Source organism: Megalobrama amblycephala, linkage group LG15 (genome assembly GCF_018812025.1).
Source record: "Megalobrama amblycephala isolate DHTTF-2021 linkage group LG15, ASM1881202v1, whole genome shotgun sequence".
Lineage (NCBI taxonomy): Eukaryota > Metazoa > Chordata > Actinopteri > Cypriniformes > Xenocyprididae > Megalobrama > Megalobrama amblycephala.
The window spans coordinates 28,234,582-28,378,760 of record NC_063058.1 but is presented as its reverse complement, the minus strand read 5'-3'; the positions used below and the strand labels follow the sequence as shown (position 1 = coordinate 28,378,760).

At 38.3% G+C, this 144,179-nt stretch overlaps 4 protein-coding genes, 2 long non-coding RNA genes and 1 pseudogene across 7 annotated transcripts in view; 4 read left to right on the top strand and 3 right to left on the bottom strand.

Moving 5' to 3' along the window:
• The first annotated feature begins 23,412 nt into the window (after positions 1-23,412).
• On the top strand, positions 23,413-26,192 carry LOC125247976. The gene is made up of 5 exons (XR_007180209.1): positions 23,413-23,490; positions 23,614-23,699; positions 23,789-23,901; positions 25,886-25,960; positions 26,052-26,192. It is a non-coding gene; the product is annotated as an uncharacterized LOC125247976 (long non-coding RNA).
• Positions 26,193-46,053: 19,861 nt separating this feature from the next.
• LOC125247977 lies at positions 46,054-48,652 on the bottom strand. The gene is made up of 3 exons (XR_007180210.1): positions 47,156-48,652; positions 46,646-47,035; positions 46,054-46,555 (listed from the first exon to the last, which is right to left on the bottom strand). It is a non-coding gene; the product is annotated as an uncharacterized LOC125247977 (long non-coding RNA).
• A 10,868-nt stretch (positions 48,653-59,520) lies between these two features.
• Positions 59,521-112,816, top strand: LOC125247963 (NACHT, LRR and PYD domains-containing protein 3-like). 2 transcript variants are annotated; one of them, XM_048159520.1, is made up of 12 exons: positions 59,521-59,851; positions 64,420-64,609; positions 65,709-65,856; positions 67,995-68,267; positions 68,527-68,589; positions 71,591-73,388; positions 74,575-74,745; positions 75,219-75,392; positions 78,130-78,176; positions 111,849-111,997; positions 112,089-112,219; positions 112,307-112,816. In XM_048159520.1, exons 4-10 carry the CDS (start codon positions 68,015-68,017, stop codon positions 111,923-111,925), a joined length of 2,583 nt encoding a protein of 860 aa, XP_048015477.1. In that variant the 5' UTR covers positions 59,521-59,851; positions 64,420-64,609; positions 65,709-65,856; positions 67,995-68,014; the 3' UTR covers positions 111,926-111,997; positions 112,089-112,219; positions 112,307-112,816. The 2 variants fall into 2 exon arrangements, with proteins under 2 accessions (XP_048015477.1, XP_048015474.1); XM_048159517.1 differs by lacking the exons at positions 111,849-111,997; positions 112,089-112,219; positions 112,307-112,816 and having other exon boundaries at positions 59,522-59,851; positions 78,130-82,906.
• Positions 112,817-113,674: 858 nt separating this feature from the next.
• LOC125247968 (G2/M phase-specific E3 ubiquitin-protein ligase-like) lies at positions 113,675-115,865 on the top strand. The gene is made up of 4 exons (XM_048159525.1): positions 113,675-114,143; positions 114,216-114,397; positions 115,018-115,190; positions 115,658-115,865. Exons 1-4 carry the CDS (start codon positions 113,792-113,794, stop codon positions 115,830-115,832), a joined length of 882 nt encoding a protein of 293 aa, XP_048015482.1. The 5' UTR covers positions 113,675-113,791; the 3' UTR covers positions 115,833-115,865.
• Positions 115,866-116,347: 482 nt separating this feature from the next.
• LOC125247965 lies at positions 116,348-121,266 on the bottom strand. Its single transcript, XM_048159522.1, has 4 exons — positions 119,475-121,266; positions 117,896-118,640; positions 117,325-117,543; positions 116,348-116,835 (listed from the first exon to the last, which is right to left on the bottom strand). The coding sequence occupies exons 1-4, from the start codon at positions 119,575-119,577 to the stop codon at positions 116,625-116,627; spliced, it is 1,278 nt and encodes a 425-aa protein (XP_048015479.1). The 5' UTR covers positions 119,578-121,266; the 3' UTR covers positions 116,348-116,624.
• A 13,452-nt stretch (positions 121,267-134,718) lies between these two features.
• Positions 134,719-140,350, bottom strand: LOC125247966 (annotated as a pseudogene).
• Positions 140,351-142,950: 2,600 nt separating this feature from the next.
• The window catches only part of LOC125247039 (NACHT, LRR and PYD domains-containing protein 3-like), a 93,853-nt gene continuing 92,624 nt past the window's right edge, over positions 142,951-144,179 (top strand). The window contains exon 1 of the mRNA XM_048158202.1: positions 142,951-143,481. The gene's annotated coding sequence lies outside the window, so the exon portion shown is untranslated. The remainder of the gene's footprint in view (positions 143,482-144,179) is intronic.

Sequence of the window (144,179 nt, the reverse complement as noted above, 5' to 3'; positions counted from 1 at the left end):
AGTTTCCTGTGATGGTTAGGTTTAGGGGTAGAGGTAGTGTAGTGTAGTGTAAAAACCATTACACCAATGGAATGTCCCCACAATTCACAAAAACAAACATGTGTATCTGTGCTTTTCTCACCCTCTACTTGTGCTGATGGAAATGAATTTTTATTGTAGCATCACATCAATCTCTATTATTACTGTCAAAATTATCTTTCAGTTGAAAAGTGCCTTTCATCAAGGAACATGTCATTGTCATAATTAATGTGATTTTTCTCTATTATAATAATAAAACACAATGATGAATGTGTGAAATGTCTGAATGCTGTATGAATCATCAGCTGCATGTGAAATATGATCCATTCCTTCAGGAGAGTTTCTGACGTTTAATAACAATACCTTAATTACAAAAAATACATTTTAGTGATTATCAGAGTTATGTTTTGTTATTCACAGACTTTAAGTATGTTTTCATGAGTTTCCTTCTTCCTGTGTTCGGTTTTCCTGCTTCTCATTAGTTTTCATTATAGTTTCAGCTGTGATTAATTAGTCTCGTTTGTGTTCATACATAGGCTAATGCTGGGTACACACTAAAAGATTTTTGAAAACTTCAAAGTGTGAGAGACCACAAACATGAGGACAAAAAATCCTAGATTTAAAGGTGCAGTATGTTTTTTTCGCCGATAGGGGTCACTAAACTCTTCAAAACAATAACAAAGGCGTAGATTGATGACGCAGTGAATGAGTGTGGAATCATGGAACTTGTCGACATTCCAATGGATCTAATTGTTTATGGTGAAATAATGTTTATGGATTCGTGTTTTTAGCATGACTGTGGTATAAAGCAGGGAGTGGCCGAGAATCGTGGGCGCGATTGCTAATGAGAGACAGATATCAGTGTCACACGCGAGTCCCGGGCGATATGAGGACATTTCATTCTACCAAACTACTTGCAAAGCTGAAATACTACTAATACAGTTCAGTTTATTTGGCAAATTAAAATTGTGAGGTAACGCAGCACTGTTTCACTTGGTCTCACCTTACACTATCATACTAAACTGCATTTGAGTGTGTTGAAAGTTGTAATGTTATTCTATGTATTTTTTGGCTGTATGTTTTCACACCTATCATAGTCAAAGTCATAGTTAAAGCATTTATTATTTAAAGAGCCGGCTCTTTTCAGTGAGCTGAGTCAAACGAGCCGTCTCACAAAAAAGAGCCGGAATGCCCATCACTAACGTTTACGGGAGCTGTCCTTGTTGACAGAACCAGCGGCAGACGGTAAACAGTAATTATGTTCCATAAATAAGTAACACGATCCACCATAAAACGTGCAAGAAGTAAATAAGGAACTGCTTGAAGCAAGCTAGTGGTTTGCTGGACGCTACACACTACTTCCGCATTTGTCCGCGACACTGTTGTCATGTGGTTTCTACGTCAGTAAAGGCGGTAACAAAGGGTAACTGACGTCATTGACAGGCGACTGCACTGCCCCGTGTCACTGTTTAGAATGGGAATTTTCTCATGATTTACAAGTAGTTGAAAACATTAGAGATATTGTTAGTAATCAGCTGGACAAAATATATAACACTAGCCTAGTGGTTTTCAGATATTTTTACTGTGAATATATTACAAATTGTACCTTTAACCATTTTGCTCCTATAGTGTGTGGTGTGCCATAATGTGACAAACACAGCACACCACACACAACCAGATTTTCAGACCCGACTGTGAATGCAGGAAATATCGCAAAATCTCTCGAGACATCAGAATAAACATGACGGACAATAGGCAGGAAGAAATTGCATTGACAGTTTTTGCAATGATTTTGGTATGTTTTACAAGACACGATTTATAAATACTTGTGCTGTTGCCACAATCTACAAGCTGATCCTCCATCTCTGCTGTCCAAATCCATTTAACTTTGTTGTATGTTTCTGTCTTCTGTCAGCTCGCTTTCTGATTGGATATTGTTTTGTTTCACGTCATAATCTCCAGAGCGTGCGCACGTCTCAAATAGAATAGGCTTGTTTGAGATGAGCAAATTCTGCGCAGAAACGATCACTGGTGATCACCGCAAGATGCATGCCGGTTAGAAATGTGTCCGAGGGTGGGCCGCCTTGCTCTGATGTCATGCTGACGTGTGTCAGATCGGATTCTGCAGTCGAGCGCAGTTGCTCTCCACCGACTGCGCTGACCAAAAGCACGATGGGAAACGACTTGCTGACGACACAGCTTAAAGCTTATTGGTTTAAACCATCGTGATGTATTGATCTATTTTAAAATGTTTGATTTTAAAACTCTAATACCATGTTTTTATGTGTAAAAATAATGTGTGAATATTCCAGAACTCTCTGACATTGTGATCTCTCTATGGGTTATGTGATTGTTGTCATTTATAAAAAAAATATATATAAAAACGTGTCTATAATTAAAGTAAAAATGATTGATACACACATCTTACACACACAGCGCATGAGTGTGAATCCCACGATATCCGCCTTTGTTCTCATAGTGGATCAGACATCTACGAGGTCAAAGAACTGTCCGTCTTGCCTGTACTTTTTTCACTCCTCCCCTCACTGCAGCCACCTACTCTCAGCTGAACTTCAGGCGAGGCTAGGCACATCTCAAACAAGCCTATTCTGTCTGCGGACTGCAAGAGGGGTGTAACAGGAAGTTGTCAAAAATCACACAAAACCACATGAGACGTCAAAAGATTAGTCGATTTGTCGGTCGGACAAATCGTCACCATATGAGGGGGTATGACTGACTGACAACTCTTGAGCATACTACTAATAATTGTTTATCTTACATTATTTGTCTTACCGTGGTCAGTACCACCATATGTCGGCGTGACGTATTGCGATCTTCAAGCAGGAGATGGATGAAATATTCTGAATTGTGATGCCGCCTGTTTTCTCCATAATTTACACTGAATTGACTTAACGGTGCCATCGAATGGAAAATTGAATTTACCTCGGCATAGTTAAATAACAAGAGTTCAGTACATGGAAATGACATACAGTGAGTCTCAAACTCCATTGTTTCCTCCTTCTTATATAAATCTCATTTGTTTAAAAGACCTCTGAAGAACAGGCGAATCTCAACATAACACAGACTGTTACATAACAGTCAGGATCATTAATATGTATGACCCCAATATTTGCATATGCCACCCCATGTTCAAGCATTAGACAGGGGCAGCCAGTATTAACATCTGGATCTGTGCACAGCTGAATCATCAGACTAGGTAAGCAAGCAAGGACAATAGCGAAAAATGGCAGATGGAGCAATAATAACTGACATGATCCATGATATCATGATATTTTTAGTGATATTTGTAAATTGTCTGTCTAAATGTTTCATGTTGCTAATGTACTGTTAAATGTGGTTAAAGTTACCATCATTTCTTACTGTATTCACGGAGACAAGAGCCTGTCGTTATTTTCATTTTTAAACACTTGCAGTCTGTATAATGCATAAACACAACTTCATTCTTTATAAATCTCCCCAACAGTGTGTAATGTTAGCTTTAGCCCCGTTAGCCACAGCATACTATCAAACTCATTCAGAATCAAATGTAAACATCCAAATAAATACTATACTCACATCACGATTAGCATGCATGGAGCATGCATGACGGAAATCTTGTAAAGATCCATTTGAGGGTTATATTAGCTGTGTGAACTTTGTTTATGCACTGTATATTAGGCAGTCGCGAGCTCGGTGGGCAGGGCAGCACAAGAATTGTAAAGGGGCCAGCAGCCCCTGAATCGGTGCATAGTTAATGATGCCCCAAAATAGGACAGTTAAAAAAATGAATTAAAAAAAATCGATGGGGTATTTTGAGCTGAAACTTCACAGACACATTCAGGGGACAACTTAGACTTATATTACATCTTGTGAAAGAACGTTCTACGGCACCTTTAAGTAAAGGTAAATGTCAAGTGTTGTACATTAAAGTAGGTTTGCAAGGTCGTTTTTGTTTAAGGAGAAACACAAAATTTGTTCTTTAGCAGTTTTCAATAAATGTGTATGCGAAAAGGTACATGCAGGCTAAATTTTGTTATTATGTGCACTCTTTAGTTGTACATTGAGTGTTTGTAGTATGTAGTCCATAAGGACTCAAAAGAGTTTCATAGTCTTATGATAGGGTTGTGCTTGTCCACTTCGCATGAACATATTTACAACACTAGTGAACATATGTCAGCTTGGTGTGGGTGAAGAACTACTGTTTAACAGGCTTTCTGTGGACCCTTAAATTCAATAATGATAAAATAAGTGCTTAATTACCATTAAGAAGCCTTTAAAAACACAGCAGAAATGAAAATGTAAATTTTATCACTTGTTATCACAATGATTGTTCTTCTGTTTACTATGCAGTGTGAAATGGGCAGAACTATAAAAGTGTGCTTGTTTGGAATGGAAAAATTGGTCTGAGCAAATAGAAATAATGTATAATGATAAACAATATGGCAAGCAAGGTATTTACTAAAAGTCACAATTAATTAATTGATAAATTAAGCCTTTTTGTTGGGATTTTCCACTGTATGTGTTCTTTATGTTATCTTATTGTACTGTACTGTTGAGTGTTTGAAGAACAGTAAGTCACTTAACTTTTTAATTATAAGAAATGATCCTTCATTTTTTCTAAGTTCTCATTAGGGATCTCCCACACAAAATGTATAGGAAAAAGAACCACAAAGTCAACCAGGGGTGTGTTTCCCAAAGCCAACTATGGTCGCAAGTTCCGTCGCTACCAATAGAGTTCAATGGGATTTGCGACCATAGTTGGCTAGCGATGCTTTTGGGAAACACACCCGAGGTTGGTCAACAGAAAGGTAAATTGTGAATGGTATTACGGAATTCATCTTACTGACATGGAGAGTATATATATAAATACATTAAAACAAAACTAAGGATATTTAAAATGCATATTGCAGGTTAAATTTTTTTTTTTCCAAAAATTAAACATTTCAGAATTTATAACCTTGTATGAAAATACCATATGAAAAGTTAATGCAGGATTGAAAAATGTGTTACAAGACATGAAGGCACAATTTTACTAGAAAAACGAGCTTTACGAATCGAATCAGCGACTCGGAACGCCAAAGTCACGTGATTTCAGCAGTTTAGCCGTTTGATAGGAGATCCGAGTCACTAATTCGATCCATAAAGCTCAGAAGCAGTTCCCTTTCATGGGAACATCGACGCTGCGTACCGCATTGGGATGATATGTGCGTTGCTTGTCTGGGAGTGGAGCATGCACAGGCAGCTCTCGAGGGAGCTGTCTGTGTGCATTGTGAGAAGTTAACGCTCCGTGTACTCCGATCATGCCGCGCGTTCTTTGATAAAAAGGAGGACGCCGCGGCGAGTGTTCCCCAGGGCGCGGGTCCCGCTGCTGCCGAGGCACAGCGAAGACTCCGTTCCTGGGGTTCACAAATGGATCTGGTGGAGGGGTTAGAGACGGGTCCTGCCCTATCTCGACCCTCACCTGCCAGATCTGCTGCCTCTTCTCTGGCTGCGGAAGCACGCGTAGCGGTTTCTTCTCCCAGAGTGGAGGCACCGGAGCTTCGCTTATCTGTCTCCGAGAAGATGGATGTAGCGAGCGCCGGGGCTGGAGATGAGGACCCGCCATCCGCATCTCCAGCATATGAGGAGCTTTTAGAGGTGTTGACTCAGGCGGTGGCTAAATTAAAAATCGAATGGCCAGAAGAAAGACCTGAAGCGCGAGTTGAAAGTAAATTAGATGAGCGCTTTCTCCCTGCCCGAGCACAACCTCAGCCCCGGGGATTGCCGTTCTTTCCAGATCTCCACACTGAGGTGTCGAGATTGTGGCAGAAACCTGCACATTTCCGTGTTCATAACCCAGCAACATCTCTGTGTAGTAACGTCATGGGAGGGAAAGAACACGGTTATGCGGCGATGCCTCAGGTCGAAGAGACGCTCGCGAGCTATCTCTCGCCTGAGTCAGCATCGTCGCTAAAATCCCCGACTTTGCCCACCAGACCCCTGCGTACAACATCAGCGTTGGTGGGCAGGGCTTATACCTCAGCGGGTCAGGCGGTGGCATGTCTCCATACTATGTCGATCCTCCAGGCATATCAAGCCGACCTGCTGGGGGAAATAGATCAGAGTGGTGAGGTGACTTTTGAATGTATACAAGAATTAAGGAAGGCAACTGACTTAGCTCTCCGAGCCACCAAGGAGACGGCAAAAACAATCAGCCGTTCTATGGCAGCCCTGGTGGCCACGGAGAGGCATTTATGGCTGAATTTATCAGATATAAAAGAACGCGATAAAGCAGTCCTTCTTGACGTGCCAGTTTCTGCTCAGGGCCTCTTCGGCGACTCCGTAACATCGGTCGTCGAGAGGTTCCAGGAGGCAAAACGTCAGTCTGCGGCCTTTGAAAAGTTTTTCCCTCGCCGCTCTGCTGAGGCTGCTGAGTGGGAGCAGCCTCAGGCATCTACGAGCTCCTCATCTGTGCATAGAGCGCAGCAAAAACAAAGTGTTGCCACCCGTGCTCCCCCGAAAGGATCTTGGGGACCGGGTAGGGCAGCACAAGTGAAGCCTTCCCGGGGTAAAACAGATCTGCGGATTGTTATTATTGCCATGAAGGCTTCGAAAAAGTCCTGACACGAGGGGTCCAGGACTTCCGAGGGCAGCCCCCTCCGGAGAGGGTCCAGAAAAATTAAAATCTATAAAGTTGACCCATCTTCGGTGCCCTCAGGGGGCCGTTCTGTCAACCCCGCCACCTCGTGTGTCTTGGGGCACAGCAGTCCCCGCTGATCCTCTGAGGAGGGTCGGTCAGCGCTTGATTCGACTGCTCCCTGCCGGTGCGCCGCTTCAGGGCGTCGAGCCAAGTGCTCAAAAAACACCAGAGACCAGTCTCGAGAGACTGGTTCCCTTAGTAGAATATTTAGAAGAATGGAAAAGTCTTCCCAATATTTCTCAATGGGTGCTGCAAATGATAAAAAAGGGTTACAAAATACAATTCGGGTTTCGCCCGCCCCAGTTCAACGGGGTCCTCACTACAGCAGTGGACCCCCAGCAGTCTCTGGTCATGGAACAAGAAGTGATGACACTTTTGCAAAAGGGAGCTATAGAGAGGGTTCCTCCCACCAGCATACAGTCAGGGTTTTACAGCCGATACTTCATAGTTCCGAAGAAGGATGGAGGGTTGCGCCCTATTCTAGATTTACGCATGTTAAATCGTTCAGTGCAAAGGCTCAAGTTCAAGATGCTAACACTCAAACAGATCACTACACAGATCAGGTCCGAGGACTGGTTTGTGACAATAGATCTGAAAGACGCGTACTTCCATGTATCAATCCATCCTTCACATTGGAAGTTCCTCAGGTTTGCTTTCAGGGGCGAAGCTTACCAATACAAGGTTCTTCCGTTTGGCCTATCCCTTTCACCCCGCACCTTCACAAAGTGCGTGGATGCAGCGGACTCCAGGGCATCCGCGTGCTGAATTATATCGACGATTGGTTGATTCTAGCTCAATCAGAGCAACAGGCAGTTCGACATCGAGATGTAGTTCTGTCCCATATGAAGAGGTTAGGGTTGAGACTCAATGCCAAGAAAAGTGTGGTTTTACCGGCTCAGACTACCAATTACCTATGGGTAGTTTGGGATTCCACTTCGATGCAGGCACATTTGTCCCCTGCTCGGGTGAATTCCATTCTCTCAACCGTGAAAGGGGTGAAATTAGGTCAGTCACTCACTGTGAAACAGTTTCAGAGAATGTTGGGTCTGATGGCAGCTGCGTCCAACGTGATACCTTTTGGCCTGATGCACATGAGTCCCTTACAGTGGTGGCTCAGTACCAGGGGGTTTTCTCAGAGGGGAAATCCTTTTCGCACAATCAAGGTCACGCGGCAATGCCTTCGTGCTTTGGCGGTGTGGAAGAAGCCCTGGTTTCTGTCCCAAGGTCTTGTGCTGGGAGCTCCTTGTCGTCGCAAAATGCTAACGACGGATGCTTCTCTCACAGGGTGGGGAGCGATCATGAGTGGTCGCTCAGCTCAAGGTCTTTGGGAGGACCATCATCGATCTCGGCATATAAATCAGCTGGAGATGATGGCGGTATTTCGAGCACTCAAATACTTCCTCCCAGACCTGAGGGGCCATCACGTGTTAGTTCAGTCAGACAACATGTCGGTGGTCTCTTATATCAACCATCAGGGGGGTCTGAGGTCTCGCCAATTGTGCAAGCTAGCTCATCAGATCCTCCTGTGGTCCCAGGGCAAGCTTCTCTCTCTGAGAGCAGCTTATATCCCGGGACATCAAAACGTGGGAGCAGACATCCTGTCGAGGCAGGGGCCGAGGCCCGGGGAATGGAGGCTCCATCCCGAAGTGGTGGAGCTGATATGGAAAAATTTTGGTCATGCAAAAGTCGACCTATTTGCCTCGAAAGAGACGTCTCACTGCCCGTTGTGGTTTTCTCTGACCCATCCAGCCCCTCTGGGGTTGGATGCTATGGTACAGACGTGGCCGAGGCTGCATCTGTACGCATTTCCCCCGATTGCTCTGCTCCCCGGAGTTCTGGAGAGGGTTCGCCGGGACGGGGTCCGTCTAATATTGGTAGCCCCGTTCTGGCCGACCCGAGTATGGTTCACGGATCTAGTGTCCCTCTTAGAAGATTCCCCCATGGAGATTCCTATCAGACAAGACCTCCTGTCTCAGTTGGGTGGTGCAATAGTTCACCCGCGCCCAGAAATATGGAAACTGTGGGCTTGGCCCCTGAGGGGCCCAAGCTCGTAGAATCTGGTCTCTCAACTGAGGTTGTAGAGACCATTCTCCACTCTAGAGCTCCAACCACGAGAAAACTGTATGCGTATAAGTGGAAACTGTTTGCTATTTGGTGTAGCCACTCTCAGGTGGATCCGTTCCACTCTTCTATCAGTCAAGTACTGCAATTTCTCCAAGAGAAGTTCTCGGATGGTTTAACTCCTTCTACATTGAAGGTTTATATTGCTGCTATTTCCGCTTATCACGCAAAAATAGAAGGTCTTTCTGTTGGTAGAAACCCTTTAGTTGTACGTTTTCTCCGTGGTACTCAGAGGCTGAGGCCTGTTGTACGCACAAAAATGCCTTCCTGGGACTTAGCCATTGTGTTGGAAGGGTTAGCTGCGGCTCCCTTTGAACCTCTAGAGGAAGTATCTGAGAAGATCCTTACTCTCAAAAACTTATTTCTTCTGGCCATAACATCCCTCAAAAGAATTGGGGACTTACAAGCACTATCGGTTGCTCTTTCATGTTTGGACTTTGCACCTGGAATGGTCAAAGCCTTTTTACATCCTAGACCTGGATATGTTCCTAAGGTCCCTACAAACGTCCCAGGGCCTATTGTGCTGCAGGCCTTCTGTCCTCCACCTTTTACGAATCCGGATCAGGAAAAACTAAATCTGCTCTGCCCGGTGAGGGCTCTAGACGCGTATGTCCACAGAGCTGCCCTGTGGCGAAAGACTGAACAACTGTTTGTGTGTTACGGTTCTCCTAATAAGGGAGGTCCTGCGTCTAAGCAGAGAATGAGTAAGTGGGTGGTCGAGGCCATCTCTCTTGCTTGCAAATCGGCCGGACAGCCCCCTCCTTTAGCTGTCCGGGCACATTCTACCAGGGGTATGGCTGCCTCAAAGGCTTTGATGTCGGGGGTTCCCCTCCAAGATATATGTGATGCTGCTGGGTGGTCTTCTCAGCTTACTTTTGTTAGGTTTTATAACCTTGATTTGGGCTCCACTCCAGGGTCCTCAGTCCTGTCATCCTGAAATAATAACATAACAGGCATTTGGTCTTATGGCCTAGTTGGGATAGCGTTCCCAATGCGGTACGCAGCGTCGATGTTCCCATGAAAGGGAACGTCTCGGGTTACGTCTGTAACCCTGGTTCCCTGAATAAGGGAACGAGACGCTGCGTAGCTTAGCCATACTCCCTGCACGCCTGCGAGCATTTGGTTCATCCAGTTCAGAAGCTGGCGTTCTTTGTTCTCAGGAGTGCTTTTATAGTCACCCGCTCTGACGTCCCGCTACACTATTGGTTTGATTTCACGAGTGCTTCAAGACGTAATCACGCAGAGGCGTTCCCAATGCGGTACGCAGCGTCTCGTTCCCTTATTCAGGGAACCAGGGTTACAGACGTAACCCGAAACGTTTTTTGAATTCGCCCATCACTATATTGTTGAAAAGTCGTTATTTAGTTTTTTGGCACACAAAAATATTCTCGTCGCTTTATAATGTTAACCTAAAACCACTGTATTCACATGAACTGATTTAAATTAATGGATCTTGAGAGAGGAAATATCATTGCTGTGAATGCAGGCCTCACTGAGCCATCGGATTTCAACAAAATTATCTTAATTTGTGTTCCAAAGATGAATGAAGGTCTTATGGGAGTAGAACGACATGAGGGTGAGTAATAAATGACATTATTTTCATTTTTGGGTGAACTAACCCTTAAACAGCCAGTTTCAAGAAACCTACAATGACAAAATATATGACTGGAAAATATAATCACAAATGCAAAACAATGTAGATGCATTTTCAAATGATTTAACTAGGGCTGTCAGTAACGATTATTTTGTTAATCATATTTAGAATATATTGATGCATTCTCCTGTGTTGTTGACGTATGTTTTTTAAATTGTTACAAATCAGTTCAACAGCAAGTTGTGAGTTGATTTGATTGTATTGTTATTTTCAAAGCAATAGCCTACTCTCAGATTTGTTGAAATCACCGCCTGTAAATAAAATATTACAAAATTTAAAATAAATAAATAAAAAAATTACAAAAATAAGGATGAATGAATGAATGATTCACAGGTAAGTTAACACATCTCATCACAGCCACCTTAACAGCGAGTAACGACAGTCATTCAAAATGCAGAAATTATGTAAATAAAATATTATAAACATTCAATATTATTTGATATTTAAAAAATATCCTTGGATATTTCACCCACAGTCTGCTCTAGCCTTATTACCGATCAGGGGTCTGTCTTTCGTACATCGTTAACTCTGTTAGCTGGATTTGATTCTACACCCTTGTGGTGTAGTATTGTAAGATAATTTTATGGTATCATGACAATCCTACACACAATGTCTAAGAGTAAATATCAGTCACATGAAATAAAGTAGAAGCAGAATGTTTGTGAGAATCGCGTGTTGTCCTGTTCAACGCATGTTTTGGAATTGTGAAAGAAAGTCTTATCCTACTGGCATCACTGTCCTATTGTGTGGTGGCAGATTTGCGTATGAAACACAATGCTTGGAATGTCCTGACCCAAGGGAGACAAAACAGTGATATTTTTTATTTTAGTTTGTGTTGCTCAAAGGTCAAATCTGTTTTCAAATGCATTTCAGATAAAACATAAAAAAAAAAAACTTTAAGAGAGGTAGTTTGCAAGAGTGTCACCTTGCAGTCTTAATTCATACCATAATCAATCTCCCCTGACCCCAGTTACTGTACTGTATATTATTTTTATTATTATTATAATTATTTAACTTGGGTTTCTGGATTGAATTTAATGGAAAATGTAAATATGAATCATTCAGAAGGAAATGACTGTAACATAGAGCAATGAACTTCTCAAGGTTTACGAGCACACACAATTAGGGTTGCACCGGTATACTACGGTAGTATCGCAATACTAAAGCTTCAAAATACTGGCGATGCCATTGTATTTTTTAAATGGTAGTATGTCAGTATGGTACTATTGTAAGGAATGTTGAATGTGAAGCAGGCACACTATTCAAAATGTTCATTTGAACACGCAGGCCTGCAAAAAAAACATTACAAGAGAGTTTTTGAGTGTTGGGGTTGAGTATGTCATTTCTGGGGACCCAAGAGCTCTCCTCGGGGCCCTAGCCTTCCCAGTCCACAAGATATTCCAGACGACCACCACGGCTCCGGGAGTCCAATATCTCGTGAACCTCGTAAGCTGTGCTGTCGTTCAGGATGAGTGGAAGGGGGGGTTCGGCAGCTGCAACGCCAGGCCCTGTGGAGAGAGGAACAGATGGGTGGTGAGGTTTGAGAAGGGAGACATGGAAAGTGGGGTGAATTCGGTATTGTGGAGGTAGTTGGAGCTGATACGTGACAGGGTTGATTTGCTTGGTGATGGTAAATGGGGCCAATGAATCTGGGACTCAGCTTTCTGCAGGGTAGACGCAGTCTGATGTCCCGAGTTGGCTGTCATCCTGCGTCTGCGCAGGGCCCACTCGCTCTCTCGGAACCAGTAGTCAACAGATGGGACTCCGATGGTTCCCTGGTCCAGGGGAACAGTTGGGGTTGGTAGCCGAGTATGCACTGGAAAGGGGTGAGTCCAGTAGATGGCTGACGCAGGGAATTCTGTTGCGTAGTTAACTGACAAGCCACGCAATATCGCGTTCATATCGCAGATGAATCGCCTTCGATAATGAACGGGATATTGCGTGGCTTGTCAGTGAACTACGGCTCTGTCTATTAAATGCCGCTCCATTTGAAAGCAGGTGATGGCGATTTCGCGGTAATCAGGGAACCGGCTTTACTGACAGAATGCGCGTGACAATCGCATGCGATATATTGCCCAGCCCTAGTGGCTTCATCTTATTTATGGAGGGAATGATGGCACTCACCATGGGACGAGGGGGACGAATTGGGCATGCGGAGATTACATGACCAGGAGAACCACAGTAGAGACATAGATTCAGGGTCAGCCACCTTTGTCGCTCAGTAGAAGTGAGTCTTGAATTCTCTAGCTGCATAGGTTCATTGGCTGGTTCTGGAGGGCTGACGGATTCTGACCGACGGAGGAGAGTGTTAAACAGTGGCTGGCCCTGGTGTTCTTCGAGACACGACTGCATACGAGTGGCAAAGTGGATGGAAAGCTGGATGAAGCGCTCTAGGCTGAAGGAGTCCTCGTATGCAATGAGATGCAACCGCACTCAAGGGTCCAATCCTTGACGGTAGGTGGTGATAAGGGCTTGTTCGTTCCAACCACTTGAAGCAGCCAGTGTTCTGAATTGCAAAGCATATTCGTTGACAGACATTGAGCCTTGTTTAAGATTGTATTGCTTCTCACTGATAGACGAGTCTGAAGCCGGCTTGGCAAAGACTTCCCGGAAGTGGGTGACGAAGCTGGAGTATGACTGAGTGACGGGACGTGCTTTGCCTTGCAACTGAGAGATTATGAACGCTACCTTGGATCTCTCGGTGGGGTATAATTGCGGTTGTATCTCCAGGACCAGCGGACATTGCAGGAGGAAACCGCTGTAGTCCTCCGCCGAGCCAGAGTAGGGCGCTGGTTTGGCCATGGGACTGGCGTGAATATGAGGTGAAGGAGTGCTGACGGTGTTTACGGAGGTGATCGCTGGAGGTGGTGAAAATGGACTGATGGTGAGAGCTCGGCGCGGGGCGTCAACGAGCTCTTGGAAGGGATTCGGGTGACTCATGCTGGTATTTTGCTGTTATGGTCCGGTCTTCTGTTTCAGCACAGAAGGGTCGGAGACAGGAGATCACAGACAAGGATGTTTATTGATAACCAGCAGAGTCAAACAGTGGTGCAGGTGAGTATGAGATAACTGAGAAGTGCAGACTGAAGTGAAGATGAGTGATACTGTCCTTTTGTGATTGTAGAAGTGAAGATCTTGAATGACGTTGGAGAAGATGGATGTTGGAGAAGGTAGACACTCACACACAGACTGGAATCACACGAGGAGAACAGGAGACGCTGGAGACAGGTAAGTAGATCGCTTGGAGTCCTTGAGGTAAGCAGGTAAGTCTAGATGCAAACGAGACCGGACAGTGACTGAGTGAGTGTGAGTGTCTTAAATACTGGTGTAGATGAGGTGATGATGAGGTGCAGGTGCCGGTGATCAGAACTCAGGTGATGGAGTGCGCTGTGATTGGTGGACGGTGGAGCCTGGCGTGTCTGTGAAAATAATATCTTTATAAGAATCTATTCTCACAGTTTTTCCATTGCTTATTTGACCACTTCTGGAACAGATGCAATAGTTTATTTCCCAAGGGTTTTTTTCTCCATTTTGTCCCAAGGTTTTTTCTACATTTTGTCACCCATTGGAGTTTGGGTTCCTTGCCGCTGTCGCCTTTGGCTTGCTTAGTTGGGGACTCTTGATATTCAACAGTGTTTTGATCTGCCTGCATTGGCACCATTGTATGTGAACTGAACTGAGCTGGCGATGACATCACTGTTTTCTCCAGAGCTGATATATTGATAAATTATCTAAATTAATAACTATTGATTTTTAAAATGGAATGAATCAATACTAAATTTGCTAAAGCTGGACAATGACACCATTTTCTTCTAGAGCTGCTGTGCAGCCAAAATTATTTGCCAGTTATCACTGTAAAGCTGCTTTGACTCAATCTGCATTGTAAAAAGCGCTATATAAATAAAGATGATTTGACTTCTTGAAACATCTTTGCGAAGGCGATTCAGATGAATGCAATTCCATTCATCAACATAGTGGATTTCCACTCGGTTCTTATTAAATCAATCACTATAATGTGACTTCAATATCATAAATGCATTATATTATTTTAATATACTTACCGCTTTCCAGTCAGGGCTGGATATTTCAAGAAATGCGGGCAAAAATGCTCCTGATAGTTCGAAAATGTGACATGAAATCCCTGTTTTTGAACAAATCGTCTGAATCGCTGATACACTAAGCCATTCATAAAAACAATTTTCTTTGTTCCTCAATGAATCAGCCATTTTGAACAAATCGTTTGAAGGATTCAGTGACTCAATAATTAACACTTGCTGCCACCTATTGGCGGCTTTAGTTTCCCATCTAAAAGGCCTATTATTTTTTCACCAACATTTCATATTTCTATATTCAGAGTTTTATATTTAAAACATTAATCTTACAAGATTATTCATGCAATTGTAATTGCAGTGCAAGTGCATAAATAACACATCTGAATGTCACTTCATGCAGCTTCTGTGCTACTGTGCAGTGCCAAGATGAATTTTATTTACACTGATTTCATTTGATTGGTAACAATAGCCAGTTATTCATTCTAATTAATGAAGTATTCAGAGGAAAATCTGGTCTGTTTTCACTTACATCTATGTATTTATGAAAGTTTGGTTCATTTTTTACATTTGAATTATAAATTAATACAATACTGCATGGTATCGTGAAACTACTGTACTCAGTATCATGGTATTTCAGCTGGTGTAGTATTGTAAGATAATTTTATGGTATCGTGACAATCCTACACACAATGTCTAAGAGTAAATATCAGTCACATGAAATAAAGTAGAAGCAGAATGTTTGTGGGAATCATGTGTTGTCCTGTTTGAATTGTGAAAGAAAGTCTTATCCTACTGGCATCACTGTCCTATTGTGTGGTGTCAGATTTGCGTATGAAACAAACATTACTTGGAATGTCCCGACCCAAGGGAGACAAAACAGTGATATTTATCATTTCAGTTTTTGTTGCTCAAAGGTCAAATCTGTTTTCAAATGCATTTCAGATAAAACATAAAAAAAACTTTAAGGGAGGTAGTTTGCAAGAGTGTCACCTTGCAGTCTTAATTCATACCATAATCAGTCTCTCCTGACCCCAGTTACTGTACTGTATATTATTTTTATTATTATTATAATTATTCAACTTGGGTTTCTGGATTGAATTTAATGGAAAATGTAAATATGAATCATTCAGAAGGAAATGACAGTAAAATAAAGCAATAAACTTCTCAAGGTTTACGAGCACACACAATTAGGGTTGCACCAGTATCACAATACTAAAGCTTCAAAATACTGCCGATGCCATTGTATTTTTTTTAAATGGTAATATGTTAGTATGGTACGGTGGTGCATTGCTGCCACATACACACTATTTTTTCCACTCAATTATGTCATTAAAACGACATCTTTTCTCGTTAAATCTACATCTTTTCTCCTTCAAACGACATATTATGTCGTACAAACGACATATGTTGTTCAAACGACATCTTTTCTCGTAAAAACAACATATTTATGTCGTTAAAACAACATCTTTTGTCGTTAAAACAACATATCTCATTAAAACCACATATTTTGTATATGACGTGTATGAAAAATACCTTTATCTTATCTATAATAGAGCTCCTAGCCTAGATCAGTTTATCAGTTCAATTCACATTTATTTGTATAGCTCTTTTCACTACATAGGCCTATAGTTTTAAAGCAGCTTTATAGGAAATGCATGTCAACATTACAATTTGGAGTAATCTGTTATCAAAGGTGACTGTACAAGTTATGTAATTTCAGAAATGTAGCCTATAGATACATAGGCTATATGTAGTTAACTAACATATTAATTTAAACAATGTATTAAGGTAGAAACAATGAGCGATGTCCACAAAAATGTAGCCTATATTAAACGCTGTACTAATAAAGCATACACAGAAAAATTTGTTCGTGCAGAATTTGATCTTTTAATAGCCTATCACTTAATAGGCTACATTGAGCGATGTTAAGCTTTTTCTTTATAACGGTTTTCTTTAAGAGAAAAAACACTTAACTAAACTAAATAAATTAAACTATTTTGGTAAATGGTTTAAATAATTAGTAGTTTATTGAATGGTTTATTATTTTGATGTTTACTGAGCTTGGTCTTTTACATTACACAACCATTAAGCTATAAACATGTAGCCTGGCTATTTCCTAAACAAATTTATTTAAATCGAAACTTTTGGGCTCTCATTCGGCACAAATCCTATTGTTTCTATTAGCACTTGGACGTTAAAATATATTTACAACAATTATGTTGTTAAACAATGCTTTCATGTCCCAAAACAGCATCCTTCACATGCGCACAAACATGTTTGGAACAGTGTCGATTATTTCAATATAGGGGGGCTCAGCCCCAAATGAGGGATTTAAGAAATAGGCTAGGCTGATATAGGCCTATTTAATAAATGTTTGTGCATGAACAATACATAGGCCTATATCAAGTCAATCCCTATTGAATTAATTTCTAATCATTCTAAATAACCTGCTAATATTCATGAATATTCATTAAGAATATCGACAAACTTTAGGCTATTTTAGACTGTATTTGTCTAGATTGGCAATATGTGGCTAACATTTACTTTTTAATATTTTTTCCAATAGGCTACATGTAATCTTTTAAACACTATTATTTTTTAACTCTGCATTTGTTCAGTAAAATTAACTTGAATGAATATTATAACAAAATGAAGCAATTTTAGGCTGTTGTTGGTTCACTTAAAATATAGGTTAGCCAATGAATGTCAATATAATTTATGTTTATTTTATAATTATATTTTGAATAGAACAGTTTGAAGGATTTTTTGTGGAAATATCCTAAAATACATGTTTAGCATATTTTTTGTAAAAAATGTCATTTTTACCGGCAGGTCCATTGCCAGAGCCTGGTTGGACAACATTCGGTTCCTCTCGGCAACAACATGTTGTGGCAAGTCATGTGTTAATCCTGGAAAACTCCTGTAAAGAGGTCGTAATGTCCCTTCAGTCAGGCATCTTGCCTCCTCGGTCCAGTGGGCGAACCTTTTCCCATGCCTTTTAAAAAAGAAAAAATCTACTTTGTTGGCCCCCAATAGGACATCTCTTGCAGTGTGCAGTTCAACTCTTTTTACTTAGAGCCTTAGAGATTTGCATACATACATACAGTACATGCCTATGTGTATTTTGTGTGTTCACATCATAGACTGTCAAAAAAAAAAATCACACATTTGTGATTGTCCACTCTAATGTTGCTCCAGAAACCATGTGGAGTATGTTTAAATGCAAGGAGTAAACAGGGTCTTACCAGAAGAAGCCATGTCACGCAAGCTAAAGACAGACAACAAGATAAAAATAAAAATGTAATTAATTTTAAAAGTGAGTGAGACAGAGCGGGTAAAGAGAAGACTAGGGGCAGCTTAACCTACACGTGGTTAGCTAAGTATGATTCAGACAGACTCTGACTCAATCAAGTACTTTTGCCTCTCGAAATAAATTACTGACCCATCTTTTGAATTGATATCGCATCAGTCGTTTATAAATAATAAATGTTGCATAATTACAATACAATCAACAACAATAACTTTAGCAGATTATTTAACATACCTCAATTCGTATCGCTTCAAGAAGGTCTGCTTCTATCATACATATAGATATGGTCTGCTGTTCTGATGTATGACTAGGCTCATATACTAATATACAGCCTCCCCCTACTGGACGCATGAGGAACAACAGGGGCGTAAAACTGCCAGGGGCATAAAACTGCTTGGGGCGTATATCTACAGGCTCCAGGTCTGCAGCCTCCCCCTACACTTATGTTTGTGTAAAAGGTGTACTGGCCCTTTAAGCCTGCTGTTTCTAGGGCTGCGTTCCACTCCAGTTTTAGACACGCACTCGCAAACTTCCCTAAGCACTTCCTCTCAGGGGAATTCCTGCCACCATTTTGAAGTGCGTTCCACTTCGTGAAGTGGACGAGGGAAGTTTATATGGACAGACCCTCGCTCCCTCAGTTTTGACAGAGGGAGTGAGTCTACTTCATATGTACACTTCAGGCAGCTCCATAACCCACAATGCAACACGATCATGAATTTACCCACCACAAACAACTCTATGATATATTAATTAATTTTTTAAATATTTAAAACACACATATATACATATAGAATACTGCATTAAACAATTTTGTAAGGGGAAAAATAAATAATAAATACGCTCCATTGCGGATTCCAAGTGATCAAGGGTTTAGGACATTCCAGTTCAGCCCATAGGCCAATTTCACACTTCCGGGTTTTTGGCTTCCGGAACGATCCACGCTGTGTAAAAGTTTTTCCGGTTACAGTGATAGATAGCCTCGATCAGAACCAGCTCGGAAATCAAAGTCGTTTTACGAATTAAATGTCATGAAAATGTTTGAACGTTCTTGGTGATTTATTGGTGAGACTACAGCGCTAAATTTAATAAATAATTCGAAGTGATGGTGGTTAAACTGGTTATATTCTTCGTGCCTGTTTGGCACGGCTGTGCATTATTGCGCTTCATGTGCTGTAAAGACAGTGTCTGCGTCTCAAAGTGCATACTATCCATCCTAAATAGTAGTCTATGTGTAATATTCAGTGCTATTGAGGGTGGATAGCATGCACATTGGGATGTATAGAGTGCTTTTAGTGACGTGCTGGGGAAATGATCAGCTGGAAGCTCCCTTATCACGCAAATCCTCTGATTCATGTAACAGGACCGCTCGCACCCTGATATTTCTGGTTATAAACACTTCAGTCTCTCACTCATTTTCCTGTCGTCATCATCTTAAAGTGTGTATTATGCGCAGTATTATTGTGCTGTTGCAACATTAATGCAAAGACTGATAGTTGTACAGTGTGGTGTTGGAAATTAATTATGTCTTAGTTTAATCATTTTAATCGATCAGGATTAGTTATGTGCTTGAATGTGGGATATGATGACATGCTATATCCCAGCAAACACAGTACGTTGTGACGACGTCGTCAGTTAGTCGTCATTTGGTCAGCGTGACATTACTTTATGACAACGTTGTGAGGACGTCGTGGTAATGTTCCATTTTTTAGAATCTTGGCTAACGTTCCAGAAACGTCGCGGGCACGTCCTCAAAAGACGTCGCTGGTCAATCCCACGGAGAACGTTGTAGCAACGTGGTCCATTGGTCTCCTGATAACTTTCCAGATGTTGCATTAAGCCAACATTGTTTGTTAATATGGCATTTGGATATTATGAGTAAATTTAATTGATTCAAACTTTTTAAATGAATCGACGTAGTTTTATTTATATGTGAGATATACCTAATAGCCTACTACATATTCATAAAATATTTGCCAGCAAAATTACCTAACATTTTACTTAATAAATTGTGATTATTCATATATTTGTGAACAAAAGAGGTTTACTGAATGACAACGTTGTGAGGACGTCGTGGTAAAGTTCCATTTTTTTTTTTAAGAATCTTGGCTAACGTTCCAGAAACGTCGCGGGCACGTCCTCAAAAGACGTCGCTGGTTAATCCCACGGAGAACGTTGTAGCGACGTGGTCCATTGGTCTCCTGATAACTTTCCAGATATGTAACTTTTTGTGTTCAAAATTTACAAAAATTATACAATGGGAATGTACAACATGAATACATTTTCCAAACCGTGTTTTTGTCTTACCCTGAATTATTATGGTACACCTATAATAAGTGTTTATATTCGGACTATTTTAGACCAGTCTGGTAGGAACCGCTGCGGAGTAGCACAAATACCTGCGAGACTTGTCATAGACATAAACAGAGAGAAGTAGCTCCGGCTACAATGTTCTTCCGCAAGATGCATGCAGTTCTGTTTAACCGTTAGAGAGCAAAAAGTTACGGACTTGTTTATATATTATATGTTGTGGCACGCGCGAGACAAATTCGAAATTTTAAACAAGCGAGTCAAACGGACTTTCGGAGAATCTGAGTACTGCGCATGCGCATCATTTTTGCCTTGTTTCCACTGAGCGGTACGGTTCGGTACGGTTCGGAATGGTACACCTTGATCAGGCTTGCGTTTCCACCGCCAACAGTACCCTTACTTGATGGGCGTGGTGTAGCCGGAAAGTAGTGATTGACGTCATTCTCGCGCGAAGAAGAAAACGACATGGTAAACAACAATAGAGGACTGTAGCGTCTGGACCAATCAGGCACACAAAATTATTCAATATATTTAATGAATTACCTATGAACTCACTTTATCAAAGTTTTGTGAACCCATCCCCCTAAAACTGCAACCAGCACACAGGCCAACCTAGGTGTCCTGTTACAGATATATGATACTTTTATGATCTGGAAAAATGCTGTAGAGACTAGTGACTCATTCTTCCTGAGAAGGACAAATAAACTCTCTTAATCCTATGTGTTCTCTATATAACCACTTGGGAAATGTATAAACAAGCATCCAATTTTCCCATCTCATGACTTTCCTTTTATAGGCTTTATTCTATGTATTAATTCTCTCTTTTGAACTATTTTGGTATTAATGTTCCATAGTTGCAAATGTATAGTTAACTGAGATCACATTGGCAGCATGTGTGGTATCTACGGACTCCAACTTTCATTTCCTATTTGGTAATTTATGTTACATGTTACTAACTCTGTGACATGTTAGTATTATAAGAATCTAGAAGGTTATTCTCTCATTCATCCAATCCAGTGTCTTATGCTAATATCTTGCTACAGAACAAAGACTCGTAAAACTTCCCTCTGAAAGGGAAACTCCTTATTGGCTCAGACACCTCAAGAGGGTGTGACATCTTCACCCCTTATATTGACTGATCACAAGATCAAACCCTCTTCGCCTTCTCTTCCTGCTCTTCCTCCTCTTCTTCTCTTCTACTGACAAATGCTGATGTCAAGATGACGCTGTAAGAAGCTAGAAGCTTCTAAGGAACCCCAAGCTTGTGCCAGGCCTCGGCCTAGACCTTCCATTCACCAAAGATCCTCTGAATCCAACTGGTTCTCTTTCATCAAGACAATATCAGCAAAGATTCAACGGAAGCCTCCACAGATTGCATCAGGACAGTTTTAATTCAACTTGGAGAGACATGCAAGTATCAAACTTAGTCTCATTATTTGATACACTGAGTATCCTTACCCCTTTTAAAGAAGGGCCTGTTAAAACTAAACTGATGGTTTGCTCAAGGCTGTTGATCTGCTGAATGTCCAACAATGCTGTAACTTCTTGCTTTACTGTACTCTGCTTTATCTCTCTCTCTCTTGGTAAAGTGTATGCATGTATGTGTGTGAATGTTAGAGTAGTTTAAGTGTTTAGTCTAGTTAATAAAGTCTTGTTCATGTCACACGTAAAGTTGTCCGTGTTTTACGCTCATATACTGGAGTCCCTATTCATGTCGGTCCTGACTACAGGCTTTTAGTAGATTAAGATTGTTATTTCCCCTAACCTGGAAATGAACATTTCTTAGAATTAATAAACGATTAACACTGTGTGTTCACTGGACAACAGGTTAATTGATTGTAATATTAATTTTATTACATTAAGTTAATTTTATTAACTGATTCAAATATTAATAATTAATTATAACTAGTTATGATTAATTATTCATATTTATTTTGAGCTAATTTGCTACAGGACATACAGCAGATCTTGTTCTTGCTTCTCGGGTTAAGGCTGTCTGTCACAAGAAGGCGGCGAGCTTTGCTTGCTGCACACCAACATTCGGCGTTTCACAATACCAAGTACGCAAAGTTCAGACATCCATGCAGCAGCACCTACCAGTAAGCGGAGAGCGGAGGAGAAAACCCGCGTAATTTAAAAACTATTTTATTGTGTCATGAAATGTAGTTTTAAAAGTTTTTCAGGCGAGAATGTAGTAGTTTAATCCTCAAATCTGTGGTTTATTTATAAAGATAGCGCCTATTTGAAAATTTGATCTGACGTTGTCGGAGTTGTGAGATCCAGGCGATCACCGGGCGCTCGGTGCTAATGTACCCAGCCGAGAGCAGCTGTATCTCGGCTAGTCCTTCTGACGTTCGCCGCTGGCTCAGATGTCTCTGTAGTGGTTAAAAACAATATATCATTCATCTTGTGTATAACGGGCAATCTTTGGTCTCATGAATTTATAATTTGTTCCCGGGCAAATCGTTTTTGCTAAGGGGAAAACGAAGTTTTATAACTTTATATATTTATTTAACTTTACCGTTGTAGCGCGCTGTACGTTTGACTGAATTGTTTGCTTTTATACTTTTATAATGGTTATTACTGATAATTAAAACTGACTTTTAACAAAAAGAGAAGGTTGTTTTGTCTTAATTCATTTTATTATAGGCTACATACAGTGAAGATACTCAGAGTACATATGCACATATTGCCTGAACCACATATTAATAGGTTTCATATTTTTTTAAAATAAAAACGAAAAGAGGCAGGGTTGTGTTTTATATTTTGTTTTGTTATATAGCCTACATGAAGTGAAGATAATTAATGCACGCGTTGTCTGAACCACATTTGTGTGTGGCGCCTCTTGTGCTGTCATTCCCCTTGTAGCACGCGCAAGTGACGATTCTCTGTCAACCAATCAACGTTCTGCAGAGTGTAGCTCCACCCTTTTGGTACGGTACTGTTGTGCTTGGTACCCCAACGAAAGGGTCTCAAAAAAGTGGTACGGTACGGTTCAGAATTAAGGTACCATTCACAACTTTTGACAATGGAAACGGCAAAAATTGTGTACCGTACCGTACCGAACCGTATTGAAAATTCAATAAAATCTGTAAATGGTTAATCAGATACGGTTAATTACTTCACGATTTGTTTACTTAAATTCTTTGTAATGACAATGAACCAGCCAAATCAATGATTTAGAGTTGTTTATAACAAAATATTTTCGTTTGCCGCCACTTACTGGTTTAACGTTAACGTCGTGTGAGTCTATTCATTCCTATAAATCTAACATACTTTTTTATTTTCAGCAGCTGGAGGAGAGACAGCCTGTGCAGCAACAACAAGACAACAATGATTATAAGCAGGGGTGGGTATTAAATTAGTTTCTGACTTATTCAGTACCAATAGGACTAATGGTGCTGCTATCGGTATGTATGTAACGTTCAGTCATTAATTAATTAGTCTTTATATACAACCACATATCATTCAGATAATCTCCAGGTGGACTGCACGGGTCCAGGATCAAGAGATCATTCATCATGCAGACCATGTTCCAGGAGAAGCAGTGTATCCTGGGTGAACAAATATGCCTCTTTTTATCCAATATCACTTAGGTAAGACTAAATGGATTTAAAGTGATTTCAATCATGGGTCATGTGTTTCAGGTCTGCTTGATCATGTTGTTGTCCTGGATGTGAGAACATGGTCAAAAGGTGTGTCAATCAGCATCCAGACATAAAAGCCGCCTTCTCGTTAAAAGGCTCAGGAGGACAAACAGGTAATTCACAGGGTTGAATTTCACAATTCAATTACTCACAGAGACAAAGAGATGTTAATAATTCTGAATTTGAGAGGTCAGCAATTTTACTATTTGATACATTAACACTTTTTATTTAATTCAGAATGAAATCATTGTGATTGATGAATCTGAATATAGTTGATGTGTACATTTATTTAGAAATCGGATTTGATATTTTAAAATGCACTGTCTGTGCAAAATTACAGACTTTCCCGCTGTTGGTGCATATTAAATCATCATCATGTCATTGCTTCTTTTCTGTTTCAAAAAGCAGACTTTATATTTATCATTCCAGGTCCTGATTAGGAGACGCAGAGAACATGAAGCTATGTGCCGTGCTGCTTATATTTATCAAGCAGTAAAAATGCTTAAAACTAAACAGAAGCATTTTGAAATTTTATGACAACAGTCATTTATTACACTGCATTCATTCAACAGTGGTTAGTTTTGTATGTCACTGCATCATTTCTACATCATTCCACATGCTTTACACTTTCAAATTTCAGTTTTTAATCTGATCAAGTGTTTACATATCCTATCGAACAGATTAGAAAAGGTTTAAACCACCCCTTACAATCAGAATGAAAATTTAAAATCTGATTTGGCAAATTTATTCTGAATGACATGGTTGTATGTGACTTAAAGGGATAGTTCACCCAAAAATGATCAAATACAATCCAAAATCTCCTTCCACTCATCATCTCATCCGCAAGCTTCTTGTTTTGGGCGTTGAAAGGGGGATTTTTACTGCTTGATAAATATAAACAGCATGGCACAAAGCTTAATGTGTCAGTTTAGTCCAAATTTTCTGAATAGACTTGTTCGCTAAATGCAATATACAGTTTGAGTTTAGACTTATTCACATATAAACATTAATTAGCGAACATAAATGAAAGCTCAACTGTACTTGTTTGTATATGCATTTGTGTATTACATTTGTTCATTATATAAAGTGATCAAGTTCATTCAGAAAATCTGGACTAAACCTCTCAATTCATTAGATTAGATTTACGATCTATATGAACATTTGTTTTAAACATCAAAGTGGCAATTGTGTAAACTGTCAATGGAGGGACAGAAAGCTCTCAGATTTCATTAAATTATCTTTATTTGTGTTTTGAAGATGAACGAAAGTCTTGACAGGTTTGGAACGACATGAATTCATGTCATGATAAAAACAAATAATCTTGTAACTTACAATATATACATGATATTTTAATAATTTCAAAATACTATCAAAAAAATATATATATATACTCAATAATCGCAATTCATTTAAGCTACATGAAATATGCCCTTACTGTATTTTTTCTTAAAATATTTTTTTTGTGTACAGAAAGATTTTTTTGAGGAGGCTGCAACAATGACTAAAGCCAGGGACACACTTAACAACTGTAAGGCTGATTATAAATGCAATTTGATACTTTCAACTGATCTTGCCCAAACACGTTGAGCCAGAGCCAGTTGCGTTCAGTCTGTTTATAATCTGTAAGTATTTAAATCCACTTAAGTCGATGGATGGGTGTGTCGATTTCAGTCTTAGAATGTTTCAGCTAGTCGTTCAGTGTGTCCCCAGCTCATAAGTGTGTCAGTGCCACTTGATCTTTGATCATTCTAATATGCTGAATTGATGCTCGGATATTTCTTTTAAAATGTGTTGCTTCATATTGTTGTGTTCTTGAGCATCAAATCATCATATTAGAATGATTTCTGAAGGATCATGTGACACTGAAGACTGGCGTAATGATGCTGAAAATTCAGCTTTGATCACAGGAATAACTTACTTTTAAAAATAGATTAAAGTAGAATACAGTTAATAGGAAAACTATTTTAGAATATTAAAGTAAATCTACTTCACAATATTATTATTTTACTTTATTTTTTCATCAAATGCAGCCTTGGTAGAAGAGACTGCTTTCAAAAGTAAAAATGCAACTTCTAACAATGTAATTCAACCTTTCAGCTGCCAGAGGAGGATGATGATGGCAGTGGTGACCGAGGTGACTGTGCAGCTCAGGATGAAGAAGAGGAGGAACATGTAAGTTAAACATGCTTTCCTCATACCTTTCTAACAAACAATAAACCTGACTACAATAACTACTACAATAAATATTTTTTTTATCTTCCAGTTTGCAAAAATCCAAAGTGAATATATAGAGACCATCCTCCTATCCTTGCCTCAGAAGAACCTGAGAAAGACCCTCTTCCTCTTCTCTCACAGCTCTCCATCATCTACCTCTATACAACACTGTTGGCAAGAGTGTTATACACAGCTGAGGACACGGTAATGAGAGATCTCAAATTCTTCCTGAGAAAGTCTGCATGCTCATTTTCTTGAACAAAAACTGTATATGTATTTTTAGGTGGGCCAAACTATTATTTGAAGAAATGCTAAAAAAAATCTTTATATTGTTCTTTATATATATCTTTTATTATTTTTGAATGTCATCTTCTGGATTTTTTTAGCTTTTGAGAAGCGCAAGGACTGTATATCTTTGGTAATTGTGATATTGTCTGGCAGAAAAGCAGTATTACAGCACATTACCTCACTTAAATGGATTTAAAGTGATTTCAATCATGGGTCATGTGTTTCAGGTCTGCTTGATCATGTTGTTGTCCTGGATGTGAGAACATGGTCAAAAGGTGTGTCAATCAGCATCCAGCCATAAAAGCAGCCTTCTCGTTAAAAGGCTCAGGAGGACAAACAGGTAATTCACAGGGTTGAATTTCACAATTCAATTACTCACAGAGACAAAGAGATGTTAATAATTCTGAATTCGAGAGGTCAGCAATTTTACTATTTGATACATTAACACTTTTTATTTAATTCAGAATGAAATCATTGTGATTGATGAATCTGAATATAGGTGATGTGTACATTTATTTAGAAATTGGATTTGATATTTTAAAATGCACTGTCTGTGCAAAATTACAGACTTTCCCGCTGTTGGTGCATATTAAATCATCATCCTGTCACATTACCTCAGTATATTTGTAGCAGCTGTCTCATATAGGACACTTAGGAAATGGTTTAAAATATATTTTTTTGCAACTAAAGTAATAAATATCTGCTGAATCTTTTTCATATCTTTGTCATTTTTGTGCCAAATTATGGATAGTAGTAATCATAAGAGTATCTATAAATATAATTGATAAAATCATTATTTAACTATACCCATCTAATGATAAAACACTGTCAATTAAAAGAATAAAACATATTAATCACTGGTTACATTTATTTATTGATTGTATTGTTTGATCTATGAATGTGTTCAATTTTCTGTACTCATAACTTGATAACACTTTACATGGTTAAAACATGGTTACATGGTAATGTTCAAATGTATTGGGTTAGTAATTGTACAAAGTAACAATGCTGATGATTTCATGGATGCAGTGTGTTTCTAGCCATTTTCTATCAGAATTTAATGAGGGTTTCTATTGGTTTCCACTACATTTTGATCTGCAAATGTAATAACCAAAGCAATACAATTCCCTATAACAATTAGAATTTATAAGGTTTTATAGCAGAAAATGAAGTGTTTATCAGTTCTGCATGGATTTCAAGGTCATGGACAGAGCACATCTCCATTCCCCGGAGTGAAGGTGACGCTACGTCGCTGGAACGTTATTCGGGACGTCGTTGCAACTAATATGAGCCGATCCAGTTACGTTTTTACAACGTGCCAGTTTGGTAGTTGAGACGTTACTGTCACGTTCCAGCGACGTACCGCTATAACGTCGCCACGACGAATATGGGAATCACAAAGTTACGTCCTTAGAACGTTATTTGGTACGTCGCTACAACGAATATGGTCCAGTCCAGTTACGTCGTCACAACGTAACTGTGTTAGCTGGGATATTTTTAAAACATTAAACTCACGACAATATTATGCATCTCGATTTTATATCCCCCATTAAAGTATATATTGGGAGTTTTTTTTTTTTAAAGAATAAATTATATAAATAATGTTCGTGGTACGTAATACGATCGGGGGAATTTATGAATGAGCTGCGTAGCCTTTACTGTATGACAGCTGGTAATATAATCCACCTGCCGGTAAATTCAAGCAACGGTCTGAGCGCCCGTACAAGCTACAAACCAGTAGAAAATAATTTCTTTGTAGATTATACAAAAGCAACTTGGAAAACAGAAAAGGTAAGAAGCGATATTTTTAAATATATTTCAAAATATACAAAAAATGGCTAAAAATATATATTCGCTATAAATATATTTTCACATATAAATATATTTTCTAAAAATATATTTTTTGGCCATTTTTTGTATATTTTTAAAAAATATATTTTCAAATATATTTATATAAATATATTTTTCTAAAATGTATTTTTTGGCAATTTTTTGTATATTTTAAAAAAATATATTTTCAAAATATATTTTACAAAAGCATTTAAAAATATATTTTGCCCTACATATATTTCAACCCAAGAAATACATTCACATGTCACATTTGAAAAACTTTTATTTGTTGTCTATAACACGTGAACATTTGAATAATAATCAGCAAGGTACATACTTTACAATGTTCAAAAAATTACAATATTCAAACAAATATAACTTTTGCTTTCAAGAAGTCTCAGTTTCCCCACGTCAAAGCCTCTTTGGACACATTTGGAAATCTCTTCTTGACTGTGAGACAAAAATCAGTTATTTTTTTTACTTAATGTTTCTAGTAAATTTTCCTTTCACTAAGTATTAACTTACCGTATATATGGCTGCCATGGTTTCCTCATCAAAGGCACTTCTTCTCTGTCTCTACCACTGTACTCATACAAAAGACAAAACACAATAACTGAACATCAGTACAGGTACAGAGGGCATGCACTTTGTCCTCTAACTAGTTTTGGATTTCCTGATATTTTTGTTTACACTGGAACTAAAACAATTACAGGTATACTGGATTTTAAAGATATTTAATGGGCATATTATTAGACAGTACAGTAAAGGCTGGAATACACTACACGATTTTTAAAATCTGAACAGATTTTTAAAACACTAGGCATCATACACTTGCCGACTTTGTAAATGGTTACAGAGAAAAGCTGGGCATCATACACTACCAGACTTTACAATCGTTCGGAACACAAACAGAAACATGCGCCTGGTTCCTAGGAGACGCATGACAGACAGGCGAAAAATGCAGGAGATGAGATGACCCTCAGTAGTAGAAGATGCGAGGCAAATGCGTTTGGAGATAGACGGGGTGGGTAGACACAGTCAGTATGGACAGATTACAACAGCAGTTAGAGGTAAATTGTGTAGTTTTATGATTATCCAAGTTGTTACCTTTAATATAATTAATTATTAGTCGCTGTGTACATTTAATGTAATATAATCAATAATTCGTAGCTTCTGACATTTTAATCCAGCTACATATCCAGGCGTAAATGTATAATGGATAGTGATGAATACATATTTAATAATGAATGAACCACAGAATGTGGTTTGCTAACTCTCTCAAGACAAAGCTAGTAGTACAGTACTTACGAAAGCAATTTTTTCTATCATGGTGGAGCTCCACTTATTCTTCAGTGATTTTTTTTTTTCTGTATTATGAGAAAGAATTTCCGTATTTTTCACCCTGGAGCGACATGAGCTGTATTGACCCGACTGTGTGACGAAACTGCCGCAAACAATTACTAAAACGGCAGATTCTGCATTTTCTCTTTTAATTCATGAATGTCATTTGCGATCTCGCGGGCGCGGCTCCATCTAGCGGCTGTAAGCGGTATATTTTAGGGTCTCAACATGATTACTCGTCAAGCGCCAAGATTGTGATTCGTGCGCTGAATGAGGTAAGTTTTTCCTTATTTTTCCTTTTACACTTATTACCTTATTTTGTACAGTAGTCTCATATTTTTTGTCTCGATCTTTGTGACTTTGCACCCTTGATTTGCATTGGGTAGCGTATGACTGTACCGTGCATAGGCGCCGATTTATGTTTCTGCCGGTGGGTGCCCAGTGCATTTTCGACCCAAAAGCACATTATTTTCACGAGTGTTGTCGAGAGTCGTGCTCTCGCTGATATCTGATGCAAGGAGAGTTTGAGCGCGCGCATGTATCTGATCCATGATATGATCGAGAACAGAGCCATTTATGCTCGCGCATTACTTGAATGCGCTCTCGACGTTTGCCATTAAAATGTCGCCATACAACAGCCTTAAATAAACTATAAAAAGGGTAAAGATTGTGTCTGAATGCTCCAATCGATTTTTATTGGTTAAATCAATGGAGAATATCTCGTATTTTTCCACGGGATCGGCGCCTATGGTACCATGTACTGTATTAGCAACAACACATATAGTACGTTACACTGATATGTGTTCTAAAATCGGCTCAAAATATCAAACATGTTTGATATCCTCCGACTGGATGGAATCAAAATCTGAAGCTAAAAAATCGGAGTCTATGACCATGATATACTACGCGATTTTCCATGGAATCTGTCGGCTCAAATCTGCAGACTGGCTCTAACTTTTGTCAACTAGAGTCAACTTGTTCAGACTGTAAATCGGGGGGAAAATTGGGGCAAAAATCGTGTAGTGTATTCCAGCCTTAAAGAAACTGATGATTGAGGAGAGGTCGAATTAGCCTTTCTTTACACTTCTGCATTGCATTTTCACTTTTACAAATGAAGGGATAGTGGAATATCACAAAGTCACTCAGTTAAGCTAACTTAACAAAGGGATACTTACCCTCATGCTGTTCCAGTTGATTATGACATTCGCTTTTTCTGTGGAATACAAACAGAGATATTTAGAAAAATAATCCATCTCTGTGTGTTCACGCAAGAAGGTCAAAAACCAAAGTGAACATGGCGGTAATCCACATGACCTCAGTTGATTAATCAACTTCTTCTGAAGTGAAACAATAGGTGTGTTTTTGGAAAATACTGTTATGTTAAATTTGTTACATTACAGATTTGCCAACTGTCAAATATGGGCTCAAAGTCAACATGTTGTAATTTGTGATGTGTTTTAAAGCTTGAGGAATCATTTGGATGTACAGACTTTAAAATATTAGTATTTTTCTAACACACACCTAGTGTTTCACTTCAACTAGGGTCATGTTGACTATTTCATGTTTATTACTGTGAAGCTGTTTTGTATAAAGTGCCACAGAAATGAAGATGACTTGACTATGAACATTATCCTGTACCTGTGACTTGTGGTTCTCCAGCACAATCGTTGGGCTGGTGGGGCGGACAGCAAGTGGACAAGCGTCTTGACAGATGGGTTTGGACCCGCACCTGTTCCAGACAGAAACAGATATTAACACAAGTGCAGAGAACATATCAATTCATAAATTACACAAATAAAATAATATAATTTGCTTAACAGTGCTTAATTTAAAAAAAAAATCTACTTCTTAAAGTGTCTCATCATTCTCACCTTGTTGCTGTTGCACAAACCGTCTCTGCTTCTGCTACTGAAAATAAAAAGTAGATTTTTTTACAGTAATGAATGACACATAACCTGTAAGTCGTGACAAATAAGCATCTTCTGTTACAAGCAACTTACTGAATCACTGGCTCAACTGGATAATCGAAAACAGCTTGTCATTCAGCAGAAAGTGAATAAAAATTATATTATAGTAAGGCTATATTAATAATGATAATAATAATAGTAGAAAAATTGAGCGTATGAAATGCCATTAATGCCAAACCAGCATATGCCTGAACTTTAATAACAAGCAAATAACGTGTAGTAAAACATTAAATTTAGCAAAAAAAAAAAAAAAAAAAACTTACGTTACAGGCTCCACTATCAGTGACAGGAGCATCATAGATCGACAACAGGGGCACGTTCAAGCTCACACCGGTGCACAACGTTTTGCTACGTTTTCCGGGTTGAACGACACGTTTCCTGGAAACGGTGTGCAACGGGTTTGAGATACGTTTTCTCTTGTTTGGTGGCCGTGTCAGAAATGTCAGCCCAATCAGCGGCAACCTGTATATAAACCACGCGGTATTAAAGAGACAGCTTGCACACTGGGTATTAATGTAACATAAAAATACTTTACTTATATATTTTGCTGTTGTATTGTGAAGTTACACTTTAATAAACTTTTCTATACTCCTCTGATTATATAATGATAAATATTACAATATCAAAGCACAACAACAGTGATCAGCGATAATGATAAGCCTATTAAACAATAAAATAATATAGATCATAACACAGTCTTGGAGGTAAGAAGTGGATTATCCTTCACCTGAAATGTTTGTCTTTTCATCCTGAAATGCGAGCCAAGTGTTGTATCAAAATAATTAGAAGATTCCACAAATCCCTTCACTCGATTGGGATGTTCTCTTTTATTCTGGACGGCAAGGGCAGTGGCTGTAACATCGAGGGAACTTTGCAGTATTACACATGTATTTATATCGACTTAATCAGGCTCCGAAAATTCTTCAAAAAAGAACACAAAGATTGGCCTTCTCAGGTGCCATAGTTGCAACGCTTGCGTCATCACAACAGGGTGTTCAACGCGCCACCGTTTCCGTTTAAAAAATGTTTTGCAATGTTTTGTCGGGGCTGAACGCAGCCCAGCAGGCAGCACGGTCTCCCAAACACTCTACAGCTGAAATGTAAAAAAAAATATTAAACATTTTTTGTGTAACGTTAGTTTTCACTAGTGTCCAAATTAAAAACAACTAACTTTAAAACGGAAATCTGAAAATATCAAATGCGTCTCATGTGAGCAAATAAACAAACGGGGCATTAAATTGACAAATAAAGTTAAAAAAAAAAACGTGACAATAAAACATTATACATTCAAAGTAGCAATGAACATTACATATGTGAAAAATGACGACTAAAAATAAAGTTATAACGTTAGCTCTTACCTTTTACTCCGAGAACTTCCGGTTGACTGACGACCGTTACAGTTCAAAATGACGCGCATGCGCAGTACTCCAAAAGTCCGAGAGCGCTGCTAATGGTTTCCCATTCAAATTACGTCACAGTTAACATCGTACATCTAGCGATTTTATTAATCTATTTATTTGTATTTGATGTAGATCTAAACGCTATATTACACTGACAATAAATTACAATTAAATTAAATTAATTAATAAGTAATAGACTAAAACACACATTTGTGAGGTGCCATGAGCACTATTACACAGATCTGTATTTTTTGGGAAGATATGTGAACAAAGTGTCAATGTGGAAAATATGTGGAAATTCATGTTTTTCTGTAAGTGTTTAAAATTCTTCAAACATAATGGATAGTTTTGTTCGCAAGACTTTCTTCCACGCACATTTGCGTTGTCAACTGTAAGATTGGAAATGTATTTTCTTGCGCCCTGAAATATATTTTTATATATAAATATATTTTCCCTGCCCCTGAAATACATGTTTAAATATATTTTAAGTATATGAAGGTTGAAACAAAATATATTTTCAGTTTCAAAAATATATTTCATTGAACTTCACTGTTTGTAACATATATTTACCATATATTTAAAATATATTTTGGCCAGATAAAATATATGTTTTTACCGTATGGGTAGCCGTAGACGCATAGCGGAACTAACTTTACCCCGCGTCACGTGATTTCCGATTCTTGTGAAAAAGGCCTATTGCATAGGTTCCGCCAGAAGTGGGCACTCGTCCAACGTAAGCAATGACGTACATCCGAGTCAACGAGACTGAGGGAAGTTAGCAAGGGAAGGGCATTTAAAAAACGAACTAGAACGCAGCCCTAGAACGTGCTCTCGAGAAGAGGGAGAACTGAATCCTCCATTTTGTGAACGGTGTCAGAGCAGAGCTGTCGCAGATTAATGTGCTTAAACATCGCACTTTGGGACCAGATATTTATAAAAGCATCATTTAATACGGATTTGGTGAGTATTTAATGTTTTTTTTGTATGCTTTTGGTCAAAGTTGAGACAAACGCTAATCTACGGAGCCCCGCACGTCACCTATAGGAGAAAAAAAACAATCCGTGCCGACGGTTTTACAATCCGTCCCCTCAGTTTATAAACTGTACCCACGAATTCTTAAACTGTTCCCTCGGTTTAACAAATCGTGCCCACGGATTAATAAACCGTACCCACGAATTTTCAATCCGTGCGAAACAAAAATCTTCTTCTTAAAAAATCTTCTTAAATCTTCAGGCCCACATACCGCATGGAATGACGGCGAAGACTCAACTGCCAGAAGTCAGCCACAACCGGACCAGATGTGGGCCACATCTCAAAAATGGAGAATTTTAGTTCACAATCCATCTCAGCACATTAGTGGATTATTCCATAAAGGTAATTATATTCTCAGCGTCGTGGCTGACTCATGGCTAAACTACAGTTGTTTCCTTCTAGGTAACAGTTTATAATGTTGTCATTAGTATGCATGATTTGTGCAGTCGTCTGTAACTCAATGACAGATACTTTGTGTAACAGCAGAGCAACCTTCAGCTGTCGTCTACAATGAGTTCAGCTCGTCGTGCTCTTCCTTTGTACCTTGAGATGTAACAGCTGACAGGCCTATATACATTTCTTTATAACTTTCATGCCTATTTGTTAAGCAACAAAAAACTGCTGGGAAAGATCAGCTCTACAGCAAAATATAGATGGGCAAACAAGGAGGATGAGGAAGAAAAACAGGATGAAGAGGAAAATGAGGATGAAGAAAACTAAAGATATAGATATTTTTCTGTTAGCTTTTTTTTAAGTTTGTGAGAGCTATTTTTGTTAAATTTGGATTGCTAATATAGCAGAGGTATTTTTTTAGTTATTTATTAGTTATTTATTTTTCTAATACAGAAGAGACATTATTTCTATCATTATTTCATTCGTTATTTTTTAAACTTGTCATAATAAAACATGTTGAGTAACCTCTGAGAAGCCTATCTGAATTTGTGTCTTTGGTTATAGATAGTATTTTGTAATATAACAATTTTCTATCCAGACAGAGAAGGCATCTTTGAGTAAACTTCGAGTATCATTTGAGTATCTCATTGCCGGGCTGAGTGTCCTGGTATTCGGTAATCAAAATATGGTCACCCTAAGATAAATATAAAACAAAGACAAAACTGATAAATACAGATTAATACTTGTATAAATATAAATAATTCAGATACATACAGAATGTCATTACACATTCAACTGTTCTCACAGAACTGAATACACCGTTGAACCTCTAACAGAGGATTCTTGAAGTGGAGAATTCAGATCAACAGTTTAAAGACAAGATCTTAATTTTTTTTTCTCTTGCTCGATGGCCTCCGTCCCTGTCTGTGGCAAGCTGCAGCCATCTTTAAACCCAATGTTCAGTTTCTTGGTCGGGTGCAGTAGCAGTTAAGCGGTTTCTTCTGACAGCAGCTTCAATGACAAACAGAAACCAACAGTAAGGTAACTATTATTTATTATAAATCTAACATTTATAGGGTAAAATTTTTAGCTGGCACCAAACAACATGAATAAATCAGTTATTTTCAGAAAACCTTGGCATTAATTACAGTTTTTAAAAGAGGTGTCTTTAAATGCAGCCTTGATTTAAAGCATTGCCATTGATTCTCCTCCAGTTAGTCTGACGGGTCAAGGTGTTTGAAAGAAGGAAGCTGAGAATCTGCCAAACAGTTTGTTTTGTTGTTGTGCCTCCCCTCAAGGCTAAGGTGTTAATCTGTAAAAATGAATTTATGCACAAATAAAGAAACAAGAGTCAAATCTCATCTTTGAGTATAACATAGAAAAACTGTGTGGGCTTTTTCCTGTCAAAATAATCAGAGGAACTAATTCTCAATCAGCAATCTCATTGGCTAGCGCTCACTATCACCATATCCACATTTTGATTCCAGCAAATCAGTTACTTTTCTGACCTTTGTTTCATTTACAGATCTTTTTATCTCATCACCTGCTTTTAATTAGTTATCAAATACACTGCTGAACAATAACCACTAATATCTATAATTTATTATATTTTATCTTATTTATCTATAATAATATTTATATATAACATTGACACAACATATGATCACAAAATGATCACAAAATAAGGCAGAAAATATACAGTACTTTTTAAAAAGTTTAGAAACACAGAAACATAATTTTAGAAAGAAGTCTCTTCTGCTTTATTTAACCCTCTGGGGTTCTTCATTTAGGAGTCACACTCAGGACCTTCACGGTCAAAAGTGACCGGACCCCTGAAATCAAATATTTTTTTCCCCCAGTAAAATCAATGTAATATATTTTTATTCAATAATATTTTTCTTTCGAATTTTGAGAGAATTTTATCGTAATAATGAATATTTATGCAATAATTATGATCTATTTTTCCACATTGAAAATAATAATAAAAAAAATGATACGTAATTTTCATTATTTTTCAGCTATTTTTCAATTCATGCTGTATTTCAGGTTAAAATAGAGACTAGGCTTTTAAAATAATTATTTTTTAAGTCAGATTGGTACCACCTGGTGAGAGTAGTGAGCAATAATTTCATGCAATACCATAGTTAACCACTAGATTGATGTACAGCTCTCTATAGAAAGGCTTGTGAATTCCCTAGTTGTTTTTGCACATATTTTCTCCTTTTTTTAGGTTGTTGATTTGAATATATATTTAGAGATTATCAAAGACTACTTTTGTCAAGTTTTTTGTTTGTTTGTTTGGTTTAAATGGTGATTTGAAGTGCCAGTTTTACTTTATAATACATGTGTATGCGTGTGTGCGCGCACGTGCCTGTGTGTTCAAGAGAGAAATAGTGTGAGACTTTTGCATTTTGGATCCAATGTCTCCCACTTTTTAATTTGTTTTATTTTATTATTTTATTTTATTCCACATATCTCAATTTTCCCTGTTACGGTCTCATGTTTCTCTCTCTGTGCGTGTGTGTGTGTGTGTGTGTGTGTGTGTGTGTGTGTGTAACCTACAGGTTTTCTTTTCTTACTGGCTAAATGTTTTGTGCCCAATATTAGATTGTTTTAAAATATATGAATACATTTCTCTCTGGTTTTGTTTGGCAGCTGTAGTACCTTTATGGTTATTAGAAGAGCAGAAATTATAATCACAAATTTAAAAATTAAAATAAATATGCACAGACTAAATTTTAATTGTAAGATGAATCTAAACTCAGTAATTGGCCCAAAGTATATTGAATTTACCCCATTACAATAGTCCATTAAAAATACACTTACTTGTAGGGTTAAAATTGTATATAAGGCACATTTAGAGTCCAACATCAAATATTTTAGCGAAATGTTTATTTTAGAATAATTGCGCTTCTATTGCATCCCGTCTGTTCAGCAGAGCTCGTTCACTGTGAAGTTTAGCAGAAAAATGTAAATATTTGCATGACTTTCTAACATTTACAGAACCGAGCGCGCTTGTGTGGCAGCGACCCGGGTTTGAATCCATGGTTGTACATATATCTGTTCCCAATGTCTCTCTGGTCTCTAGATAAGTGAGCTTTACTGGTATACTAGGGGGTGTCTGTAAAATACCAGTAAAAGGCAAAATCCTAAGCTGTGCCATTATTTTTAAAGATCACTTTATTGTATTAGAAGCACACAATAATGATGCCATTAACACACTTCAAGTTTACAATTAATACAACCTGAACTTCAGCACTGCTTTTGGACAACTAAAATTAGTTGATCCACTTGAACAGACTTTAAGTATAACAATTTACAGTGTGCCACAAATACATTTAGTTACACTAAATTACATTTGAATAAATGGTGCTTAAGTGTACTATTTTTTCATTAAGGAAGGAATGATTAAAGCCAGCTTCCAGGCAAGTACAAGGTTTGCCATGACGCTTGTCTGAAACATGGTGGTCTGGCCTGGAAGAACGGAGTCCAAATGTGAGCCTCCAGCACATCCTGTCAGGCTGCTAGGTGGGGCTCGCACAAGGCCGCTATCAGTGGGACGCGATAATGTTCTGAGTAGGTTGGAGGCACACAAACATTTCACAAGTAGAGGACAGCTGCCATCAGTGTCATCATGCAGGGGTGGAAGGGAGACGCTCCAGGGTTAAAGCTGTAAACCATCCCCGGGGTCCCAGTCTGATAACCCTTCAGCTGAGCTATAGGCCGTGGCCATAGGCTATAGCTGCCGAAGCAGGGGAACCTGGCCAATAATGAGAGCATGATATTAAGGTCAAGAGGAGGCAAGAAGGCCTGAATCTATCAAAAATCAAAAATCAAAATCAATCTATCAAAAATCTCTTTTCCATCTCTTTACACTCATCAAGGTTTGACACAAACAATTTTACTGTCACTCATGTCAGAGCTTTATATGTTTTTCAAGCAATGTCATTTCCATTTTGTACCTGTTGTTTGTCTCACCTTTGGACACACGTGGTCTTATCCACACCCCAAGGTTAAAGGAGTGAACCGTCCCCGGGGTCCCTGGCTGATCATGCAGAAGGGAGACGCCCCAAGGTTAAAGGAGTGAACCGTCACCGGCTGATGACCCATACAGCTGAACTATAGGCCCTGAGCTGCCAATGCAGGGGAACCTGGCAAATAATGAGAGCATGATATTAATTATGGTCAAGAGGTGCCAAGGTGGCCTTAATGTGTCAAAAAATGTTTAAAAAAATCTCTTTTTCTCATGCTTACTTTTCTTATTCTTTGGTTTTCTTTTAAACCAGTCATGAGCCAACATAGCCTGTAACGTCATCCGCGACTTTACATCATGAAGGTGCTCAAGAAGATCCAGGCATTCTGTAAACGTTTTTTAGAAGAGAACTGATTGGTCATGTTTGATTGAGACATGTAGTTCATGTAAGGTAATGTTACCATGAAACACACTGCATTTGTTACTATGACTTTCTCTGGATGCCCACTGATAATTTTACGGTCACTCATGTCAGGGCTTTATATGTTTTTCACACTAGTTATTGGTCTCACCTTTGGAGACGCGTGGTCTTATCCAAAAGCAACGAGTTATTGTCGGGACCAGCAGATCCAGCAGTATGCGTAAGTCATCAGTTGTTGCCCATTCACCGTAATTTCTGATTGCACTGATTAATACAGGTTCATCATCTCCTGTAAGAAATACATGCTCAGTGTTCAGTAAAACATCATCAGTGAACTGTAGTAAATAAGTCATCAGTGAACTGTGCTTAAAAAGCCGACTCACGTCTTTCTTCGACGAGCAGTGCGCCTCCAAAGTCCATCAGCTTTACATGCAGGGTTTTTGTGTGGACAAGGATGTTTTTCATATGTGTGCGATGATAAACACCACGACTCGTGCAGTGCTGACGAGCAACAATGAGCCCCCGAATGATGAGTTTCACCTCAGTTTCGGTCAGGTTACTTCTGTTTCGGTTGACATACTCAAACAGGCTGATGTAGGAACTTGGATACTCCATAATCAAGATGTCTTGATCTTCCATGACAAAGTGATCATATAATTGTACGAGATGCTCGCTAGTTGGAGGCTTTTGCACCATCAACGTTGCAGCTGCCTCTTGACTTAAAGGGTAGGAATACCCAGGCTAAAGAAAAGAGATTGACAAAAGCTTAGTTAACTCCTTACTGATCTCAAATCTCCTAAATAAAGGCCCGGTACACTTCATTTTCCACTCTAGGGCTGCCGAAGATGAAAGCAATGTACTTTACAATTTCAATGATATCTTATACTGTCTACATACAAACTTATCAATTACCAAATTAGAATTTAATAAAACATTTTATGAAGAATAAAGTCTTTTCAGCTTACCAATTCCACTAGTTTCTCAGGCTGGTTCTTCTTAATAAATTTGATCAATACCTGAAAAATGAAGAACATTTTTGTAAACTGATTTATTTTTGTTTGTGTACATCTAATCTAACAGTCTGTACCTTTCTGATCAAAACTGTAAACATTAATGCTTACATCAGGACTGAAAGAGTAAAGACAGAAATATACAGAATATATGAATATATATGTGTATACAGAAAGGGCAACATACTCGTTTGTCATCAGAGTTTCGAAATCCTACATGATAACTGACACCACCTCTCGACTTCAGTTTCAATCCCACATCATAAGGAGATTCAAAGGATCCTGAAAAATGCACAACAACATGTTAATATACAGCATGAGAATGAACTCAAAATACACCTGTGCAGATCAGGTGAGGAACCAGCAGAAGACGAGGAAAAATGAAAACTAAACCCAGAAGCATCAGGCTGACATAGACATGAATCAGAGTGGTAATATCTGGAGACTCACGGTCTGTTGGCTCAGACTCCCGCGGATCTGTGCCCGTCGGATCCACGCCGGATGAGTGTGGAAGCTCCTGCGATGGATCCTCAGGCACAAAAGCACACACTTGGGTTTCTTCCTGGGTTTGGATGGAATCTTTCTTAGACTTCCACGCTCTCCGGAGGCCAGCAAAGAGTTTCCACCATTGTGTGCGCTTTTCTGCAAACAATCAGAGTGAGAAAGAGCTTTATTGCCAGGTATGTTTACACATGAGAGACAGAATGACAGTGACAAGACACAGATAATAAAATAGAAGAAGTAAACAGGAAATAACAACATGCAAAAAATATATATATTTAAAAAAAATACACAATAGACAAAAATAGATAGTACATGTATGAATATTGATTAGAAACATCTGTTTTTATCAGCACAGATTACAGCTGAATGATTCACTAGTAAAACTGTCCTAATGTAGAGCTGCTTTATGTTGTGAGTTCATGAGAGTTTCTGGGCCAATTTCCAACAACACTAGAAAAATGACAAACTCAGTGCTGATGCTGTTTCACATTGAAGTCACACCGTAATTATCCTAATTGTGCGTACCATAAAGGGCACTAACCTAATGCCAGTTTTTTCCCCAAATTGGTTATTAATCTGTGCACTCATGACATACTAAGAAAGCAAGAGGGAATGAGAATAAATAAAGGTGTGCGTTTGTGTGTTGTGAAGTCAAATGTGTTTGTGTGGTATGGGTGTGGGATTGGTAAAGAGAAATCTGATTGGCTAGTTTAGTTTTTAGTAATTGGCGCTTTTTCCACACACTAAAAAAATGACCTTACAGATCTTTTGGTGGTCTTTCAGGTGAGGAACCAGCAGAAGACGAGGAAAAATGAAAACTAAACCCAGAAGCATCAGGCTGACATAGACATGAATCAGAGTGGTAATATCTGGAGACTCACTGTCTGTTGGCTCAGACTCCCGCGGATCTGTGCCCGTCGGATCCACGCCGGATGAGTGTGGAAGCTCCTGCGATGGATCCTCAGGCACAAAAGCACACACTTGGGTTTCTTCCTGGGTTTGGAAGGATCCTTTTATCGACTTCCACGCTCTCCGGAGGCCAGCAAAGAGTTTCCTTCCTTGTGTGCGCTTTTCTGCAAACAATCAGAGTGAGAAAGAGCTTTATTGCCAGGTATGTTTACACATGAGAGACAGAATGACAGTGACAAGACACAGATAATAAAATAGAAGAAGTAAACAGGAAATAACAACATGCAAAAAATATATATTTTTAAAAAAATACACAATATAGAGTATATGAATGAATGTTGATTAGAAACATTGTTTTTATCAGCACAGATTACAGCTACATGATTCACGAGTAAAACTGTCCTAATGCAGCGAGTTCATGTGAATAATTATCAGCTTTTGCATTGTTTCTGTGCTCAGCAAATTTCCAAGAACACTTGAAAAGTTAAAAAACACAGTGCTGATGCCGTGTTACATAGAAGTCACAAAGTAATTGTCTCCTGCGGTTTGATTAATTAACGTTGTCAGTTACCTGTTGAATCGTCCTCCCAGGCGACTGTAGGGACAGCCGGTGGTCGAGGCGCCTCTGTCGGGAGCTGTTGGCAGCTGCTACTGCAGGGCTTTCTGTCAGCCGGCTTCACAGCGCCACTCAGTGGCTCAACCTGAGCGTCCTCGAATGAGTCCAAGCTGCTACAGCTTTCCAGATCCAGTGGAAAGATTCAAACATAGTGTCCAATGTAACAGTCATCAGATGCTCCATCTCAACGAGCTGCGTGAACACTGTATTTGCCTGTTGGTTCTAGCGGTAGACTTGTAACACTCAGTACTACAGATCGATCGCAAGAGACCAAAGAGCAGCTTTAAACTCCGACAAAGAGCTGAATTTCAACTGACTCGATTTATGAAGCGGCTGCGCGCACTGTGACGTCACAATAACGCGTTCCACGATTCACGATTCCAAGCGGTCTGGACGAAGGGGCGGGGCACAATTTCATTGGTTTATAATTCAGCAAATCTTATTGGCTTAGACGCTTCGAGCCTGAGCGTAAACATTCCTTTATGTACGATTTTGTGAATGATTTGGCCATATACAGAAATATTAAGTGCTAACTATGATTGTATCTTATTATCTGTTTAGCCAATAGATCCTAAGTAAAATACTAATGTTTCATCGTACTTAAGAGACAGAATAGATGAAGTTATTTACAAACAAACGCTTGGTACACCTCCGGGTACTTTAGGCTTAATATATCCATGTGTACTTAAATAGGCCTTAGTTAGCACTAAGTTTAAACTACATATCAAACATGTATGTAACAATATCTCATTTTTACATGAATGACTGCTACGTTAAATAAAGTTTATTAATAACGGTAGGCGAGTTATTTTACCTTTGAACACTGCTGATGAACGTGATCTTCCTCAGATGTTGATCTCCTCCTTATCAAGCGCCACAAGAGTTCTGAAAGTGAAGCCAAAGCGTCTCGATCGCCCCCAGGTGGCTGAGTGCAGTATAGGTCATAAACCCCGCCCTCTCCATATAACGTAATAAACATTATTTATTTATTTTATTCTTTAAATTAATGCAAACAAATATATACAAAGATTTGTACAAGCATATACAACTCACAACAAGTACAAAACAATTAAACATAAGAATATGTAAAGTGAAATAATTCATGTCAGGGGAAAAATTATAACAATTTAAAGTAACAAAAGGTTCATTTGTCTTTCTTGCTTTTTTGTTATTAATTTTGTCTGATGTAGTACCATATTGTTTAATCTCTTTTATAAAATGTTCAAAGTTTGGCTTAGAACATTTTTTCACATGAATGTGATATTTTCCAAGTAAAATAAAAAGTTGTATAAAGCACAAGGTGCTTTTGGAATAAAAACAAAAAAAACAACAAAAAAAAACCGACCACATCATACAGATCAATATGGAAGAGGATTAGGGCCAAGCAATAATAAAAAAATAAAACCATTTTGAGATTAAAGTTGTTAAATTTCGAGAAAAAAGTCGAGATAAAATGTTGAGAATAAAGTCATTAAATTACAAGAAAAAAGTTGTTGAAATACGAGAATAAACTCGTTAAATTATGAGAAAAATGTCATTTAAATTTCAAGAAAAAAGTTGAGATAAAATGTTGACAATAAACTCATAATTTCTTTTTTTATTTTTTTTTTATTAGTTTATTTTCATGTTGGTACTATGGTTACCCTTAACTTCTATTATAATAAATAAATTGAAAAACTGAAACAAATGCAAAATAAAAATTGTTTATTGCATATAGATCCACTTTATTACATACACTTGCATGCACTTAAAAAAAGCAATAGGCTTAATATCAATACACATTTAAAAAATAGTGTAATACATAAGCAACATGAATAACAAACCATTTATATACAATAGGCTATACAAGAATAGACATCAACAAAATGCATTGAAACACAAACGTTCCATGTAATAAATCAGTGTTTTAAAAATGTCATTAATTACATTCATTACCCTCATGTAATGAAGATATTTTTGATGAAATCTGAGTGATTTCTGTCCCTCCATAGACAGCTATGCAACAGCCAACTTGACGCTTCAAAAAGTTTATAAAGAGATTGTAAAACTAATCCATATGAATTGAGTGGTTTTGTCCAAATTTTCTGAATAAACTCGATCATTTTAAATGGTGAACAGATTTATTTTAGGCTTTTATTCAACAGTGATCGGCAAAAAAAAAAACTCAAGAAGCTCAACCGAACCAACTCATTGGTTCTTGCTGAAGCTCAAATGTGCTATGTAACACAAGAATGAACCTCGCTGGTTCTTGCATGGTAAACAAACATGTTTAAGCTTCCATTTACCACATTTACAGGCCTGTAAGACCTTCGTTCATCTTCGGAACACAAATTAAGATATTTTTGATAAAATCCGATGGCTCAGTGAAGACTCCATTGACAACAAGACAATTAACACTTTCAGATGCCCAGAAAGCTACTAAAGACATATTTAAAACAGTTCATGCGACTACAGTGGTTCAACCTTAATGTTATGAAGCGACGAGAATACCTTTTTTGTGCCAAAAATACTAAATACTAATTTATTCAACAATTTCTAGTGATGGGCGATTTCAAAACACTGCTTCATGAAGCTTCGAAGCTTTATGAATCTTTTGTTTCGAATCAGTGGTTAGTTAGCGCATAAAAAATTGCCAAAGTCACGTGATTTCAGTAAACGAGGCTTTGTTAGTGATAAGTGTTTCAAAATTTCAAGTGGTTCACTGCTGGGACTTTGATACACACTCCGAACCACTGATTCAAAACAAAAGATTCATAAAGCTTCAAAGCTTCATGAAGCAGTGTTTTGAAACCGTCCATCAGTAGATATTGTTGAATAAAGTCATTATTTTGGTTTTTTGGCACACAAAAAGTATTCTCGTCACTTTATAACATTAAGGTTGAACCACTGTAGTCACATGAACTGTTTTAAATATGTCTTTAGTAGCTTTCTGGGCATCTGAAGGTGTTAATTATCTTGCTGTCAATGGAGGCCTCACTGAGCCATCAGATTTTATCAAAAATATCTTAATTTTGTGTTCGGAAGAAGAACGAAGGTCTTAGGGGTGTGGAACGACATGAGGGTGTCAGACCTTAGACCCCTAAGACCTTCGTTCTTCTTGACAGAAATTACATTTTTGGGTGAACTAACCCTTTAAGGTGCAGTAAAATTTGCTGCTGTTTGGAGAATGAATTCCAGTAATTTCAATAGAAATCCACACAATCATTAAAGGGGTACTTCACCCCTGGAAAGATGAATGTGTATTTAAAATTGGTCATTTATGTAGTAGAAATGTGAAATTATTTTTGAATTTGGAGCTTTCTAGACTGAGAAAAGGCAGAAAATGTATTTTTGACTAATGTGGATGAAAGACAACAACTCCCAGAATGCACTTGTTTTGCTGCCCCTGCGAGGCCACGCCCAAACCACGCCTATCGGTTACAGGCGGAATTACCAGGAAAATTCAAACAACTAGGCTTGCTTTGTTACATATTAATTCTATAAATCGTGAGTTAGTTCATACATTTACAGCGAAATGGTGCTAAATTGCTTTGTACCTGGATGTACACCCAAGACCAGGAAAGGACAAGTACGTTTCCATCATTTTCCGATTAAGTTAAAGATTTGGAGCGATGTAAACAGTGGCTGCGGGCCATCAAACACCCGAAGTTTGGAGATGACACCGTTATAGAAAACCTAAAAAACCGCAGAATATGTAGTCTCCATTTCAAGCACGAGGACTACGAACCAAATATCCTTGCAATGAAGAGAACCATTCTGAAGGACACCGCGATCGATATTCACTTTCCCAGAGGACGAACAGCCTGGGCATCTGGTACTAAGCGTATTCGCCTAGAGGTAAGACTCGCTGATACTAGACTGATAATACAGTAGCCTATATGTAGTGTTGTAGGTAGCACATAGGTAGCAGTAAAACTGCAAACTTAGCAAAGTAACGTTAGATAGACAATTACATATAAGTTGCATATAAGTTGACTGTTATCAAAGTAAAGCCACTGTTCTGTAAAACTGAGTTAGTCTATTTATCTATTTATGCTAACGTTACCACAAAAGCCTGTTGCTGTATTGGTTGAGATGACTGCAGAGACCGATAAATTTGCGAGATGAACCACTGATGTAGTGCAGACTATAACAAAATATGTTAAGCTTAAAAATATAATTGACACCCACTTTTGATAAAATCTTTGATCTATGTCCGTGAGTAACCTCAAACGCGCATATGTATGGGCGTGGTGAAAAAATGCGGAACTACCTGCTATTACTGGCTGTAGTTTTATGCCTCTGGCCAAAAAAGCCTCCGATGACACAAAATGACGATTTTTGCGTCATCAGAGGCTTTTTTACAGAATAAAAATGCATAAATCTCTCATCTCGGGCTGATATGAAGGGGGAAAGCACGGTAATTCGAAAATACTAGTGGTATTCTACTAATACAAAGCTTAATGTTAAATCCTGAAGTAACCCTTTAATTTCATATGTGGTCAAAAATTTCACTAAGTATCCAAGTTGGTTACTGAAATTCGCCAGATTTGACCAACAGAAAGCTGATTAAAAGTGACTCCTATGTGAGCTGCGTCATATAATATGTCACTATATTGCTTATAATGATCAATGGACCTTTTTGCCTGAGTGATTTAACAGAAATGCCACAAATGTGACTGCACCTGTACTCACGGCAACATAAAATCCAATCAATAATAAAATCTTCACAAGATACATTTGAGGTAATTAATCAGAAAAGTAAAAAGTTACAGCAGCTTTGTTTTCTGCTAGGCTTCTTTTTTCTCTTTTCTGGTGGATGATCCAGGCACTTCAATGATTTTCAGGTCTACAGGAGGATTTTTGTTTCAGCAAACTAGGCCAAGATCCCTGCAAAGTACAAAATTTACTGTTAGTAACATTATTAAAGTGGTAGATGTAAAATTAAAATAATTTCCTCATCCTTGTAACATTCCAAACCTGTTTGAGTCTGTCTGTGGATCCCAAAAGCAGATCTCAGGCATAATGCAGTCACCGTTCAGTTTCATTGCATGAAACACAAACAGAAAAAAATTGTGTAAATCATTCATGTGTCACAGACACGCCAGGCTCCACCATCACCCAATCACAACGCTCACCTTCACCAGAATACTGATCACGCACACCTGCACCTCATCAGCCAATCATCACTCGCACTATAAAAGAGCACGCACACACACCACTCCACGTCCGGTCTCGTTTGTACATACCCCAAATGCTTACAGACTCTTGGACTCTCTACTTACCTGTCTCCAGTGTGATCCCTGCTCCTCTTGTTTCTGTGTGTGTGAGTGCTCACTTACCTCCAGCGATCTCTAAGGACTCTGATATCTGCAAAAGACAAAAGGACTGTAACTATTCATCTCATACTTCTTCATTGTTGCTCATTTCATCAGTCAATGCTCTGCTGTGTCTTAATCATTGTCACTGTTGTCAATAAACAACACTTACCTGTGATTCTCTGTGTCCGACCCGTCTGTATCATAACAATTACGTCATAGGCTGTCGCCGGCCAATAGGGATTGGAGTTGTTGGATAGTTGGTTTTCAGACACCTGGGTCACGTGACGTTCCCCATTGTGTATTCCAACGCAGAGTTGAGTTCCCTTTCGAAAGGGAACAAGTTATTTCCAGTTGTCCGCAGGCACTATGACTATAACTGAATAAATTAAATGTACAAATAAGTTGGGCAGAATAATCTTTAAAACACTGTTCCAATCAGCGGTGCAGAACCGCGACGTCCACAGCCAGTTGTATTAGTGAAATGGCAATATGGAGCTCAATCAATGAAACGCGTATATCAAAAAGGTGTAGAAGAGGTATATAAGAACAGGTATATCAAACAGGCGTATCAAACCGGCATCAAAGCTCTTAGGCCACACCTGAAAACAAAAAAAACAAATAGTAAAACCGTTTTTAAATGATTTCCCCTTTCCCAAAAAAAGAACCCACGAGAAAAATGTCTTAACTCCCAAGCGAAACTCAGACTACTATAACTTTATGCTACCTGCGCTCGATTGTCACTCCACGCACACACATCCCTGATAACACACACATTTTTAGACTATGATCTGCAACTATGAAAACGTGTCTGCGTGTCTCCTGAGTTGAGATACACCATTAAACAAATAAAGAAACTTAACCTGTCACATTCTACTCCCTGGTTTAAAATTCGTCGACCCGACGATATTAACTCCAAGGCCTAAAGAGAGTGGAAACATTGTTTGTTACAGTTATCTGAGAGTTCACAATACCCCCTCTATCCCCCATTGTCTCTGGCAAGTGATGGACATTGGAATGGTAGCCTGCAGTTGTTCGTGTAGTCTGACGTAAATGTGCTCTTACAGTAGGAACTATGCCCTCTGATGCCACTGAAGAGTCCATGATTCCTCGCCTAGTGACTAGAGTAGGCTCAAGATCAGGGACACTACTAGATGACATGGACATACCCTCGGGGCAAAGATGGAGCAGGAGTAGGAGGCGGCAAAGATGGACGAACACTTGGCACTATAAATGGAAGGGAAATTTCTTGCTCTGAAGACACCAGCAAACACATATCGTCATCCGATAGGTCCCCAGATTCCATCGATACTTGATCAGACTCTGAAACTGAGTTAGAAGGCTGTGCTCAATTCTGCCCAGATGGTTGAGCTGAACAGGGTATGATGCACATGTCTAACTTTTTCCAAATCATCAACAGGGGCAATGGTGTACGCAGACCCACCAGGTGTAGGGGCTCGCAGCAATTTGTAAACCACAGAACTCCAGCAATCTTGAATCTTTGCCCAGCCTCGCACACAAAGGTCCTGCAAATACACCAACTCACCTTGACATAGAGGTTCATCCTGTACTCTCCGGTCATCTCGCTCTTTTCTACAGTCTGCTGCAGCCTTCATGTGACTTCTAGCCCCATCAAAGGCCACTTGAAGTCTAGCCTGATGGTCATAAATCCAGTCATGAATCACTACCTTGAGTGGGAGCCTCAATCCTACCCAAGAGAACGTCAACAGGAAATTGTGGGTCTTGCACGAACATTAAGAAATATGGAGATTGGTATGTAGACTGGTGTGGGGTAGTATTATAGGAGAAAACCACTTGAGCCCAGTTCTTCTTACAAGAGGGTAGAGTGTGCAGTAAATTGTGCAGGGATGCGATTAAATTTCTCGCATTGACCATTTCCAGTAGGATGGGCTGGTGTGGTTCGGCTCCGTTCAATGCCATACAACTCACACAATTGACAAATAAGGATACTTTCGAAGTTCCTTCCCTGGTCTGAGTGGATGCGACTTGGAACGCCAATACTTGTAGAACCACTCATTAACCAACACCTTCGCCACTGTAAATGCTCTCTGGTCACGAGTTGGCACCGCCTGGGTGTATTTGGAAAACACATCAGTCAGGACAAGAACATTCTCCATTCTGTGATGGCTCAATCAATGTAAAATCAATAGCCAGAATTTGGTTAGGTCTTGAAGCTAACAAATTGCCCATATATGTCTGGACTTGAGGAAAGACATCCTTAGCAACAGTACAGCGTTCACATTGTTGGCACCATCGCTTAACATCATCAGACATACCTGGCCAAAAACATCTTTGTCGGACCAGCTCTGTTGTGCGTTCCACTCCCTGATGACCATGCTCATCATGAAGCTGCTGCATCACTACAGTCTTTAAAGATGCTGGGAGCAAAAGCTGAAGAAAGGCCTCACCACCCTGGGAATGATGGCACTAGCGATACAATACGCCATCTTTCATCTAGGGGTGTCGCAATATACCGGTATTGATAATAACCGTGATATTTAAAACATGAAAAATCGATATTGTGTTAATTATGTGTCTGACAATATATCGAGATAACCGTAATATTTAAAATGAATAATACACATGATAATTTAACACGTAAATAATCCAGTGCCAGTACCTGGTTGACATCCCAAAGTACAATAGGTGGCGGTATTTCACCTTAACGCTGCCATCTGACATAAAACAGAAGAAGATGAAGCATGCCGCAGCTGCTACTGCCGTGCAAAATCATGTCGTCTGATAAGACAGAGGATATTCTCTACACAGCGAGCATGTGAGTGAAAACGTTTTTAGTTTCATATTTATCTTTAAATATTATGTGTTTTTTTATTTAATCTATGTTGATTATGAAAGTGAACAGCATGAGTAAGGATAGCTACATCATAAGATGCGCAATATATCGTGAGAAATGGAGTGGGTCAGACTTGATTTTGACCACTTCATTAAGTTTTGTTTTGTAGAAAGCCATTTGTTAAAGTGATTTTCATTTTGTAAAAAATGTATCTTAATTTGAATCACTATTTCATCAACCAATTGCCTGGATATAATAAAGAAGAAGCAAATAAAGCAGACAATATAATTGAGCCACCGGCGCGATCACTTGCACGTGAACTGGAGCATGTCTCATAAATTAACCAAAACTCAGCGTATAGGCTGCTTGGCTCACAGACATTAGAAATATATCCATAGAAAGCTTGAAATGTCTACTTTTAAACGAAACAATTAAAAACAAAAAGAAATAGGCTACTATCTGACTAAGTAATCTGTATGAAATGTGCATTTAAAATGCAGATAGAGACGTTTTGAATGATTTAACATGAAGAGAATTAACACTATTTTGACAGTATATGGTTTGTCTGTGTTCAAGCTGTCTTGGTTATTTTCGTCAGGATAATGAATATTTATAATGCTATGCATAGCCTTTATCACTGTATAGAATACTATAACAAATATTATAATTTCTGCCTCTAAATAAAATCACACAGCATGGTCTTTAAAATGTGCATTTTCAGTTCTTCGGAAAACATTCAGGCAGTGTTTGTTACTCCATCTTGAAATCAGATAATCAGATATACTAAAGGCTTTTTCTAAAGACAGAGAATGCAAAAATTAAATAATTGTGCCTTGTGTTTATCAGTTGTTTGTTTATCAAGTGTTTATCAGTATCTGATTACCCTTAAATGTAGTTGTTGTATGCAATGGTGTGATTCATTGGCCTTTTAAAAAAAAGAATAAAAGAGACAAAATAAAGTAAAGATGAATTTGACTGATAACATTAGGTTTTTTTCAAGGTTTCTATAGATATCGCGAAACATCGATATTGTGAATTCTTTTGACCACGATAACCGTGGTGTGAAAAATCTGATATCGTGACAGCCCTAGCGCCAGCTAAATCGAACTGTCAAGAAGCTCAAGTTCAGAACGCTTACTCTAAAATCTTGTCATAAATCAGGTCTGAGGACTTTTGAATTGAAAGATTCAGTGGACTGTTAACATGAGATGTTATCTAATCCTATATGGTGTTTACATGTACCGGTGTTGTGCCGAATTTTTGCTGTAAAAACGCAATAATGCTGCGATTAAATGCTGCTAATGTGTGCATATTGTACATATTAACAATGAGACCAGGCTACAATAAAGCTGACTCTAATACATGACAGTAATCATTTGAAAAGTGGTAAGCAGCATGCCTGTTCTGGCAGTCTGACAAAACAAAGTCAATCATTATCTGAAGGTGTAGAAGAAAAATGTATTGTTTATCATTTATTCTCTAGATTTATAACATGATGTATTGATACTTGTTTCCTCTCTGTTCTTGTGTAAAACAGCCTGCACCAGTGGAAAATAACTGCATGTTCTTTTCTAAGAAGCACTTGTGAAATCAACATAACGGGAAGTGTGGCGAGGTGTGAGTATGTGTGTCAAGCACGTACATAAAGACAACTTGTTGCTCAAGAGAACATCTGTTAGAGCTTCTGCTTCAGCAAAAAAAAAATAAAAAAAAATCAATCGGTTCACTCTGAGCAGAATCAGTATTTTAATGTTTCTGTTCATGTGTTCCTTCTGTATTATTACCAATCCGAAACGGATTTGAATAGAAAAAAAATATTGGTTAATAAGTTTTTTTTTTTTTTTTTTTGTCTGTACTTTATTAATAATAAGTACAGCATTTTCTTTACACAAAAAAGCCTTTATTTATAATGCGTTATAAGGGTACTCTTAATGCATTACAGTACATGAATAATGCATTATAAACAACATTATAACATGTTTTATCAACTGATAAATAATCATAACAGTAGTTATAATATATTAAAATACTTAGCTATTTGTAGTTCTAACTTTTAAGAGTATGATGCATTATAGCACCAGATGAAGCCTGCATTCATAATGCATCATAAGGGTATTCTTATAATGCACACATAATGCCTTTACGTGGGATCCAAGTGCAGGCTTTATTAAGCAATGTTTGTGGTCAAACAGGCAAGGGTCAAACAGTGGCAAACAGGTACAGCAGGGACAAGGCAGAATCGTGGATGTGGAACAGGCAGTAGATCAGGGCAGGCAGATATCAATCACAAGTCCAAGACAGAGCAAATAACCCAAAGGGCAGGCAGCAGATAAGTGGGCAGAACACAGGCTGTGATTTGAGGTTTGACTTACTAGTCATATGGTGCATAGCATCTTGGAGATGTTCTCTGACAGGAAATAGGCTCATTTTCCAACTCCACTAGAGTTAAACAGTTGAGTTTTACCGTTTTCAAATCCATTCAGCCGATCTCTGGGTCTGGCGGTACCACTTTTAGCATAGCTTTGCATAGATCATTGAATCTGATTAGACTGTTAGCATCTCACTCAAAAATGACCATAGAGTTTTGATATTTTTGCTATTTCAAACTTGACTCTTCTGTAGTTACATTGTGTACTAAGACCGACGGAAAATGAAAAGTTCTGATTTTCTAGGTCGATATGGCTAGGAACTGTACTCTCATTTATGTTTCTGCCGGTGGGGGTGCTCAGTATGTTTGTGTGCATTTTGTTAGTGATTTCCCTGTAAAGAAGAGTCAAGCGATAGATTGCATGTCTGAAGACTATTACACGAGCCACAACGTTCCTCAGCGTGATTTCAAAAACACGTTTCAGCGCTAGTTCGTTTCTTATTTAACTCAAGTTAATGTCAACTGGATGTTTTATTTGCATTATATCCATGCAGCAAGGTGACAATTTTGACCCAAAAGCACATTCTTTTCATGAGTGTTGTTGCGAGTCATGCTCTCGCTGATATCTGATGCAAGGAGAGTTCGAGTTTCAGCACACGCATGTATCTGATCGAGAGAAGAGCCATTTGTGCTCGCGCATCACTTGGATGCGCTCTCGACGTTTGCCATTAAAATATCACCATAGAAACAGCCTTAAATAAACTATAAAAAAGGGTAAAGATCGTGTCTGAAAGCTCCAATCGATTTTTTATTGGTTAAAATCAATGGAGATTATCTCGTATTTTTCCATGGGTGCTCCAGCCCCCGAGCATGGGATCGGCGCCTATGATTAAGCCAACATCTGTGCCACACAATGCTGTCATTGCTTTGAGAGAGTTGCTCAGCACTGCAGACCAAACCACATTTTTAACTGCGTTACTGAAAACAAAAACACCGGTCTATGTAAAACAATACCCTCTCTCTCTTCAGAGAAAGAGAAGGGCATTGAACCTGTGATTGAAAATTTGTTGAAACAGGGTATTATTATTAACATATAACACACCTGTTAATCCTATTCTCAAAGCAGATGGACAAAGTTGGTGACTGACACAAGATTTGAGGAAGATCAATGATCTGATCATACCGCTTTCACCAGTGGTACCAGATGTGGTAACTATAATAATTCAATACCACCTACACATAAATTTTATATTCTTGATAATGCTCTATTTTTTCAGCATACCGATACTGACAGGTGCAGCCATTATTTTTGTTTACGTACAGACAACAACAATTTACATGGACACGTCTCTCAGGGCTACTTGACTCGCCTGCTGTGTTCTCTGCGATCGTGCACAAAAATCAGCAACTCAAGCTCCCACCGACTACATGTTTAATCAGTAGCAGATGAACTGTGAACAGGCCTCCATCATTGTCTGCAATCTGGCAGAGGCGGGGTTTAAAGCTTCAAGAAAGAAAGTGAGTGGGTGACACCACAAGTCTCTTATCTGGGCCATTATCTCAGAAGGACAAAAAAGGATCTCTCCGGAAAGAGTGGAGCTGGTAAAGAGATTTATTAAACCAGCCACCGTCAAACAAATGCAGAGTTTTCTGGGACTGACACATTGATGAGTACATCAGTGTTTCCCACAGGATTTTGTGAGACTGTGGTGGGTGGACATCGGTTCCTCTAGGGGGGTCCGGGGGCATGCCATTTTGTACATTTTAAATTTTAAATGCATAAATCTGGTGCATTCTGAGAGCAACATTAAGTGACTAGATCAATGAAGAAACTTGTTCTCTTGTAAACAATTTCTGCTCTAAAAGTAATTCATTTATTGGTGATGGTAGGGCACATTAGTCACGTACACAACATATAGTAGACTAAATGATAGTTCATAAGTGGTCAAACATGTAGAGTCCACATTTAAACCATTAAAAATATGTAGCAAAAGAGGTTACCTTTTTTTTTAAATTAATTTATTAATGGGGGCCTGTATCTATACATCTGTATTTGTGGAACTAATGGTCACTCTTTGATTTGTTAAATAATCCAGAATGCGCTAAACACCACTTCATTATAGAGAAATAACAAATTAATAAAAATATATAATCATAAGCTGACCAATAAATAAATAAGTAAACTAGGTGATTAGCCTATATAATTCAGCTGCAAAAAGTATGCTCGCCTAATTCTTTGAAAAAAAAAAATTGCACAGTAATTTTATAAATCCAAATGTTAATAAAGTTTAAAATTACTATTTGTTTTCTTATTAAATGAAAAAAATGAACGCTTATTTTAAATGTATTGTGCAGCTTTTTAATGGGGCAACAAGATATGATAGATACGACAGAACAATTAGGCTTAATAATCTTTTAATATTAATAATCTTTCAGTGTGCAAAACCATGATAATAAGAAACGCTTCAAAACAGCAGCAGAAAACCGCTAATGCACATCCCGGGTGCAGAATGATGTGCTTGAAGCAATATCGAAGCAGTGTCAGAGCGCGCAGTTCACGGTACAAAGAGAATCCCTGTGTATATCTGACTGCATCTAACAGTTTATTAATCATATGTTTCTTCTCACTTTTTTAAATTACAGTTATTGTGCATGTGACGCCAATTCATAGTCCTTGTGTTGTGCGATCTAACAGATCCTATAGCCAATATGATGAGATTGTTCAGAAACAGCAATAAACTATAGAAAGATAGTCATTTTATGCAAATCCACAGCCCTTTATCTACATATCAAGTATTATAATGGGAATATGTCATACTGGAGAGTTTTACCGTGCTGACTGTCGTTACCGAACGCGACGCGCTGTTTGAGCGCTGAATGATTGACAGCTGTAGCAGAGAGAAGACAGTTTCTGACCGTGAACTTATGGATGTACATATTCTTCTGTCCCTCACATGAAGCTATGGAATGGCTTCAGATGACTTTGAATATAGTGCACGAAAACTTAATTGGTGCTACTCTACTTATTCTGCTCTATGACTCCCACTTTTGCCATATAAAAGAACGCAATTATCAGACGGTTATTTAAATATCGCGCCAAGCATAATTTCCGTTTCATTTTGAGACTGTGGCGGGACAAATTAAAATGTGGCGGGCCACCACAGTCAGTCAATGATGGGAAACACTGGGTACATGATTGTTTGAAAACAACTGAAACTGGGACTGATCTGTTAGATACGGCCCTAGAAGAGGGGGATAGTCTATATGTTGACGGTTCATGTTCTAAACCATCAGATGGTGTATATTTATGTGGCTATGCAGTTGTTAGATTCCCTGACGAAGTGGTAGAAGCAGAAATCATTACTATATAAATCAGCACTAACGAGAGCTTGTGAGCTTTCAAAAGATAAAATTGTCACAATTTATACTGATTCTAAGTACACGTACAGTGCAATCCATGAATTTGCCAAAACACGGAAACAAAGATATTTTAAGACAGCGAATGGAAAAGTAGTAGCACATACTGATTTGATAGGAGATTTAAGAGATCAGTGGATAAACCACTTAGACTAGTCTTAAAAGTTAAGACATGCTTTTTTGGTGTAATTGGAATTGGAAAAATAACATTGATTACCCCTTTGGTTAACTGCAAGTTGGTCAAGCTAGTTCTTAAGACACAGTCTTAATATCGTGACTGAAGCCCCAGGTGTGGCGGCAGCCATCTTAGGACAGGAAACTGGACAAAAGCCGGTTTCAGTTTCTACTCAGGTAAGTTCAAGAGTAGTTTGAGTAATCTCTGGTTTTTCGGGCTCATGAAGGTGGATTGGTTTTTAGCGGGCTTCATTGCTATGGTAACTTACGCTACATGGCTACAGTTAGAGATCACAAACCCAAACTCGACCAATCAGCTGTGAGTAAAGTGACACGTATCTGATGAAATAAAGCCACTCCCCCTGTATCTGCTTGTCTTTTGCTGCTAATTATTAAATATATTTATATAAAATAAATTAAAACTATAAATAATTCATATGACAAATTAAAGGGTTAGTTCACCCAAAAATGAAAATTATGTCATTAATGACTCACCCTTCATGTCATTCCAAACCCGTAAGACCTCCTTTCATCTTCGGAACACAGTTTAAGATATTTTAGATTTAGTCAGAGAGCTTTCTGTCCCTCCATTGAAAATGTAAGCACCATACACTGTCCATGTCCAGAAAGGTAATAAAAACATCATCAAAGTAGTCCATGTGACATCAGTGGGTCAGTTAGAAGTTTTTGAAGCATCTAAAATACATTTTGGCCCAAAAATAACAAAAACTACTACTTTATTCAGCATTGTCTTCTCTTCCGGGTCTGTTGACTGTTCCGCAGTGATGATGCTTCTTCTTCTTTCCTGTTTTAAGGCGGTTGGCATCCAGCTTATTGGTGCATTACCGCCCCCTTCTGCTCTGGACAGTGACGCTGCTGACCAGAGGTTGCGTTGTAACTTTGTCCGTCATTTTGACGGACAGGGTCGCAAAAAATCCGTCATAATCTATTATTAGCCGTCATTTTAATTTTCATCTTTTAATTATAATAACACATTTAATTGCTTTTATTTTTGTTCACATTTGAATTGGTAATTCAAACGTGAAATTTCTCTGTACTGTACTATAGGCTACGTGTTGGTAGCCATTAAAGAAAACGTAGTTTCATATTTATGTTTAAATAGTCCTATGTTATGTTTTAAATTCATCCATCTATTTGATTATGAAAAGTGAAGAGCATGAGTAATAAGATGCATCATAAGATGCGCAGTATGTTGGGAGACATGGAGTGTGTCAGACATGATTTTGACCACTTCATGAAGTTTTATTTTGTAGAAAGCTTTTCTTTAAAGTGAATTTCGTTTTGTAAAAAATGTATCTTAATTTTAATCAATGTTTCATCAATTGCCTGAATGTAATAAATAAGAAGCAAATATAGTAGAAAATATAATCATGACATGGAGGCGCGGGCACGATCACTGGCGCGTGAACTGGAACACGTCTTACATGAATGAACCGAAACTCTGCTTCTGAGAAACTAGCTTCTGGGCACTTGCCTGTGCGGTATTAAACGCATAGCAAAAGATTCATGCCAGTTTCATTTTTGTTCTGGATCCAGTGCTCTGCTGCTACATTGGAGCGCACTCGCTACTACCTGAACAGGGGTGTGAATTACAGTTACAATTTATTACAATAGATCATCCTCAGTGTAATCTGTCAACGTGACAGACGGCCTTCAGATTTTTCCGTCAATGTTAAAAAAATTCCGTCAATGACGGATAATTTTCGGTTAACGCGACCTCTGCTGCTGACGTAAGACGCTGCTGATGGGGGTCATGCACACTTATGCACCATTTTAAAAAATATAGCAATACCAAAATACAAACAATGTAGAATAGCTTGAATACAGCGTGCGTCTCCCTCAGACTGTAAACGAAGCTCGGGCGCACCAGCTCACGTCAGCAGCATCACTGTCCAGAGCAGAAGGGGGCGGTAATGCACCAATAAGCTAGATGCCAACCACCATAAAACAGAAAGAAGAAGCATCATCATCACTGTGGAAGAGTCAACAGACCCGGAAGAGAAGACAATGCTGAATATAGTAGTAGTTTTTGTTATTTTTGGACCAAAATGTATTTTCGACTGGACATGGACAGTATACCTTACATTTTCAATGGAGGGACAGAAAGCTCTCGGACTAAATCTAAAATATCTTAAACTGTGTTCTGAAGATGAACGGAGGTCTTACGGGTTTGGAACGACTTTAACGAGTCATTAATGACATAATTTTCATTTTTGGGTGAACTAACCCTTTAATATAATTATGCCTATTATATTAATTGACAATATTAAACTTTGCTTTTAAATTAAAATAAATATAATACATGCATAATATATAAAGCTTTTAAACAGATTAAATTTACATGTATTCTTTTGAGCTCTTTGTGAAACTATATTAATTATTTGGTCTATTTGTTTGATTCACATGCATTGATATAGTCAGATATTTTCTCAATCTTTCACTGCATCAACGTGCTTTGTACATGCATTTAATTTAATTTTTTTCATAATCTCTTAATCTTCAGAAGAGACATGAATTGTACTGAGTTGTGCCCAATTCTGACCCCCTGCCAAATTATTACCCCCCTCGTTGAAGTTGCTTTCTGATTGCCTAATCCTAACCCCACCCCTAATCCTACCCCCTCCCCCACACCTAATCCTTAACCTACCAATACTAGGGGGGTAATAATTTGGCAGGGGTAGGAATTCGGCACAACAACGGCTCTCTCGTGAGAAGTGAATCAAACTGATGTACTCATTGTTCCGTGTGATTGGCTGTTTGCCGCATGTGTCACACTTTCAGGTGCACACGCTTTGCAAACTCTGGATTAAACCTGAGTTGACAGAGAAAGTTTATACCAAGCTTTGTGCAACAGTTGATCCTGATCTAAACCAAGTTGGATTTATCTGGATTTGTCAACTCCAAACCTACTATGAAAATCTGAGTGTGTTCAACTAGCTTCATGTTACAGGCCACCCGTCTTCATTTCTGACATGCTGTGTTTGAACATTTGTAAATTGAGATCAGAAAGATTTTTCACATTATCACAAACTCAAAAATCATATGTTTTGCGTCGTTTATGGTTGCTCAAATTGCTCAAACCGAGAAACCACAAGGAGGTTTCATAGTTAAAAGTTTTTTGTCCTTTAGTAGCGTTTAGCTTCTGCTGTAACATTAAAATGTTGTCTTAGTACATATTAATTATTATATTAATTATTAAACCAAACCAAAATACAAAACTTTCACAAACACTGTGATTATTTTATTGAGTGATAAGCAGTGGGTTCAATCAGTGACATTATTAGATTTTATATCTGGCGCCTTCCTGTCACCTCCTCAACCTGCTTCTCTTAGTGTTTTTACATGTAGAAAAGGTGAAAATTGTATCACACCGTCCAGTTTTTCTCTGAGCTCCTGTTGCAGTTCTCAATTCAGCGTAAATGTCCTACAATGGTGACATTTTTCGCAATCACGGCAGAAAATCAAAATACTGCCCTAACATCACTAGCAGATATACACAAACCCAGACTAGAACTGAACACGGCGTGACGCCAGCTTCACATTCTCTATATCTGCCTCCTCGATGGCAGTCAAGTCTTTCAATTCAGTGGAAAATCATTAATCTTCATAACACGAGGATCACGTCCAACATGTGTTGCACAGTACAGACTTTTCTCCATCTCTTCCATTCTAATTTTCACTGCTTGCCCTCCACCTGAATTTCACATGTCACCAGATCCACGTGACTGCAAACAGCCTATTGTGTGAAAACAACATGAATTGTGTTAATGGTATGATCACAACAGACGGATGAGGTGTGAATTGTGTTAAGTGTTTTGAAAATGTGACTTAAGATCGGACAATAGGATGTTAGCAACTGTAAAAAACTGAACAAATTTGAAACAAACTACTTCCAAACAGATTTCAGAATAAAAAACAGCTAAGAGTCAGTGTGTTTGCTGATGTCTGACTGTGACCGACACTTGAAAAGCAATTTAACTTCCTTTATTTCAGAGAAAGGAAGTGAAAGAAATTTCAGAGCTGCTGTTCAACACGACAGTTCAGAAGAGAAAAGTCTTCAAATATTGTTTGAGGTGAGTGTTTCATCTTTCTTTTGTTGTTCTCATCTAGTTTAAAAAAAAAAAAGAGTCCATAAATACATACAATATTTTCACTTTTAAATGCAGATCTGTGAAATGTGAGATGGGAAAAGTAGGGCTGAATAATAATGATTTATAATTAACTGACACATAATCTGTGCTTTCACACGTGTGCTGAAAACTACACCGCCCCGAACATGACATGCAGGAAAAAAATAGTAGGCTAAATCGTGCGCACGATTAATAAATCGAGGGAACAACTATGTAAAGCGTGCATCATGTGCGGGGCTCCATAGAAAACATCTGAAGCTTAGAGACGTTTATCTGAAGTAAACTAACCCTGAAACATCTCTGAGATACAAACCTGCTTTCTGGAAAGTGTAAGTGTAAGAGTGAGTGTGTGTGTGTGTGTGTGTGTGTGTGTGTGTTTAAAAACAGTGACAGGAAGAGCAGCACATTGACTCTATCTGGTTTGAGGCTGTGTAATATGGAGTGAATTTTGTCTCAAAAATAATTTACTTAAGTACCAAGATTCACACATGAAACCTAACTCACGTGCATAAAAAAAAATCATCTGTGCGAAAACAATTATATACATTCACAAAAAGCAATTCACATACACAAAATAAAGTTATATATTCATAAAATACATTTCACACACGCAAAACACAATTCATAGAACAGCTGTGCACAAAAGTTTTGAATGTTTGAAACTTATGAGTTTATCCTCACATTCGCGTGTGAATCATCTTGGATTTGTGTGTGTATTTCTGAGACAATCCTGGCACCAGACTCCTCCCACCGGGCCATTCATACTCTTTAGCCAATCAGATTGAAGCTTATCAATCGACCAATCATTATCACGTGAGGGCTTGCCTACTTGGGTGTTACATCATCAGCTATGGCCCAGTTTAAATCACTCAGAGAGGTACAGTTTGATCGCTTCATCTGTGTTTACTGAAGTAAGTGAAGTTAGAGATCAGTTGAAGCTATAGTTTATTAACTTGTTTACTCTGAGTGTGAACATAAACATTTATTTTAGGTACTGATGGATTGTTATGTTTACTTAATAAAGAATTATTCATGCGCATATCATACAACGTTAGGATTTTACATTAATAAACTCCATAGAACGCATAACAATGGTTTGACTTGATGAGAGATGTTGTATATAAATAGACGATTATGAAAATAATGTTTATTTATTTATTGAGGATAGGAAAGAGCAATCACAGCTCGAGGTGTGCGATAAATATCATCTGCTATAATATAGTAATTGTTGTTTTAATATGCGATCTGAATGAGTATATCCCTCACACACAGAGTTTTGAGCACGTATACACTGTGTGATGTAGTAGATGGGCTAGGATTTATAATGCACACTTTCGCTGCAAGATTTAGTCATATTTATATAATTTTAATATAGTTAATACGTAGGCCTATCGCACAAAGAGTGCAGTTTTTCTTTAGATATCAGCATGATAATAAATGTGACACTGATTTTATACAATTTTAATAAACAAGTTAATATTAAGTGAATTGTATTTTAGATACCATATTGCCTGTTTTTGCTCTTTCACCAACGAAAATAGTTCAAAACAAAACCACAGCGCAACACACAGCGGTTACTGCTTACTGAAGGAATCAAATTTTTTAATGAATCAGTTGAATCTATGATTCAGTGACTAAATAGATTATTATAGTCAAATGCTTCGTTGCTGAATGAATCAGCTGTTTGAATTTCAATGACTTGCTGCCACCTAGTGGCGACTTTGTATCTTTTCATGTTTAAATAATTTCAAATATCAGTATTTAACTTTTGTTTAAAATATCAAAAGATTGTTTATGCATTTGTAACTACAGGTTATTCATTTGTCACCTCAGAGCTGCATTAAAGGGATAGTTCACCCAAAAATGAAAATTTGATGTTTATCTGCTTACCCCCAGGGCATCCAAGATGTAGGAGACTTTGTTAGAACACAAATGATGATTTTTAACTGCAACCGTTGCCGTCTGTCAGTCGTATAATGCGTGTTGTAACGTCTGGATGGATCCGTTCTTGTCAATAAACTTTGGAATTTTCAGAACGCTTTTAACTTGGTGAACTGTGTTTTTAAATCACTAAATCGGCTCCGGCCAACTGCAACTTTTGGCATTTTTGTGGACCCGTGAGGTTAAACAGAAAACTCCAACTTCCTACCTCTGGAGACTTCAATAGGATCACTCCCCTTTTTTGGGCCCAGAGACTGACCAGCCAAATTCCACACACACAAATACACGTACATGCTTAGAAACTGTATGTACAGTTATTCTCAAAATATGACCCTGCCAAAATGTACCCGCCAGGTATGTCAAGTGCATGTATGATTTCCTAGTGTTTAGACTTAGTAAATGACTGTAGTGGTGCTAGTGTCATTTCTAATGATAAATTTGTCTGTAAACCATAACTTCTTATACAAGTTTAGACTCTATTTAAAACTCCTTGTAAGCCTCATTCAACAATGTATGTTACATAACTGGAAAATGCAATGTTCTATTTTTAATGGTACTGTGGAGAAAATACACTCCTATCTGATGTCTCCATAAATATTGCAAATCAACCCGCAAGACAAGACAAAGAAAGTTTGCCCGCCAAACTTTGCACACTGACCATTGGTTGTCCCAACCAAGGAGGTGTGTCGGCTTGTTTGTCCATAAAGACAGGCACAAACAGTTGCGCTTTCGGGACCACCATCTTCTTCAGCAAAAACTAACTTTCAAGTCCTCAGTTCAAACCTTTCCATGTAAACGGAAGAAACCAACGAGACTGCAGCCGTGCTGAACTGAAACTCGACACGCAGAACCGATGCAAGTAACCGCTTCTTATTTTAGATAATGAAACTGATTTCTGTGCTGGCTTTCAAGGACTTTCAGTGAGTTTTGCTACTTGTCTTCTCTCTTTTCCTGCCTTTACCTTCGCTCTTGTATATGTGTATATTCTCTGTATATATTTAGACGTATAACCTCTGTAGTAGTTTTCATATATTAAACACATTATATTCATTCTCGATTGTTCTTTTGCTCATTCAACAAAAACCAGGTCACTTTAACGTTTCAATCCGGTATCCTTGCTTTACGCATTGATGCTAGAATAGTAAGTCTTTCTCGTGGCCAGAGGAAAAAACCTTCCTTTTTATAATAGTCTATGAGGAGCTAACGGTTTGCTGGACAAACTCATAGTTTCTCTAAATAATTAGTAAACCAGAACTAATCATATATGTAATTGATTATAATTCATTGTAATTAATTCACAATATATGTATAATTCCCTCTTGGGTCGGTATATGTATTATAATTAATCATAAAGCTTTATGATTTATTATATTCATATATTTAGCCCATAAATTAATTAAACCTGTACTAAATCGTTACAGTGTCAATGGGAACTTCTTTTATAAGAGTAAATAAAACTTGCTTAGACAAATCCAAATTAAACCTTGCGGCTGGTGACGACACATTGATGTCCTAAGACACGAAACAATCGTTTGTGTGAGAAACTGAGCAGTATTTATATCATTTTTTACCTCTAAAACACGACTATGTCCAACTGCGTTCAGCATCCGGTTAGTGAGGTCAAAAAATGACGTTCTGATGACGGAAGTGATCTCTCACGCTTATACTTAAATGAGTGACCTCACTAAACGGATGCTCAAGGCAGTTGGATATATCGTTTCGTGTCTTAGGACATCAATGTGTCGTCATGAGCCACAGGGTTTAATTTGGATTTGTCTAAGCAAGTTTTATTTACTCTTATAGACGAAGTTCCCATTCACAAGCTTTTTTATACGACTGACAGACGGCAACGGTTGGAGTTAAAAATCATATAATTTGTGTTCTACTGAAGAAACAAAGTCACCTACATCTTGAATGCGCTGGGGTAAGCAGATAAACATCACATTTTCATTTTTGGGTGAACTATCCCTTTAAACTGTCTGTGTAAATGATCTAAATGCCACTTCAGATGCAGCTTCTGTTTGCTCTATTGCAAAGATGAATTTTGTTGAAACCTTTTTAATTTGATTGGCAACAGTCCTATTGTGTCTTATTATTTTAACTGAATTTGATTAAATTTATGATATTGACATAACAGATTTTGCATGTATAATTTGGTTTAAAAAATTGATTTATAAAGGAAAAATGCCCAGAAAAGGTACAAAAACAATTGAAATATATTGGGGGAAAAAATAATTTATGTTACTAACTGACCATCAAGCAGAATATGAAGAATATTAAAGCAGAACTAAGTAACTTTTTTTACCTTCATAAATAGTTTTCAAAGTCCTTACGATGGTTAATTGACTTGTAGTGGTGTGTTTGAGGCGTGCACTAACCCCCCTGGCATGTCTACGCCAGAAAACAGCACTTGCAAGTTGAGCTGCGCCGACCCGACACAATCTCGCCTCATGTTCACGTTCACGCGAGAGTGACAAAATTGCTTTACGGCAATTCAATATACACACAGCGACCTCACACAGTATGATCTCACTTCGATCATACCAAAACGACATTTATTTCATCATCAGTCATGGCGGAGCCACTAAAAAAACAGAGGAAACCATTGTCCGAAGATTCTAGGAAGAGAAAACGTGAACTAGACCGAGAGAGAGCTCATTCTCGAGTCAACCTTGGACCAGCTTTTATGGAATGGCGTCAACTGAAACAGAGCGAAGGACTTCAAACCGATTCCAACGTGGCTTTTATGTTGTTGAACTTGTAAGTAACCTTGCCAAACAACTTTATTTTCTTACTATTTCCATTAGATCTATTGTTATTTCATGTCCTTCGAGATATAGCTACTGTTATGTCATGTACTTAGCTTATCGGCTCGCAGAGATGCAAGCATGCTAATTCGCCCGCTATGTTACTATGTGGTGGGATTGATGAGTGTTTCTCTATTTGTCATGTACGGGCTTTATGTGAGACAACTGCAGTTCAACCGGCAGTTTCAATAGTATTGTAAATTCCCAGATTATTGTTTACATTGCGTCAGCGACTGGCTTCACTTTAGACCAATGCAAGATTTCAAAGATTATGCCAAGGCATGCGTTGCTCCTGACTGTTGTCCAAATTGAGTATTCATTTCCTTTGAAAGATTTACATATTATTGACAGTGTACTGCGCTGTTGAGGGTTGTAGTCCAGAGCTGCGATTGGAGCATTTATGACAGTGTGATTCACTAAAGGAACCTGTAGGGGGAGCTTCGCAAATCCTGCTTAGTTCTGCTTTAAAAACTCCTGAGTCAGCTGTCCACAACAGTCCCAAACCTGCCAAGGTACCAGCACAGTTACACGCTCAGAGTAACAAGGGAAAAGAAACAGTCAATGACTGTATAACATCAGACAGATCAGAGACGTGTCTGACGAAGAGAGACAGATGACATCAAATACAGCATTTTACATTACAGTATGCCATGTGATAATGTAAACAGATGGTAGAGACTGACACATTACTGTAACGCACTATGGTACAGTGAGATCATTTACTGTATTGGCAGCAAACTCTGTTCGAGCACAGACGGTGGCCATGGCCGTGTCATACTGATCGTTAAATTACTAAACTGAAAGATCATACTGTTGTGTTTCAGTGATTAAACCAAATGTTCTCATTACATATCACAATGATCTTGTGCTTGAAACAGCGATTATGTGGAATGAAAATATGTACAGCTAGAATGTGTTACATGTTTTGTGTGTCCTTGACCTAGTTTTCCCCAGTTTTACAGTCTGTTTAATTAGTTCATTTGATTCACCTGTCTAGTTAATAATCCCATCACTTCGTTAAGTTCCCTTTGTTTGTCACATGTATTTATTAGGAGCAGAGAGGAATGAGTGCTCGGAGATCAGCAATTTTGCAACAACTTCGAATCACTTCAAGAGGAATTCGGGATTCTTTTTCGGGATTCTGATTGGCTTACATGGGCTTGAGCTTCTCGTTACATTCTTGACGTCATATATACATGGGTACGTGTAAATGAACACTTTTCTGAAAACTGACATGTGTGCACGATGTTATTTTTGAAACCAGAGAGGTTGAAATGTCCGTTTATGAAAATAGCCGCCCATGTGTAAACGTATAGCCTAAACCCAGTGTTCTCCTTCACTCCTTGTCCGTTCTCGTTTACGCTAACATGTGTGTTATGCTGTCTATACCCTGTTGGAATCTCCTGTGTTTAATTAAAGTATTGCTCGTATCGTCATCTTCATCCTTGTCGTGCTTTTGATATACAGCAACTGAAACAGAATGAAAGCATGAGATCAGGTTTTATGTTACAAGATCAGTTTGGATTTTTGTGTTTTGAAAATGTACAGCAAATAAAAAACCTGACCTGACGCTTATTAACACTTGCCCCTTGGCCTCGTACTCATCGCCACACAGTAATTAGGAGTTTGAGGCAAAAGATATATTGGACCCTAATATAAAATCTCAAAATTATTTGTGCAGTTGTAATTGTGGTGAAAATGCTTTCATGCTACATCTGAGCTTCATTAAAAACACTGTAAATAATACATCTAAATGCACTTCAGATGCTGCTTCTGTTTCCTCCACAGTGCAAACATGGATTTTGTTGATACTAATTTAATTTGATTGATAACAAATCAATGTCTTGTTATTCTAATTGCATTTATTGAATACATGTAATAATTTACATGGACTCGGCTTCTCTCTGCTCAGGTTCTCTACATTAACATTTGCCAGCAACAACATCAGATCATTTGTCACTTTGAGAAGGCAGTTTCAGTGCTATACAGACCTAAATCCAGATTGAAATGAATCAGAAATGTTGTTTTCATTTAAAAATGTCAAAAGTGGATTAAGAACCACCATTATTTTAGCCAAAAATGGCAATTTTTAGATCAGTCTATAATTATTGAACACTGAAGAGTCCAGACTTGTTTATTTTTTAAGAGGCTAGACCAGGACGGGCTTAAAATAGGACGGGACCAAGTAAAGTTCAGGTACAGTTTTTATCGAGCCAGATCAGCCTCAAAAATAATACATTTACAAAATTCATAAATACACAAGTAAAAGCAAAAATATTTCTTCAAATGCTTACACAAATGCATGTTACCTAAATAAATTTAAAATGTTTACACAAATATGTATATATCAAGTTCTTGAATTAATTTCCATCACACATTTATGAATGATGTTATGCATTTATGGATCGTTGAATCTGCATTTGTGAATCGTCACATGTGTGTCGACTGCTTTGAATTTGTGTGTGGTATTTTTAAGACCTTCCTGGCACATTCAAATTCATAAATATCTTTTTTTGGAGGATGTTCTGTTTAGCCAATCGCGGCAAGCTTTTAATCCACCAATCAAAACACTCCTTACTGCACAGACTCAAGAAGATCAACGTTGCTCTTGTACTGTGCATTGTTCCATGATCGGGTCCTTTATATAAAGACATTTTAATGGGTACTCTTTTTTTTTTTTTTTTTTTTTTTTTAGCACCTGATTACAACTTCTACAAAATCACATTTTGATTTATATCATTCACACAAAATACAGATACACTGTCTTATACACCAAAGCTGCAATTCAGATCAATCTGTAATGTTACTAAACAAGTGTTAAAAGTCCAGATATTTCATTTAATAACAACAGTTATGTAATGTGTAATGTGCAGTAACTTTTGATCAGGCATTAAAAACAGCTACCTCCACCTAAGGGTATTTTTGTTTGTTTTTAAACACTAGACCAGGGCTGGCAATTCCACATTGAGTTCTTTTTGCACAACTTACTGTATAATACCATGATAAATTCCTTTTGAAGATCTTGTTATATTTACACACAGGCTTCATTGACATCTTCGTGTCTGACTTGATCTTCTCCACACTTTCTAATATCCCGCCTTTACTAACTGCAAGTTGACAATAATGAATTGTGATTGGATGGTATTTTGTTCTCCAAATATACTATGACGAGATTGGGTACCTTTGTTTAGGCTATTCTCGCGTGACAGAAGACTACTACTTGCTTTTATGATCATCTAGCAATAAAGACAATTTAGGAAAGATGAAATATGGGGCAAAACTTTTTTTCATAATAAGTTGAGACACTAAAAATAGATCTTTTTCTTTCTGTCCTGCAGCTGCGGATTGGTGAAGGACGATGGCATCTGTAAATTATCTGCTCAAGAACTCGCTGAAAGATCTGGGAGATGCTGAACTAAAGGAGTTTCAGTGGGAATTAAAGAATGAGTGTATATCAAAGTCTGAAATGGAGAATGCAGATAGGTTAGACACTGTGGATAAGATGGTTGCACATTTTGGACCAGAAGAAGCTGTACAAATCACAGTGAAGATCCTGAGGAAGATGAACCAGAATAATCTGGCTGAGCAGCTAGAGAACAAACACAAGCAAGGTAAAATTAAAATGAAGTTGTTAAATGTGCTGTTTAAAATATAAATAAAATGTGAAACTAATTAATAGATTTTTTATAAATACATTTAAAATAATAAAGTTGTACTATTTTCCTATAACTGATGTCTCTCAGAGTGAATATTTACAGAATAAGTGAATATCTGCTGGCTTTCAGCTCAGTCTTTCGTCTGTTTTGCTGATGTGTTTGTGTGGTTTAATGTCACAGTATTTTCATCCTGATCTCTTTCTCTCTCACACAGCTCAGGCTGAGGGCAGTATTGAGGATCCTGCACTTGTTGGACCCAGTTCAAAACCGCTGGAGGGTAAATAATGATCACTGTCTGTACAGAGAAACCCCTGTAGGCCATAATGTAGGCCAGATCAGATGCTCTTAACCACTGCATGTTGTAAATGATTAGTGTTGAATCAGTCTTTCAATGGGCCTAGGTTGGTTCCCAATCTTTTAGAGTGTCTCTAACACTCGGACTGCAGTCACACCTTTTCCATTATGGGACAATATTTGCCCCGTTAAATTGATTTACAGGTGCATTTTTACCTTCATAAAGTTTTCTAACCATATGTGTCATGTTTTATGTCATATTCTTAAAATTCCATTAATTATATTATTAATATATTAAATAAAGCAATAAATTGATTACTTATAGTACATTTGAACCCATAGTGTACTACAAGTGGTCTCTAAATACATTTTTTTAAATACAGAGATAGTATATTAAAAGCAAATTTTATTTCATATTTTATGGTGTCTCAAAATAGCACAGTTGAGTACACTTAGATGTTCTTAAGATTATCTTAAGAAGTGCTAAAGAAGAATTTTTTGTATATTAAGTACAAAATTAGTACGCGAAAATAGAGCACTTTAAGTACATTATAGAAATGTACTTTTTTTCACCTGGGTACATCGCAATGCTGATAAGCCATGTTCAGTAACAACTTTTGAATGTGAAATAAAAAGTAAATGTTGTGCTTGTGATATAGTACACTGTCACGGTTCATGGGTTCACTGACGCATTCTCGCTCTGTCTACGTGTGTGTGTGTTTGTGTTGTGATGCTGTCAGCGTCAGTAAGTCATTAGCGTTGCTAGGGTGACTAACGACGCTGATTAGTTCATAGGTGCATCTTGTTATCAGTCCTATATGTAGTCCTGCGTTTGCTGTGTTTCCTTGTCAGATTGTTTTGGTGTTCATCTTTGTGGTCTCGTGTCTCCAGCAGTTCTCCCTTTGTCCTGTGAGTAGTCTGTTCATGTATGGATTCTCAGCCAGCCGTGTTTCTCTGGGAACTGTCTGCAAGTGTGGATTATCATCCAGCCGGGTTTCTCTGGATTGCTATTTGCTGGGTTCCTGTAGCCACTCAAAGCCTGTTTCTGCAGTATTCTGACCATCCTGCCTTGTTCTTGTGGAATCAATAATTGATTAACTCTCGCTATTGGATCCGGTCTTTATTTCGTGACAGTACACAACCATGGATCAGTTGCGCACTGCAAACGCGGCATATGTGAACGCACAATAGCGCGTGCTGCTCCTGCATTGCATACACATGGTGCTTCTCCGCTCTACTCCCTGCATTGTCTTTTTTGGTCGATATTAACCAACGTTTCATTTCAACAAAAATAATACCCAAAGCTTAAAGCCTAAAGAATTACCTATGTGCACATGTCTGAATGTTTAACATGGTGCTGTAAATTGATCTACTGCAACTAATGCTGTTGCTAATATGTCGTTAATCTGTCATAATTACATAAAATTAAGGTACAATAGTTGCCCCCTTAAATTGATTTTCCAGTGTAATTTTTTTCTTTATAAATTAATTTTTAAATAAATGTTTTAAATATAAAAAAAGTTCAAAGGAGAAATTTGCAATAAGTAATACTTCAGTCTTATCTTACTATATTACTTACATAATAATAGTTTATTTATATATTTAGACTTTTTTTAAAAACAACAGTGGTGGACAGGGGTCAGCATGGCCATCCTAACTGGTCTGCAGCTATGCAGCTCCATACGCAACAAACTGTCATGGGGTCCGCCCATGACCCTGTCGCAGGTTCACCGCTGTTCCTTTATTGGACCACTTGCCAGTGCAGACCGGGATCATCCCACAGGAGCTGCAGTTTGGAGATGCTCTGACCCAGTCAACTAGCCATCATAATTTGCAGATTGTCATACTCACTCAAATCCTTACGCTTGCCCATTTTTCCTGCTTCTAACACATCAACTTTGAGGAAAAAACAGGTGCCGTGATGAAGAGATAATCAGTGTTATTCACTTCACCTGTCAGTAGTCATAATGTTATGCCTGATCGGAGTATATTGTTACCGTGAATTAAAAACACTCATATCATGATATGAGATGTAAGATTTTGATCTCCCACCCCTACAAGGTGTTTGCGAGTGAAGACATTTCCATGCAGTTAACTTAAGCTTACATCAGGAAAATGAGGCCCTTCCTAACAGAACATGCAACACAACTTCTGGTCCAGGCCCTGGTCATTTCTAGGCTTGATTACTGTAATGCTCTTCTGGCTGGACTGCCATCATGCACAATCAAGCCTCTACAAATGATTCAGAGCGCTGCAGCACGTCTCGTCTTTAACGAGCCCAAAAGAGCCCACGCCACGCCTCTCTTCATCTCTCTGCACTGGCTACCAGTTGCTGCTCGCATCAAATTCAAGGCGTTGACGCTTGCTTACAGATCTACCACAGGCACAGCACCCTCCTACTTCCACTCACTCTTACGAGTCTACACTCCTACCAGAAGCCTACACTCATTAAAGGAGCGAAGGCTTGTGGTACCGTCACAGAGAGGCACAAAATCACTCTCCAGAACATTCTCGTTCACTGTTCTTTGCTGGTGGAACGATCTTCCTGCCTTCATCCGGAATGCAGAATCCCTGGCAATATTCAAAAGACAGCTGAAAACTCATCTTTTTCGTGAGCACTTAACCTCATCCTAAAAAAATAAAATAAAATAAAAAACCTTTTTATTCCTTTCCTTTCACTTCCTCTAATCCCTCTTTTTTGTAGTTTATGATACTCTGAGCACTGCCTAAAAGAAGTGTGAACACTTCTTGTGTCTATTTGCCTCGTCGTGACGACTCGCTTGTTGTATTCCTCACTTGTAAGTTGCTTTGGATAAAAGCGTCTGCCAAATGAATAAATGTAAATGTAAGTGTGATTAATTTGAATAGTAGAAGCAAGTTTTCAAGTTACCACACATGTGCCATTGTTATTTTTGTAATAGGAATCTCAGATTTTATTATTTTTTTTATAAACTTTTTGCTGATATTTTCCCTCTTTCTCAAAGGCTCAGCTGCAGAGGACAGTAAAGCTGCTCTTCATGAGACCAGCCTCAGACTGAAGAACAAATTAAAACAGGAGTGTGAGAGAATATTGGTTGGTAATTCTCAGAGGGGTCGTCAGAAATACCTGAACGATATTTACACTGATCTATATGTGGTGGAGAATGAGACTGGAGGAATACTGAGTGAACATGAGGTGAGACAGATCGAACTCAAACTATTTGATGCCAAGGACACACCAATCCAGTGCAATAACATTTTTAAAGTCCATAATGGTCGACAAAACAAAAAAGTGTTGACGATGGGCATCGCAGGGGTAGGAAAAACAGTCTCTGTCAATAAATTCATCCTTGACTGGGCTGAAGGAAAAGACAATCAGGATATTGCCTTAATTTTCCCTCTTCCATTCCGTAGCCTGAATTTGATTAAAGAAGAGTACAGTCTCATAGGACTTCTTAACAAATACTTCTTTATTGATCCTAAAGATCTGCCCTCTCTTCCTGATGGTGACGGTAAGGTCATGTTCATCTTTGATGGGCTGGATGAATGTTGCTTACCTTTGAACTTTAAAAAGAATGACGGATTTACAGATGTTCACAAAGAGACAACAGTGAGTAAGATAGTTACAAGCCTGATCAAGAGACAACTGGTTCCCTCTGCTCTCGTCTGGATCACATCCAGACCAGCAGCAGCCGGTCTGATACCCCGAAACTACATTGATCAGGTGACAGAGGTGCGAGGATTCAATGATGAGCAGAAAGAGCAATACTTCAACAAAAACAGCAGTCCTGAGGTTGCTGGAAACATCATCCATCATATCAGGAAATCCAGGAGCCTGTACATCATGTGCCACATCCCTGTCTTCTGCTGGATATCTCTCACTGTTCTTCAGCCTCTACTGGCTCGAAAGAGCAATGAAAAAACACCCACAACTCTCACAGGGATGTACACAAGCTTCTTACTTACTCAGCAGCAACAGATGACAGAAAAATACTGTGATGATCCTGAATCTGAAGCCAACCCCAGGTCTTTTGATGAGATTATTCTAAAGCTTGGGAAACTGGCCTTTCAACAGCTGGAGAAAGGAAATCTGATTTTCTACAAAGAAGATCTTGAGGAATGTGGACTAGATGTCAGTGAAGGGTCGGTGTTCTCTGGGTTATGCACTCAGATCTTTCAGGAGGAAAAAGCTGTTTCAGCAAGAAACATTTACAGCTTCGTACATCTCAGCATCCAGGAATTCCTTGCTGCTCTCTATGTGTTTTTGATTAGTAAAGATGAGAAAGCAAAGCTAATTTTTCAATCCCAGAGAGAAAAACTGACATGGACACTGTCCAGAAAGACACAGTTTCAGCTTCATAAGGCTGTGATCAACAAGGCTTTACAAATCGAGAACGGACACCTGGACCTTTTCCTCCGGTTCCTCCTGGGTCTCTCTCTGGAGTCCAATCAGAGTGATCTGAAGGAATTAGTGCCAGTACTGAAACTCAGAACAGAGAACATGAAAAGCACTGTTGCCTATATCAAAAAGAAAATAGAGAAGGAGAAATCTGTGGAGAGGACCATCAATCTCTTTTACTGTCTGAGTGAACTGAAAGATGACTTTCTGGAGGAAATCCAGAAAAACCTGAGCTCAGGAAATCTTTCAGCACAGAATCTCTCCTCTGCTCAGTGGTCTGGTCTGGTGTTTGTGCTCCTGATGTCAGAAGAGACTCAAGAGAAGTTTGAACTGCAGAAATACAGAAGATCTGATGAAGCAGTGATAAGACTGCTGCCAGTGATCAAAAACACAAGAAAGGCACTGTAAGAGTCTTCTTTACATTCATTTATATGCACTGTTGGTCTTTAGTAATTGCGAATTCTTTTTACATGGATGCTTGTTTACATTTACATTTATTCATTTGGCAGACGCTTTTATCCAAAGTGACTTACAAGTGAGGAATACAACAAGCGAGTTGTCATGATGAGGCAAATAGACACAAGAAGTGCTCACAATACAAGTTTTAGGCAGTGCTCAGAGTATGGAAGTGAAAGGATAGGAATAAGAATTTTTTTTTTTTAGGATGAGGTTAAGTGCTCACGAAAGGGATGAGTTTTCAGCTGTCTTTTGAATATTGCCAGGGATTCTGCATTCCGGATGAAGGCAGGTAGATCGTTCCACCAGCAAGGAACAGTGAATGAGAATGTCCTGGAGAGTGATTTTGTGCCTTGAATTTGATGCAAGCAGCAAGTGGTAGCCAGTGCAGAGAGATGAAGAGAGGCGTGACGTGGGCTCTTTTGGGCTTTTTAAAGACAAGACATACTGCAGCGTTTTTGCAATGTGGTCTTTGAAGGTCAGTTGGTCATCAAGGATTACTCCAAGATTTCTGGCCGAATTTGATGAGGTAACTGAGGATGCACCTAGCTGGATGCTGAAATCATGATTTAGAGTCGTATTGGCAGGGAAGACGAGGAATTCAGTTTTAGCCAGGTTGAGCTGTAGATGATGATCTTTCATCCATGCCGAGATGTCCACCAGACAGCTTGGGATTCGTGCAGCTACTGTGGGATCATCTGGTTGGAATGAAAGGAAGAGTTGTGTGTCATCAGCATAGCAATGGTAGGAGAAACCATGTGCCTAAATGATGGGACCAAGTGGTGTAGTGTAAATGGAGAAGAGGAGAGGTCCAAGAACTGAACCCTGAGGAACCCCTTGTTGGCCTAGACAGTTCAGAAAAAAATGAATAAATGTAAATGTAAATCAATGTGCGTGGTAATATTAAATGCCAAATTGTCTCCACCATCAGACAAGTTGAACCTGAGTTTTACCCTTTTTATTATTCTTGATTGTATCATAAATTAAAAAAATACAGGTTTGATATTTTATGAAAATTGTTTTAACTTTGCTTACATCGCTACAGTCAAAGGTTTTTCCAAGTTATCTATGCTCTACATTATAAACACTACATAATAAGCATTGATATCACTGATTGTTGTGTTCGCTACACAGGCTACAATGTTGTAATCTCACTGCTCAGTGTTGTGAGAGTTTGTCATCATTTCTACAATCCTCAAACTTCCTGAGAGAGCTGGACCTGAGTAACAATGATCTACAGGATTCAGGAGTGAAGCTTCTTTCTGATGGACTGAAGAGTGCAAACTGTCACCTGGAGATACTGAGGTAAATGGTTTTAAAAATAATTAACAAAATGCTATCACAATAAATGATTATAACTGAATGTGACATTTGTTCTCGATGTAATGGAAATAGTCAATGGAAATTGATCAGGCCTGATACCAAGCTCATGTACTTGTACTCATACAAATATGAATGTGCTTGAATCTTTCGTTAAATCATTCTTCAGATTCTTGACTTGTCACCATCTGAACAAGCCCAACACAGTTGATTGATCATCACAGAAAATCAATGGTTCAGTGGATGGAATCAAAAGTTCCATTCGTGCACACTCCACTACTGTACATGTTTAGAAAAGTGAATGAATACTTTGGTACATTTCCACAAACACTTTTGTTACTTTAATGACTGAATCTACAGACAATAACAGCATGCAAACTGCACAGGTCAGTGTGTGATAGTGACTGATCTGATTGTCAAACTAATGTCATGTGGACTGTTGGTGTGTGTGTTTGTAGATTGTCTGGCTGTATGGTGACAGAGGAAGGCTGTGGTTATGTGTCTTCAGCTCTGAGTTCGAACCCCTCACACCTGAGAGAGCTGGATCTGAGCTACAATCACCCAGGAGATTCTGGAGTCAAGCTACTCACAGATACACTCAACCATCCAGACTACAGACTGGACAAACTCAAGTATGTTCAGCAGGAATAGTTTGACTTTATTTATTTCATACATTTACAAAAGTTCTTACTGAGAATAAGCAGAGGTTTAGCTGCAGTTATACCACAGGGCTGTTGAATGCTTGATTCTGATTGTTTGACACTTTCTAAGGTGCTCAAATATTGTCAAGTAAATGCAGAGCTAAAGTAGTTTCAGGCTGGTCTCTACTAAATTAGAGCATGATTTTTCCCACTCTATGTCCAATACAAAGAAACACAAATGCAGTACAGACACACTAACACACAAACACATTCAAACATACACATGCACAGAAATGTGATAGTGCTGCCCCATGACTTCATCAGTAAAACAGTTTCACAATTTATGTAGTATGCCTAAAAAAAGGACTGTAGTAAGTGATGTCCGATATCTAGCTTTTCTCAAGGGGTGTTGGTCAAAACACAGGATCCAATCAGCTCCATCCAAAGGATGTTTATTTGTTTCTAACACAATGGTAACTTTAATCCATGCTGTACACAACACAGCTGTATAAGGGCTTTACAGAATTAAAGGGTTAGTTCACTAAAAAAATTAAAATTCAGTCATTTATTACTCACCCTCATATTGTTCCACACCTGTAAGTCCTTCGTTCATCTTCAGAACACAAATTAAGATATTTTTGATGAAATCTATTGGGTCACTGAGGCCTGCATTGACAGCAAGTTAATTTACACTTTCAATTTCCAGAAAGATAGTAAAGACATATTTAAAACAGTCCATGTGACTACAGTGGTTCAAACTTAAATTTTCAAGTGACGAGAATACTTTCTGTGTGCCAAAAAACAAAATGACGACTTTATTCAACAATTTCCCCTCTTCCATATCAGTCTCGGACACACGTTCACGAGAGCACTACGACACATGCGTGTGGTGATATGAGACGTGTCATTTCATCGCATGAATTATCCAAACATCTACATCATCTACATCACCAGCTCTCCATTTCTCTGTCTTTCAGAAGCTTGTGGCTGTGGTTGTGTTGCAGCTTCTTCCATCTCTTTTAGTTAATTCTCTGTATATTCATTTTCGAATAAGTAAGGTTGTGCAAAAGAAAAAAAAAATTCATCCTTTATGTCGAAATCTGCAGACATAGTTAGGAAATGTTTTATGTTGAGCATGTGTCTTCCTCTGTAAATACAGTCCTGCATTTACAGGTTATGGTGCTTTGGTGAACGTGTGTCCGAGACTGATTATTAGACATTATTTTGGGGTTTTGGCGCACCGAAAATATTCTTGAACCACATGTTTTAAATATGTCTTTACTAAATTTCTGGGATTTGAAAGTGTAGATTAAAGGGTTAGTTCACCCAAAAATGAAAATTCAGTCATTAATTACTCACCCTCATGTCATTCTACACCTGTAAGATCTTAGTTCATCTTCAGAACACAAATTAAGATATTTTTGATGAAATCCAATGGCTCAGTGAGGCCTACATTTCCAAAAAGACAATCAAAACTTACATTTCCCAGAAATCTACTAAAGACATATTTAAATCAGTCCACGTGACTACGATGGTTCAACCTTAATATTATAAAGTGACGAGAATACTTTTTTTGCACCAAAAATAACAAAATAATGACTTTATTCAACAATATCTTGTGATGGACGATTTCAAAACACTGCTTCATGAAGCTTAGAATCTTCACAAATCTCGTGTTTCAAATGAAAGGTTTAGAGTGTTAAAGTCACATGATTTTAGTAAACAAGGCTTAAGTCATAAGTGTTTCGAAATTTGAATGGTTTCCGTGACGTTGGCGGTTTGATTAACGATCCGAACCTCTGATTCGAAACACAAGATTCGTGAAGATTTGAAGATACCTGATGAAAACAGGTGCACATGTGTACAGACTCTATTGAGGTACAGTAGTAATGTCACTGTTCTTTAAACAGTTAAGCTACCCTATTAGAGACACCCTACCTAGAGACACCAGCTACCCTATTATTAAACACACACTCACACACACATATGAAACTACTCCGATCAACAAAACATTTTAACCACCTTTCTAATATTATGTTTGATCCCACTTTTGCTGCCAAAACTGCCCTGACCTGTTGAGGCATGAACTCCACTAGACCCTTGAAGGTGTGTGTAATGCTTCAACACCTTCTTCCCACATTTATGTGGGAAGAAGGAGGCGGGAACTGGCAAACACACTTTAATATTATATAGACAAATACAAAACAAAAGTAAAATGGCAGCCATCCCTCATGGAGGACTGCCGAACACTAGCACAATAAAAACATAACATAAATCCAGGCCCGGTCCTCTCTCGTCCTTCACTGTCGTCGCTCCTCCCTTTATGCTTCCGGAGCTCCTCTGTGAGAACTGATTTCCTGCTCCTATGGACTGTGTATAAGTTTGGGATATGAGGCCTTGTTGCCATATCTGGACAGCAAGTTTTATGCAGCATTTTGTTTAGTTTATGCGGCACAGTTATGTTTATATTCGTTTTGTAATAAATCATCTATTGGAACGAGCTGTGTCTGTAACAGTTTTTTGGTTCTGTATTTGGTTGGTAATGTACTTAGCCTTACAATTTTCCAAAATTAAAATTTTTTTATGTGTGAGTGAGTGAGTGAGTGTGTGAGTCTCTGAGAATGAGTGAGTGAGTGAGTGAGTGTGAGAAGCGTGTGTGTGTTTGTGTGTGTCTGAGGGAGTGAGTGTGTGTTTACTGACTAACTGTATCACTGTGTGTGTTTTCTAGTGTGGATCATGGGGGAGAGTTCAGGATAACAGCAGGACTACACAAATGTATGTCTACACACACACACACACACTCTCTCTCTCACACACACAGTATCTGTCAGCTGATGCAGTTTAATAATAAATAATAACTATGATACTTTTAGATCACCATTATTAGAATTATTGCTAAGATAGTAAAATACTACTGTAAATGAAAAATGAATATTTTATAAAGAGTGTGTTTTTTTTACAATAGGATGTTAGAATACTGTTATATTGGCAGAAATGGGCAGTTTCAGTGAAAACAGGTTTATAAATGCATCTTATTACAAATCAGGTGAAATACTGTAATCAACTGTCCACAAAAATGTTGGATATAATGCAAAAACTGAGTGTAACTGGTGCTCACTGCGTTCCCAAATGCACATTAAACTCAAGGCACATGCAGAGATGGAGTTCACTGCATTTATTCCCTGTGAACTGAGACATGGAAAACAAGCTGATGGAGTGAGCAAAGTGTGCTCTTCACTCTGAAACATGCAGTGCAACGGACTACAGACTTACTTAATTATCGTCTTTTGTGATTTGATAAGGGCACAAAGCCATATTGTGCTTTTTATTTTAGTAAGAGAGATGCTTTGCCAAAGTAATGACACAAAACACAAAGACAAAGATTTATGTTATTATGAGACATGTACAATATCTTTGGTTCAAACTGTGTTTCTTTAAAACCTGTGTACACCTGGTCACTTCATGCATTTTCTCTGATGGGATAGCTATCCGATCATGAAAAAAACAGGTGTAAACGCCCTCTGAAACAAATTCGCACAAATCACTTCAGGAGGAATTCTGGGACGCATTCCAGACGAAACTGAACAAGCAGTTATAAATGCATCTGGATGTTGAAACCAAAATTTAATTGGGGAGCTGTGACAGCACTCTCCACCCCACTTCGTCTAAATCGCACGAAACCGGTGCCATTTGTCTGTGCTCGATTTGTGACGGTTTGTGCCGTTGAAACAAATGAACGACACCGTTTCATGTGATTTGGACGGCATGGGGTGGAGAGTGACGTCACAGCTCCCGAATTATATTTGTTATATCTGTCAAAGGCAAACAATTACAGTGTTTGTTTTAACAGCACAAACCAGCACAAATCGTGCACAAACGCACGACACCGGTTTCATGCGATTTGAACGACATGGGGTGGAGAATGACGTCACACGAACAAAAAAGTAATGCTCATTATCTCAAACACCAAACCAGCGCAAATGTTCGTTTTTGCGGCACAAATCAGCACAAACTTAGCACAAACAAATGACAGTTTTGGGGATTATTTCGCTTTATGGGGTGCCAACTTATGTTATGTTAGGTATGTTATGCAGCTCAACACGATGAAATGTTAGAATATCATCAGTATCATATTGTAATGTTGATCTAGCTTATTGTTGGTCTCAAACAGCCAACAAACTAATACATAGAACAACATTACAACTTTCAAATGCAGTTTAGTATGATAGTGTAACATGAGACCAGATGGCGCTGCGTTACCTCACAGTTGTAATTGGTCAAATAAACTGACCTGTATGAGCAGTATTTCAGATTTGTGAGTAGTTCTGTAGAATGAAATGTCCTCATACCTTTATATCCCCTGGGACTCGCGTGGCACTGATATCCGTCTCTCATTAGCCCACGATTTTCGTCCACAGCCCGCTTCATACCACAGTCATGTTAAAAACATGAATGCATTCAGTCATCCATAAACATTATTTCCCCATAAACATGATTAGATCCATTGAAATGATGACAAGTCCATGATTCCACTCATTCATGATTAATAAATGCTGTGTAAGTGCAGTTCATTATTAGTTCATGTTAACTAATGAACCTTATTGTAAAGTGCTACCTCATACTTTGTTGATTATAATGAAAGCACTCGGGCTAAGCAAAAACTCAGCCAATTTAAGGCTACGTCCACACGAAGCCGGAGCTTACCGTAAACCGATCTTTTTTTTTCCTCGCCTCAAAAAAAATCTGCGTCCACACGAAACCACTGAAGCAACTCAAAATGATGTAGTATACATGCCAGACCAGTATGTGGCGCTGTAATTCTGCCACAGAGATGCACTTAAAGCAGCAAACAAGACTTGGAGAATGTGCATAAACCTTGCGCGCTGTCATAGATATAAGCTGTTTCTCAATATGCGTACTTGTCTGTACTTGTGTTCTTGTGAACTTGTGAAACGGCATCAGTCGCTGTCCAAGTACTGTTCCAATTCAAAGTTCGCATCTAGCCAAAGTTAGTTCAAATCCCTGGATGTGTTCTTGATCTGCCCCTTTTATCGAGGATGCATCGAGAGGTGACTTGTGCAGACTTGAGACAGCCAGGTATCCCAGAATGCATCTCGCACTAACCAGCAAGCGTCAATAGTAAAAGAGAAAACCCGCATAATTTAAACATAACTGATATTATGTCATGATTTGTAGTTTTATTTGTAGTTTTTCAGGTGAGAATGTGCTGATTTAAAGCTCAAATTTGTGGTTTATTGATAAAGATAGCACCTTTCTAAAAATTTGATCTGACGTTGTCGGAGTTGTGAGATCCAGGCGATCACCGGACGCTCAGCGCTCATGTACCCAGCCGAGAGCAGCCTTACCTCGGCAAGTCCTTCTGACATTTGCCGCTGGCTCCGTTTTGGCTGAGAGCAACGTGGCGTTCAGTACCGTCGCAAGGGCTGTGCCAAGTGTGCGACCGCACAGGGCCTCGCACCTCGCCTGCATTTTATGTAGTCTATTTTGTTATTACAGTTTTTCCAGCAAACATTGATAATAAATAAAATTCCTCTGTCTCGCAATTATGTATAATCAAGGCCACATGAAAAAAAAAAAAATTATTATTAATTTTCGAATTTCGATATTACGCTCTGCGTCCTCGCGCCACTATGAGCTGCTCACTCTGTGAGGAAAAAATGTCGGGTGCTGCATGAGAGCGCGACCGATTTCGTAAACACGAGTCAGGTGGCGAGAAAAGGAAAAAAGGAAAAGAAAAAATGTTTCTAAAATCGGAATGAAATAGGCTATAGCCTTTACAGACCTGCCAACATGTACGCATTTTGCGTACCAGGTACGCATTTTGACCTCAAAGTACGCTGGTACGATTTGTCACTCTATACTACGCAAAAACCCGGTGAGTCCTCTGTGCACGCGTAGTGCTCAAATCCAGCAAAAGAAAGAGTTTGACCAATCATATCGCTGGGTTCATTTCCCCAAATAGCAAGCGGGGATGATTGACCTATCAATAAAAAGAGACTGCAAATCGACAGCAACACAAAATCCCGCGCGATCCTCCTTCCACTCCTGCAGTCTCAGTGACTGAATTCTCAAGCGAGGACAGTACAGCAGTCACGGTACTTCTGACTCCTTGAGGTAAACGGGTATAACATGCTCAAGTAATGTTGAACAACAAATCTAAATAAAATTGAAATCGCTATATGGCTTAGTGATTATGAAAGTGCTGTGATGTGTGACTGACTGACAAGCTCGAGTCTGGAGAAACAGGCGTTTATTTATTTATTCTCTTGATACGTATAGCCTACATGTGTTGCGTTATTGTGTTAATACTAACTAAAGTACCTAATTATGTTACATAGCCTACTTATTTTGTAAGAAAACTAGCACATTAGTTACTTATGCATTTAAAAGCACCGTTGTCTCAGTGCTGCGCGAGCTCTCTCTCATACACACAAACGCGCGCGAGCACAGAGAGGGAAGATCATTGTAAAATGAAAATTGACGTGCTTGGTTTAAAATTTGTTCTTGCTTGTGTTATTTTTTTGTCAGAAAACATTTTTAATTATCCACCCGTGTTTTTAAGTTTCGGTAAATGACGGACTCTTTAGTTAACACAACCCCTCGTTATATAACTAACTTCTTGATATTCTTGAATACTCGATTCGTTTTGCACTTATGGGTACTGTCTATTCACTGTTAACTGTTTTCTATAAATATGCTGTATTTGAACAAGACAAACATTCGCTGATTAAAGGTTAGCCAATACAAACATGTTACAAATAGATACCTTTTTTTCTGTGGGATTTAGTATATCCAATATTATTCCAGTATCCAAATATTTTAGCATATTTGGATATTGGAATAATAAATTAAGTATTTTAAATGAATCACATATAAACTCAATGTTTACTCTTTTCTAAGGGTTTCTTAATTTTAGACTAGTTTTCATTACAAAACCTGCGTAAAAGACTCAACTGTCAGGTTAGTTGTATGTAAATATAACCTACTTGAAATTGCAAACACAATTTTTTAGTCCATATTAAATATGTGAATGTGATTCACTTGTGGTTGTCAGTTTGTATAAGCACACATTATGCAATGCAATATTAATCATGAATAAAAAAATGCTTTTGATCAGGTGTAGTGAAAATATAAAATAACAGTCAAAATTAGATTAACGAAGATGGGTGTGTGTTTGTGCTTTGTGTATTGTATTCTCAAAAATGTAAAAAAATATATGACCCCCCCCCCCCCCCCCCCCAAAAAAAACCCCGTATCCTGTCCCATCACACTGGTACTCGAAAAATTTTTCCAAGGTTGGCAGGTCTGCCTTTAGCCCTGAATTATTAAATTGTAATAATCTGTCTGTCATTCATTGTCATTGTATGTCATTGTTCAACATGTCAAAATAAAGTGACAGCTGAACTGATGTAATGCCAAAGTTCAAAGTGTAGCCAATGATTTTGTCTGAGCTCTAATAAAAAATAAACAATAATAGGCTATAATTAATATGTTCTTATTTTGTTATCTTAATTGTCTGTATTACGACTTACAACTGTTTTACGATAGAAATGTTCAGCGAGCAACTGTAATAGGCTATCTAGTGACAGACTATCTAATCTAGTGATGCAAACTACTCAACTTTCTATGCAAGTCAACTGTGCACAGGGCCTCGCACCCCCCTTGCGACGGCCCTGGTGACATTTTATAACTTTATATATTTAGGCTATTTAACTTTTGTATCTACTAAAGCGCTGATTTTGTACGCTTGACTGAATTGTTTGCTTTATTTCTTATTGTATATTCTTACCTTTTATAATGACTATTATTGATCGTTAAAACTGACATTTAACAAATAGAGACAGGGTTGTGTTTTATGTTAGCCTATTTCATTCAATTACAGTGAAGATAATCAGAGTATGCACAATATTACATTTAATATTTTTGAAATGTAAACGAAAAGAGGCAGGGTTGTTTAATATTTTGTTTTGTTATAAATATATAAGCAGACATTGCAGATAATCAATCACTCATTGCCTGAGGCTATTAATATGTTTTTGTTTGTTTTTTAAATGAAACGAAAAGGGGCAGAGTGGTTTTTATAACAAATTTCATTTTATTCTTGGCTAAAATATACCCGGAGATAACCAGAGTAGCCAGAGCGAGCTGAGTGACGTTATCAAGTACACTGCTGTTCCATTTGCACAATCACTGGACTTCACCGTCCACGGGAGTTCGTTCTCCTGAGTCGAACTTACCAAGTCCTAACTACCAAGGACACGAGGCCGAACTTTGCGAACTTGGTTTTGAGAAACGCCTATACATAATAAAGGCTAGATGTCTCGTCTGCACTGCTAGACAATCGGTCTTTGTCAGACACGTGATTTTGTTGTGTGTGACGTCACCGCGGCGCCATATTTGTGGTATCCCTGCTGACTGTGAGAATGAAAGAGATTACACGAGTAGAGATAACAAGTAAATAACTCGCAAAAATGAAGAAGCACAAGAAAACTGTGAAAATGTGAAAATCGTGATAAACTCACTAAAGATGCCAGAGACCGTTATTTGGAGAAATTGTCATCCATTCATAACATAGATCTGCAGTAAGTTGGAGTGCTGATGCTGACCCCACATTACTACCTAAATCATCATACTTAAAAAATGTTAACTATCTTGTTTATGGTATAAGCGCATATACTAGTGAACAATTTAAAAACTATAAATCCCTCAAAGCCCACAGACATTTCAATGATGGCTGGGTGCAGGATTTATTTATATTCTGAACGAAGGACTGCGACAACACAGTAGTAACGATAATAATGATGATGTTGTGTAAACTATATCATAAGTGCCTGATTAAGGATGGTTTAGTGTTGTGATCAGGAAGAATTTTGAACTTCATGCATTTTTTCTTTATTGCATTAAGTACACAAACCAATGTATAGCACAATAAACATTGTTCCAATAAACAAGGCATCATCATAGATGAATGTAGAATTTAATAGTGTATTTTATTATAGTACATTCTGATATATTATACCTTTAGAGCCAAATTTGTAAATTATTGTCCTCCATCTACCTCTGTGTTGTCTGGTTCAAAGACATTATGGATCTCTTTTTTTTTTTTTTTTTGTCCAAAGGCCTTAATAATAATAAAAACAAAGATATGTTATGTAAGTTAAATATCTGGTTTACAGATTGTGTATATTATTAATTATCTTTTTAATACTATAAGTGCATATACCTGTGAACTCATAAAATAAATCTACAAATCACCCTGAAAAATGTAATTATACATGCTTTATTGTTCATACAATTCTACAAAAGATTCAAGCGTGCGCTGTCAGATTGGATGGTTTCTCTGTGAAAATCTCACAACGGTCAATTATCTGCTACTCTGTATTTAAACAAAGGAGACATATGTCTGTGCAAATCATCTCTGTCTGCCCATACAGCTGAAAGCTTCAGGTTTGCATATAGATATGATGCTGTTTCATTGAATGTTCTGTATACTGTCTCAGAGGAAACATGAGAAGTGTTGTGTAGGCAGATCAAATCTGAGGTACATTAAGTTTCACAGAAGCATTTGAAATTTGTATTTGTTGCGTCTGGAATCAGAGGCACCAAAAAAAAAAAAAAAAATTGTAATAACGCCATAAAGGTTCCCAGGTTTGGGAGACCCGTATAGTACATTAACATCATCATCTCCAAAACAAACATCAGACATCCTGTACATATCAAGTCGGTTTACTTCTGCGCATGCAGATCACCATCTCCTCCAGCCTCCTGCATCTTCTCAGTGTGAAGCTGATCACTTTCTCCAGCCTGATGGACCATAGTGTCAGCTGACTGCATTGTTTTTCCTTACTAAGTGTCTGTTTGCGCATCTCAATCAGCTCTGAGCTCTTGAATCAGTATATTATGTACACAAATTTTGTGACTGAGACAGTCCTGATCAGTGCCCTAACTACTGAACTAGGGAGCTGATTGAGACACACTGTGTGTTTAATAGTGACATTTGAACCGAGGCTTCAGAGCTTGTGTCGAGCATAAATGGGCGTGCCAGATGAAGCGTCGATTCGAGGCTTGTGTCGGGAATGTAGAAATCACGTGACCAATGACAAACGAGGCCTCGGTTTGTGTGGAATACGTCATCGGTTCGGTTTGAGTGTCGCTTCCGGATAAAGGGGTTCGAAACACGCGCCACCTTGTGGGTGTTTCAGGAGTAGTAGAACCAGTAGTAGTACTAGAGTGTCGGAGAGTCAGAGTTAGAGTTGTGTTATTGTTGTTATTGTATTATTAAAGCTATATTATTACATTATATTGGGTTATATTAGTGTTAGTATAGACCTATTGCTATTATTAGGCTACTTATATTAGTTATATTATATTATTATTATATTACATAGATAAGATTTGGATTGCTTTAGATTTTTGGACTTGGACTGGACTGCTTGTTAAATCATCTAAACCCCAACACACTGCAAAAAATTCTGTTCCTCAATAAAAATCTATTATAATCCTTCCTTCACCCACCCCAAACTGCTCTGTTGCAGTTTGCTCCATATCCCCAGTCCCATAAGCACAACACTGCACTAAAACTGTTCGCTGCACCAAAAAACTGTAACAAGCAATTTGCAGTATTACACTCCCTCCACAATAATCACTGTACTCAACACAGCATCAATTTTGTTATACATACTGTCACTATCCAAACAATTTATGAATAATTAATTAACTCTGTGTGTGTGTGTGTGTGTGTGTGTGTGTGTGTGTGAGAGAGAGAGAGACAGTTGTCTCTGCACAAGTAAAGTCAGACAGAGAAAGATACTTTATTTTATACCCAGGAAATGCACAAATGTCTGTTCAGGTCATAGACTCAGGATTAATTTTGTCTGCTATTTCTTTGCACAGTAGCTAGGTGTCACTAGTGAGCAATGATGAATGAAGCTTCGGCTAATGAACCTTTTGGTGAAGCAATGGGTTGTGAAGCCTCAGTGCTTCATGAGGCTTCATTTGCCCATCACTAGTGTTTAATGCTGATGTGGCCCTAATGTAGGGAGGGATGGTGTCCAGTTGTGGTCAGTCTCCATAATCTTTAAGCAGGCTGATCTGCAATGAAATGAAAAGGTTTTTAGCTACATAACATAAGACCACAGCTGTAAAAAGTAGTCAGAAAATTAGAATCAGTATATGCATACTGAGCAAAAATGTAGTACCTTAAGTATATAAAATAAAAATGCCTTAGCAAAATTAAAGGAGCTGTATGTAAGAAATGTATTTCAATTAATCATAAAATGGCCCTGATATGTCACTAGACATTAAGAAATCATGTTAATTTCAAATACTTATATCACTGACAACAGTAGTCCGGCCAGGATATTGTCATTTAAAAGTTGTTGTTGCAGCCCTCAACTGATATTGATGTTGACATGTTGTGTTTTGGCCTGAAGCGCCACCCTCCACCTATCTACCAATCACAAAGTCAGTAGTGTTTCAGCATCCGGGTCGCCAGCTCTGCTCTAGTTACCACAGCTGCAGCTACAAACGTTCCTGCTGGATCCTGCAGCCTATCTGGCAACCTCGAGTCAGGGGGAGGGGGAGAGGGGATACACCGCTCTAGTCATTTGAAAGTGATTGCAGTACCAGTTTTGGCCACAGTCTTACATACACTTCCTTTAAGAATAATTTTTTTTAGACATATTCAAGTAAAGGTATTCAGTTTAAATTGACTATTGTTTCATAGCACATACAATCCAAAACAATGTGTTGCTATAACGTTTGCTACTTCAGAAAACGGAAATCTCTAACTTACCTTTGTGAATGTAGAAAGCAAGCATACATGAATGGAGATATCTTGACGAAAGTGATGTTTTGTGTCTCACCGCTGCAACCCATGCGATCTGGCGCCTCTGTTATTGCCTCTACATACTCTTTTTCAAGTAGGAAACCGACTAAATCTAATCTCATAGTAAAGTTTTTGACATTTTCTATCGTGGGCCATATTATTGCTGCTTTCAACACGACAAAAGTGTACCGTTTTTACAATGAAAAGAAGCCAAAGAAAAAACAACTCTGCACTGATGCAGAAATTGTTTGGATACTTTACAAATGACTGCGACACCCATAATGCACTTCGGTTTTCACGAGTGTGACATCACCTGACAAAAACCGATGGAGGTTGACGTCCGCACCTGGCAGCCATCTTGTCACAGTCAGCTCGCTCACTCGTAACATTGTGTTTTAATGGTGCATGTACTTTTTAAATAACCATAACTTGCTCAATTTTCTACAGATTTTCAAACTGTTTGGTTTGTTATAAAGGACAGAGATGTACTTATGACACTGCATACTTATGAATAATTATAACCATGCACTTCCATATGAAAATAACATTGAACAGAACAGATAGGTGCAATGAATATACACACGCATTTATTTATGTTAAATCAATATATAGGCTACTAAAACTCAGTGTACAGAATGGCAACATGATAGTATATACAGCTATGGAAAAAATTAAGAGACCACTCCAAGTTCAGAAATCAATTTTTCCATAGCTGTATATATATATATATATATATATATATATATATATATATATATATATCCCAGATAGCACACGTACGTCTGCAAGATGTTCTTATGATCTTATAGATGTCTTTTAGATGTCAGTTTTACATGCATTCTAAATCACAAACATCTTAAAGACATCTTCTAAACGTCTATTTGACCTCTGACAGGAAACGTCCTATAGACGTATTGCAGATGAGCAAACACTCTAAAAAAACACACACATCAAATAGACGTCTCCGAGATGTACGTGTGCTATCAGGGTATATATATATATATATATATATATATATATATATATATATATATATATTTGTTATGTATCTAAAATGTTAGTAAAGGGTTTTGAACTTAAAGTGAAGCATTCACGTGACTGGAAAGAAAGTGAGGCTTTGTTGTTCGTTAATCACGTGCGGGGCACAAACTAATGCAGCGTGTCGTGGAAATTTTCAATACTAATCCAACTTCGCCACTGACAATTCAAACAACCTCCAGTTGTCAATATAATATATAATAATCAGTACCAATACAGTACTACAGTATCTTTGAGGTAATTCCCATCCCGAATATAATACAATACAGTACTACAGTACCTTCGGGGTAACTCCTGTCCTGAATATAATACAATACAATACTACAGTACCACAATACTACAGTACCTTCGAGTTAATTCCCGTCCCGAATATAATACAGTACAATACTACAGTATCTCGAGGTAATTCCCTTCTCAAATACTTCTAATACATTTCTAATATTTCGAGGTAATTCCCATCCTGAATATAATACAATACAATACTACAGTACCTTCGAGTTAATTCCCATCCCGAATATAATACAATACAATACTACAGTACCACAATACTACAGTACCTTCGAGTTAATTCCCGTCCCGAATATAATACCATTTAATACTACAGTATCTCGAGGTAATTCCCTTCTCAAATACTTCTAATACATTTCCAATATTTCGAGGTAATTCCCATCCTGAATATAATACAATACAATACTACAGTACCACAATACTACAGTACCTTCAGGGTAACTCCTGTCCTGAATATAATACAATACAATACTACAGTATCTCAAGGTAATTCCCTTCTCAAATACTTCTAATACATTTCCAATATTTCGAGGTAATTCCCATCCTGAATATAATACAATACAATACTACAGTACCTTCGAGTTAATTCCCATCCCGAATATAATACAATACAATACTACAGTACCACAATACTACAGTACCTTCGAGTTAATTCCCGTCCCGAATATAATACCATTTAATACTACAGTATCTCGAGGTAATTCCCTTCTCAAATACTTCTAATACATTTCCAATATTTCGAGGTAATTCCCATCCTGAATATAATACAATACAATACTACAGTACCACAATACTACAGTACCTTCAGGGTAACTCCTGTCCTGAATATAATACAATACAATACTACAGTATCTCAAGGTAATTCCCTTCTCTAATACTTCTAATACATTTCCAATATTTCGAGGTAATTCCCTTCCTGAAGTAAGGTGATGGCGTCCTGTCAAGAAGCTACTATCACTACCTCAATCACACATGAACACACAGGTCTTTAGCATCTATACACTCTCACTGTCCTTCTCAGGTGTACGCTGGTCCGACACAGGATCATTAACACTAACTCCGAGTATTACAGCCTCACCCCGAGAGCGACTCTATAGTCTTCCAACACTATCACTGTCTCTGATGTGGTCTTTTGAGCGTAAAATCTTTAGTACTTCTATTCCTCAGCTGTGCAGCATATACTTGACATGACTTCCAAGTTGCTCTTTGTAGAAATGAAGTTTTATTTACAGCCGGGAGGTCATTCGTCACAACAACAGAGTGAGTCTCAATGAATAGAAAGATACATGCACATTTAAGTCTTACAGTTGAGTAAAAATCAGTGTCTTCTTCATTGTGATTTGTTCTGGTGATTGGTTTGTAATGATCTAAGCTAATCATATGACTGGTCTTTGACCTCAGCATCCTTAGTCTGCATTTTCTGTACATTTCATGTTGACATAAAATATTTCTATCACAGTCGTTAGTTGTAACACGCATGGTTTAAATACTTCCACACATGCTAGCATGAAGAAACTTATTTACTAGTAGACATATAGACAATATACAGAGAACAAATTGTGCCAAAATTCAGAAATCTTTGGGAGATATCACTGAACATTTATTTAACAATAGCAAAAGTAAAATAGATAAAAAAAGGTTTGTTGAGACAATCTTTAAGTTGGCTTGAAAAAGCCGGTCCAGAAAATTTGAAGCAGTTTTAAAAGTTTTCAGTTTTAGTTTTGTAGTTGCTAGGGTACTCAGGGTGGTTGCTATGGTGTTGCTATGCAGTTGCTAAGGTATTCTGGGTGGTTGCTATTAGATAGATAGATAGATATGAGATAGATAGATGGATGGATGGATGGATGGATGGATGGATAGATAGGTGGATAGATAGATAGATAGATTTAGTTTGATAGATAGATAGATAGATAGATAGATTTAGTTTGATAGATAGATATATTTAGTTTGATAGATGGATGGATGGATGGATGGATGGATAGATAGATAGATTTAGTTTGATAGATAGATAGATGATAGGTAGATAGATGGATTTAGTTTGATAGATAGATAGATAGATTTAGTTGATGATAGATTTAGTTTGATAGATAGATGGATAGATAGATGGATAGATAGATTTAGTTTGATAGATAGATAGATAGATAGATAGATTTAGATAGATAGATAGATAGATAGATTTAGTTTGATAGATAGATAGATCGATAGATCGAATCTTTCCTACAGTGTTTCCGCGAGGTCTTTGAACACGCCGAGGGAGGAAAGGAGGCGGGTGAGCTTCTTCTGACACTTCGTCAGGACAGACAAACCGCAGCGGAATATGCACTCACCTTCCGCACCCTAGCTGCACAAACATCCTGGGTCGAGGACACCCTCAAGCTTCTATTCCGCAAAGGGTTAAACGCAGAGCTACAATCTGAACTGGCTTGCCGTGATGAGGGGAGGAATTTGAACGGATTTATCAATCTAGCCATCCGCATAGACAATTTAAACAGATCGAGGCGTCCCAGTAGGAAGACACTTTCATTTCCTGCCACCACCACTTCTCTCAGTGATCCTGAACCCATGCAAGTCGGCACCACTCACCTGACTCTGGAGGAGAGAGACAGACGCATGCAACAGCACCTGTGTCTGTATTGCGGCCAGCCGGGCCATATGCGAGCCTCCTGCCCCACGAGACCCACCAGTCGAGGCACTTCTGCGGTGAGTGTCAATTCTAATTCCTCTAACATCGTAATTACAGCTATGCTGTTATATCAAGAGGGAATAATTCAGACCGAGGCTATGATAGATTCTGGTGCTGCAGGCAATTTCATGGACCTGGATTTTGCACAAGCCCACGGCTTTCCACTAATCCCATGCAATTCTGTGTTGTCAGTGGCGGCGCTAGACGGATGCCCTCTAGGGACTGGACGGGTTCGCTACACCAGTGATGACATCACTTAACAGATTGGATCTCTGCATAGGGAATCTATATGATTTTTCCTTATAAAATCTCCACGGCACCCCCTCATTCTCGGTTCTCCATGGCTCAGACAACACAATCCACAGATTTCCTGGTCAGACAATCAAATTACCCACTGGTCGGAGTATTGTCATCAAACTTGTATCCAGGCTCCTACATGTCCAGAATCCCACAAAACCTCACCCATCATCATCTCTCCTCACGATAAACTGCCCGCTGACTATCATGATCTTGTGGAAGCATTCAGTCAATCCAAAGCTTCTCAGCTTCCTCCTCATCGCACCAGCGACTGTGCAATCGAGCTGATCCCTGGCTCTACACCCCCCAGGGGGCGTATATTCCCACTATCCCAACCAGAGTCAGAGGCCATGAAGAACTACATCGAGGAGGAGCTGGCTAAGGGCTTCATTCAACCCTCTACGTCACCAGCATCAACAGGTTTCTTCTTTGTTAAAAAAAAGGACGGAGGTCTGACCCTGTATAGATTATTGTGGGCTTAACGACATCACAGTGAAGTTCCGGTATCCCCTGCCTTTGGTCCCCTCCGCTTTGGAACAACTACGCACAGCCCGGTTCTTCACCAAGCTCGACCTTCGCAACGCCTATAATCTCATCCGCATACGGGAGGGGGACGAATGGAAGACCGCCTTCTCCACTACATCCGGGCACTATGAATACCGGGTCATGCCCTTCGGGCTGGTCAATAGTCCCTCAGTGTTCCAAGCATTCATTAATGACGTCTTCCGTGACATGCTAAATAGATGGGTGATTGTCTACATCGATGATATTCTGATCTTCTCCGAGAACTACCCCGAGCATGTTCAGCACATACGAACTGTTCTCCAAAGACTCATTAATCATCAACTTTATGCCAAACTCGAGAAATGTGAATTCCATCAGACTTCCATGTCATTCTTAGGATACATCATCAGTGCGGAGGGCATTGCTATGGACGACAGCAAGGTTCAGGCAGTGTTAAAGTGGCCTCGTCCATCCACAGTGAAGGAACTACAACGTTTCCTGGGGTTTGCTAACTTTTACCGAAGGTTCATTAGCAACTTCAGTCTGACTGCAGCTCCGCTCACCTTCATGCTCAAAAAAGCAGGCACCCAGCTGGTCTGGTCACATGCATCTACAGCAACATTTCAAAGACTATAAGGTCTGTTCATGACAGCACCCATTCTGCATCACCCCGACCCTGAACGAGAGTTCATTGTGGAAGTAGACGCCTCCAGTACAGGAATTGGAGCGATTCTCTCTCAGAGACAGGGCAATCCTTCTAAGTTGTATCCATGCGCTTATTACTCATGCAAACTTACCCCTCCTGAACAAAATTATGATGTCGGGGACCGTGAACTGCTGGCCATGAAGGCAGCAATGGAACAGTGGCACCATTGGTTGGAGGGGAGTAAACATCCATTCACTGTGCTGACCGATCACCGCAATCTTGAATACCTGAAATCCTCCAAACGACTCAACCACCGCCAGGCCAGATGGGCGTTGTTCTTCACTTGGTTCCAATTCACAGTCACGAATCGACCCGGATCCAAGAACACAAAGGCGGATGCTCTTTCTCGGCAGTTCGAATCCTGTGCCAATCCGCCATCCAACAAACCGATCATACCCTCCTCCATAATACTCGCACCCATTCAGTGGGACATCATGTCAGAAATCGCTGAAGCACAGCAGGACGAGCCTCCACCAACCGACTGCCCAACTACCCATACTTACGTACCAACCTCTCTTCGTCAACGGGTAATACAAGAGGTGCATACCGCACCCAGCGCCGGGCATCCAGGCATCGCAGCGACCACCCACCTCATGTCCAACCGGTTCTGGTGGCCATCTCTCTCTACAGATGTCATCACATTCATTCATAACTGCATCATCTGCCAAACTACCAAGTCGTCCCGTCAATCACCTGCCGGTCTATTACAACCACTCCCCATTCCACAACGTCCATGGTCCCACATTGCTGTAGACTTCATTACTGACCTACCCAATTCACAAGGACATACCACAATACTCACCGTTGTTGACCGCTTCTCTAAGTCTTGCCGCTTCATCCCATTGCCCAAACTCCCCACAGCCTTGGAGACCGCTGAGCACCTCTGCAACTTTGTATTCCGCTTTTATGGCTTACCTGAAGACATTGTATCAGTTTGGGGACCTCAATTCACATCACGTCTATGGGTAGCTTTCTTCCAAAGACTGAACGTAAATATCAGCTTGACATCTGACTACCATCCTGAGGCCAATGGACAAGCAGAGAGACTTAACCAAGAACTTATCCGCTATCTACGATCATAATGCCATCAGAACCAGGCTGACTGGAGTCGGTACCTCTTCTGGGCTGAGTACGCACAAAATTCTTTGCACAAACCCGCCACGGGCATCTCCCCTTTCAAATGTGTCTTGGGATATCAACCACCTCTCTTCCCTTGGTCCGGAGAACCCACAGACTTACCTGCCGTCGATTACTGGCTGCAACGTAGCGAAGAGGTTTGGGATGAGGCTCATGTGCATCTGCAGAGGGCAGTAAGACCTTCAAAGGATCAGGCTGATCGCAACCGCCGTCCACAACCTAATTACAGACCAGGCCAATGGGTATGGTTCTCCACCAGGGATCTCCGTCTTCGCTTACCCTGCAAGAAATTAAGTCCCAGGTACGTGGGTCCTTTCAAAATCACAAGACAAATTACCCCAGTATCCTTATCGTTTAGCACTACCCCCAGAATACCGTATCTCACCCACATTCCATGTTTCTTTGCTTAAGCCCGCAGGTGGTCCGAGAGGAGAGGAGATCCTAGAGGAGACCAGTGGTCAGAGACCCCCTCCAGTCATCATCGAAGGCAAGGAGGTTTATCAGGTTCATGAGCTCCTGGACTCCAGACGCCGGGGCAGAATACTGCAGTACTTAGTGGACTGGGAGGGGTTCGGCCCGGGGGAATGGTCCTGGGTCAATACCGACGATATACTGGACCCCAATCTCATCTCTGAATTCCACAGGACCCACCCGGAGCGTCCGGCCCCTCGTCCCCGTGGAAGACCCCGGCGTCGACCACCTCCTCGCTTCAGGAGCCGCTCGCATGGGGGGGGGGGGGCTCTGTCACAGAAACGGTCTCTGTGGCTCCCTCCGATCGCCACCTGAGGGCGCCATCACCGGAGTACTAATCTTTTATGGACTACATTTCCCACACCACGTACCTGGACTGATTACACACCACCCAATCTTACACCTGCTGCTCATCCCATAGACTATAATTGACTCTCTGATCCCATCATGCTTCGCAAAGTCTTGTTTTGCTATGCATACATTTCTGAGCGTTTTCCCCTGTGTCTTGTTTATTCCGTGTATGACCTTGGACTGCCTTGAACCTCTGTACTCTGCCTGCCGCCTGCCTTGTGACCATTCTGCCTGGACTCTTATTACTCTTGTATTGTCTGCCGCCCGTCCTGATCTACTGCCTGGTATTGTCTCTGATTCTGTCTTGCCTACTACATTGCTGTTGCTGTTGTCTGACCCCTGCCTGTACGACCTTGATCTTGTAATAAAGCTGCAAATGGATCTCCCCGAGTCTGCTGCCCCGTTACAGATAGACAGACAGATTTAGTTTGATAGATTGATAGTCTGATGGGCTTCCATAGTTTAATTTTGAATTTTGACAGTTGGAGTTTGAAAGTCTTGGCTCATTTGAACATTCCGTCAATGAAAGTCAATGGGATTTTTCAGAGATTTTAACAGTCATTTTTAGGAAAGCCGTGAGTCGGATCAGTTAGAAAAGATATAGCAACTAACTTCAGAACAGTCTGAAGTTCTGAGCCGAGTTTGGAGTTTGTAGAGTTAAAGCTCTAGGAGGAGTTAGAGTCAGAAATTTAGTCTCAGAAGAGAATATCATAAAAGTAAGTTGGCAGTTTCTTAATTACTTAAGCTAATTTTTCATCTATATTTTTGTGTTTATGTAAAATTAGACAAATCTGATATTATTTTAATCTCCAATCTGTTGGTTCTTTAATGCTTCACTAACTATCAGAAGACACTAACCAGGTTTATAATCCAGATTGGGTTCGTTCTGCGTTACAATGTGTCTCTACTAGAACTACACTATACAGTTACAATATAATCAACTTTTGTGAATGTCTGTTGAGAAACCATGGAAAAAAAGATAAATAAAGACTGAGAGGAAGACCCTGAACATCCAGAAAATATTCTTTACAGCATTTGTACCGTCTCGTCTATTTATCTGGTCTTCTGTGTTCACTGTCAAACACAAAATGATTTGCATTTGAAGTTCTGTGAGATAAAATCCTGCAGGCGCCCCTGAAATGAACAATGACAGACTCATGAAATACAGTGACAGGCTTTGATCAAAACTTCATTAAAGCACACCTGTTTTGATCCTCCATTTTAATCTGGAGCGTTTCTTCACAGCAGACCTGAGAGTCGATCACTGAACTGATGGATGCTTTAAGATTCACAACTACACATGAGATTCTGTGAGAGAGGAGAAGATCCTAAATCAAGTTCAGATCTGAGACAAATCCTACATGAACTCGTCAGATTCTAGAATAGATCCAGACCAGAGCAAAGCATGCTGGGAACTGCCCAGTTTCAGTTGGTTCAACACAAATGATGAAGTGAACTTCAGTTTGATGTGTTTAAGTGGATTTACTCAATTAAATCAGGACAGAATGTGCAGTAATTGTGTGCTTTAACTCATTTTAATGAAGTTCATTTAACAAGCAGCAGAAATCATGTTTACAGTGTAGATTAAAAGATGGACAGATTGATGATTCCTGATTGTGATGTGTTTTATCTCCATCAGATTCCCATCGGATCACTCTGGATCTGAACACAGTGAATGAACGCCTCCGTCTGTCTGAGAGGAACACAGTGATTACTTACACTGACACACTTCAGTCGTATCCTGATCATCCAGACAGATTTGATGTGTGGCAGGTGTTGTGTAGAGAGAGTGTGAGTGATCGACGCTGTTACTGGGAGATTGAGTGGAGTGGACGTGTGTGGATATCAGTGTCATATAAGAGCATCAGCAGGAAGGGAGAGGGTTATGAGTGTGTGTTTGGATTTAATGATCAGTCCTGGAGTTTGATCTGCTTTTCCTCCAGATACTCATTCTATCACAATAAGATAGAGACTGATCTCCCTGTAAAGCCCATCATCAGGAGAACAGTGAATGAGGAGAATCACTATAGAGTAGGAGTGTATGTGGATCACAGTGCAGGAACTCTGTCCTTCTACAGCGTCTCTGGAGACACAATGATCCTCATCCACACAGTCCAGACCACATTCACTCAACCGCTCTATCCTGGGTTTACTGTTTATAGAGGATCATCAGTGAAACTGTGTTGATGAATCAGAACAGAGAGACTCTACCCATAATGCTTTGAACTGATGATGAATCAGAACAGAGACTCTACCCATAATGCTTTGAGCTGATGATGAATCAGAACAGAGAGACTCTACCCATAATGTTTTGAGCCGATGATGAATCAGAACAGACTCTACCCATAATGCTTTGAGCCGATGATGAATCAGAACAGAGACTCTACTCATAATGCTTTGAGCTGATGATGAATCAGAACAGAGCTGATGAATCAGAACAGAGACTCTACCCATAATGCTTTGAGCCGATGATGAATCAGAACAGAGAGACTCTACCCATAATGCTTTGAGCTGATGATGAATCAGAACAGAGACTCTACCCATAATGCTTTGAGCTGATGATGAATCAGAACAGAGAGACTCTACCCATAATGCTTTGAGCCGACGATGAATCAGAACAGAGACTCTACCCATAATGCTTTGAGCTGATGATGAATCAGAACAGAGACTCTACCCATAATGCTTTGAGCTGATGATGAATCAGAACAGAGAGACTCTACCCATAATGCTTTGAGCCGACGATGAATCAGAACAGAGAGACTCTACCCATAATGCTTTGAGCTGATGATGAATCAGAACAGAGACTTTACCCATAATGCTTTGAGCTGATGATGAATCAGAACAGAGAGACTCTACCCATAATGCTTTGAGCTGATGATGAATCAGAACAGAGACTCTACCCATAATGCTTTGAGCTGATGATGAATCAGAACAGAGACTCTACCCATAATGCTTTGAGCTGACGATGAATCAGAACAGAGAGACTCTACCCATAATGCTTTGAGCTGATGATGAATCAGAACAGAGACTTTACCCATAATGCTTTGAGCTGATGATGAATCAGAACAGAGAGACTCTACCCATAATGCTTTGAGCTGATGATGAATCAGATGTTATAGAGTCTCTTCATTACATTAACACTGAAATATCTCGACACAATAAATGTGTGTTAATGACTCAAAATCACATGATGAAATGAATGTTGAAATATTGTAATAAATGTTGAATTCAGTTTTCATGTATATTGTGTCATGGGGTGTCGTTATGAGGAGCAGGAGAGACACTTAAAGATTTAGATCCACTAACCCACTGAAAAATAACATCAACAATCAATTTATCAATTTAATCATTCAAACAGAAATGGACATTTTTACTCTCAACTCTCAACTCAACTTTATTTATAAAGCACTTTCAAAACCATTAAAATGGACCAAAGTGCTGTCCATAGGTAGGCTGATCAATAACACTAAAATACATACAAACATCATATACATTAAAACAAGACACCAGAAAATCAACAACAAATCACTCACAGTTCTCAGACCTAATCAAACGCCAAAGGCTTGATTAAATAAATAAGTCTTCAATTCCTTTTTAAAAATATCCATGCCTGATGAGGTTTTTAGGGATAGTGGCAACACATTCCAAAGTGCAGGAGCCACAACAGAAAAAGCGCGGTCTCCACTACGCCTCAAGCGAGACCGTGGGACGGTCAGGAGCATATTCCGAGAGGAGCGAAGGTGACGTTGAGACTGATAAGGAATTAACATATCTTTTATGTACTCAGGAGCTTGATCATGTAGTGCTTTAAAAACAAACATCAACACCTTATATTGTATTCTGTATCTAACAGGTAGCCAGTGAAGGGATATCAATAAAGGTGTTATGTGATCCCTGTTTTCTGGTATTTGTTAAAAATCTCGCTGCAGCATTCTGGACACACTGAAGACGAGTAACCAGTGATTCACTTATGCCCAGATAAAGAGCATTACAATAGTCCAGCTGGGTTAAAACAAAGGCATGCACAACAATCTCCAAATCCTTGTACGAAAGAATTGGTTTCAGTTTAGACAATTTTCTTAATTGAAAGAAAGATGATTTCACAACGCTGTTAACTTGACGATCAAAGCGTAAGTCAGAATCGAAAAATACTCCAAGGTTCTTTACATAACTTTGCATATTGTTGGACAGTAGTCTATTATTTCCAGCCGGAGCATTCCCAAGCTCCTTGTTCCCAAACATAATAAACTCAGTCTTATCCTCATTTAATTGTAAAACAATTATTTGCTAGCCATCCCTTTACCTCAGTCAAGCACTTATAAAAATTAGTAAAAGATGCATAACCATCACACTCCAAGGGAAGGTACAATTGTAAATCATCAGCATACAAGTGATAATTAATATTATGCTGCTTAAAAATAGACCGCAGGGGTAACATATACAGAGAGAACAGAGTCGGACCAAGGATTGATCCCTGAGGAACCCCCCAAGAAATAGCAGCGGATGCAGAGACATAATTTCCAATTTTAACAGTGCATGTCCTGTCATGCAAATAAGAGGAAAACCACTTAAGGGCTACACCATTGATTCCTACATAGGGCCCTATTTTAACGATCTGAAACGCAAGTGTCAAAGCGCGAAGCGCAAGTAACTTTGTGGGCGGGTCTCGGCGCTGTTGCTATTTTCCCGGCGGGATAAATGGCTCTTGCGCCCGGCGCAAATCTAAAATGGGTTGGTCTGAAGTAGCTTCATTAATCATAGGTGTGGTTTGGGCGTAACGTGAAATAAACCAATCAGAGTGTCATCTCCCATTCCCTTTAAGAGCGAGATGCGCTCGCGCCATGGCGGATTGCTATTTACATTGCGTACACGCGATGAGTTAGTTAATATATATGTGTGTGTGTGTGTATTGGCACGATTGTTCAATTAATTAGCCAATTTCGTTCATCATTATAAGTAGTAATAGGCTGAATTGAAAATAGGTAGCCTAATTCTAATACACGCAATGACTATTCATCATTACATTTTTATATTTATGTACACAATAATATTCTTTTACACTGTAATCCTTTTGTTTTTAATATTTGGCATGTTTGTGTGATGCGCATCCCTGTGTGTAATAAGCAAAGTCAACGCGCACTGTGGACGCGCCCAGAGGCGCAGTTTCTACCAACGCGCTCTAACAAAAAAATATTGCGCCATTGACTTTAGACCAGGTTTGAGTTGGTCTATGGCGCAGTCTATTTTCAGCTCCTTAAAATAGCAATGCGCCTGAACACACCTCCTTTTTTGCGCTGAACCGCCCAGGGAGCGCAAGTTCATTCACTAGTTTAGCGACGTGCTTCTGTGGAGGGAAAAGCGCGCTTTGCGCGGGTGCAAAATAGGAATGACACATGCGTCGGTGTACAAAGTCAATTGCGCTGGGTGCAAGATAGGGCCCATAATCTCTAAGGCGGTCTATTAAAATAGCGTGATCTAAAGTATCAAAGGCTGCACTTAAATCTAACATCATTAAGGCAACACTTTTCCCAGAGTCAATACTTAACAAAATATCATTCGTAACCTTCAATAATGCTGATTCTGTGCTATGTTTGGTCCTAAATCCAGACTGAAAAATATCCATTATGTTATTTACAATCAAGAAATCTGTAAGTTGATTATGGACAACTTTCTCTAAAATCTTATTCATAAAAGGCAATTTCGAAATAGGTCTAAAATTTTTTAACTCATGCGAATCCAAATTATCTTTTTTTAAAACCGGCTCAATAATAGCATGCTTAAACCTTGAAGGTACAATTCCATGATATAAACTACTATTGATAATCAATAGTATATTAGGACCAATAGTGTCTACAACCTCTTTAAACAATCGCGACAGGAGAACGTCATAATGTGAGGTAGTCGGCTTTAAATGCATTATTATCTTTCCAACTGGGCTAATGTAATAGGTGCAAATTTGCTTAAACAACGAAAAGGATTAATTATATCGGCTACAACATTGCCTACAGGCACAATATTCGACCGAATAATAACAACCTTATCCATAAAATATTTTAAAAAACTATCACACAGATCCTTAGACGGGGAAGGAAAATAATTGATAGACGGACTCAATACTTTATCTATAGTTGAAAATAGTACCTTCGGATTATTTGCATTATGAGATATAATTCGCGAAAAATACGAAGATCTAGCGCAGTGGTCTCAAACTGCCGGCCCGTGGGCCATTTACGGCCCGCCCTCCCCCTCTACCCGGCCCGCGACGAATCTCAAAAATAAAACATAATCCGGCCCGCTAAATTATTATTATTATTTTTCTCCAGTTGCTACCTGACTGATATGCAAAGAAAAAGTCACCGTTCTATGGGGGCATTCACATATCGCGTCACATAAGCGGCCGAGCCGCATTCTCCTTCTTTCCAAAGCGCTTTCGCTCCAGTGGCGTCTGTCGTTGTTATGCAACCATGAGCCGCGCTCTCAACCCGTGAGCGCTCTTGCCCAAATTACAGTAAAAGCACTCGACTTTGTCACGAGCATCGATTTAAACCACCGAAACGCGTCCAATGCAGCCATTAAACGTTACCGATGCTCAAACGCAAACTGACAAATGCGCTGCCAGGTGTCTGTCAAGAAACAGAAGAGTGTACATATGTATTCAGGGATTGTATTGTTCAGTACAGTGTTGGTCAGTGCAAAATTTTAATGTTATTTAAGATAACATAAAGTAAGGGAAAATACTTCCACTAAATATTAAATACTAATAATGTATGTAACAATGAGAGATTTTTATTTGGCAAAATAAAGTTGATATATATATATATATAGCTCCAGTTTTTTGTTTATTTCTGACCCCTCCACACCACAAGTGTTGATGGTTTTGTTCCTAAATTACTATATATTTTTTATTCCATGCACCTTGATGGATGTGAGACGTTGCACCAGACTATTGCAATTAATAGTATATTAGGCCTAGTAGTATTATATTAGTAATAGTATTATATAATTATATTACACTCTGTAACAATGAGAGAGACACTGCTGTTTACATTTAGTATGGTAAATAGAATATTTATAGTATAGGTATAAAGATATTTTAGTAGGCAAATTTGATGTAAATGAGAAATAATGCAAAGTAAATTTTCTGAAATGTTGCGCTTTCTTGCGCTTGAATGTTAATATGGCCCTCCTATGAGGTGTCAATCACAGAAACGGCCCCCCGCCAATTTGAGTTTGAGACCCCTGATCTAGCGGCTCTAACAGCATTTTGATAGTTTGATAGAGATTCTCTAAGAATATCATAAGATATCTGCAATTTATCTTTCAGCCACTTGCGCTCTGCAAGCCGACAAACCCGCCTCAAATTACGCGTTACATCATTTAACCACGGTTGTTTTTTAACTTTTTGACATCTCATTTTAAAAGGCGCAACATTATCCAAGATTTCAGAGCATACATGATTGAAAGAGTCCACCAGTTCATCAGGTCCCACAACTGACAATATGGTAGGCTCAATATGAAGGGCTGATTCAGTAAAGGCAGTTGAGAACGCACTAGGTGTAGAAGTAGTGATAACTCTGGACAACAATGATGGAGGCTGATGACAGTCATTTGTTGTAGAAGTAAAATTAAACCTAATAGGCATATGATCCGAAATGGCCATTTCTTCAACACAAATATTTTCTATCATTAACCCCAAAGAAAAGACCAAGTCAAGTGTGTGGCCATGATCGTGTGTTGGTCCGGAGACACATTGAGATAAGTTAAATGAATCAACTAAATTCAAGAATTCCTTGGTCATAGGTTTACCAGGACAACAAACATGAATATTAAAATCACCCATAATCAAAATCCTGTCAGCAGATGGAACAACCACAGATAAAAACTCACAAAATTCATCAAGAAAATTCTTATTATAACCAGGAGGCCTATATATCAAGGCACAAATCACTGGCGAGGGCAAGTCAATCTTCATTAATTGAACCTCAAAACTCTTTGAACTTTCAACAGGCAGTAACTTGCACTTCATCATGTTATTAAAAATAACAGCCAGGCCTCCACCTCGACGATTACTTCTCGAAGTACTTAAATAGCTACATCCCTTTGGTAAAAGCTCAGCAAGAGGACTCGTATCAGCATCGTTTAACCAAGTTTCAGTGATAAGAAGAAAGTCCAGCCCATACGTTACATAATAGTCATTCAGGATGAATGTTTTGTTGACAACTGAGCGTGCGTTTATCAAAGCCATAAGCACTGTGGTCGACTCAACAGGCCGATTAGAGGAAGAAACAGCACTTAGCTTCAATGCCCCAGCTCGTCTCACGGAGCGCAAATTTGAATGCATCACGCCTCCGCGTCTCATATCTCTCCGTGTAATCCAACGCAATGATGGTGATGTGGCAGGCAGAACATGTAGCAAATAAGAAGGCCGCAACTCCGCTATTGGTCTAGCTCCACTATTCAGGATCCTCAATTTCTTAAGCTTCACCAAGACTCCAGCCCGTGTGCCTCGTCTCCTGCGGCGTCTCCTCTTCCAGCACGCGCATCCAGTTACCTGACAGACTTTAAAAGGCGGCTGGAACATGCATGGCTGTTCAGCAAACAATTTCAAGTTCAAGTTCGAATCACGGCTGCACATATCCAAGGCCGTAGATCGAAGACTTAGCAACGAAAGGCGATCATAGATCAACCATGAGCAATCCAAATAATTTATAAAACATAAAAATAAAACAAATAAACATGAAACGGACATCCTAAATGTGGAGCGACGGCAAGCCAACACACAACCTGGCGCCATCTTGAAAATAGGAACAGAGTCTGGGTGATGTATGAATGATTTACATGTATGAATAAATACACAAACTTAAAACTGTTTATTTGATTCATGTTTTAAAACATAGATTAACAGAATAAAAAGTACATTAATATTTTTTTTTTAATTTGCATTGGCCAATTGCTTTTCTTTATCCATTTGTCAATCGAGTTTAAAATGCCATTGGTCAGGACACATGTGGAGCAACCAATCAGCTTTCACCTCAGTGTGAAGAGCCAATCCTCTGTCACTTGTGAATGTAACATGCGCTGTCATTGGACAGTGAGAACAACTATTGGTCAGAGCCGTTAAATATGAGAGTTGAGACCGAGGCCGTTTCTCAATATGCGTACTTGTCTGTACTTGTGCTCTCGTGGACTTGTGAAACGTCATCAGTCGCTGTCCAAGTACTGTTCCAATTCAAAGTTCACATCTAGCCAAGTTCAGTTCAAATTCCCGGATGTGTTCTTGATCCGCCCCTTTTATCGAGGATGCATCGAGAGGTAACTTGTGCAGACTTGAGACAGCCAGGTATCCCAGAATGCATCTCGCACTAACCAGCAAGCGTCAATAGTAAAGGAGAAACCCCGCATAATTTAAACATATTACTGTTTTTATGTCATGATATGTAGTTTTAAGAGTTTTTCAGGCGAGAATGTGTTGGTTTAAAGCTCAAATTTGTGTTTTATTGATACAGATTGCGCCTTTCTGACAATTTGATCTGACGTTGTCGGAGTTGTGAGATCCAGGCGATCACCGGACGCTCAGCGCTCATGTACCCAGCCGAGAGCAGCCTTATCTCGGCTTGTCCTTCTGACGTTTGCCGCTGGCTCCGTTTTGGCTGAGGGCAACGTGACGTTTGTTCATAACTTTATATATGGCTATTTAACTTTTGTATCCTACTAAAGCGCTGATTTTGTACGCTTGACTGAATTGTTTGCTTTATTTCTTATTGTATATTCTTACCTTTTATATTGATCATTAAAACTGACATAAAACAAAGAGACATGGTTTTGTTTTATGTTATAGCCTATTTCATTTTATTACAGTGAAGTTAATCAGAGTAAGCACAGATAGTACATTTAATATTTTTGAAATATATACGAAAAGAGGCAGGGTTGTTTAATATTTTGTTTTGTTATAAATATATGCACATTGCAGATAATCAATCACTGGTTGCCTGAGACTATTAATATGTTTTTGTTTGTTTTTTTTTAAATAAAACGAAAAGAGGCAGAGTGGTGTTTTATAACAAATTTCGTTTTATTGTTGGCTAAAATATACATAAAGAGATAACCGGAGAAGCCAGAGCGAGCTGAGTGACGTTATCAAGAACGCTGCTGTTCCATTTGCAGAATCACCGGACTTGTGTTCTCCCGTCCACGGGAGCTCGTTCTCCGAGTCGAACTTGCCAAGTCATAACTACCAAGGATGCGAGTCCGAAGTTTGCAAACTTGGTTTTGAGAAACGGCCCGGGTGTGTTTCATACGTCCTTAAAAGTGAAGCCGCGGGCTCTTTGATCGCCCCCTGGTGGCTGGATGCAGTAGAAGTCATAAACCCGCCCTCTCAATGCAAACAACACTTTACATTAAGGTTCCCTTTGTAAAGGGTTTATAAAGGTGTTTGTTAATGAGTAATAAGTCATTTACAAATGCATTATAAATCATTAATAATGCAGTTATAACTGCTTGAATAAAAAGGCTACTTTAATGCAATACCTGCCAAATAGTGAGCCATTTTAACTCACATGTTATAAATGCTTAATTCATTGTTCACCACAAGACCAGTAATATGACCAGTAATAATATTAATGTAAAGTGGAAACCTGTTAACCATTTATTAATGAGTTATGAATATTAACAACCTATGAAAAGGAACATTAATGTAAAGTGGAAACCTGTTAACCATTTATTAATGAGTTATGAATATTAATAACCTATGAAAAGGAACATTAATGTAAAGTGGAAACCTGTTAACCATTTATTAATGAGTTATGAATATTAACAACCTATGAAAAGGAACATTTATGTAAAGTGAAAACCTGTTAGCCATTTATTAATGAGTTATGAATATTAATAACCTATGAAAGTGACCCTTAATGTAAAGTGGAAACCTGTTAACCATTTATTAATGAGTTATGAATATTAATAACCTATGAAAAGGAACATTAATGTAAAGTGGAAACCTGTGAACCATTTATTAATGAGTTATAACATTAATAACCTATGAAAGGGAACATTAATGTAAAGTGGAAACCTGTTAACCATTTATGAATGAGTTATGAATATTCATAACCTATGAAAAGGAACATTAATGTAAAGTGAAAACCTGTTAACCATTTATGAATGAGTTATGAATATTCATAACCTATGAAAAGGAACATTAATGTAAAGTGGAAACCTGTTAACCATTTATTAATGAGTTATGAATATTAATAACCTATGAAAAGGAACATTAATGTAAAGTGGAAACCTGTTAACCATTTATTAATGAGTTATGAATATTCATAACCTATGAAAAGGAACATTAATGTAAAGTGAAAACCTGTTAACCATTTATTAATGAGTTATGAATATTCATAACCTATGAAAAGGAACATTAATGTAAAGTGAAAACCTGTTAACCATTTATTAATGAGTTATAAACATTAATAACCTATGAAAGGGAACATTAATGTAAAGTGGAAACCTGTTAACCATTTATTAATGAGTTATGAATATTCATAACCTATGAAAAGGAACATTAATGTAAAGTGAAAACCTGTTAACCATTTATTAATGAGTTATGAATATTCATAACCTATGAAAAGGAACATTAATGTAAAGTGAAAACCTGTTAACCATTTATTAATGAGTTATAAACATTAATAACCTATGAAAGGGAACATTAATGTAAAGTGGAAACCTGTTAACCATTTATTAATGAGTTATGAATATTCATAACCTATGAAAAGGAACATTAATGTAAAGTGAAAACCTGTTAACCATTTATTAATGAGTTATGAATATTAATAACCTATGAAAAGGAACATTAATGTAAAGTGGAAACCTGTTAACCATTTATTAATGAGTTATGAATATTCATAACCTATAAAAGTGACCCTTAATGTAAAGTGGAAACCTGTTAACCATTTATTAATGAGTTATGAATATTCATAACCTATAAAAGTGACCCTTAATGTAAAGTGAAAACCTGTTAACCATTTATTAATGAGTTATGAATATTAATAACCTATGAAAAGGAACATTAATGTAAAGTGGAAACCTGTTAACCATTTATTAATGAGTTATGAACATTAATAACCTATGAAAAGGAACATTAATGTAAAGTGGAAACCTGTTAACCATTTATTAATGAGTTATGAATATCAATAACCTATGAAAAGGAACATTAATGTAAAGTGGAAACCTGTTAACCATTTATTAATGAGTTATGAATATCAATAACCTATGAAAAGGAACATTAATGTAAAGTGGAAACCTGTTAACCATTTATTAATGAGTTATGAATATTAATAACCTATGAAAAGGAACATTAATGTAAAGTGGAAACCTGTTAACCATTTATTAATGAGTTATGAATATTAATAACCTATGAAAAGGAACATTAATGTAAAGTGGAAACCTGTTAACCATTTATTAATGAGTTATGAATATTCATAACCTATAAAAGTGACCCTTAATGTAAAGTGGAAACCTGTTAACCATTTATTAATGAGTTATGAATATTAATAACCTATGAAAGTGACCCTTAATGTAAAGTGGAAACCTGTGAACCATTTATTAATGAGTTATAAACATTAATAACCTATGAAAGGGAACATTAATGTAAAGTGGAAACCTGTTAACCATTTATGAATGAGTTATGAATATTCATAACCTATGAAAAGGAACATTAATGTAAAGTGAAAACCTGTTAACCATTTATTAATGAGTTATGAATATTCATAACCTATGAAAAGGAACATTAATGTAAAGTGAAAACCTGTTAACCATTTATTAATGAGTTATAAACATTAATAACCTATGAAAGGGAACATTAATGTAAAGTGGAAACCTGTTAACCATTTATTAATGAGTTATGAATATTCATAACCTATGAAAAGGAACATTAATGTAAAGTGAAAACCTGTTAACCATTTATTAATGAGTTATGAATATTAATAACCTATGAAAAGGAACATTAATGTAAAGTGGAAACCTGTTAACCATTTATTAATGAGTTATGAATATTCATAACCTATAAAAGTGACCCTTAATGTAAAGTGGAAACCTGTTAACCATTTATTAATGAGTTATGAATATTCATAACCTATAAAAGTGACCCTTAATGTAAAGTGAAAAACTGTTAACCATTTATGAATGAGTTATGAACATTAATAACCTATGAAAAGGAACATTAATGTAAAGTGAAAACCTGTTAACCATTTATTAATGAGTTATGAACATTAATAACCTATGAAAGGGAACATTAATGTAAAGTGGAAACCTGTTAACCATTTATTAATGAGTTATGAATATTCATAACCTATAAAAGTGACCCTTAATGTAAAGTGAAAAACTGTTAACCATTTATGAATGAGTTATGAACATTAATAACCTATGAAAAGGAACATTAATGTAAAGTGGAAACCTGTTAACCATTTATTAATGAGTTATGAATATTAATAACCTATGAAAAGGAACATTAATGTAAAGTGGAAACCTGTTAACCATTTATTAATGAGTTATGAATATTCATAACCTATAAAAGTGACCCTTAATGTAAAGTGGAAACCTGTTAACCATTTATTAATGAGTTATGAATATTCATAACCTATAAAAGTGACCCTTAATGTAAAGTGAAAAACTGTTAACCATTTATGAATGAGTTATGAACATTAATAACCTATGAAAAGGAACATTAATGTAAAGTGGAAACCTGTTAACCATTTATGAATGAGTTATGAATATGAATAACCTATGAAAAGGAACATTAATGTAAAGTGGAAACCTGTTAACCATTTATTAATGAGTTATAAACATTAATAACCTATGAAAGGGAACATTAATGTAAAGTGGAAACCTGTTAACCATTTATGAATGAGTTATGAATATTCATAACCTATGAAAAGGAACATTAATGTAAAGTGAAAACCTGTTAACCATTTATTAATGAGTTATGAATATTCATAACCTATGAAAAGGAACATTAATGTAAAGTGAAAACCTGTTAACCATTTATTAATGAGTTATAAACATTAATAACCTATGAAAGGGAACATTAATATAAAGTGGAAACCTGTTAACCATTTATTAATGAGTTATGAATATTCATAACCTATGAAAAGGAACATTAATGTAAAGTGAAAACCTGTTAACCATTTATTAATGAGTTATGAATATTAATAACCTATGAAAAGGAACATTAATGTAAAGTGGAAACCTGTTAACCATTTATTAATGAGTTATGAATATTCATAACCTATAAAAGTGACCCTTAATGTAAAGTGGAAACCTGTTAACCATTTATTAATGAGTTATGAATATTCATAACCTATAAAAGTGACCCTTAATGTAAAGTGAAAAACTGTTAACCATTTATGAATGAGTTATGAACATTAATAACCTATGAAAAGGAACATTAATGTAAAGTGGAAACCTGTTAACCATTTATGAATGAGTTATGAATATTAATAACCTATGAAAGGGAACATTAATGTAAAGTGGAAACCTGTTAACCATTTATTAATGAGTTATGAATATTCATAACCTATAAAAGTGACCCTTAATGTAAAGTGAAAACCTGTTAACCATTTATTAAAGGGGTGGTTCAATGCGATTTCACTTTTTTAACTTTAGTTAGTGTGTAATGTTGCTGCTTGAGCATAAACAGTATCTGCAGAGTTACAGCACTGAAAGTTCAATGCAAACCGAGATATCGTCTTTTAAAGTTTAATGACTACAAAAACGACCGGTTTTGGACTACAACGGGTTGGTGACATCATAAACTATGGTGGCCGAGAGAGCTCAACGCGTTGCAAATTAAGAAAACATCTTCATCAGTTTGACAACACATGCGCTGCAAAATCCCACAACACTTACAAATAGTGAAACGCGCTGCAAATAGACAAACGCACTGCAAATAGTGAAACGCGCTGCAAATAATGAAACGCGCTGCAAATAATGAAACGCGCTGCAAATAGCACAGACCACAACGGAAATGTTTCAAGGGGACCCAAATAAGTGACGAACCCTACTGGGACCTGCTTATTGTTTAAAGCAGAACTAAGTAACTTTTTTTACCTTCATAAATAGTTTTCTAAGTCCTTACGATGGTTAATTGACTTGTAGTGGTGTGTTTGAGGCGAGCACTAACCCCCTCTGGCACGTCTACGCCAGAATACAGCACTTGCAACTTGAGCTGCACCGACCCGAAACAATCTCGCCTCGTGTTCACGTTCACGCGAGAGTGACAAAATGCTTTACGGTAATTCAAAAACAATGTATATTATGACTTTATAAGACAATTTCGAAAATTACCCACCTCCATCGAGTGTACTGTATTTGCAAAACTACTGCGCTGGTGAGCGTTGTAGTCGTTGTAATCCAGAGCTGCGCTTGGAGTATTTACGACAGTGTGATTCACTGAAGGAAACTGTAGGGGCAGCTTCGCAAATCTTACTGAGTTCTGCTTTAATTGTCTACTCGCAGTGGTGTTGTCAATGACCTGAAAGGTGAGTTTTTGTTTATTTAATCATCCTGATCGTATAATTGCCTAGTCTCTTTTTATATTATTGGCCTAAATAATCTGACACGGTACACAATGTTGAACATTATATTGTTGCATATATTAGCTGGCTTAATTAAGCATCTTATACCCCCGTTTCACAGGCAAGGATTAAGCTAGTTCTAGAATAAAATGTATGTTTGAGCTGTTCTAACTGAAAGCAACATATACTGACATATCTTAACCCCTATTATGTTCCACTGAGCAAAAAAAAATTGTATCCACTTGATATTTGCTCTTCTTTAATGTATAAATGAGTCTAAAAAAAAAAATTGTGAAAACTCATTTTTTTATTAGATTTTTTTCATGTCCACTACAATGGACATCAGGGCTCAAGCAACAAAAAATCTGTCATATTTTAACCATACAGTTCTTATGAGCTAGAGTTCAAACACAATATGTGAACCATAGCATTGAATATTTTGAAAAGAACACATACTGTAACAAAGAGCAATGCAATACGAATGTAGAGAAAATGTAAAATGATAAGATGAATTCTCAAAAAACTTGTTTTATTACTTTTGTTGTTTGCAGTGGGTGAATGGGAATATGTGTGTATGTGTCTGTGTGTGTTTGTGGTGTGTGTTGTGTGTACTTGCTGTTTTTGATACATATGATTGCGTGCATATAACATCAGGGCATCAGTGTGTGTGCGCGCGCGCACATGCGTGTGTGTGTGTGTGATTCTGTGTGTGTGTGTGTGTGTTGAAGTGTATGCACTTATTTCACATTTGCTATTTCTGTTTTTCACTAAAACTAATGAAAAGCTGAATGACAGCTTATGATCACAACATAGAAGACAAAATTTTTGCAAAATCAGAAAAAAAAAAGAATTTTTTTTTTGATTAAGACCCAATGTCCATTGTGATGGACATCAAACTTCAAAAAAATCCTGTGTTCTTCAGCTCTGAAAGATTTTCAAATTAACTTTGAATATTATCACTTGATATTATTAAGATTATAATAGATGTAAGTTGATGATGCCATGAACATAGATCTTCATATAAAAGATAAAAAAGGAGCTCCTCCTGTCTAGTTGGTTAGTCATGCCTGTCTTTGGTGATGCCTGAAGCACAATCAGATTAAGTTCTGGGTCATTCTTTCATTGTGATTGGTAGATCAGGGACTAATTGGTGACCAGGCAGTACTTATATTATAAAAACATAAAATCTTATTGGTTTAAACCAAAATTCATGTGATGTCCATTCCAATGGACGTAGGGTCTGAAGGGGTTAAAATGTCACTGCCATTGTTTTGTTTCAATACGCCATGTAATGTTTTTTTTTGTTTTTTTTTCCTAGTGAACGTTTATAAAAGCCACTTAAATGTCCTTATTGAACTTATTTAATGTTTAATAGGCTAAGCCCTGTCTGTAAAACTGGGCCATAATGTTCAAGGTTCACGAAAAAAAAAGAAAGGTTAAACCAGGTCAGATTAAATTGCAGATTGATGGTATAATTAAAATATTACAATTTATTGAAATCCTTTTAGTAATGAAAGGACATCGGAATGCAATGTGCTAATTTCAGTCATATTATCTTTTTCAGATCAATGTATTGTCCTTTCTGTGGCATCCAGTGGCCGACTTTGCCCAGATTTTGCAGTTCATGTGGGCGAGATGTAAGCTTTGTTATAGAGAACACCTCTAGAACTGCAGGTGATGATGACCATGTGTCATGTCCGACAGTACCCAGAGGTAATATTCTCTTACTGAGCTCCATCCATCAAATTACTTTTCAGTCTCGTCAGTCCTTTTCTCTGTTTTTGATTGTGTGTGTGTTTTTCAGTGACTGATGCATGTGCCATTCCAGCGAAGTCAGCTTCAGCTGTTCTCCAGTTCATGAAATACAGAGAACTAAAAGAAACTGAAAGGAAATCATTCTCAAAAAGTAAAAAGAAATCAAATAAAACAGTAAAGGTAAGCTAATCTTTTATTAAGTTAATGAAGTTGTCAGACAGAACAGTATTATCATTTGTATTCTGCCTTTTCTTTCTGATGGTCTAGATTTCTATTGGGATCATGAGCAAGACCAAGAATGGCTTCAAGCCCATGAGAGGAAAAAACCTACCTCTACATGTTGATCCCCAGTGGTCATCTGAGCAACTTTTACAAGCTGCTGTGAAAAAACAAAAAGATTTCAACCAAGACATGGAAGATGGAGAATATGTCTTGCTTTATCCAGATGGCTCTCAGATAAAAATATCCCTGGGACTGACACACCTTTTACCATTGGACAATACAAAGAGGCCATTGGAAAGGCATATCAAAGGATTACTCTGTACATCAGTACTCTTGAGGATTTGTTGTCAAAGGTTAAGTATTAAAATATTATGCTTTATATATATTTTATGTGGATTTAAACTAAAAACAAAATAGTTTCTGTTACAAGTACTTTAAGTACTGAACATGTAATTTGAAATAGAGATTTAACACAATTTTTTGTGAGGTCATGAAGATGACTCCATTTCAGAAGATGAGGATGATGATGTTGTTGTTAGAGCGCAACCCAATATGTCACCTCTTTCTGACACAGTGGTAGGTACATCTGAGGAATTTAGGTGTTCAGCATGTCGGTGCTTACAGTACAGCTATAATGCAATCATTAAAAATAGCAAAGAATATACAGTGTTAAGGCTGTGAATGAGTTTAGATTATAATGTTTACACCTCACAGCTTTGGTCAAGTCCCGAAAGAAGTACACCAGAGCATAGACAGTGGTAAGTGAAATTTCTGCTGACACTTTTTTTTGGTCCCTGTGCCAGCTATATGAATGTATGTTTATTTTTAAAATTGCTATAAAGAAAGCATTTTATGTTATTTACAACACAATGATAATCTACTAATCTACTGATCTACTAATTTGTTATAGGTCAGCCACAACATCTGTGGCATCAACATCCCAGTCATCTAATGAGCAAGTATGTCATATTCTGTAATGTAAATTCACCAGAATTTGTTCATTTTTCTGGTTAATTCTGTGATTATTATTCTAAGTTCTTATTGTGCTGTGTGGTTTTGTCTGTGTTACAGGCCAAGAGTGCAACAAGACCCAAACATACAACTACCTCAGTGGGTGAACCTAAGTCATGTGACTTCTACAGGTAAGTCACAAGGCATAATTTTACATAATATTTCACTGGATTTGAAATAAAACTATTAGACCTATTAGATAAAACTATTAAAAAGATCTGGACTACAGATAAAACAACAAAACATCTCTTTCTGGATCAACTGTTATTGTTCTCCCTTCCATAGTGCATATACCCATATCTATGCACCCATCACCATTGACAGCAGTTCCTCAGATCTTGAGGAAGTAGAGAAACTGTCAGAGAAAGACAGGTACTATGAGCACTTGTTCTAATTTACACAAATCTGCCAAGCTGTTTCTCCTGTTATCCAGAAGAATGTGATTTTATGATTTTTTTTTTTATTTATTCCTAAAGTTGTGATGTCCAAATTGTGTTTATTATTTTTGATAAGTGCGGAATGGCTTACTCATTTTTTGTTTTGGTTTTTTCCAGTGATGGACATGATGGGCTGACAGTTGCAGACATAGTGTCAAATCTGGCACAAAGTCTTAAAAAAACATCCTGTTGCAGATTTAACATTAACCGGGTGAATGTCTGGGATGGTGCCTTAAGAGGTTTCAGGCGATCCTCATTTGATCCCACCTACAGCTTGATGGTGAAATTCACAGACGATGCCGGTATGACTGAAGAGGCCTTGGACAGCGGGGGGCCAACTCGAGAATTTCTGACTCTTTTGATGGACACCATCAAAACAAGGAGGATATTTGAAGGCAAAGACAATGCCAAATATCTCTCCTTTGATAGCAAAGGTAATACTTTTATGACGTTTTTACAATGTTGTAAATCATAGTGTCCTAACTTTTAAATATTGTCATTTTTAGCTGCAGAAGAAAATGAATACTTCAATATTGGACGGATGATTGCTGTGTCCATTGTTCATGGCGGTCCAGGGCCTCGATGTCTTTCGCCGAACTTTTTTCTTTACTTAATTGGTAAAGTAAAGACAATTGAAGCCCCAGTTGAGGACATTCATGACGAAGAGGTCAGAAAGGCCCTCGTTGAGGTAATTTGTTAAACTGGGATTACAAACAACTTCAAGAAATTTACTTTTATCAATTGACACAAAACTACCCACATTAATGATATCTTAATTGCTGTACAAACCATATGTTTGACAAACTGTTTGACATGTTGTCTTAAATGTTATTATTGTTCATTTTTAGCCTGATATATTAATATCTGGTATCAAAAGGGTTAAAATTTCAGTTTGAGTTTAATTTAAAATCTCTCAAAATGTACATTTATTCAACAACAGAATCAGATTTTTTGGTGGCCATTACCAACCAAGGTCAATGAAATATAATTAGGCATGTTTAATCTAATATTCTTATCAGATCCTTTGATAATGATGTGCTACACCCAAAAAAACCTTTCTGTGTACACAGGTACTGGAATGATAATTATGTAACGTATGCCTAAATATGTACAATATAGAAATTAGTTACACAATTTCGTTCTTTTGAACCTGACATTAGTATCTGTTTTAAGTAACAGCCATTAAACAATTAATTAAAACAGCCATACTAATTTCTTTAAAAGTAACATGGACTGTTAACTGTTACAATAATATTAATAATGATAATGATAATAATAAAAACATTTATTGTTTTTATTTTCCTCTAGATCGAGAATGCCGCATCACTGAGTGAACTCCAGGAGCTCACAGCAAAGTCCTCAAGCATGCTACAGACAGCTGGCTGCTACAGATTCATGAGGACTCTGGAGGAAAAGAAAAAAGTGATCGATGATTACATTCAATGGTATTTCATCTATCGAAACCATGTTTCCATCCAGAGGTATAATATTATTCTTACTCTGTGGACTTTTAAAACAATGTTAAATTATTTTATATTTTAACTTGAGTACTTTAATACTTTCAACACATTTTTCAAAGGCTAAATATTGTGGCTGAAGTAGTGTCACCTAATTTCTTGCTGTTAAAATGGAAAATCTGTGTCCCCGGTTTAACAGACAAGGCTTAAACTAGTCCCAGACTAAAATGCATATTTGAGCTGTTTTAACCTGAAAGTAACTTGTACTGGCATATCTTAAAATATGTCAGTGCCATTGTTTTGTCTCAAGATGTGCACCAGTGATGTTTTTGTCTAGGGTGTTTATAAAAACTGCCTAAATGTCCTAATTAAACTAAGGCCTAATCCTGGCTTAATCTAAGCTCTGACGGTGAAACTGGCCCTATATCTTTCAGTAGTTGTTCACATAACCCCATTGTAGTAGTCACTTTTTGACATGGCACTTTTTGTAGGTTCAAAGAGGGATTAGCAACACTTGATTTTGTCAATGCCTTGGAACAACATCCTTCACTCTTCTTCTCGATCATGTGCTACACTGAGACTAAGCTGACAGCTGATGCTACATCTTCCACGTGCAGTTCAGTCAGCCTGGTAGCACCAACCGTCAGGAGGAGGCCAGGGTGCTGAGCTACTGGCGAGATTATCTGCTCTACCTGGAAGGTATTATATATGTTAGAATAAGAAATGTGCAGAATTATCACTACAGCAAATGTATAAAGTACCAAAAAATAAAAAAAACATGTCTAACATTCTTCTTTTGCTCCCCCTAGAAAAAGAGGCTAGTCCTTCCTTGGAAGACGTGCTTCTGTTTGGGACTGGACTGAAAGAAGTTCCTCCTGCAGCAATACAGCCTCAGCCAAAGCTAGTTTTTCAAAAGAGCTCACGCTTTCCCATGGCAAATGTATGTACAAATACAATCAAAATTCCAATCTTACCCAGTTATGAAGAGTTTCAAGAAGCCATGGCTTACGGCATGCAAAATTCCCCTGGGTTTGGTCTTCCTTGAAGCTAAACATCTTTCTCTGATATACTGTGGTTTAGGTACGAGTTTTATTGAAATGTTGCAACATGTGCCAATTTGTTCTTTCCTATTTTAAGATGCAGGCATGTTTGTATAAGTAATGTTTTAAGCTACACTTATGTTATAGTTGAACATTTCAAGCCACTCAGTTAAAAAAAAAAGGAACACTCAGGTTAATATTTTTGATTGTACTGATATACTGGTGAGTTTTAAGGAAAAATAGGCTTTTATTTTGAGAGACATTTTTGATCAAGGATCAGTATTTTATATTTTTTCACAGAAATCCATGACATGTTCTTTGCACACAACTTTAGATTTTATATACTGTTTCAATCATTGATGTACAGTAAAACATTGATGATTTATGCAGTGAACAAATAAAGTTGTTCTTTGGACTTTTAAAGTCCTGACATATTTTTGAGTGTTATGTAATTCTCAACAGCTGTTATCCAGTTGACTGGTGGATAAAGCCCATTCTGTCTTTGTAAGTCCTCAAAATGAACTTGGAGATTACCATCACCACAGAGACTGCGCTGCAGTGGCAGAGTGTCCTCAAACGCTTGAATAACTTCCTGTGACACTGGGAATCCACAGTCCCTTGCATCAAACCTAAGGCCAGTCAGAAATCAAAACACTGAGTCAACTTATTACAAACATTAATAAAACCTACAAATGCTAAGGTGAAAAATGATAACCCAACACTTCAATTTTTTTAAATTTGGTGACAAACATGACAATGTTTGACCCTCAATGTTGACAAGATCTTTTCAAATATGGTCATTACATTTGCTTCTACTAAGACACTGTTGTACACTTTGCAAATCAGAAAAATCCACCTTTTAACTTTGTGGATTGTACATTGGTGTTTTTTTTTTTTTTTTTTTTGGTCTAAGAGTATCTGAATTTTTTTAAATTGTCTAGTTTTCTGATTTAAAATAATAGGATAATCGTCAAGTGAAGGACATTCCACTATACACTTCTATGTCAGCTATAGGCAATCAATCACATTTTCTTTGATAATTAAGTTTAATCATTAAGTAAAAATGAAATCTGATATTTACAGAACATGGTCACATATTGCATGGATTAAATACGAACCTGTGAGGCAGGTGATACATGGCTTCTGGTTTACCAGAATGACAACAAGACTGACGAACAGGGCGGGTGGTGTGGTTATTCCAAAGTTCTCTGTACTCATCAAGGTCTTTCTGCAAGGTGCTCAAGAAGACATACCGTAGAAGGCACTTATGCTCATGGCTGCCATTGAAAAGGTGCCTCTCTCTCAGATCACTGAAGAGCTCAATCCAGAACTGAGTCCTAATGATGGAATGACAGAATACATGTTTTACTTCAGTGCTTAATAAATGTTATACGGAAATTATTTCTAAAATAAATGTTTCAAACAAAAAGGTATTATTTAAACTCTATTCCTATTTACATTTTATATATATATATATATATATATATATATATATATATATATATATATATATATATTTATCAATGCAAAGAAAAGTATAGCATCATGAAAAAAGATTTGCATTACATTTTAATCTAGTGTTACTCTCATAATACAGGTTAACAACTGAAATCCTCTGTCATGTGACATAAAAGTGACTAAATAGTAAATTTAATTAAATTTTTTAAATATATCTTAAAAGGCCTATACCTTTGCTTTCTGAAAAAGGACCACCAACTTTCGATACGTTGATTTGCAGTTGATGTGCCATACATGTGACTGTGTGCTCCTGCAAAGTCATCTGTATGATGTGCTCTTAATGCACAATGAATGGCTACCATAGTGCCATTTTCTGTCCCACAGTCTGTGCGAAGGCGTGCTGGAAGTCCGAAGTCTGATACACACTGCAGGTAACAGTGAGCAATTATCACTGGGTCGTTATTAGAGCTGCCACTTCTGAGCCACATCACTTTCCTAGAAAACCCATCAATGCAGCCACTGATGGCAACACCAAACGGTTTGAGCTTATCATACCCATCAGCATGCCATACTTGGTTTGGTCCTGCTGTAAAGTACCCTCTTCGGACAAATCTGTGTCTATGGCGAAGTTGAACTCCTGATGGATCCAGTCTGCGAATTGCATGCATTACATCGTCCCTTTTAACTGTCATGAAATACTTCTGACGCAATGTCTGCCACAGAGCTCTGTAGCCTAAAAGCTGACCGGAGCCTGTCAGTTCATGTGTAATAGCTGCATCCACAGTGCCACTGGGAGTATAGTCTGTTCTTCTTGTTAGGCCTGCATTCCTTAGCCTTCTCTTTAAGGTGCTCAGACTCAGGAAAATGTTATGTTTTGTTCCAAGAAAGTCAAGGATCACGTCATATGTGTGGCCCTCTGAGAAATATTTCTGGATTAGGCCTGCCTCTGTGAGTTCATCTGACACAGTTCCTGGGCCTGAAGGGAAAAGAGAACAGTGTTATTAGGAATGCAGAAATCCACAAATATAATCTTAAACATCAAAAATGTATCAGCAGCAGTAACAAAGAAATAAAGAGGCCAACTGATTGATACACTTCAAAGTGTATGAAAAATAAGTTTTATTTATATAGCGCCTTTGTATTTAACCTGCTCAATTTGTGGACAAATCCAGGTAGTAAAAGGCACAAACAATTGGCATTGGACTGGCAATTAAGCTTACCACTTTTAACAGTTAGGTCATATTTGGAGGTTTATTTTGACATTGAAAAAAAACAAAAAACAAAAACAAACCATGCAATGTATTTGTGTTTAGTTCTGTATGTCACACTAGTTCTGCATGTCATACTATAACCTGGTTCAACATCTTAATAAATTAATATGTGATTGTGTGTGTGGCAAAGACTGTTGCAGCACTGAGAAGAAATGTGGGAAAGCTCCCTTTCACCTTCACAGTGCAGCAAGGACAAGACATAACAACAATGTACATCAAGGAAATGTTTTTATTTAGGGTATGTTTAAGTACCTATGAATTTGAAAGTGTTAGGATTAGAATGACTCTAAACAAAATTGTTGCACACAAAGACTTTTCATAACACATTGTGTCCATAACTTGCATACAAGTTAAAGACCCTAAATAATGTTAAAGAATTTCAAGGAGAAAAAAAAAATATTTCAGAAAGTGAACTTAAAAGTGGAAATGAGTCATATTGACCCATGGCATTATAGGAGGGTTAAACAGCCAAAATAATCGCAATCAACTGTGTGGGTTTATCATGGTGTCTTTTTGTTGACATTTACAGCAGAGCTTACCATTCTGTAGAAAAGGTGCCAAAAATTGAATGTTGCTACCACAGGAACCACAAAAGCATCCAATAGGTGCAGCCAATTCGAGTCCACAATATGGACAATACATAACCTAGGAAAGGAACAAAGTGACTGCTTAGTGGTAAAAGGTATTGACATATAACTAAGCAAATGCATGTTAGACCTTCTCCCAGCAGATGTAAGAGAAGCCCTTAGGTACCCAAACATGTTTTGAGTTTATGCACAAAAGTTACATACTGCAAAGGAAATATAGCTCAAGACTCATAAGAAAAAGTTAATGGGATGGAGAAATAGGCTATTTTTATATGCCTACTGTAGTATCCTCCAGTCAAGGTTAATCGCCATTAAGGTTATTTATATGTTAACTGATAAAACAAACAAGAAAAATGGCATTTTATTACTCATGTTGGAAAAACATACTGGTAGTTTTACTTGCGTGTTCCCTACAGTTTTTACAGTTCAACATAATAATGTTTCACAGTTAAACTGTGTCAGATTATTTAGGCTAATAATATAAAAAGAGACTAGGCAATTATACAATCAGGATGTTTAAATAAACAAAAAAACTCACCTTTCAGGTCATTGACAACACCTCTTGCGAGTACACAATTAAACAATAAGCAGGTCCCACTTATTTGGGTCCCCTTGAAACATTTCCGTTGTGGTCTGTGCTATTTGCAGCGCGTTTCACTATTTGTAAGTGTTGTGGAGTTTGCAGCGCGTTTGTCTTTTTGTAAGTGTTGTGGGCTTTTGCAGCGCATGTGGATATTATTGTTTTTCTCAACATGAACATGTGAAACAATATAAACACGATAACCATATACTGACTCGAGTGTATTATGTACGTTTTGTACAATAACTGGCGCTGTCTGCTTTATTAGTATTTTTCCCGCTCGCGCTGCTTGATATTAAATGCTTTTGTTCTTAATATTTTCTGTTTACACATATTGTTTAATGCTTTGAACTAAAAGAAAACCTTAAGATATAATGTAAGCTTGATGTGTATATTGCCTAATCGTAAGCTTGTTCAGAAATGGTTACAAAATATTGATGAATATAAAACAATAACGTCTTTCTCGTTTAACCTAATTTAAATAAACGAATATTCGTTTTTTACGAGCCCAAATATTCGAATACAATATTTTGGAAAAATGCCCATCCCTATTATAAGGACAAAAGTGATCTATGAGGACAAACGGTTTAACACAAACACAAACGTGAAAACATTGTGTATTATAAGGACAAAAGGGTTCTATGAGGACAAATGGTTTAACAAAGTGAAGGCAACATTCTCAGGTCTGCTGAAACTGGTCCAGGTACTGCGAGTCACTGCGACTGGTGCAATTTAATGACATATATTAAAATAAGAATAAATCAAAATAATTTAATTTGATTTTAAACGGGCAAAAATAATTTTTAAATCATAGTTTGTGTTCCTGTAGTTACTATTGTGGCTGTAACTGTACTAAGCAGAAAAATGGTAAATCCAGCTAGTTGTAATCGCAAAATTAACCTCTCCAGGATGAAACAATGTATTTTGTAATAACAACCAGCTGTCTGTACATTTTACCTTATATAGCTTTGTAATAACATATATTCTGTAATATGAATGTTCGTCGTCATTTGCATTTACATGTATTCCTTTGGCAGACGCTTTAACCCAAAGCTACTTACAAGTAGTATGCAGTGTGCAGCTATCACTGCAGAGCAAACAGGGGTAAGGTGCCTTGCTCAAAGGACACTTCAGTCATTTCCTGCTGGCACTGAAAATCGAACCAGCGACCTGGTTATGAAGTCTAACTCTCTAACCACTAGGCCATTTCATGTGAGAACATAAAACAGTACACCAAGTATGGGAACAAGCAGCAAACTTTAATGTGTGCTTTTAAAAATACAAATATAACCAAAATGCATACGAGGTATATCACTTTACCATTTACCTTTGATGAACTAAATAATGAACAGAGCATATTATATCGTATCACTTAATGTATAACCTTGCTCATACATATAAAACCAAAAAAAAAAAAACATTTACAACGCCATCAAAACACTAAATGTTTTGTGCCTGTCTCTTTCTCTTCTCTATCAAACCCCTATTCCTAACAAAATCTCTGATATTTTGTAAAGAGCGAATAGCCAAAGCAGGATGCTCAGCATTCTTGCACTGCTGGCATTCAATTTTAGTGGCAAGTTTTCCCTGTGTAATGTGGTTTTTAAAGCGTCTCATTTCTGCTGCGATTTCAGTTGGAGACCATTGCTGTTTTGGTTTCCTTCTGGCATCCTTCTTTTCAGCAGGATTTTCAGGAACGACTACAAAAGAGAAAAACAGATTCCTAGGATAAACACAATGATGACTAGATCTCATCTTTCTATTCTTCCAACCAGTCTAATAATTATCTTTAGTCTAGCCACATATATATATATATGCGCTCCAGGCATGTAGATGTGTCCGCCATCTTGGAACGCTCCACATGTCAGATGCTGCTGACGTCACTTACTGTTTGGTAAATATGCCACAACACTGTGCAGTAAAAACCGTCGCAATATAAATAATATAAATGTTCTGAAACCGGTTTGATCAGAAAAATAACGGTTAATAAGCTTATTTTTATTTATTTATTTATTTTATATGTAGCCTACTTGAAAATAATAATAATAATATTATTATTATTAAAATGTACAGCATTTTATTAAAAAACAAAGAGATCCCTTGTCTCCCGGACTCCATTTCCCATATCCTCCTGTTCTTACACCTGCACTCAAGGTCGTTACGTGGCCTCGTAATTCCTGTAGTTACAATTCTAGCTTGTAAAAGCGTCATGTCCTCGTAGAGCTCGTAATCAGTTTGTAAGCTGGGAGTTTTCTGAAAGCTCCCAGATATACCACTCCCGGACTCTGTAGATTCATTTAGGCATTGACAGTGCTGCCATGGAAACGCATAATTCCCAGTTCAAGGACCAAAAGGACGTGAACAGCTCCGAATATAACGTCACGTGTTGTCATTTCAAGATTCCGGTAAATACGAGGTGACTGAACGCACTTCACTTCCCTCGTCTTCTCCCCATCATCACGATCATCCACACCTGGACTTTGTAATCATCACTGCCTTTATAATGGACTCACTCCCTTCACTCCCTGTCCATTCTCTGTTGTTTTACTGATATCTCTAGTGAGTGTTGTGTTTTGCTGTACCTTATATTATTAACAGTGTCTTATTTGTGGATATCCGCCTACGGCTCATCTCTCGGGCACAGCACCCGTAACAATAGGCCTACAATTATCTTTTATAACAAGATTCTGTCCAAATGTAAACCTATGTAAATGAAAGGAAAAACTGGTTTATAAATTAAAGTATTTTTTTCAAAATATTTTTATGTGCTGCATGGTTAAAAATACTGACGCTATTCCTGAGGGAAAAAAAGTCACATAGGCCTGTAGCCTATGTCGCATTTTATTATTACATTCAGAAATTATGATAATAAAGTTATCGGTAAATAAAGTAATGTAAAAGTAGCCTAGCCTACATAGCTTTGTTTATAATGTTTGTAAACATAAATTAAGAACAAAACTGCCCAATATTATTTTACCTATCCACTTATGTACTCCACAACAAAACCTAAAATTAACAGCAGGACTTCAGGCTATATAAACGTCAAGACATAACAAGTAATAATAATAAAAAAAACTTCTTTTTTTTTAAGCCATAAGACTATATTTGCTTCTTATTTATTAAATCCAGGCAATTGGTTGATAAAACATTTATTAAAATTGCAATTTTTACAAAACGAAATTCACTTTAAAAAAAAAAAGGCTTATTACAACTTAATGAATTGGTCAAAATCATGTCTGATCTCCCTAAATATTTTGCGCATCTTATGATGTATTTGTCACGAATACAGCTCCTCCGGTGCATCCTCCGGGCCACCGGAGGGAGCCCTCCCCGGAATACTGATTCACACCCATCTGGACTCCATTTCCCATAGGCCCGCATTCCTGGACTGATTACATCACACCTGCACCATATCACACCACACTATTTAAGATGCACACACACACACACACACAGCTACGCGAAGTCTTGATTTGCTTTTAGTGGTCATTTCTGAGCGTTTATCTTGTGGACTGATTTCTTGCTACGACTTGGATTGTTTATCTTTGCTGAACCCTCGCTGCCTACCCCGAACCCTGCCTGTTTACCGACTCTGAACTATCTTGCCGCCTGCCTCGATCCCTGCCTGTGACACGACCCCTTACCTTGCCCTTACCTGTTTACATCTGCCTTTTAAATAAAGCTGCAAATGGATCCGCACTCTCAAGACTCTTCATTACAGTATTCTATCTTACTCATGCTGTTTTCTTTTCATAATCAAATAGATGAATTTAAAAAATTAGCTATTTGAATTAAATTCATCTAATTATTAGCCTATTATTAATTTATTTTTAGACATATTTAATTTTGGGGGCATTCCAAGTTAATTGCCATATATGATATCTGAAGTTACGTAATAGTTACTTTCCCTGGTAATTATTACTTTTATAATGATGTTACTCAGTTACTATTTGTGAGAAGTAACTAGGACCTATAGCTAATTCTCTTTTTAAAGTAATGTGCCCAACACCTGGTGACCAATATAACTATAGCTAATTTCAGAAGAAGCAAGTATTTTGTGAGCTTACCTGTTGTAATTTAACTGAGGTCAAGGTTGTGGGTGGATGTAAGGCGTGAGGAGCCACGTCCTGCAGGGATAGCCACTGTCCCCCAACAAGTGACATCCAGCTGGCACATGATGCCTCTCAAACAGCAGCCTCAGGCCACTCTCCTGTAGGATCCGCGAATCATGTGTTGCGCCTGGCCACTTTGCAACAATGTCTAAAATAGTGTAGCTAGCATCAAAAACTATCTGAGTGTTAATGCTGTGGATTTTTTTTCTATTTACATAAGCATGTTCATCTTCTGATGGATGCAATAATTCGGACATGTGTCCCATCTATAACACCAACTACACCGGGAAGTCCAGCTATGGCCATGAAGTGGGCTTTGTTTCTGTGTAGTTGGTGAACATCAAGTGGAAACCTTATAAACTGTCGGATGATGTGGGGTCTACAGAGGGCATTTATTGTCTGATGCAATATTCTGCTGACGGATGGCTGAGATATGTGCAGTTTCGTCCTGCGCTGCATAGCTGCATTTTCCCTGTGGCCAGGTAGCGCAGAGTTGTTAAAACTTTGATCTCCGGTGTTATGGGGTTATTTCAATTTGTCGGTGAAGTGACTGCGTCCCTGACCAGCTCGACAACAGTCATAATACCTCCGCGATTAAGGCAATATCTTTTTAAAAGCTCGTTATCGTTAAATCTTTCTAAAATGTTTGCGTTCTGATGTGGATTGCCAGCAACAGCCATTTTAGGATTGTTTGTGAAGAGACAGTAAAAGTTCTAAGTTAAGAGTTTTCTCTTAAAACCTATTCACAAAGCTGCTGAGACAAACTTTTACTAAGGAATATAGAAAACTCTTAAGCTAAGAGTAAGGGCGGGGTTGACCTCGTTGCTATGGATGATGTCAACAAGCTTACTAACTATGCCCACAGTGATTGGCTGATGGAGGAGGAGTCTCTGTCAGTGATTCATTCATAGAAATATTGTTGAAATGTATCATGTAGCCATATTCAAATATTGATTTTAAAATAAAAATGTCATATTCAAATAAAGATTTTAAAATAAAAATGTTGCTATATTCAAATAAAGGTTTTAAAATGTAATTGTCACCATAGGCATAATTTGAGGGTGGGATGGGCGGACATGTTTACGGACATTTTTGAAAGGGTCGATATTGTCCCGACCACTTTTTGAAACCTCTCGCGGCACTGATCTAATACAAAAGAAACACCTCTAGTTGATTATCAATTTTTGTTAAATAATAGGCGATCTGCCAGTGGGATGTGTTGTTTTTGAAATCATGTTAAGTGCTCATTGTCGCTGTTATCAGAGGTGCAACAGTGTTCTCTTGGCGCTCGTGCACACTGCGATTCATTTCTCACAGATGAGCGCTTCTATGGTTTTAATGATTTTTTTTTTTTTTTTTTTTAATAATACATGGTTGGTTTAGAACCCAGAACCTCTTGCATGCTAAACGATAATGCTGCCACTAGTCCATTAGGATAATCTTATTTTTAAGAATGGATCCACATATTTATTAACTAATTTACTCACTCTGGGCCCTCGGGGCTAACGGCATAATGTCAATAATGACCTATTGTATTATAGCAGATGTAAGGAAGAAACTATCATATTAAATTTTAATATCATATTATTATTATTATTATTATTATTATTATTATTGTAATAATAATACAATACACCCCCCACATACACATTCCTGTCCCACCCAATTTTTAAAACAAAGTTACGTCACTGGTTGTCACTGATGAAACTATGTAGGCTATATGTACATGTTTGCGTCTCGAGAGATTGAAGAATTCAGGTGACAAATGATGTTTTATTACCAAAGTTTGCGAGGAGCACATTCAAACTGTCTATCTAATCAGCTAAATTCTTTTTGGGCTAAATTCCAAGCTCAGAGCCCTCGGACAATTATTATTATTATTATTATTATTATTATTATTTACTCTATTCGATCATTTTTAAGTGTGAACTAGAGAAAATAATTTCCACATGTAATCAGACATTATGTATTTATTTAAGATATGTTGTTGTTTTTTATTTTGCCTTTATCGTAGATTCAAATCTATAAATCAAAATATTTATCGCATTTAGGCGGATTGCTGAGGCAGACTGACAGTAACAGCTATTAGGATTGTTTGTGATTTGGTCTTAGTGACTTAGGAGTCCTCTTGACTACTCCTTTCGCCTCATAGATTTAGGAGCTAGTTTCAGTGCTAAAATGCTTTGTGAAATACTCTTAGAACAAAAATTTAGGAGTCCTAAAATTAGGACTGACACGCCCATTATTTTTAAGCGTTTCTCCTAAATCGGCAAGTTAGGAGCTACTTTTAGCCTTAAGATGTTTTGTGAATACGGCCCCAGGACAATTACAATAGGGTTTCAGGACTACGTGCTTGAACCCCTAATAATAATAATAATAATCAGGACAATTACAATAGGGTTTCAGCACTTCGCGCTTGAACCCCTAATAATAATAATCAGGACAATTACAATAATCAGGACAATTACAATAGGGTTTCAGCACGTAGTGCTTGAACCCCTAATAATAATAATAATCAGGACAATTACAATAGGGTTTCAGCACGTAGTGCTTGAACCCCTAAAAATAACACCCGTATTCCTCATCTGGTATCGTTTAAAGTATTTAGTAGAAGCACCCTTTTGATCTAATACAGCCATGAGTCTTTTTGGGAAAGATGCAACAAGTTTTTCACACCTGGATTTGGGGATCCTCTGCCATTCCTCCTTGCAGATCCTCTCCAGTTCTGTCAGGTTGGATGGTAAACGTTGGTGGACAGCCATTTTTAGGTCTCTCCAGAGATGCTCAATTGGGTTTAAGTCAGGGCTCTGGCTGGGCCATTCAAGAACAGTCACGGAGTTGTTGTGAAGCCACTCATTCGTTATTTTAGCTGTGTGCTTGGGGTCATTGTATTGTTGGAAGGTAAACCTTCAGCCCAGTCTAAAGGGGCTTGCACACCGGACGCGAAGCTCAGCGCCGCGCAGCGCCACGACACGTTTTTAAAATTCGAACACGTTATTTTCTATGAGTGTACACACACCGGCGGCGACATTCGGCGCCTGTCCGCGGCGCCCAGAAAACAATGTTAAGACATGGTGCGGCGCTGAGCCTCGCGTCCGGTGTGCGAGCCCCTTAACCCTCAGGGGTCTGAGGATTTTTGGGGCCCTGGAGAAGTTTTGACATGCCCTGACATTTGTGCTTTTTTCAGTTGTTCATAAACATATTAATGACAAAAGTGTCATTCCACTGTATTCAGCACAAACTAGGCTACAATAATATGTGAGGAACATGTATGTACATGTTTGTGTTTTTGAAGGAATAACGTTTATGCGTGGTTATTGAAAAAACTAAAAACTTAAGTCACTGAAATAAGGCCAAAAAAAGTATATTAAATCTGTGTTTACAATACTTTAGGGTATTGGAGGTTGTAGAGTAGAGTTTTTGCTTCAAAATCATGTAAAAATTATGCTGACTACTCTTTCATTTATAACAATATATTGATTTAGTTTTTGTAAGACACTTTTTGCCAAGAAACAGTATGCGTGGAGGTGTGAATCACCATGAATAATGGGTGATTCTCACCTGAGAAGACAAAAGAATCGCATAGTAATGACCTGAAAAGACTTGCATATTAATGAGGCATTTCAGTCAGGTAGGCTGTGAAAAAAAACTTCTGTGATGTCTCAAGCTCATCATGGTATATGAAACATACAGAAAAATATTATTACAATATAAAATAATGGTTTTATATTATACTTTAAAATATAATGTATTTCTGTGATGCAAAGAGTCTGAATATAGGCTTTTAGTTTAAAGGCATGCACATTTGGAAAAATATTGGATTCTCATATATTTATGTCAATTTTCTATACAGAGGAGTTAAATTTATTTAATATTCAATGTTATCTCTATGTATAATTCATACTGCAGCCGGAGGACGCTCTCTGTGCAATTTTAGTCCACAAATTCATCTGAAGAAGAAGAGGCTATTCCATGAATGGTGTTTACAATTCATACTGCAGCCGGAGGGCGCTAAAGAAACAAAAACTCATCTAAAATTCATCAATAGAAGAAAAGAAAACAGGAACTAACTGCATGTCTTCCAGAGGTCGCTAACCATGGCTTTTACACCCAAATAAACACTTTTCAAGATAATAAATACACGATTGAGACGATGTATGCATGCGTTGCCTCTGAATTTGCCTCTGAATAGCGCTGGCTCCGTGGGCGTGGCCGCATTAGTGGGTAATGAGCTGAATCACGGACTTCTGACATGGCTCTCTTTTCATATAGATTACATAAACACAGAATGTTTGTTTTCGATTTTACTTACACGATTTAAAACCTGGCATTTCAACGTTTTGTTAGACATAAGTATGAATTTTTTGTGATTAGTATTCACTAAGTTACAGTTCATTTTCTGAGAACTATCAGATTGGACTTCATTCAGAGGGAGACGAGAGATCACGCATCATGTTTATTTTCTTTATTTTACAAAAAGCACAGCATTTTCTTTTTACTCTGGGTGTACACAAATAAAAGAAGATATTCCACATATTAAAATGGTGTATAACTCTTAATTGTATGTGCAACATTGACGGAGTATTTTGAGTCTCTTTCACACTGATAAGAAAAAAAACACGGTGATCACGCCGGCGTGACCGCCGACCCCAGAGTGTTAACCTCTCTGGCACAAATAAACGATTCGGTGGGCATCCGGGCGGAGGCGTTACCCCTTCTATGGCCGACTTGACCTTCGATTCGACCTCCCATGTCAGAGTGGGGACCACTAATGTCTCAGGAAGAATACACTTGGGAGTAGACGGGCGTTCGGAAGGATCAAAAATACGAGAAAGAGAATCGGGCTTGATGTTTTTAGAACCCGGGCGGTACGAGAGAGAAAAATCAAAACGTCCGAAAAAAAGTGCCCACCGAGCCTGCCTGGAGTTTAGTCTTTTAGCCGTTCTGATATACTCTAAGTTCTTATGATCGGTCCAAACGATGAAAGGTACCCCGAATCCTCCAACCAATGACGCCATTCTTCCAACGCTAACTTGACTGCCAGCAACTCTCTGTTACCAATGTCATAATTGCGTTTGGCCGGAGATAAACGATGAGAAAAAAACGCGCAGGGATGGATCTTATCGTCTGAGGGAGAACGCTGGGACAGAACTGCACCTACCCCCACCTCTGACGCATCGACCTCCACCACGAATTGACGTGAAGGATCAGGGGCTATGAGGATGGGAGCCGAAACAAAGCGACTTTTAAGTTTGGCGAATGCAGCCTCAGCTGCATCGGACCACCTGAACGCCGTTCTGGGGGAGGTCAAGGCGGTCAGAGGCGCGGCTAGTTGGCTGAAGTTGCGAATAAACCGCCGGTAAAAATTGGCGAAGCCCAGAAACCTCTGTAGGGCCTTACGGGAATCTGGGTTTGGCCAATCCACCACAGCCTTAACCTTGTCAGGATCCATGCGAATTCCCTCAGACAAGACGATGTACCCTAGGAAGGAAACAGACTGTGCATGAAAATCACATTTCTCCGCCTTGACAAAAAGCCCATTCTCTAGCACCCGCTGAAGCACTTGCCTGACGTGTTGAACATGTTCCTGGAGAGACGAGGAGAAAATCAATATGTCGTCCAGGTAGACATATATGAACTGGTCTACCATGTCTCTCAACACATCATTGACGAGTGCCTGGAAGACCGCCGGGGAGTTGGAAAGCCCAAAGGGCATAACCAAGTATTCAAAGTGCCCCCTAGGGGTGTTAAAGGTGGTCTTCCATTCATCCCCCTCCCTGATGCGGACCAAATGATAAGCGTTCCTTAAATCCAATTTCGTGAAAATGGATGCTCCCTGCAACCTCTCGAAAGCTGAAGACATCAACGGTAAAGGATAGGTATTCTTCACCGTGATGTTATTCAACCCTCGGTAATCAATGCAAGGTCGCAAGGAACCATCCTTCTTTCCAACAAAAAAGAACCCCGCCCCCGCTGGAGAAGAGGAAGGGCGAATGAACTTAGCTGCTAGAGAATCAGAAATGTATTTCTCCATGGCCTCCCTCTCGGGAACGGACAGAGAGTAAAGCTTGCCTTTAGGCGGAGACTTACCGGGGACTAAATCTATGGCACAGACATAGGGACGATGCGGAGGAAGAGAAGCAGCTCGGGACTTACTGAACACTTCCTTCAGGTCCAGATACTCCGCAGGCACGTTTGACAGATCTGCTGCCTTTTCCTGTAATACAGAGACAGACACAGAAGAACAAGCAGACACAAGACAAGACTCATGACACTGAGTGCTCCATCCTAACACGGAGTGCTGCCGCCAATCCACCCTAGGGTTGTGTTGTGTGAGCCAGGGATGTCCAAGTACAATGGGGGCCAGAGGGGAGTCCATGAGGAGAAATGAAATGGATTCTGTGTGATTACCGGAGGTGGTAAGAGTAACGGAGTCGGTGGTGAAGGAAATGTTGGGGAGGTCTTGTCCATTGAGTGCGTTGACGGAAATCTGCTGGGTGAGAGGGATGATGGGTAGGTGAAACCTTTGAGCGAACTGTGTATCAATGAAATTTCCCTCCGCTCCGGAGTCCAGTAAGGCTTGACAGTCCAGTGAGTGAGTGGCCCATCTCAGTCTTACCGGAAGGAGAGTGGATGGTGAGGACTTTTCGGCGGAGACCCCACCCGATAGTAGCCTCAGTTTTACTATCGGGCTCGATCTTTTACTGGACATGAATTCAGGAATGTCCAACGCCTCCAGAGTAAATACAAAGTCCTTGGGATCTCCGCCTCTCTCTCTCCTCCCGGGAAAGCCGAGCCCTCCCTACCTGCATGGGTTCCAGATCGTAGGCGGGGCCGACCGTGTCAGTGTTGACTCCTCGTGCTTCAGCACCCCGAAGTCCAAGGTCAGGACGAGGAAGATTCTCCAATCGATTAAGGCGGGTATCCACCCGTAGGGCCAGATCAATCAGACCATTAAGACTCTGAGGTAAATCCAAGACGTAAATTTCTCGTTGGACACGGTCGGCCAACCCATGCAGGAAGACGTCCCACTGCGACTCCTCGTTCCATTTGCACTCAGCCGCCAGCGTCCGAAACTCTATGGAATAGTCTGCCACCGTGCGGTTTCCTTGTCTAAGTCCCGTGAGACGACGGGCTGCATCTCTCCCCGTGACCGCACGGTCAAACACCCGCTTCATCTCGGCAGCGAGTGCTTGGAACGAGGCACAGCATGGGTCCTGGTTCTCCCACACCGCCGTTCCCCACAGAGCCGCCTGCCCGGTGAGCAGCGTGAGAATGAACGCCACCTTAGACTCCTCTCTCTCGAAGGTGCGTGGCTGAAGGGAAAAATACAATGAACATTTGTTCAGGAACGCTCTGCAAAAGTTAGGCTCACCGGCATAGGTCTGCGGCGTGGGAAGGCGTGGCTCCGGCTGATCTCCTTGCGCCAGTGATGGAGGGGGAACAGGCGGTGTGGGTGGCGCAGCGGGAGTGCGAAGTTGTTGCATCTGTTGGGAGAGCTCAGACACCTGTGTCACCAACGCCTGTACGGCGCGTCCGGTGGTAGAAATGCTCTCCTGCTGCTGGTCCATACGAGCAATACTAAGGTTGATAAACTCCGTCAAAGCCGCTGTACTTGCTGCATCCATGATGATGGTCAGATCGTTCTGTTACGTGAAATAAGGATAGATGCAATCGCAAGTCAGAAAATCTCATTTATTGAGCTTCACACCAAGTAAATAACAGCAACAGGTAACCAGCAGCAGGGAGATGGCGACACAGGGACTTCGATGGGCTGAAGAGATGACGGTAGGTGCCAGATAGTCCAAGTGCAAGATGATCGTGCTGGGGTCCGTGGTAGTGAGTGAAGACGTGAAGAATCCAACGAAGAACAACAACGGGAACATGAACACGAAGACTCTTAATCCAACGGATGAACACACGAGGAAACAGTAGGACACGAACAGGAGACTCCAAACAACGATCTGACAAACATGAAACGAAAGACAAGGCGTTATATAGGCTGACAGAGATAGGAAACAGCTGCCGCTGATCACACAATCAGCGGCGACACCCACATGAAACAACGTGACAGCACAACGTAAACACAGACGACAGAATGAGACTGCGGATCTACAACTGTGACAAAATATCTCAAAGAGATGTGTAAGGCCCGCCCAATCAGCCCAACGGCGGTTTCCCACAGGACGGGGAAAGGTTCTTGCGCGTTCCGTCTTTTTAGTGTGGCAAAATAGTTTAATTCCAATTAAACGTTTATCTGACTACATTTTATTATGACCTCGAATTTAGGTTAGAATGCCAATTGTTAATTGACAATTTATATGATAATTTATCTGGGCATTTGATTATTCTATTTAACTCTTAACTCTGATTGTACTCGTTCATTCGGTTCTCAGAGTCGCACAGGGTCCTCGCGCCAGCTGTTATGCGGGCCCACGATCACAAACTCGCCAGTCTGATCAATAACCAGAGGTTATGGCTAAAGCAATTTAACAATGCTGCCAATGCTTGCTATTGTTAAAAGGTACCCATGTAGCCCCATACAATCACCTATATAACAACTTCGTTAAAGCTCCGACAATAATCAGGGGTTATGACCAGTACTATGAGGTAATGTTGCCCCTCGATAGTAGTTTATCTGGCCCCATATAGTTAATAATATAACTATATAACAACTTAATTAAAGCAGAGGCAATGACCAGAGGTTATGACCAGTACACCTTTGTCTAGCCCCATATAGTGAATGCGATTGCATAACAACTTAGTTAAAGTCAAGCAGTTAGTTAGAAATCTAAAATCTCACCAGATCTGCCCCATGCTCCATACAATCCGAGATCTAGTATGTACTTAACCCTGGTCGTAGATTTGCGGTAACAACGGATACATCGTAATCTACTGAAGTCAATAATTTCAGAGTAATTCAGAATAAAGCCAAATGTAACAATTTATTGGTCAGGTAAATGTATCATGCCAATTACATCATCAATATAAAGATGATCAATACAAAACATCAAATGCTCAGAAACAGAGTAAAAGATGAATACCTGACATTAGAAAAATACACATTGCTGAGTATCCTGGACACTCAGCAATGTGGGCTGATCTGATTACAGGATCGCGCCCTGAGCCTCCTGCAACATCTCTTTAAATACTCAGACCAAGACAGAAACTTCTTTCAAATGGAAACATGACTTCACAATTGGAATTTGCATTAATCAAGGTCCCAGACTGAGTAGTTTACACCTTTTTGGGGACAGAAGGCCATTTGCATGAAAGACCCTGTGGAAGTGGACACGCCCATTACAGAGAGCAAATATCTCTAAAATCTTCAAACCTCTATTACCATCTGGTTTACTTCTATGGGAATGTGACCTTTGTACCAGTCGCACTGAGACATTTCAAATGACACCAAACATGTATACAGTTGTATGATAACTGTTCACATTAAACCATATAGATTTTGGGTGAATTTCAGGTAATTTCCGCATGTAGAGAGAAGAGATGGGGGGAGAGGAAAGGAAATGTAGATTAAGGCATTGCTGAGGTGTGATCGACTCGTGATTATTGCGTGATTGCTTCTCAAATGGGGATGCTAATTTTGCAAGAGAGACTTCAAATGTTAATTTCCTTTGTTTTCTCAACGTGTAGCCCTTTCTTGGTCCAGACAGTCCAGCATTAGTCTTACAGATGTCATATCGATCACAAGTTCAACATGGAGTACAGCAATGCTCAGTACTAGGACCGTGGCTTTTCACTCTGTACATGTTACCCTTGGGAGATATCATAAGGAAGCATGGTGTTAGTTTTCACTGTTACGCTGATGATACTACATTTCTCTATAGTATCATCAGTGATTGTATCATCATTCGCTATATTTCTTCGCACCCTGACGAAACTACATCAGAAGAAGAATGGCATCTAAGCTAATTAGTCTTTCTGTTTATCCCGAGGTTTATCGTAGTCAACCGGATCCGGGCCAGCGCCCCAACAGGACCACAATGCAGCCCTGAAGTATCATCCAGAGATCGAGTCGACTATCATCCATTGTGAAGGCCTCATCGACACGACAGCCAGTGGCACAGTTCCTCAACAAACCGTCCATATCGGCGTGATGAATACGATCCTCAACTGGATGGAACTGGATTAAATACTTTAACTGTATTTTACTTCAACTATAGCTGGAGAGGAGAGATTTGGCTGTGGCTAACTTACACAGAAGAGATTTTTGTTCAGCTCATATAAATGAACTACTTCATTTCAGACTGTGGTGATGTGGTTTCTCCAATGCATGGATCTTCATGAGTATCTTAAGGTGACTTTTAAAAGAGAAACTCTTTCCACACTGATCACACGTGTGCGGCTTCTCTCTGCTGTGGATCTTCTCATGTGTTTTCAGATGTTCTGACCGTCTGAATCTCTTGTCACAGTGTGAACACTTCTAAGGTTTTTCTCCAGTGTGGATCCTCTCATGTGATTTCAGAGTTGATGACTGATTGAATCTCTTGTCACAGTGTGAACACTTGTAAGGTTTTTCTCCAGTGTGGATCCTCTCATGTGATTTCAGAGTTGATGACTGATTGAATCTCTTGTCACAGTGTGAACACTTGTGAGGTTTTTCTCCAGTGTGGATCCTCTCATGTGTTTTCAGATGTGATGAATCACTGAATCTCTTGTCACACTGTGAACACTTGTGAGGTTTTTCTCCAGTGTGGATCCTCTCATGTGTTTTTAGATGTTCTGACTGACTGAATCTCTTGTTACACTGTGAACACTTATAAGGTTTTTCTCCAGTGTGGATCCTCTCATGTGTTTTCAGATGTGATGAATCACTGAATATCTTGTCACAGTGTGAACACTTGTAAGGTTTTTCTCCAGTGTGGATCCTCTCATGTGTTTTCAGATGAGCTAATTGACTGAATCTGTTGTCACAATGTGAACACTTGTAAGGTTTCTCTCCAGTGTGGATCCTCTCATGTCTTTTTAGATGTAATGACTGACTGAATCTGTTGTCACAGTATGAACACTTGTAAGGTTTTTCTCCAGTGTGGATCCGCTCATGTGTTTTCAGATGTGATGACACACTGAATCTCTTTTCACAGTGTGAACACTTGTAAGGTTTTTCTCCAGTGTGAATTCTCTGGTGCTGTTTTAATTGGTTTGCTGTAGTAAAAGTCTTCTCACACTCAAAGCACATGTACTCTCTCACACCAGTATGAATTTTCTCATGTTCTTGTAAATATGACAGCAGTGAAAAACTCTTTCCACACACAGAACATGAATGTGGCTTCTCATTTGTATGAACTCTCAGGTGTCTCTTCAGGGCTGATGCCCAGAGAAACGTTTAGTCACATTGATCACATGTGTGTGGCTTCTCTCCAGTGTGAACTTTCATATGACTCTTAAGATGTCCTTTTTGTTTGAAACTCTTCCCACACTGATCACATGTGAACGGCTTCTCTCCAGTATGAACTCTCATGTGAATCTCAAGATGTTGTTTGGTTGACAAACTCTTTCCACACTGAGTGCAGGTTGTAGATTTCTTGGCTCTTCTTTTCTTTAAAAATGTCTTTTTAGTCTTTGAGCGACTCAAAGGTTTTTCTCCAGGTTTGTCATGATGTTCCTCCTCCACTTCATTCAGTTCTTCACTCTCCTCCTTCACTTCCATCAGGTCTGAAATGAAAGAGAAAAAAGTAATTTCACTTTCAGTAAATCAAAATAAAGAGAGAAATATGAAGTTAAAGGTGATAAAATTGAGACCTGTTATGACAGACAACTGCTACAAAACATTACAATCATTTTGATGCATTTGCATAAATTAGTTGCATATGTCCCTGAAACTTTAACATTAATCTTCCGATCGTAAAGGACCAGCTGTCGTTCCAGTGACCGAATCCAGTGGTCTTGTGAAGGTATAATGTGTGTGCGTCTTTTCAGCGCTCCTGTGAAGATCACTTAATTTTAGAAATTAGTCTCAATTTTACTTTACTTGCTCGTTTAATCTGACTCCAATTTCAAATGTTTTTACATCAAGATTTACTGAATTAAGACAATCAGCACTGAATGGACATCTTCTGGCTACAGAATTTCCCAAATAGCTGCTCTGCCACCTTCCCTTAACACTCTGAGGTCTGAAAATGCACCGGCGCGTTTTGCAGGGTTTTTTTCACATTGCAGCAAAACAGACTTAAAATATTCTGTCATTTTTTGTCATAGAGACATAAGTAATACATCAATTGAAACTATAGAATATCTCCTTTTATTTGTATACACTCAGAGTAAAAACAAAATGTTTTGCCTTTTGTAAAATAAAGAAAACTAACATGATGCGTGATCTCTCGTCTCCCTCTGAACGAAGTCCAATCTGATAGTTCTCAGAAAATGAACTGTAACTTAGTGAATACTACTGACAAAAGAATTACACTTATGTCTAAAGAAACGTTGAAATGTCAGGTTTTAAATCGTGTAAGTCAAATCGAAAACAAACCTTCTGTGTTTATGTAATCTGTATGAAAAGAGAGCCATGTCAGAAGTCTGTGATTCAGCTCATTACCCACTAATGCGGCCACACCCACGGAGCCAGCGCTATTCTGAGGCAAATACAGAGGCAACACATGCATTCATCGTCTCAATCGTGTATTTATTGTCTTGAAAAGTGTTTATCTGGGTGTAAAAGCCATGGTTAGCGATCTTTAGAAGACATGCAGTTAGTTCCTGTTTGTTTTCTTCTATTGATGAATTTTAGAGTTTTTGTTTCTTTAGCGCCCTCCGGCTGCAGTATGAATTGTAAACACCATTCATGGAATAGCCTCTTCTTCTTAGGTAAATTTGTGGACTAAAAATGCACAGAGAGCGCCCTCCGGCTGCAGTATGAATTGCAAACACCAGCGCTCATAGAGATAACAATGAATATTAAATAAAAATAACTCCTCTGTATAGAAAATTGTCATAAACATATGAGAATCCAATATTTGTCCAAATGTGCATGTTTTTAAACTAAAAGCCTATATTCAGACTCTTTGCATCACAGAAATACATTATATTTTAAAGTATAATATAAAACCATTATTTTATATTGTAATAATATTTTTCTGTATGTTTCATATACCATGATGAGCTTGAGACATCACAGAAGTTTTTTTTTCACAGCCTACCTGACTGAAAGGCCTCATTAATATGCAAGTCATTTCAGGTCATTACTATGCAATTCTTTTGTCTTCTCAGGTGAGAATCACCCATTATTCATGGAGATTCACGCCTCCACGCATACTGTGTTTCTTGGCAAAAAGTGTCTTACAAAAACTAAATCAATATATTGTTATAAATGAAAGAGTAGTCAGCATAATTTTTACATAATTTTGAAGCAAAAACTCTAGTCTACAACCTCCAATAGCCAGAAGTTTTGTGAACACAGATTTAATATACTTTTATTGGCCTTATATCAGTGACTTAAGTTTTTTGTTTTTTCAATAACCACGCATAAACGTTATTCCTTCAAAAACACAAACATGTACATACATGTTCCTCACATATTATGGTAGCCTAGTTTGTGCTGAATACAGTGGAATGACACTTGTGTCATTAATATGTTTATGAACAACTGAAAAAAGCACAAATGTCAGGGCATGTCAAAACTTCTCCAGGCCCCAAATCAGCCTCAGACTCCAGAGGGTTAAATAATTCTTAATTCATAAATAATATTAAGAAAATAAAGAAAACATTGCTCTGAAATATTGTGAGTAATATATTTGATCAATAAAAAAAATGATCTAATGTGATATTAACAGCCATATTTTGACATCAACTTTTAGGTTGATATTTAATTTATTTTCCTAAAAACTGTGTAATTATTAAGGGCCATTCACAGCAGACTTCTCCTTCCACTGACTTCCTTTCATACACATGTGAATGTGGGACACCAGAAACACAAGATCAAGTGAAGTTTGCAGTAAAGTGGAGTAGATTGTATATTTTTAAATTTTGGAGTGATTATTATTTGTTATTTGTATGTTTTTAAAAAATATATCACGTCATATCTTGACGTTTCAGCTTCAGTAGAAAGTCACATCCTCAAAGTCTAGACTGGTTTGTTTCAATATAACGGACTAAAATAATGGACAAAATATCTTAATAGAACATGATCTTTACTTAATATTGCATAATTTTGACATACATACATCATACAATGTATTGTTGGCTATTATACAAATATACCCGTGCGACTGGTTTTGTGGTTTGGGGTCATATTTAATGGAAACACTGAACTTTAAAGTTGTCTTATGGGTGTGGAACGGCATGAGGGTAAGTAATAAATTACAGAATTTTTGGGTGAACTAACCTTTTAATTACAAGTAACCAGCCCTAAATCAAACTCTAACTCTTGCTCTACAGTAAGTCCACTTGAATGAAACGACTGAGTGAATCCAGACACTGAGTGCGCCGGAAGAGCTGCTGATTTCACAGAGTTTGTGCTGCTGTTTATTAATCATTTGAAACTGGAAATTCATTCAGCATCTGCAAACGTTATTTAAACCATTTCATGATCAAGGAATTTATACCTGAATGATATTATACTGGAATGAATGGATTCTTTAATATTATCTGTAAGATTATACTTCAGTATATTCTCTATGTAGAGCTGAACATTTTAAAGGTGCCCTTGATTCAAAAATTGAATTTATCTTGGCATAGTTAAATAACAAGAGTTCAGTACATGGAAAAGACATACAGTGAGTCTCAAACTCCATTGTTTCCTCCTTCTTATATAAATCTCATTTGTTTAAAATCCTCCGAAGAACAGGCGAATCTCAACATAACACCGACTGTTACGTAACAGTCGGGGGCTCCGCCCCCAATATTTGCATTTGCCACTGCCAGCTCATATTCAATCCATTAGAAAGGGCAGAACGTCTGGATGTGCACAGCAGAGTCAACAGACTAGGTAAGCAAGCGAGGACAATAGTAAAAAAGGGCAGATGGAGCAATAATAACTGACATGATATCATGATATTTTAGTGATATTTGTAAACTGTCTTTATAAATGTTTGTTAACATGTTGCTAATGTACTGTTAAATGTGGTTAAAGTTACCATCGTGTCTTACTGTATTCACGGAGACAAGAGCCGTCGCTATTTCATTTTTAAACACTTGCAGTCTGTATAATTCATAAACACAACTTCATTCTTTATAAATCTCTCCAACAGTGTAGCATTAGCCGTTAGCCACGGAGCACAGCCTCAAACTCATAGAGAAACAACCGTTAACATCCAAAATAAATCATTTACTCACATAATTCGAAGCATGCATACAGCGTGCATGACGAACATCTTGTAAAGATCCATTTGAGGGTTATATTAGCTGTGTGAACTTTGTAAATGCGCTGTAATATAATCCAGAGCTCGTGTGGCAGGGAAGACGCGATTGGCAGGGGTCGAGTGTAAATCAGTGCATTGTTAATGATGCCCCAAAATAGACAGTTAAAAAATTTATAAAAAAAAAAAAAAAAACTATGGGGTATTTTGAGCTGAAACTTCACAGACACATTCAGGAGACACTTTAGACTTATATTACATCTTTTAAAAACATGTTCAATGGGACCTTTAATAATGATCAAATGACTGAGTTCAGCTGTGAGAATAAAACCAACCTGTTTGTTACTCAGTATCTTCATGTTTCACACTGAATGTTTCTTCAATCTTTATTTCTTCAGTCTCCTCTTTATTAAACTCCATCTGTAAGTACAGAATAATTAACAGAGTTAAAAGTCTTCAATGACCTGTTGGACTAAAAAAAAACACTACAAATTAATAAACTTCATATTTCAGGCATTTATGATCCTCATATGGTATTTAATGAAATATAGATTATATTTAGATGATTACTCTTTGATGAAAACATGATTAGTTTGTTAATGTTTGTTGTTCTCGTTCATGTTCACTGTTTGAGCAGCACGAGTCGTGATTCACTGAATAATTTCTCAAAGTGTTTGATCCAATTGACTCGGAGTTGAAAAGTTCAGTTTCTCCATCACTACTCGCCAGAGACTGAACTCGTGTTCATGATAAACTGATTTATGATATATATATAGAGAGAGAGAAATGAGACGCAGGTTCACTGTTTCTCATCAGTGGATATGAGCTTTACTCACACAAATATCCTTCATTACAGTTAGATAAAGAATCACAATGTTACTAAATAGTAAATAAACTATTTTAACATTGCTGGTAAAATTATTAAAACTACAAAACGGTTTCTGTCGATTAAAACAGCTTAAATTCTTAAAACAAACCTTTATTCAGCAGAATCACAGCAGATGCAGGAGCGCTGCGCAGTCTTATGACGTCATGTCGTCACTCCAAAATAAAAGTCATGCATTGTCTACAATCACAGAAGTGCATTGAAATCCAACTATTTTACCAGATATTTTTTATATATTAAAATTAAAACAGTGACAAATATGGTTCAAACAATGCTTAAAAAATATTTGTGAAAAGTTTTTTTTTTTTTTTTAATCTTGTTAAAAACCACAGTGGAGCTATATACTATTTTTTGACAGCTGTTCAATTCAATTCAATTCAAATTTATTTGTATAGCGCTTTTCACGATACATATCATTTCAAAGCTGCTTTACAGAAAATGGATGTCAACATTACAATTTAAAGAATGCAGTTAGCAAATAATGTAATAATTTAGGTAATTAATTACAATCACTGTTAGCAGTTTAACTGAAGGTAGAAGCAAAGAGCTCCTGGAAAATGAATTACATTAACAATAAATTAGGATATAGAGATTGTGCAATGTGAATGTTGATCCAGATGATTGCGTCTTCTGAAGTCCTCGCAGGAGCTGGCGCCGTCTCTTCATAGGTGTTGGTCATCTGAGGTCTTCTTAAGAGGCTGGATCCAAACTGAAGCTGAAGTCCTCTCTAGTCACCTCAGGGCGGGTGTCCCGAGGTAAAACAGAAAAGCAAAAGGAGAATAATTAGCGTAGCTGCTGTTCATAACTTTAAGCAAAGATAGTCATGTGCATTTGATCTGGTATGAGATGCATTATGTGAATGCTTGGCTAAAGAGATGCGTCTTTAATCTAGATTTAAACTGGGTGAGCGAGTCTGAGCTCCTAACATTATCAGGAAGGCTATTCCAGAGTTTCAGAGCCAAATGTGAAAACGCTCTCCCTCCTTTAGTGGACTTAGATATCCTAGGTACAACCAGAAGTCCAGAGTTTTGTGACCTTAGAGAGCGTGAAGGATTGTAGGGCGATAGAAGATCGGTTAAGTACACAGGAGCTAAACCATTTAGAGCCTTATAGGTCATTAGCAATACTTTATAATCGATACGGAACTTAATAGGTAACCAGTGTAGAGATGATAAAATTGGTGTTATATGATCATATTTTCTTGACCTGGTAAGAACTCTAGCAGCTGCATTTTGTACTAATTGTAGCTTGTTTATTGATGAAGCAGGACAACCAGCTAATAATGCATTACAGTAATCTAGTCGAGATGTCATGAAAGCATGAACTAACTTTTCTGCATCAGAAATAGATAACATATTCCGTATTTTAGCAATGTTTCTGAGGTGGAAGAAGGCTGTTTTTGTAACATATGAAATATGATTTTCAAAGGACAAGTTGCTGTCTAATATAACACCCAGGTCTTTAACTGTCGAGGATGGAGTAACAGTACATCCTTCTAAATGCAGATTGTAGTCTGAGAGATTCTGTGTACAGGTTTTTGGCCCGATAAGTAATACTTCAGTCATATCTGAACTTAATAGAAGAAAATTACTAGTCATCCAATGTTTTACTTCTTTAACACACTCTGTCAGTTTGGATAATTTAGAGATTTCATCTGGTCGTGATGAGATATATAACTGAGTATCATCGGCATAGCAGTGGAAACTAATTCCATGTTTTCTTATAATATTGCCGAGTGGCAGCATGTAGATTGAAAATAGCAGAGGGCCTAACACCGATCCTTGCGGCACTCCATAGTTTACTATCGTGATCTTAGATTTTTCCCCGTTTATATAAACAAAATTGTGACGGTCTGATAGGTACGACTTAAACCACCGTAATGCTTGTAGCATTGTAGTCGATCTAAGAGTATTATATGATCTATAGTGTCAAACGCAGCACTGAGATCAAGTAACACTAGTATTGAGACACAGCCTTGGTCAGAAGCTAGAAGCAAGTCGTTTGTAATTTTAACGAGCGCAGTTTCTGTGCTATGATGAGACCTGAATCCTGACTGGAATTTTTCATAGATAGAGTTTTTTTGCAAGAAGGAGCACAATTGGACCGACACCACTTTTTCTAGTATTTTAGACATAAATGGAAGATTTGAGATGGGTCTGTAATTTGCTAATACGTTTGGATCTAATTGTGGTTTCTTAATGAGAGGCTTAATAACTGCTAGCTTGAACGGTCGTGGGACGTGACCTAGAGATAAAGACGAGTTGATAATATTGAGAAGAGGTTCTTCTGCTACAGGTAACAATTCTTTCAGTAGTTTAGTGGGTATTGGATCTAATAAACATGTTGTTGGTTTAGACGCAGAGATAAGTTTATTTAGCTCTTCCTGTCCTATAGTTGTAAAGCGCTGCAACTGTTCTTGAGGGGCGATAATTGAGGCTGAATCATAAAACTCTGTTAAAGGTTGTACATTTACAATTGTATTTCTGATACTTTCGATTTTCTCAGTAAAGAAATTCATAAAGTCATCACTATTAAACTTTAATGAAATGTTTTGTTCTGGTGATGTCTGTTTATTTGTTAATCTAGCTACTGTACTAAACAAGAACCTTGGATTGTTTTGGTTATTTTCTATAAGTTTGCGGAGATGCTCGGCCCTGGCTGCTTTTAGAGTCTTTCTATAACGGGACGAGCTGTCTTTCCACGCGATTCTGAAGACCTCTAAACGAGTTTGTCTCCATTTGCGTTCTAGATTACGAGTTTCTCTGTTGATAGTAATACTGTTGTACCAAGGTACAGTATTTTTCTCTCTAACCTTTTGTAAAAAAAGAAAAAAAAAAAAAGTAAAACTTGAAACAAACTACTTCCAAACAGTTCAGTTTGGTGAGAACACAGATTTCAGAATAAAAAAAAAAACAGCCAAGAGTTAGTGTGTTTGCTGACGTCTGACTGTTACTGACACTTGAAAAGCAGTTTCACTTCCTTATTTTCAGAGAAAGAGAAAGAAATTTCAGAGCCGCTGTTCAACACGACAGTTCAGAAGAGAAGAAAGAAAAGTCTACTAATATTGTTTGAGGTGAGTGTTTTATCTTTCTTCTTGTTCTCATCTATTTTCAAAAACAGAGTCCGTGAATACATACAATATTTTCACTTTTGAATGGAGACATCTTCTCTGAGATATAAACCTGCTTTCTGGAAGGTGGGTGGGTGTGTGTGTGTGTGTGTGTGTGTGTCTCTCTCTCTGGTTTGAGGTTGTGTAACGCCCTTCTGGCTGATAACAGATCGGTTTCCTTCATTGAGATGTGTAAATCTCACTTAAAAACTTCCTTATTTTCTATGGCTTTGAATTGTTGGTGTTTTGGGGGCTGTATTTTGTTTTATGTTTATGATGTATATATTTGATGTTTTATGGTGTTTTTACTGACTGAAGAGTCTTTGGTCTATAGTGTAGTGGTAAAGCGCTCTGTAAATAAACTAGACTCAACACTCGAGGCTTGAGGCATGACCAGTGACTATATTACCTGCTGAACTTGGTAAAGTTAACCTGGAGCTGTTTCCAGCAGGCCGGAGATCCTCTTCTCCATCAGCTCTGCTGGAATCAAGTGTCTGTTCAAATGAGGAAGATCTTCTGGAGACACAGAGGAAATCTTCATATAGCTGAAAGTGTCTTTGCTTTCACAATCCAAGTGCTGTTTTCTCTTGCAGCTTCTTCTGTCTCTGTCATCATTGGTGTTTCGATGGCTGGGATGTTGTCTGGACTGATGTAGTTTGTCA

What these genes read in the sequence shown, in the direction of transcription:
- LOC125247968 (XM_048159525.1), top strand. Translation starts at nt 113,792, where the DNA reads ATGGCTTACTCATTTTTTGTTTTGGTTTTTTCCAGTGATGGACATGAT. An exon ending in TCTCTCCTTTGATAGCAAAG is followed by an intron (nt 114,144 to 114,215) that starts GTAATACTTTTA and finishes TGTCATTTTTAG; the next exon opens with CTGCAGAAGAAAATGAATAC. An exon ending in TCAGAAAGGCCCTCGTTGAG is followed by an intron (nt 114,398 to 115,017) that starts GTAATTTGTTAA and finishes ATTTTCCTCTAG; the next exon opens with ATCGAGAATGCCGCATCACT.
- LOC125247963 (XM_048159517.1), top strand. Translation starts at nt 68,015, where the DNA reads ATGGCATCTGTAAATTATCTGCTCAAGAACTCGCTGAAAGATCTGGGA. An exon ending in CAGTTCAAAACCGCTGGAGG is followed by an intron (nt 68,590 to 71,590) that starts GTAAATAATGAT and finishes TCTTTCTCAAAG; the next exon opens with GCTCAGCTGCAGAGGACAGT. An exon ending in TACAGACTGGACAAACTCAA is followed by an intron (nt 75,393 to 78,129) that starts GTATGTTCAGCA and finishes TGTGTTTTCTAG; the next exon opens with TGTGGATCATGGGGGAGAGT.
- LOC125247965 (XM_048159522.1), bottom strand. Translation starts at nt 119,577, where the DNA reads ATGTATTGTCCATATTGTGGACTCGAATTGGCTGCACCTATTGGATGC. An exon ending in TCCTTTTTCAGAAAGCAAAG is followed by an intron (nt 117,544 to 117,895) that starts GTATAGGCCTTT and finishes TTCCATCATTAG; the next exon opens with GACTCAGTTCTGGATTGAGC. An exon ending in ATGTATCACCTGCCTCACAG is followed by an intron (nt 116,836 to 117,324) that starts GTTCGTATTTAA and finishes GACTGGCCTTAG; the next exon opens with GTTTGATGCAAGGGACTGTG.